The sequence below is a fragment of the Hyaena hyaena genome, unplaced genomic scaffold (assembly GCF_003009895.1).
Source record: "Hyaena hyaena isolate Hyena2069 unplaced genomic scaffold, ASM300989v1 scaffold_237, whole genome shotgun sequence".
Lineage (NCBI taxonomy): Eukaryota > Metazoa > Chordata > Mammalia > Carnivora > Hyaenidae > Hyaena > Hyaena hyaena.
Window position 1 is genome coordinate 1398168 of NW_024080874.1, and position 139309 is coordinate 1537476.

Here is a 139309-nt window from a genome sequence, read left to right on the forward strand (position 1 = left end):
AAATTTTAGATTAACCGTATTTTCTTTCAACACTTTAAAGATGCTATTCCATCATTTTCTTGATTTTATCATTTATGTTGGGGAGTCAGTTGTTAGTCTTAATGTTCTTCATTTGAAGGTAATGTGAATATTTTCTCTTTCTAATTGCCTTCAGGGTTTTTCTTTTGAGATTATCTTTGGTTTTCAGCAGTTTTATTATGAGTTGTTTAGATATTGCTTTCTTTGCATTAATCCTGCTTGGGATTGATGGCACTTCTTGAGTATATGTCTTGATGTCTTCCATCAGTTTTAGAAAAATTTCAACTGCCCTCTCTTCATATATTCCTTCTTTCCCATTCCTTCTCTTTCTTCTTTCTAATTCCATATATTTAGGCTTATTCACTATGTCCCATATGTCTCTTACTCTCATCTATATTTTCTATTCTCTTCTTTCTCTACATACTTCACTATGGATATTTTATACTAACCTTTCAGCTTATTATTCCTAGAATTAGTTGTGTCTAATCTTTTTTAAAAATTTTTATCCATTTTTGAGAGACTGAGAGACAGAGTGCTAGCAGAGGATGGACAGAGAAAGAATCTGCAGTAGGTTCTGGGCTCTGAGCTGTCAGCACAGAGTCTGATGCAGGCCTTGAACCTACGTACTGTGAGATCATGACTTGACCTGAGTCAGACACTTAACTGACTGAGCCACCCAGGTGCCCCTAGTTGTGTCTAATCTTATATTAGATTCATATATTGTGTTACATACAGTTATTGTATTTTTTAGTTCTAGGATTTCAGTTGCACTCCTTTGTAGAATATCCAAGTTTGGTGATTAGCTAAAACTCCACCATAATCCCATGCAAAATGTTGCTATTCTATGCAGATCTAGCTCATTCAGTTACACTAATAAAATAGTGTAAATAAAATTAATATCATTTTTGTTTAGGCCAATTTTAGCTAGGTTTCTAGTTACAGAGAACTGAAAAAATTCAACAATGTGTTGAGATCTCTCTCTTCATCATGTTGAAATGGTTGCAGCCACTTCAGGTGTCAGAGAAAAAGTGGGATGTTACCTGTTAGGCAATTCCTTCTATTAGGAGAGAAAACCTTTTCCAGAATCCCTAATTCAGAAGGCCAGGGTCATATTATATACCCATGCTAAGCTAACCCTGATACATGGAATGGGATGACAATGATTAGCCAATAACAATGTTTATTCATCTCTGAACTTGGGGAGAGAGGGTCGTCTTCTGTGAGCAAAAGACTGTAGTAGATGAACATCTGAACAAACTGGAGATTTCTCCTCAATGAAACATATGAAAGGGAAAAAGTATTGAGTAATCAACAGTAATAAAAACAAAGTTTTTATTAGTTTATATTACTTTGGTCATTTAAGTTTAAAAGGGCTGCTTCAATCTCAAAATGAGCTCTTCAGAAATAAAATTAGGATTTTAATAACAGAGAAGCATATGTTGATAGATCTCATTCCAAGCCCTGGCCCTTCGTACAGTCACTGAGGTGCCGATGGCAGGTTTATCCCTATGGGGAATTTGGACACACAAGGCTACCAGAGCCTGATGCCATCAAATATTTAAACCATCCAACTGCCTCCCCTTACACTCTCAAAGCAGGCTTTGCATCATAAATTGGCTTCCCATGCATATTTTCCTACAAAGGAAGGATCTGCTGGACACGGCAGTGTGAGAATTCTGGCTTCTTCGGCAGTTCCATTTCTCATTGTATATTAATTCATTGGTTGTTTGGCTCAGATAGCAATATCAGAGCTTAGTATGATCTACTTTCCAACCCTCCAACACATAGGGTCTTTTTTAGTGCAGTTAAAGTCAAGTTTATGATCCTGAACCATGATTAATTCACCAAGGTAAGTGTCACCTCTGAGGCCACGTGGCAGCTGGCCAGCCAGCCTGCCCTGATGACACTCCTGTCTCTTCAAGCACATTTCTTTCAGGCTCTTGAGCTCTCTAGCCACATTCATTTCAACAAACTGTCTCCTTCTTTATCCCTCATTATGTCTTTTCCTCTATGACTGTCTCTCTAATTTTATATCTCTCTCTCTTCCTATCGCACCACCTAACCTTTCTTTATCCTTTCCTTTTTTCTTTCTGTTTTTCACCTTAATTAACCATGAAGCTGAATAATAAAATATACCACAACTATGTGCCAAGTACTATGTGCTGGGCTATATATGTATATATACATGTACATATACACACACACACACACACACACACAAACATAGACATATATATGTATATAATATTCTGACCTCACAATAACTCTGAAGTGTTTTCACTCTTATTTTACAGAGGAGGAAGTAGAGTATCATAAAGTCTAAATATTTGTATTAATGAAAAGTTTTTGCTGCTTAATTCTCAAAATGAATACATTAAATGTCTTATATTTCCTTTATCTCAGAAAAATACAATTTAAACATTTCTATATAACCTCCATCTTATTTTTGCCTGTGAGTTTATTGTCCTAGAAAATAATCCACCTTGGGTGTGTTTATTTTTTATTAAGCCGGGGAGTAAAAGATAGGCTGGAAGAGGAAAGAGACAAATTGGAAATGTCCCTTTGATCGGCAGGGCTTGCCACTCTTCTTTGCTCCTTCCTTGTCCTCTTTTCTGAGGACAGGGATTGGCCCTGATTTCTCCAAAGCAATCTTAGTGTCCTCCGTGGAGGAGATGGCCTTCTCTGTCCAGCCAGGATGAATGCACTTTCTGGATCTGTGCAAAAGGGAGAGGTCAAATTTTCGGCCCCTAAATGTATACCTTTCAGTACCTTGGAGATGGAAGTTGCAGCCAAGTTGGATCAGCTCCCTGGACGATCACTTCTAATAAATAACTAGATGTTCCATTAATCTGCTCAGCTCCAACAGATGTTCCCACCAACAATTCAATAAATGAATTGTTCAGATGATGCTCCCATCATCTTGCAGATAGTAAAGTAGAAGTAGAGAGAAGCATGCTTTCTATCCTACCTCATATGGGGTTTGGGAGGAGGAGAAAACAGGAGTTTCCAGATGGATTCCAGGCCCCTCCACTCTTACTTCATGAAGTAAGGCTGCTTGCCTTCTGAAGGCTAGAATAGCTTGGTCTGGGTTATAGGCTGGAGCAGCAAGGCTGAGAGCCCTGGGCGGATGACTGGAGAAGGGCAGCAGAGAGGTCCCGGGTCCAATTGAAGATGGAGGGTCCAGACTTTGGTAGGCTCAGCATCATGGCCAGAAAAATTTTAAAGGCTGAAGCTGCCCGGTGGGGTCACAGTTGAGCACTACATCAGAACCCCACGCCCACCCCACTCCTGCACTTGCTATTCCAGGGAAGAATCTAACGTGGCCCTTAGCTGACTGAACCCCAGCACTTTAGGTTTACAGTAAAACAGTTTAGTTTCCTTCTAAAGCCATTTTTAATATCTTCACTTAGGTGTCTATTCCACAGTCACCTGGCTGAGTGGAGTCCGCCTTGGAGTAACTCTTAAGATCTTGCTGATTTGCATAAATCCTCACACACTGAGGCATCTCCGTCCTGGTTTTATTATAAATGAATTGTTCAGAGAAAGAAAGGAAAGGCTTGTTTCAAATCTTCTTCCCCCATTGCTAGGGTCTCAATCTGGCAATTTCCCCAAGGAGCCTGCGGACGTATGTGGTGGGAGAGGGTGGGAACCAGACTGGACAGCCAGCGGTTTGTTGGGGCATCCTATATGGCTTTTCCCAGGTATTTCCTCCATATGCTCGACTCCTGAACGATCCTTCCAGGCTCATAAGGAGTCTGCATTTTGTGTTAGCGCACAGGGTCAGAGCCTCTGGGCTGAAGTCCCTGGAGTGCAGTTAAGAAGCCGTGACTGGTGTCTTGGAGACTGCATAAGGGATGGGACCCGGTTTTGAAGAGAATGGTGAGGGGTAGTGGAGTAAGGACTCATTTTGAAATGAAAGGAGTCCTGGGTCTCTAAGCAGCTTCTAAAAATACCAACTCCCAACGCTGGGGGTGGAGGGGGAGGGGAAAATTGAGCGTGAGAAGAATGAAGATGGAAGGAGGTGGGGGTGTAAGAGCCCTTCTTCAGGTAGATCTGATTTCAAAGACCCCGCCTGCATCTAAGAACGGCTGGATGCCACACCTCCTTCTGCTTTCTCAGCGGACTTCAGTCTCCTGTGGTGTCAGAGCCTCAGCCCCTCCTGATGACCTTTCTTTTTACCAGCGAAGGAGCCCAACTCTTCCCAGCCACTCCTCCTTCTTGCTGTCCAGTAAGTATGGCTATAAGCAAGGGTGCATATACACATACTAGATGCACATGCACGCACGCACACACACACACACACACGACACATGAAGGGAGCTTCCAGGCTAGCTCAGAGGCTTGTAAGTGGCCAGTATCCTACGATGCCAGTAATTTTCATTATTCTGGGTGCCCAAGGAGGTGTGGACTGTAGCAGAGACAGAGTTTCACCCAGATATTTTCAGTACAGAGCATGGCACTCAGGGAGTGTTGGTTGGAAGGGTAAAGGGCACATACATACAAAATGTACACGCAGGTCATGAAGACACACGACTCATTAATTTTCAAGGGTTCTCCAGTTGCTTTAGCGCCAAAAAGAGTAGTGTTTGGTCCCTCAAGAAAAGAGCTTTGAAAAGCCACAGGGTGGGTGGAGCTTTCTCTGCTCAAGTTCAGCCCAGATGGTGGCGCTCAGTAGCCGCCTCCCTCGTCCTGGAGGGCTCCAGCCCTTCCCACCACCACCGCCTTAAACCCTCAGCTTGCACATAAATGACCTTCACTAGATAGAGGTCGTGTTCCACGTTTTCTTGCAGCTTCTCCAGCGCTGGCTGAACTCTGCGAGGATTGCTCCGCCTCTCTCGCAGACGCCTGGGAGTCCCTGCCGCTGAGCTCCTTACCAGTCCCCTGGGATGGGCGGAGAGGGATTATCAAAGGGGAGAACTCCAAGCTCTGAGCAGACTGGGGAAAAGGGTAGTTGTGCAGAGTGCTCCTGTGTCCTGGCAGCAGGGGCAAGAACCTAAGGAACCAATCGTTCATGCAAAATCTACCACCGCCCCATCCTGGCGTCCACATGGTTTCCCAACCTCGCAAGTGGGGCTGGTAGGGTGGGACTCCGTCTCCCACTTCGCTCTCTTTCCTAGAGTAGCTCCCAGGGTCAGGCTTAGCCCTTCCTTCTGCCGGTGTGTGTGTGTGCATGTGTGTGTTGTGTGAGGAGGAGGGCGAGGAGAGAAGGGGGCGGGATCGAGCCATGAGACACCAGGAGCCTCAGACACAGAAAGAAGCCAAGGGCAGGTAGATACAGGAGCCAGAGCTTGGGGTCAGGACATCAGGCTTCAAAACCCCTTGCAAGTCCTGGGAACAAGGGATCTTCCAGCCTAGCTCAGAGGCTGCAAGTGTCGCGGCCTCCCCGAGGTTCGCCTCTCTTTAAGCCACGCCCACATTGTCTACTTCTCCGGAATGAGAGGCTAAGGTTTTGCGCTCCGGGCCTTCGTCGCCGGCTCTTCCTTCTCCCCAGGAACCAGACCAGCGCTCAGCGCTACCCACCCCCACGTTTGGAGATTGGCGGGACCCCTTCATTCCCCCCTCCATTTCGCCGTTCCGCCCCTGGCCTATGAAACTCCACCCCTCCACCTTCTGCTGTCGGCGATTGGTGGACCTCCCGCGGTGGTGCCTAGTGATTGGTCCCCGTGGATGATGGTCACCAGCGAGATCCCGCCCCCAGAAGGAGCCGGGGTCGCCGGGCACTGCTCAGCGGTGCTGGGGCTGGCGCGGCTTGAGCCGCCGCCGCACTGACAGCTCGGTCTGCGGACCATGGAGACCGGCGCCGGCCCACATCCGCTGCGCCTGTTCGTCTGCCTGATGCCGCTCTGTCTGGCGTTGGTTTTGGGACCAGGGAGGCCCGGCATCGCCGAGGAAGGTGAGGCGGCTGGTGGCTGTTCTTGGAGCTTGGAATGCCAAAAGATAGGAGGCTGGAGAACTGGGGTTCTGAGGGAAGGAATCATATAGAGAGACTGGAGTCTGTATTGGGGTTTGAGGCAAGCGGGCAGCAGGAAGCAAAGAACTAAAGAGGCAGAGAAAAAGGTAGCTGAGCAAAGGTAGCTCAGGAGATCGGGCTGGAGACCTGGGAGGCTGGGGAGGGAAGAGACCAGGAATCGTGAGAGCCAGAGGCTGCGATTCAGGGGCCGGTGAGACGGACAGGCTGAGCGACTGGAGGTGGGAGGTGTGGGGGCGGGGAGATGAAGAGAGCAGAGGAGACAGGGAGACGTGGAGGTGAGATCGGAGTACAGGACGACGGGATGAAGCCCGAACCGCGAGGCAGGAGGTGGAGCGCTGGCAGGGGAGGGATGGCTGGGTCCGGAGCAGCCCGACGTGCGGGCGCGGGAGCTGTCCGCAGTGCTGAATTTGGAGCGTAGACTACCCGAAGCGGTCCGCGCGGCTTGTGGAGCTGCCTGCGGTACCAGGGCCCGCGTCTGGCCTCTGGATTTGGGGGAGCTGTACACTCAGCTGAACCCAGAGGCGTCATATCCAGGTCTAGAATCCTGAAGAGCTGGAATCTAAAGCGCTGGCGGCGGGCGGGTGTGGGGGGGGGGAGTTGAGGCGCCGGATCTCTGACGCCAATATGCAATTCCAATGTGCTGTCAGTTAAAACAAAATCGGGAAGCTGTCGGCGGTCCTGCCTAGTGTCACGGATGCCTCTGGAGCCAACCCTCTTAGAAACCCTCACCTTGGAGCCCCACCCCCTTGCTTAAGCTCTAGATTTGTAATCTTCCAAGACTTCAAGATGGCCTGGGCTCCTGTCTCTGAGCTGCTGCTGTGCCGTCCAGACCAGTGCTTCTTTGGGACCAATACTAACAGCAGAAGGAGAGAAGAAATTTTCATTTCTCCTGCTTCTGGCAGAGTCCACTCATTTTTCCCAGAGCCTCTAAGAGTCAAACTAAGAAGGTTCTAGTCTCTTCCATCCCTGGTGACTTCAGACCTCAGAAGAGCCCCTGAGTATAAATGAATTCCGGATGTATGTAGAAATCCTCTAATATGTTCACCTTCTACATCTTCTTGACATATAGTTGTAATTTAGGGAGTTGTAATTAGGGAGCCTAAGAAGGCGGAAAAGGGGGCTCACTGACACCACCACCCCCTTCTTAGAGCCAGTCTTAAGAGTACTTCCATGAACTCTGTGCCACGCTGAATAATGACTCCCAAATATGTCCACACCCTAATTAATCCCCAGAACCTGTCAATCTTACTGTAAATGCAAAAGACTTTGCAGATGTGGTTAGGGATCCTGAGATGGAGAGATTATCATGGATTATTTGGACGGCCCCAATGTAATCACAATGGTCCTTGTAAGAGGGATGCAGAAGGAGTCAGTCAGAGAAGGCAACTTGATCGCAGGAGGGTTGGAATGAAGCACTTTGCAGATGGAGGAGGATGCCACAAGCCAAGGAATCCAGGTGGCCACCAGAAGCTGAAAAATTCAAGTAAATGGATTCTCCCCTCTGAACCTAAGGATGGAACCAGTCCTGTTGCCAGCCCAACCAATGAAATTAATTTCCGGGGCGCCTGGGTGGCTTAGTCGGTTAAGCGTCCGACTTTCGCTTAGGTCATGATCTCGCGATTCGTGGGTTCGAGCCCCGCGTCGGGCTCTGTGCTGACTGCCGGCTCAGAGCCTGGAGCCTGTTTCAGTCTGTGACTCCCTCTCTCTCTGACCCTCCCCTGCTCACGCTGTCTCTCTCTCTCTCCTAGAAATAAATAAAACATTAAAAAAATAAAAAAAAAAGAAATTAATTTCCAACTTCTGACCTCCAGAACTGTAAGAGAATAAGTAATTGATATTTGAAGCCACAGTGTGATAATTTGTTACAGCAACTACAGGAAATTGATACAGGCTCCTTGACTAATTATTCTGCATTAGTTACCCATACCCCACGCCTTCATGGGAATGTATGGGGTGGGGAAAAATTGTCTCTGTCCCCTCAGTAAATTTACAACGAACTCATCAAAGGTCCCTCCCACCTTCCTGACCTTCTGGCTTTCTGACATCTCTGTTCTTCCTCTCCCTAGTCATCCTCCTGGATTCCAAAGCCTCGCAGGCTGAGTTGGGCTGGACTGCACTGCCAAGTAATGGGGTAAGTGTAACCTTTCTCTCCCTGTCCCGGGAATCTTCTGGTGGTCTGGGACTCAATTCCTTTAGCTCTTTGTGGTTACAGCAGATGAAAATGCTCCTCAGAGCATGTGGTCTCCAGCAGCACTGGCTTCAAGCCAGAGTGCCCTATTAGAAAACGTTGAGTCTTCAGTCAGTCCAAGAAGAAAAGAAAAAGAGAGAGAGAGAGAGAGAGATAGTGAGGGGAAAACCAACTGTGTCTAGCAACAGAAATATGTCATCTAGATGAGCCAACACTGGACAGTGTCTTGTGCATAGCAGACCCTCCAAGCAGTGTTGTTGATTGATGGATTGATAGAACAAGCAAGAATTTAAAATGCTAAAAGTGGCTTGGAAACTTGGGGTGCGCGTGGGGAGATGTGGCTGTGTGACTGCAGCCTGGTCCCCGAGTGGGCACCCACCTGGTGGAGAACCAGGAGACTTCAGACACCATTCCCAGCTCTGCTGCTCATTCGATGTTCATATCCAGTCAAATCACTCTTTCCGGAGCCTCAGCTTCCCCGCCTATAAAATCATGGATTGGACTCCAACGATTCTCCCAGCTCTGCATCTTATAGTTTCAGGGGAGTGGGGGTGGGGTGGGGTGGGAAGTGGAATGCGAGAAGAGGGGAAGGGGGTTTTCAGCTTTAGCCACCACCAGGGCTCCACCTCCTGGGGGCGCCTTGGCTCTGAGCTTCCCACATCTCTGTTCTCCCCAGTGGGAGGAGATCAGCGGCGTGGATGAGCACGACCGTCCGATCCGCACATACCAGGTGTGCAACGTGCTGGAGCCCAACCAGGACAACTGGCTGCAAACTGGCTGGATCAGCCGTGGCCGCGGGCAGCGCATCTTCGTGGAGCTGCAGTTCACACTGCGCGACTGCAGCAGCATCCCGGGCGCCGCGGGCACCTGCAAGGAGACTTTCAACGTCTACTACCTGGAGACAGAGGCTGACCTGGGCCGCGGTCGTTCCCGCCCAGGTGGCAGCCGGCCCCGCAAGATCGATACAATCGCTGCAGATGAAAGCTTCACGCAGGGCGACCTGGGCGAGCGCAAGATGAAGCTGAACACAGAGGTGCGCGAGATCGGTCCGCTCAGCCGGCGGGGTTTCCACCTGGCCTTTCAGGACGTGGGCGCATGCGTCGCGCTGGTGTCTGTGCGCGTCTACTACAAGCAGTGCCGCGCCACGGTGAGGGGCCTGGCGGCATTCCCAGCCACCGCAGCTGAGAGTGCCTTCTCCACGCTGGTGGAGGTGACGGGGACGTGCGTGGCGCACTCAGAAGGGGAGCCCGGCAGCCCCCCGCGCATGCACTGTGGCGCTGACGGTGAGTGGCTGGTGCCGGTGGGCCGCTGCAGCTGCAGTGCGGGATTCCAGGAACGCGGTGACATCTGTGAAGGTATTCAGCGGACGAGGGGGTGTGGCGTGGGAGTGCAGCACCGCAGGGGGCAACTGGGAGAGAGTGTGTCAAACAGGCAGGAGGAGGAGGAGAAGTCCTGACCTTCTGTGGAGCTTTCCAGTGGGTCCAGCCAGGACCACTGAATGCGGTTACTAGGAGGTGAATTTGACTCCATGTAAGGGGGCATTAGGAGCTCATATTTCAGGCACTGTGATAAACACCCCACAAAGGGTGTCTCATTTATTCTTGGCAATAAAGCAAGTCACCAGTATCCCTATTCCACAGATGAGGAAATGGAGGCTCAGAGAGATTAACACCTCACTTGCAAAGTTAGTAAATGGGGAACCAGGGTTTGAACGAGATTTGCCCATGCTGCCTCCCTTATGCATAAAGAAGGACAATACAGCAGCCCAACTCTACTGGCTATGGACTAGGGGAATTGGTTACATAATACTGAGCTCCCTGTCACTGATGATATGCAAGTCAGAGGCTGGCAGGGGGATTCTTGAGCTGGGGAGGAAGATTGGGAGGTTGCACTAGATGACTACTAAGATGCCACCCAACTCTCTGAACTATGAGTCAATGTGCTCCTGAGGGAGACCCTTCATGTGGGGGCTCTGTTGGGTTCTCAGGTCTGTGTGGGCACCGGGACCAGACCTCTCCTTTTCTCCCCTTTCTGTGGCTCTGAGGACTGAGGGTAAGGTATAGATGTGTGCCCTTAGTGTAGAAAGATCAAGTGATGCTTCTGCTAAGCCATGTCCTTTTCTGGGTACCAGGACAACAGAAACGATTCAGGCATAATCTCAACTCTTCAGAAGCCCTATAGATGAAAAACATAAAAATTTTAAAATCACAACAAGGCGCTATGTGATCTAATGGAGGGATTAATACAGTAGTGGGAAGACAGAAGAGGAAATGACTAAACGTAATCTCACTCCTTTGTTCAATTGTCCATTCAGTATGAATTGAGAACTTACCAAATGCATTTAGGGAGGGTTTATTATATATATTCAGATGAGTGTCACCATCACTTTCCCAATGGGAATTTATGGATTAGTAAGGGACTTGGGGGTATGAGCCTTCCTGAACTCTCTAAGTAGGGTTAGGATCCACTTCTGGTCTCCAGCACCCATTACAACCTCTACTTCTTGCTTAAAAAAAATTCAGGACAGTTGACTGCAATCTCTATTTCTGCACTCACCCTATGGTATGCAGTGATCTACTTATGCGTGTTTCCACCACTGGGCTAGGAACTGACCTCAGGCAATGGTTGTATCACATCTTAGCAGTCCCAGTATCCATAACAGGATATGGTAAGTGCCCAATGGAAATATATTGAGTGAAGGAGTGGTTACCATAGGGTGTGATACATATCAACAGAGAGTTGAGGAAGCCTGGAGAAGGGAGAACCCGATTCTAAGTGTGGAGAGAGACAATGAGAAAGCCTTTCTTCCAGGCAGCTAAAAGCATTCTGACTTAAGAGATTGTCTGCTGAAGCATGGAGGCAGGAGGGAATGGAGCATGATTGGGGCAGGGGGCAGAGGGCATTTGGGGGTGTGAGGGGTGATGGGGCTGGAGAGGGGCAGGGACAAATCATGAAGGTCTTGAACTTTAGGATAAAGAGCTTAGACTATACGTTGTCGATCAATGGGAGGCTTTGAAGCAGGGATCCGACATGTTCAGTTTGGTATTTTCAAAAGAACACTCAAGCTGTAATTACAAAGAAAGAATTGAGGAAGGAAGGATTAAAGGGCAGATAAGGAGGAAGATGGGACAACAATCCCGGAGAAAGAGCGAGAAGTCTGAACTAAGGCAGTAGCAGAGGTCACTGGGAGGTGAGGATGGATGTGATCATAAAACAGCCTCCACAGCATTTGGTGACCATGCGACGCAGCAGGAAAGGAGTCCTTTTTGACTCATACACTTCTCGAGGATTAGATGGACAGGGGATCATTAGCTGGGGTAGAGAACACAAGACGCTGATGGACACCGAATTTATGATGCCTGTGGTGCATCAAGTGGAGGTAGCTAGAAAGTGAGTCTGGAGCTCAGCAATAGAGAGATGATACTTGAAGATGTGGTTGTGGTTGGGACAGACCAAGGTGAGGTAAGAAGCAAGAAGGGCCAATGATGAAGTCTCACAGAACAGCGGTATTTAAGGACATAAGGGGGAGTCGAAGAATCAAAGCCCATAGAAAAGGACCTTGAGGGAGAATCAGAGGCTGGGAGAGATCTAGGAGAGTGTTATTTCATGGCAGCCAAAGGAGGTAGAGGGATCCAGGAGGGAACAGCTTACGGTGTCGGTGAACAGTCAGGTAAGGTGAGGAGGTTTGGACAACGTCCGCTTGGTGGCCCTGGCAAAAGCAGTTTCTGTTGAGTAATGCCAGTAGGCTGCGGAATGAAGGAAGATGAGGAGCTAGAGTCAGGGAATGTACACAACTCTCTGGAAGGCTGGATTTGAAAGCGGAGGAGAGGGGGGAGTTATCCTGAGGGAGACATTGGGTTGAGAGAAGATTTTGACTGTAGATAGGAGCCTTGTTTATTTATATGCTGAGGGAAGGAGCCAATGGGGCACCAAGCAGGGGGTGGTGGGAGTGGTCTGCCCCAGGGGGATGTATTTTATCACTGATGTGGTTTAGAATTGCTGACACTTGTTGCTAACTAAGATCAGGCCTTGTTTTCATCAGTTTTATTATTTTTTAATACTCTGGACATGATGCCCTTCCTGCCTGTACCCTAAGTGGGCCCCTTTTACTACTCCATTCCTTTGTTCTGTCAATGGGAAGAAGCAGTAGAGAAGGAGCAATATAAGAAGAATTAGGAACCATATGACTGATGGAAGATAGTCGGGGAGGAGGAGAAGGAGGCAGGATCCAGAGTGAAGGAGAAGGGGCTGGAGGCCTCCAACAGGAAGTGGCTCATCCCCTCCTCTAGGCCTAGAAGGAAGGGGGAGAGGGAAGATGAGTATAGATGGAGGTTTGTGGGTTTGATGGCCAGACATTGAGGGAATTACCATCTGACAGCCTCTCTTCTCCCTGTGAAGTGGGAGGAGGGCATCTGTACCAGTGGACAGTAGGGTCCTGTTCTCTTTTATTTACTCTATCTCTAGATCCTAGCACCAGAGCACCTGACTCATAGTAGATGCTAAAAAATAAATCATCCAATGAATGACTCTGGAGGTGGGGGTTTGGATACACACCGTGGGCAATCACACACACACACACACACACACACACACACACACTCAGGAACCCAGTCTGGAATCCAGTCAGGAACCCACTTCTGACTTAAACTGAGACCAGACAAAAGCCACATGTAGTGGTGTCAGCTCTGCCTTGGGGAGTGGGGAGCTGGGGAGGAAGCCAGGGAGAGCTTCACATGGGAGGTCATTTTTTTATTCTGTTTCTTCTCTTTTTTATTTTTCCATTTATTTTTATTTTTATTTTGTAAGGGAGGTATTATTTTGAACTGGGTTCTGGAGAAACACAGGAATTTGCCGGGAGAGAAGAGGTGTGAAACATTATAGGACAAGAGCCAGAGGTGCGACGGAAAGAGTTCAGTATGGCAAGGGTGGGGTGGTCGGGACTGGGGAGGCAGGTTTTAAGAAGGGAAGTGAGATGGTCAGGTTTGTGTTCACAAAGTGGAGACCTTCCAGGGCCTTCTACAGCTAAGTACAGAGCCTTCTCTAAAGGTAGACAGATGTGGAGGGCATAGAACAAAGATCTTCTCTCTCTCTTTTGTTCCTCTCTTTTATTTACCCTGCCCCAGTCACTAGGGTTTCAGGGGGGTGGGAGGGATCAGGGTGTAAAACCTGCATCTTCCAATCTCTGCAGGAGTGCCCTGGAGCAGGGGGGCCCAAGCAGATATGCTCTCTAAGGCTCCCCAGGGCACACAGAGACCCTGTGATGGGGTGGCACGAGAGGGGGTTACAGACAGAGAGGCTTATCTGGACCCAACATAGGGAAGCCCCTTCTCACTGCTGGCGCTGGTCAGCAGAGGCAGCCTCAGAAGAAGGTGGGCTCCCCATTTCTAAGTGGAGACTGTGGCTACCACTAGGAGGGGTACTGAAGGACGCAGCCAGCAGGGGTTGAACTGGGTGATCTCTGACATTTGGCTCTGACCTTGAGGAAGAGAGGGAGGGACCCGCAGTCAAGAGAGAGGCTCTCAAGAGTCTGCCCCTCCACACAGACCTCTTCTAAACACAGCCTGTCAAAGCAGAGCTAACCACTGCGGTCTCTGATGGGACACACGTCTCTGGGACAGCAGATGTCCCCAAATACGCAGAGAAAGGAAGCCTCTGCTACTTTTCCCTACTGCTGGGAGACCCTCTAAGACAGGTCTCCGCTCGGACTTCACAACAGAGGTTGGCAGGCCATGGTTATTGTCCCCACTTGACTGATGGTTTCTTGAGGCCAGGGAGGCATTGGCAGTGGCAGAGCTAACACCGGAATCCAGGCTGTCGGAGTCCCAGCGGGGACTGCTGCCACCATGTTGGTGAGCGCCATGCTCTGTTCTGAAGGCAGGTATCTCCAAAGCCTCTGGAACTTTACAGGCCCTGCCCAAAGCTGTGTTGCCCAGGACTCAGTAGGGTGGAACCTCAAAGCCTAAGCCTTCCAGATAACGGGAGCCTGCAGCTCACTCCCCTCTTCTCCCAGACAAGCTAAACATTCTCCCTGAGGGCTTGTACTGTGTCTTCTTGGGGCTGGAGAGCAGTCAGCCTTCCAGACCCAGCCAAACTAGAAAGACAACCAGGTGGGGGTAGGGAGGGAGGTGAGACCCACCCAGACTCCCCAGGGGAGGGCCAGGAGCCACTGCCTCCCTCCCACCTGGCCCAGCTGGGGAGACATTTTTTTTCGAGTGGGTGTTTAGCGTTTCCACTTCAGGCCTGTGATGGAGGAATAGTAATTACTACCACTGTTGTGTACATGTTGTCTGTGCCGGGCTAAGCGGCTTACACTTCATCTCAGTTAATCGTCCCACAACCTTTCTGAGGTGGGTATTCTATGAGAGGCTCAGAGAGGTCAACCAATTTGCCCAAGGCCAACAGCAAATAAGTGGTACAACCCAGGCGTGAACCCAGGTTGCTCAGATATAAAAAGCCTGCACTCTTCACAACCTGCGCGCTGGGTGAGGCCAGAGATGTGACAGAAGCAAAGTAACGGGGGAGAGTGTCCAGACCAGAAGTAGGGAGACTTCCCCTTCCTTCTGTCTACTCCCCCCGTCCGCCCCCACACCTGGCTGGCTCCACTTTCAAACTGGAAACAAGTGCAGCAGTTGCGGATTTGTGATGCCACGAACCGCCCCCCCCCCCCCCCCCCGCCCCGAATTGTAGTGGTGGGAGGATGGGCTCTGACAACAACAGTGTGTGAGTGTGTGTCACTGGGAGCGTGTGGGTGTCTGTCCCTGGGTAGCTGTGAAATACCCCTTGGAGGCATCTCTCTTCTGGCCTCACATCATGACTGGAGAGTTTGGCTTCTTTTCTTCCAGTGGGCATTAGAGCAGCACATGTTGCGGGCTCTGAAACCTGTCTGCTTGGGCTGGAATCCCACCATTTATTAGCTGTGGGACACTGGGCGAGTTACTGAACCTCTCTGAGCCCTAGTTTCCTCATTTAAAAAATGAGAATAAAGGACACACCTCACAGACTGTTGGAAGGATTAAATGAATTATTAAAGGTAAAATGAGCTAGTGTTCTGCACCCACTAAGCGCTCACTAAGGGTTAGGTAGACTGGGTTAAGTCAGGAACTGCCCCCCCCTCCCCTCTAGGGCAGTACTGGACTAGCTGAGACCCCCTTCTGGGCACAGTTCCAGCACTCGAACTCACGCTAATGGGGCAGGCAGAAGGTGGGGGGAGAGAGAAGCTGTGGAGGAGACACCTCCTCACGTAGCTCCGCCCCGCAGCCTGTCCCCCAGGGTTTTACAAGTTGTCCTCGCGCCGGCCACTCTGCTCCCCGTGCCCAGAGCACAGCCGGGCCCTGGAAAACGCCTCCACGTTCTGCGTGTGCCAGGACAGCTACGCACGCTCGCCCACCGACCCGCCGTCGGCCTCCTGCACCCGTGAGTGCTCCTCCGGAAGGCCTTCGGAGGTGGGGGGGGAGTCAATAAAGGCGTGGGGGAGGGGTTGCTGAGGACAGGGGCTCCGCACTGGGGAGCGTGGGGAAGGGCGTGGGGGTCAGCGACTGAGCCGGCTGGGTGGAGGGAGGGGAGCCAGGGGTGGGGCCGGGGGCCGGGCCTTGAGTTGTAAGAACCAGGACAAGAGTCCAGACGACAGAGGTCTGAGGCCAGGCGCCCCCCCCCCCCCCCCCCCCCCGTCGTGGAGTGGACTGCCCCCAGCCGCCCTCACTTCACGTTGCGCCCCAGCCGGAGGGGGGCTCCCGCCGCTCACACTCTGTGCTGCGCCCTGCATCCCCACGTCTGCCCACTAACCTCCCCCACCTCCCTGGCCCCCACGCCCCCTTCCGTCTCTCCCCCATTAATGGCCTCAGTTACCCCCACTCCCTCCCCCACCTCCTCCAAGCCCCTTCTGCCCCTGCCCCTGTCGCTGACCTCCCCCCACCCCGGCTCGCCCGGCTGACGGCGCACTCCCCCCCCCCGCCCCCCCAGGGCCGCCGTCGGCGCCGCGGGACCTGCAGTACAGCCTGAGCCGCTCGCCGCTGGCGCTGAGGCTGCGCTGGCTGCCGCCCGCCGACTCGGGCGGCCGCTCGGACGTCACGTACTCGCTGCTGTGCCTGCGCTGTGGCCGCGAGGGCCCGGCGGGCGCGTGCGAGCCGTGCGGGCCGCGCGTGGCCTTCGTGCCGCGCCAGGCCGGGCTGCGGGAGCGCGCCGCCACGCTGCTCCACCTGCGGCCCGGGGCGCGCTACACCGTGCGCGTGGCGGCGCTCAACGGCGTGTCGGGCCCGGCTGCCGCCGCGGGAGCCACCTACGCGCAGGTCACCGTGTCCACCGGGCCCGGGGGTAAGGCCGCCCGCGCCCCTCGGGGCTTAGAGGGGGCTCCCCGCGTCTTCCCCCGCAGGCGAAGCCCCCCACTCACGTCCCTGACCGCGGGGACCCCCGCAGACGGCCAGCTCTGCCCGAGGGCCCCGGGGGGGGCGTTTACTGAGGACGCGGGTGACTCGGCGCCGCCGGGCCAGAGCGGTTGCGGGAGTTTCCGGGAGTCTGCGGGAGCCACTGGGCGCCCCTGCTCCCGACCTCGCAGAGAGCCTGGCACCGCACCCAGCTCGCAGCCGCCCTGCGTCTCATCTCCCAGGGGAGAGAGCCGAGAGCCCCGCAATCTTTTGCTCCCCCTTTCCGAAAATTTCAGCAGGAAGGGCAGAATTGTCTCTCCTCCTTTACTGTCTCAGAAGGAGGGTTTCTGTCCTGTGTCCCCCAGCCTCCATCCCTGCAGCATCAGCCATTCTCTTTCCTGGCCCCGGAAAAGAGCAAGGAAGCACTTAGGGTCAGACTTGAGGGACGCTAAAAGTCACTCCAATAGCGGTCACATTTTTTTTTTTAAATTTATTTCTAGGAGAGAGAGAGAGAGAGACAGCGTGAGCAGGGGAGGGTCAGAGAGAGAGGGAGACACAGACTCTGAAAATAGGCTCCAGGCTCTGAGCTGGCAGTTAGCACAGAGCCCGACGCGGGGCTCGAACCCACGAACCGCGAGATCATGACCTAAGCGAAAGTCAGACGCTTAACCGACTAAGCCACCCAGGCGCCCTAGCGGTCACATTTCTGAGTCAGCACTAGAGAGGAGTAAATGATGACCTAGACTCCTTTTATGCTACACCTACTCCACTCTCAGAAATTACTTTTGGTTTGTCTTTCACCCAGCTGGGGTGCACCTGCACGGAATCCCTCAAGTATCCTTTGCAAGAAAGTGAGCGGTGTGGTTTCTGAGCCTTTTCGTATCTGAGATGTGATTGGTGTGACTCTGCTTCCCTATATTCTGGCAGTTGTATTGCCGAGAAGTCTGAGGGCAGGGTAATTTCTGTTCTGTGTAAGTAGGCTTTGTGTGTGTGTGTGTAATCCTTTCACCTACTAGTGAAAATGAAACTTAACCAATATTGAACTCTTATCCTGGAGCTTGGCTGGCACATAGTAAAACTTGTGATCTGCACATATTTTTTGTATTCCTGGGAAAAACTTTTTTTCAGTTATTGCTTTGACTAGAATTTCTGATAGCTCCAATATCTCCCTTAAGAATCTTTCTAAGCCCTAGGTTGTACATCCATTTTCTGATTCTCAAATCTTGTCCCCCCCCCCCCTTATCATTTTTAGCTCTTAATCTATTTTCTCTGCCTTTTGGAGAGATTTCCAATTTGTCTGGGGTTTTTTTGGAATAACAGTTTTGCTCTGTTTTTTACTATCTCGGTTATGACTTAACATTTGCTATTGCATTTACATGAAAAAAAATCAATATTGAAAAAGAAAAAAAGCACCCATAATCCTATTATGCAGATATACAACTATTACTATCTTAGAGTGTATCCTTCCACATTTTTTCCTGTCTTTATATCCATATCTAGAACTATCTACTCTAAAATCCCTTTTGTATAATATATGTGATACGAGATTTTTAGCTAGTATTTCATATTAACATCCTATTTTGATATAGATGGATTTAAAAATCATGTTGAGATACTGTTTCCTTTTATTAATAAAAATACTAGGCTTCCACTGATTGAGTGCTGCTCTGTGTTTGGCACTGGTGCTTGTGTGATACGATTTTCTACATTCATTCATTTAAATGGAATGATAGTCATCTTTCATTTTTAAAAATATTTAAGTAACCTCTACACCAATGTGGGGCTCGAACTTGCGACCCCAAGATCAAGAGCCACACGCTCTTCCGACTGAGCCAGCCAGGCGCCCCTAATCATCTTTCAAATGAAGAAGCTGGGGCCTAAGAGGACAGGCGAATTGTCCAAAGTCATCCAGCTAGTAGTAGACACTCATCTTTGAACTCAGGTCTGTCAACCACAGGCCCTGGCCCTAGAATGTTTTCACTAAAAAAAAAATTTTTTTAAATGCTTATTTATTTCTGAGAGAGAGACAGAGACGGAATGTGAGCAGGGGAGGGGCAGGGAGAGAAGGAGACACAGAATCTGAACCAGGTTCCAGGCTCTGAGCTGTTAGCACAGAGCCTGATGTGGGACTTGAACTCAAGAACCACAAGATCATGACCTGAGCTGAAGTTGGACGCTTAACCCACTGAGCCACCCAGGTGCCCCAGAATGCTTTCATTTTTTTATTGAACTTGCAAAAAAAAAAAAAAAAGGAATATTAATTTTATAAAATGCTTTTTAAGCATTTTTCAAGATGACCAAACGATTTTTCTCCTTTAACCTATTGGCATGATGAATTCTATTCATGGATTTTTCAGTGTGAGTTTTTTTTGTGTTCCTAGATTATACCCTACTGAATATGGGTATATTATTCTTCTAATATTTTGCTGAGTTAATTTGTTTATATTTTAATATTTTCCCATGTACATTTATGAGAGATTAGTGGTTTTTTTTATTGTGTTCTTTGTGAAGTTTTACATTTGTCAAGTTTTGCTGGCTTTGGAAAAAGCATCAGGGAAAATCTCTTCTTTTTCTCTGCTGTGGAACAATTTAAATAGCATAATTATCATCCTTTGAAGGCATCCAGAACTGCTCTTAGGGACCTGCACTCTCTTTGGGGGAAACTTTAATGATACTCCCAATCTTTTCCATACTCCTTGAATGAGTTTTATTAATTTGTGTTTTCATAGCAAATATTTTGATATTTTTCTAATTCAGTAGCCTAGACATGTACATTTTAAAATTTTCCTCAGTATCTGTAGTAACTGCCTTTTCTTTCTTCATGTTATGTGCTTGTGATTTCTTTTTAATTACTTATCCTTGCTGGGAGTTTATTTTACTGGTTATGACTATCAGTTCTCGAATTAATCAATTCCAGTGTCTTGTACTTTTGTCGTTTGTGATTTTATCTTTATTAAAACCGTCCTCTTGCTTTCCTGAAGCCTTTTTTTTTTTTTAAGATTAGTTCAGTGCTTAGTTTTATTTTAATATTTTAAGCCTATGAATTTTCCTCTGAGAATATCTTTGGTCACATCGCGTATGTTTTTATGCATAATATATCTCATTAGTATTGTCACTTTTTTGGTAGATATTTACATACCCTAAATTTTCACATACCTTTTAAACTGTATATAATTCGGTGCTTTTTCACATATTCACATGGTTATTCAGTCCACATTTTCATCACCCCCAAAAGAAACCCATTAATAGTTACTTTCCATTCCTCCCACCCCCTCCTACTAACCTACAAACCACTGCTGTATTTCCTGTCCCTGTAGGTTTGATTACTCTGGGCATTTCATATACATGGGATTATACAACATGTGAACTTTTGTGTCTGCCTTTTTTTGTTGTTTGGTTAGCATAATGTTTTCCAGGTTTATCCGTGTCATCACATGCATCAGTATATTATCCCTTTATATGGCTGACTCATATTCCATTGTATACCACAATTTTGTTTATCCATTCATCCGTTCGTGCTTTGGGCTGTTTCTACTTTTTGGTTATCACGACTAATGCTGCTATCCATCCCCATGTACACGTTTTTGTAGAAACGTGTTTTCACTTTTTTTGAGAATATACGTAGGAGTGGAATTCCTGGGTCATATCATACGATGCTATAGACTGAATTATGTCTCCCCTAGATTCATAATGCTGAAGCCCTGACTCCCAGTGTGACTGTATTTGGAGCTAGAGCCTTTAAGGAAGTAAGTAAGGTTAATGAGATCATAAGGGTGGGGCCCTGGTCCCATAGGACTGGTGTTCTTACAGAAGAGGAAGAGACACCAGAGCTGCCCTGTTCTCTCTGTGCACACGAAAGGAAGGCCAAGAGGGGACATAGCAAGAAATGTCATCTGTAGGTCAGGAGGAGTACTGTGGATACAAATCTGTAAGCATCTTGGGGCACCTGGGGGGCTCAGTCGGTTAAGCATCTGACTTCAACTTGGGTTATGATCTCACAGTGTGTGGGTTTGAGCCCAGTGTTGGGCTCTGTGCTGACAGCTAGGAGCCTGGAGCCTGCTTCAGACTATCTGTCTCCTTCTCTCTGCCCCTCCCCTGTTCACTCTCTCTCTCTCTTTCCTCTCTCTCTCTCTCTCTCTCAAAAATACATAAACATTAACAAAATGTTTTAAATAGTTAAAAAACCCCACAAATCTGTAAGCATCTTGATCCAGGATTTCTAGCCTCTCGAACTGAGACATACGGTGGCTTTTTATCTTCTAGAGGAACTAAGGAACTTTTTGTGGATCTGCCAAACTGTTTTCCAAAGCAGCAGGGCCACTTTGCCTTCCCGCCAGCGTTGTTCGAGGCTTCCAGTCTCTCCACAGCCTCACCAACACTTGTTACTGTTTTTGTTGATTACAGCCCCTCTAGTGGATGTGAAGCGGTATCTCCCTGTGGTCTGGATTTCCATTTCTTTAATGACTAGAGATGGTGAGCATCTCTTCATGTCCTGGGTTTCCTTTTTGCCATTGAGTTATGAGCTCTTTTTAAAATATATATATATTCTGCGGGGCACCCGACTTCCGCTCAGGTCATGATCTAGCGGTTTGTGAGTTTCAGCCCCGCATCGGGTTCTGCGCTGACAGCTCGGAGCCTGGAGCCTGTTTCGGATTCTGCGTCTCCCTCTCGCTCTGCCCCTCCCCTGCTCACACTCTCAAAAAAAAATTAAGAAATATATATTCTGAGTATTAGATCTTTGTTCATTTTCTAGGACTTTTATAACAAAGTACCGAAAATTAGATGGCTTAAAACAAATCTCTTGTCTCACACTTCGGGAAGCCAGAAGTCTGAAAGCACGGGGTCAGCAGGGCTGTGCTCCCTCTGCTCCGGGAGAGGATCCTTCCCTGCTTCTAGCCTCCTGTTTGCTGGCAGTCCTTGGTCTTCCTTTGCTTGTAGATGCCTGTTCCAGGCACATGGCCTCTTCTCCCTGTGCGTCTTCATATAGTCTCCCCTCTGTGAGTGTCTGTCTCTGTGTCCAGATTTTCATAAGGACATCCTTCATATTGGATGAGGGCCCCCTTGAATGACCTCATTTTAACTTGATTCTCACTGTGAAGACGCTATTTCAAAGGAAGTCACATTGTAGAGGTACTGGGGGCTAGGACCTCACCGTATCTTTGGAGGGGGAACACAATTCCACATATAACCCCCATCAAATAGATGACTTACAAATATTTTCTTCCACTCTGTGGGTTGTCCATCGCTTTTTGGAAAAAAAATCGAGGTATGATTGACATATAGCCTAATATTCGTTTCTCGTACAACAGAACATGTCATATTTATGTATATTGTGAAATGATCACCGTAGTAAATCTACGTAACTTCTATCTCCACACGCAGTTACACATTTTTTTTTCTTGTGATGAGAAATTTTGAGGTCTACTCTTTTAGCAAATTTCAAATACACAGCGTAGTTCAGTAACTATAGTCACCACACTGTATATTACACCCCCAGGACTTGCTTATTTTATAACTGGAAGTTTGTGCCTTTTGACCCCCTTTCCCTGCTTTGCCCATCTCCCCATCATGCCTCTGGCAGACACCTATCCTTCACTCTGAGTTGTGTCTTTTGAAGCTCCAGGTTTTAAATTTTGATGAAGTCTTTGGTTGCCTGTGTCTTTGGTTTCATATCTGACAAACCACTGCCTGGTTCAAAGTCATGAGGATTTATACCTACGTTTTCTTCTCATGTTGTAGTTTTGCCTAAATTTGTTTTAGAGAACGTGTTTTAATTCCTGGGTTATTTGCTTTTCTTTTGTTTCTGATTTTACTGCTCCATGCTTAGAGAAAGAGGTTTGCACAACTTTTCCTGTTTTAAAAAAAATTTTTAATGTTATTTATTTTTGAGAGAGACAGAGTGTGAGCGGGGGAGGGGCAGAGAGAAAGAGGGAGACACAGAATCGGAAGCAGGCTCCAGGCTCTGGGCCGTCAGCATAGAGCCTGACATGGGGCTCGAACTCATGAGCTGTGACATCATGACCTGATCTAAAGTCAGATGCTCAACCAACTGAGCCACCCAGGCGACCCCTCCCACTTTTCCTTTTTTAAGTAGTCCTTGAGTTTTCTTTGTGTTGAAGATATGGGAAGCATTTTAACTATTTCATGGCTACCCTAAAGCATTGGGTATTATTTTTGTTCTGTAGTTTTTCTCTCACTTTCTCCATATAAATTGCATACATTGTTCAATTCTACTTCCTTCTTTTTTCTGATTTTTAAAAAATGTTTTAGAGTTTATTTATTCTTAGAGAGAGAGAGAGGGCACGAGCAGGGAAGGGGCAAAGAGAGGGAGACACAGAATCTGAAACAGGCTCCAGGCTCTGATCTAGCTGTCTGCACAGAGCCTGATGCGGGGCTCGAACCCATGAATCGTTAGATCGTGACCTGAGCCGAAGTCGGACACTTAACTGACTGAGCCACCCAGGCGCCCCCAATTCTACTTCCTTCTTATTGTCTACTTTGTATTTCCTTTCTGCTTGTGATTTCATTAACATTCCTTATATTTGCAATGCATTTTCTTTTAAATGTTTCGGTTCTGCTAACACACTCGTAGTTTCCCCACAGGCCTCCTCGCTTCCCTCCTCCGCCTTTACCTCGCCTCATCTTTTGCTTTTTCTTCTCCACCTGTTGTCCCTTCATCTGTGTTTTCTTTCATCTTCTCAAGGATGCCAGACAGTCGCATTTCTTGCTTCTCTGTCGTACTCAATCCCTCTTAAGAAGTGGCGCCTCCTGAATCTATAGAAATAATATTACCACTCATTTATTCTGAAATGTTTTTCTCACCTGCCTGATTTTTTTTTTTTTTTTTTGGCATTTTCTCTTTCCTTGTTCTTGAACAAGGAGGTGGCTAGTGTGTGCCAAAAAGACCTCATGTGTGAATTGCCCTCTGGGTTGGTTTGTGAGGCTTTCCGCTGCAAGTAACAAGAAACCTCAATCCAGCTGACGTTGAACTGAAAATGATTTCTCAGCTAGCGTAAGAGTGGAGTCAGAGCCTGGATGATTCAGCAGTTCCTCAGGGTCCTCGAGGACCCAGGTTCTTTGTGTCTTCCTACTGTGCCGTGCCTCCCTTGTCACATAGGCTGGCCCCCTCATGGTGGCCGCAGCAGCTCCGGACATCACATCCACACCATCCAGAGCAGAAACAAAGGACTGTTTCTTTCGTACAGGTATCATTTTAAGAACAAGAAACCTTTCCCAGAGTCCGTCCTCCCTTTGGCTGATTTCTCCTTATGTCTGCCAGAACGGGATTAGAAGCCCGAGCCCGGTCATTGGCACAGGAAGTGAGTGCGCACAGCTACCTTAGAACAACCAGAGTTAACCTGAGTCACACAGGGGGAGGCAGTAGACCCTGACTGAATCAAAAGCGGGGCTCCACAGGCAGGGAAGGGACACGGCTGTTGAAAAGTTTTCCACTGGTGTCTGCTGTGCTCTCGGCCCTCCATGGGCGCTGGCTGGATCTCCTCACAGATCCGTCTACAGCAGGAGAGCAGTTGCTTCAGCTCAGTTTTCCGCTCCAGTCTCAGGATTTGTTAGGCTTTCATCTAACATATCTCGGTGGGGCCGAAGTGGAACCATCTTCTACCTCTGCGTGGCCATCTAATGCTTTCAACACATGTAGCTCCAAAAAATGACATTCCTAGCCTCTTCCTGTCGCTGCTGTCCATCTGTATCTGCAAGGGGCTGTGCCATCCTGCTTCCTCTCCCCTCTCCCCCAGAACCCACGTCTCTTCTGACAGCATCATCTCCCAGTGGACCTGGGCTGAGAGGCACTCCTGGGGGATAGGGAAGAACACTTTTCCTCCAAAGCAACTATGCAGGAGAGTGATGGCTGTGCGTTGTCCAGTTGACAAAAGACCTTGCCTTTTTATAAGGGTCAGACAGTGGGAGAAGGGATAAAAGATCTCTCAGGTTATTTTTAGGATGGGACACAGTGTCACTCTGTGGGCAGCATAGCCTGGGGGTTCGCTACAATTGCACTTTTCAATCCAGTTGTGCTGGCTTTCTCATAGGTGGAGTGGCTTATCTCCCCCATTCTGGCTTTCAGCTGTCTGGACTAGCTCTTGGTGATATTCTCGGTTTTCAACTCTTTCCGTACCTTTATGTTTTAATTAGAATTGGGAAGAGACTGCAGTGGGGGATTGCTAGACGGTTACCATTTAAAACCGGAAGCCATGTTCTGGGGCACCTGGGTGGCTTAGTCGGTTAAGCGTCCGACTTTCGCTTGGGTCATGATCTCGCGGTTTGTGGGTTCGAGCCCTGCGTCGGGCTCTGTGCTGACTGCCAGCTCAGAGCCTGGAGCCTGTTTCAGTCTGTGACTCCCTCTCTCTCTGACCCTCCCCTACTCGCGCTGTCTCTCTCTCTCCTAGAAATAAATAAAACATTAAAAAAAAAAATTTAAAACTGGAAGCCATGTTCATGCATTTTTCAAAGAGTGAGCTGCATATGCCCTGCTTTACTTCCTCGACCCATAGCCACCTGGCATCTACTTCCCCTTAATCCACCAAAGTCACCAGGAACCTCTACATTGTTAAAGCCAGAGGGCACTTTGAATCCTTGTCTTCCCCGATCTCTTCTCAGCATACGACACTGCCAACCACTGGCTCCTCTTGTTTTTTTTGTTTTAATTTTTTAACTTTTTTATTTATTATTGAGAGAGAGAGACAGCGCATGAGCAGAGAGAGGGGGAGACACAGAATCTGAAGGAGGCTTCAGGCTCTGAGCTGTCAGCACAGAGCCCACCACGGGGCTTGAACTCTCAAACCCCGAGATCATGACCTTAGCCGTTTTGGACGCTTAACTGACTCAGCCACCCAGGTGTCCCTCAGTGGCTCCTCTTGTTAGTAAACTTGCAAGGAGCTCTTGCTCTGTGTCAGATACTGTGCTAAGCTCTCTGTATACATTACATTATAAAATTCTTCCAGCCAGCCTAGTGAGGTCAGTATTGTTTCCATTCTACACATGAGGAAACTGAGTCTCTTGCTTATGGACTGGAAGCCAATAACCAGGAGAGTCAGGAGGGAACCTTCTTAAATGTTCTCTTCCCTGGGCTTCTGTGATCTCATTTGCCCCTGGCTTTCCTGCCTCTCTGGCTCCACATTTTCAAGCTCCTCTTCCTTAACCTGCCTCTTAAATTAAATGCGTGTTTCCTCAAAGCTTTTCTTTCTTTCTTTCTGTGCCTCATCGTGGGAAGCTTCATCCAATCACCCTCTGATGGCTCTTGGATCTCCATTTCATTCCCAGACGCTTTTTGTGAGCCCTGAAGCCACCTATATAGCTGCCTTTCCAGTATCTGCTCTTGGAAACCCCTCTGCTCAACACACCTAAAGCGAGGCCATGGTTTTACCTCCTGGTAACGTGGTGGGCCCCGCCCGAGATCAGGCATTATTGCCTTTTTTGTTTGTCACTACTGTCCATTTGATATTATCTAGCCTAGTGGTTCTCAAAGTTGTCTGCACATTGGAATCACTGAGAAGATTAAAAAAAAAAAAAAGATACTAATGCCTAAGTCCTCTTCTACAAAGATGATTTACTTATATTAGGTTGTGACCTGGGCATCTGTACTTTTTTTATGGTGGGGAAGAAATGTAGAAGGTAAAATTTACAAACTTACCCATTTTTAAGCGTATGGGATATGTAGTGCTAACTATATGCACCTCATTGTACAACAGGCCTCTGAACTCTTTCGTCTTATAAAACTCATACTTTATATCCATCGAACAACAACTCCTTTTCGATGACTGGAAACCTCCATTCAACTTTCCGTTTCTAAGTTTTATTACTTTAGATACCTCGTATGAGTGGAATCATGCGGTATTTGTCTTCCTGAGGACTGTGTCCTCAAAGTTCTTTCGTGTCGTAACGTGTGACAGGATTTCCTTTTTCTGGCCGAATAATATTCCATTGTATGTCTATATCACATTTTCTTTTTTCTCTCTCCAGCTTTATTGAGATATAAGTGACATATAGCCTGCGTAAGTTTGAGGTGTATACTTTTTTTGTTGTTGTTGTTGATTGTGGGTTTTTTTTATGTTTTTTATTTTTTGAGAGAGACAGTGCGAGCAGGGGAGGGACAGAGAGAGAGGGAGAGACAGAATCTGAAGCAGGCTCCAGGCTCTGAGCTAGCTGTCAGCACAGAGCCCAGTGCGGGTCTCAAACCCACGAACCGCGAGATCATGACCTGAGCCGAAGTTGGATGCTCAACCGACTGAGCCACCCAGGCGCCCCTCAGGTGTACACTGTAGATCTGGTATATGTATACATTGTGGAATGATTTCCGTGATAAGGTTAGTTAACATATCCATCACCTCACATAGTTACCTTTTGTGTGTAAGTATGTGTGTGTGTGTGTGTGTAGTTATCTTTTGTGTGTAAGTATGTGTGAGTGTAATTATCTTTTGTGTGTAAGTGTGTGTGGTTACCTTTTGTGTGTAAGTATGTGTGTGTGTATAGTGAGAACACTTAAGATCTCTCTTAGCAATCTCCAAGTATACAATATTGCTATCTTTTAAGATTTATTTTTTAATTTTTATTATTTAGTTATTTTGAGAGAGTGTGTGTGTGTGAGTGGAGAAGGGACAGAGAGAAAGGGAGAGCGAGAATCCCAAGTAGGCTCTTCACTGTCAGCACAGAGCTCAATATGGGGCTCTAACCCATAAACTGTGAGATCATGACCTCAGCTGAGATCAGGAGTCAAAAGCTTAAAGGACTGAGCCACCCAGGTGCCCCTACAACACAGTACTGTTGACTACAGAGTCACCATGCTGTACGTTCAATCTCTAGAACTTACTCGTCTTCTCACTGGAAGTTTGTGCCCTTTGACCAACATCTCCCATTTCCCCCGGCTCCTAGCCCTTGGCAACCACCAATCTACTCTGTTTCTATGAGTTTGGCTCTTTTAGATTCTACATATAAGTGAGATCATGCAGTATTTGTCTTTGTCTGTCTTCTTTCACTTAACATAATAACACCCTCAGGGTTCACCCATGTTTTTGCTGATGGCAGAATTTATTTTTTTATGGGCTGAATAACATCCCTATATATTTATAGTTTTCTTTTCTTTATTCATTCATCCATCAGCAGATACTTAAGTTATTTCCATGTCTTGGCTATTGTGAATAATGTTGCAATGAACATGAGAATGCAGCTATCTCTTTGAGATCGTGTTTGCATTTTCTTGGAATATATACTCAGCCGTGGGATTGTTGGATCATAGGGTAGTTCTATTTTTAATTTTTTGGAAAACCTCCATACTGTTTTCCATAGTGGCTGCACCAATTTACATTCTCACCAACAATGCACAGGATTCCAGTTTCTCCATGTCCTTGCCAATACTTTTTATTTTCTGCTTTGTTTTGTTTTGTTTTGTTTTTGACAGTAGCCATCCTCACAGATCTGAGATGATATCTCATTGTGGTTTTCACCAGCATTTTCCTGATGATTAGTGATTTTAGGCATCTTTTCATGTGCTTATTGGTCTTTGGTCTGTCTTCTTTGGAGAAATATTCATATTCTCTACCCATTTTTACATTGAGTTTTTGTAGGTTTGTTGTTGTTGAATTGTAGGAGTTCTTTATATATTTTGGGTGTTAACCCCTTATCAGATGTACGCTTAACAAATATTTTTTTTCCCGTTTCATAGGTTACCTTTCATTTTGTTGATTGTTTCCTTTTCTGTGCAGATGTTTTTAAGTTTGATGGGATCCCATTTGTCTATTTTTGCTTTCATTTCCTGTGCTTTTGGTGTCATATCTCAGAAACCATTGCCAAATCTAATGGCCTGAAGCTTCTCCTTTATATTTCCTCCTAGGTGTTTATGGTTCCAGCCTTTACATTTAGGTCTGTAGTTAATTTCATGTTAAATTTTGTATGTGGTGTAAGGGTCCAAGTTCATTCTTTTGCATGTGGACAATCTGTTTTCCCAGCACTGTTTGTTGGAAGGACTGTCCTTTCGCCATTGTGTGGGCTCGGAACCCCTATCAAAAATTGTTTGACCATATAAATGAGGGCTTATTTCTGGGCTCTCTATTCTTTTTTTTTTTTTAATGTTTTATTTATTTCTGAGAGAGAGAGAGAGACAGTGTGAGCAGGGGAGGGTCAGAGAGAGAGGGAGACACTGAATCTGAAACAGGCTCCAGGCTCTGAGCTAGCTGTCAGCACAGAGCTCAATGTGGGGCTTGAACCCACGAACTGTGAGATCATGACCTGAGCCGAAGTCAGACGCTTAACTGACTGAGCCACCCAGGAGCCCCCTGGACTCTCTATTCTATTCAGCTCAGTTGGTCCACATTTCTGTCTTTATACCAGAACCAAGCTGTTTGGATTATGGTGGATTTCCAGTGTTTTGAAGTCAGAGTGTGAGGCCTGCAGACTTGTTTTTCTTTCTCAAGATCATATAGCTATTCATGGTCCTTTGACTTTTCCATATGAATTTTAGAATTTCTTTTCTGTTTCTGAAAAAAAACAACTTTGGGATTTTTCTGGGAATTGAATTAGATTTGTAAGTTGCTCTGGGTAGCATGGGCATTTTAATAGTATTAAGCCTTCCACTTCATAAACACGGCTTCTTTCCATTAATTTCTTTCAGCAGTGTTTTCTGATTTTTGGTTAACTTTATTCCTAAGTATTTTATTCTTTGTTGCTGCAGTGGTAAATGGGGTTGTTTTCTTAATTTCCTGTTTGGATTGGTCGTTGTTAGTATGTAGAAATGGGACTGATTTTGCATGTTGACTTGGTATCCTGCAACTTTGCTGTATTCGTTTATTAATTTTAACAGTGTTTTTGTGGAAGTTTTAGGATTTTCTACATGTAAGGTTATGTCACCTGTGGACTGAAATAATTTTACTTCTTTCCGATCTGAATGCCTTTTCTTTCTTTCTCTTGCCTAAGCTTTCTGGCTAGGACTTGAGTACTATGTTAAATAGAAGTGTTAAGAGTGGACGTCCTTGCCTTTGTCCTGATGTTTAAGGAAAAGCTTTCAGTTTTCCAACCTTGAGTATGTTCGGGGTGGCTTTTTCACATACGGTCTTTATTAAATTGAGGTAGTTTCCTGCCATTCCTAGTGTGTGTCGAGCATCTTAACTCTTTTTTTTTTATTTTTTTTAAATGTTTTATTTATTTCTAGGAGAGAGAGAGAGACAGCGTAAGCAGGGGAGGGTCAGAGAGAGAGGGAGTCACAGACTGAAACAGGCTACAGGCTCTGAGCTGGCAGTCTAGCATCTTAACTCTTAACCAGCCCATTAGAATAGTTAAGTGGGTGGTCTTCCTGCTCCTATGCTCTTTAATGACTCCAAACCACAGGAAGTGTAGAAAGAGCCTGGGGTATTAGAAGCAGCCACCACTAGGGCAGCTGGAGTGCAGGGGGTGGCTTGGCGCTTGCTGGGAGGTGAGAGTGGGCTCCTTTCCCTCTGGTCCTAAGACGAGACAACTCAGGCCCCGCCCCTCGGGAGCTTCTGGCCCCGCCCCGCCCTTCCTGCCCGCTCTGCATGCCCCGCCCTTCCAGCCCCCAGGCCCTGCCCCTCCGTGGGTTCACTTCGAGAACCGAGTGTTCCTTACTTTCAGCGCCCTGGGAGGAGGATGAGATCCGCAGGGACCGAGTGGAGCCCCAGAGTGTGTCTCTGTCGTGGCGGGAGCCCATCCCTGCCGGAGCTCCAGGGGCTAACGGCACGGAGTATGAGATCCGATACTACGAGAAGGTGAGACGGGGTCTGGGCGGGACCTGGGTCTACATTCTGGGGCTGTGGTCCTTTTCTTCACAACCTCCTTGAGGCAAAAGCCCTTCTTACTTTCCTTGTGAGCACATCCACCGGGCTCCTAAGTGGCTTGCCAGTCTCAGTTTCTTCCTGTCCCCTCCTCCACTCCGCGCATGGACCCCACTGCTCATCGGCTGTCTCCTCTCTGGCCCTCACTGGTCATCAGCTCCATTGTCACCACTTTTGCCTAGTGTTTGCAGCTGACTAAGAGCTTTCTCTAGGGTACCGATCCCTATCCTGTGTGGCGGGACCATATACAATTTGCAGCCCTTTGTAAGAAAAAGAAGGCAGAAATACCTTACTCTTGAAATGTACAAAAATGTGTGAGGTGGGAGCACATTGGTAGGTCAGGTGTTCTGCTGGGGCTTGACCATGTGCTGGTCAGTGTTTAACGCCCCACTCTCCAGAACAATGAGTGTATGAGTTATGACAATTTTAGTGATAGAAAGGATGTGTGGTACGTCGTTTACAAGTAATAAGAAAAGATATACAGCTTCTCTGTATTGTTAAGCCCCACATGACCAATTGATTCTTACAGGATGCTTTTGCCGATTTTTGCTGACTTCTTGTATCTGTTGTCAACCTATAGTCGCAGTTCAACCTCGATTTGCCAAGTGGAGATACGTCCGGATCCCCTATCTCTTTCTTCCTCGCATGTTTTGTCTTTAAATGTGATATGTAATCTGCTGTTAAACTGCTTCTCACCTTGGTGCACATCCTATTCCTTCAAGAAACCTTTCTTTCATCTTCAGCACTTAATGTGTCAGAGCTTCACTCACTCCTGGGTGACTCGGGGGACTTCTTGGCTGAGTCAGATAATAGTTTTTGAATACTAGAAGGCTACTGGGAGCTGTGAGTTTGGGGTTAGGGGTGGTGGTGGTGAACACTAAAGAGGAGGGACTCCTGAGTCACGGCTGGGCCATCTAGGGGATGGGGTGCCACGGACTGAGGAGGGGGAGCAGATTCGAGGTAAGAGGACGAGCTTGATTTGGCCCATGCAGCGTCCCGGGGGCCTCTGGGTCATCCAGGTGAGCTTGCGGGGAGAGGGCTGTGCTGGACAAAGAGAGGTGGGGCCCTTTCTACACGGGAGCTAGGAGCTGATTGAAGCCAGGGGCCGGAAGAGATGGCCTAGGAGGACAGGGAAGGGGAGAAGAGCGGGCAGGACAGGGCTCTGAGGAACCCTGATGTTTAGGAGACTCTGGGAAGGAGCTGGGCATGCAGTGGCCTCTCAGAATGGGCCCACTGAACTGACAGCGGGCGGTCAGAGCATAGATAGGGTCTTCAGCTCCAGGAGGTATGAATTTGCTGGGAACAAAAAAGCCTTGAAAAGAGAGTCCTGTGCAAATGAGGCTCTGTTTGAAATGCTTCAGAGGCATCTCATGGAATCCAGTGACCACAGTCTGGGAGGCGCAGTGCTCCTCCTCTGCACTCTGCTCTCTGGGTGTGGCGTCCTCTGCCAAGGGACTTGCTCAGGGCACATCTCTGGGCTGATGGCCTTGCCTCTTTCTTCCGGCCCCCGGCCCTAGCCTGCCCGGCTCAGAGGGGCCGCAGCCCTAGCCTCACTGTCTTCCAATGGGTCGGTCAGATACCTGGAAGGGAGATTCTGATTGGCAGGTGTGGGTCAGAGTCTGCCCCATTCCTGAATACTGTGACCAAAGAACTGGACCACATGATCTCAGGAGGCTGTGGTGGCAGGGGGGACAGAGACAAAATGATGGCAGCACCTCCAGTAGACACCATTCTCAGACATGTGGGGGGAGCAGCATGATATAGAGATAAAGCAGGTGTCATCCTGCCCCTTCCTTGATGTAACTGTCACCTATAAAAGATAGAAATGCTAAAAAAAAAAAAAAAAGGAATGCTGTTATGAGGACTGTAGGTAGTCGGGCCTCTGAAGAGTCTGCATAGCGACTGGCAGCAAGCTGACCCTCACTCCGTGACAATGTCACTGTCCCCACTGTCCAGCAGGGGCAAGTCTCTCTGTCCCTCTGCGCCCGATTCCTTATCTGTGAATTCATGCCTTGCAGGACATTGTGAAAACCAGATGACAGAAGAAAAAAATCTTTGTGAGCCGCGACAGGGGCCGGCAGGTGTCAGGGTTCAGTTTCTTCTTTCTTCTGTGACATCAGGCTCTGCTGTCCACCCCCAAGAAGGAGGATCTAGCATCTTCTCTAACATTTCTGTTACTGTTCTTCGCCACAAGTACCACTGCGCACAGGTGGGAACTTGAGTAGAGGAGGGGTCGGAGAACCTGCGGAAGAAACAGAAGGAGCCCGCCCCAGACCGTCGGAGTCATGCTCTTCCCCCAATCCCTGCTCCCCCGAGGCCCCTTCTCCCTCCTCCGCCTCCCCACTCCTTTCCCCTGTCATTCTCCAAGGAGCGTGGCTCTGGCCCTGGGTCTGGGCCTCACTGCTTGGTCCTCCCTCAGGGTCAGAGTGAGCAGACTTACTCCACGGTGAAGACAGGGGCACCTGCGGTCACGGTCACCAACCTGAAGCCGGCTACCCGCTACGTCTTTCAGATCCGGGCGGCTTCCCCGGGGCCCTCCTGGGAGACGCAGAGCTTCAATCCCTCCATTGAAGTGCAGACCCCAGGGGAGGGTAAGTGATGTGTGTACGTGGAAAGGGTTCTGGGTAGAGAACACGCTGGCATGTGGCTGGGGCAGGAGACAAATTGGGGAGGGGGTGGTTCTCTGTGCAATTAAGGGAGCCCGCAGAACAGCTAAATTATAACCTGAGTAATTACTGAACGTGGAATCTGCTGACTAGGGCCTATTCAGTGACATGAATCAAATGGGGGGGTGCCTGTCTTGGGGGAGCCCACAGGGGAGGGGCTCATGAACAACTCCAAGCCGTGTCTCGGCTGGGGTCTCCCAGGCTCTCAGGACCTTTTAGGTCTTGCAGAAGCATCCTGTGCCCTCTCCAAGATTCTTGCTGTTTTCTCGCAAGGAGAATCAGTCTCATGGTCACTTCTTACTTGGGACGGCTAAATTCTTTCCCTCTGCTGCGATACAGACTCACACGTGGGGTGCCGTTCCTTTCTCCACCAGGCCCTAGAGTGAGAGGCAGGCTTCCGTGAAGGCTGGGGACACAGAGGGGCTGCCCAGGCAGCAATAAACAAAACAAAACAAGAATAGCACACGTTCAGTGGGGGGAATTGTACGGTATGTGGCTAATTTCTCCAATAAAGCTGTTATCAAGGCAAAACAAGACCAAAGAAAACAAGAGCTAAGCATCAGACATCAGATGCCCTGATTCTAAAACAGCTCCGGCTTCTCCATGGCACTGTGCCGCCCGCTTCCTCCCTTCACCTCCCTCCCCTGGCTCCCCTTCTCCCCACCCACCCCCCAAAATTCCCTTTCATGGTGACAGAGGAGCAGCTTAGCTCTGGCTTTGGTGGTTTTGCCCGCTGCTAACCCCGCCCCCGGGATCTCACCTCTGTCTACCCCGAGCAGTTCATGAAAGTCTTTTCCTGGACAAAGGCAGTTCCCCCTAAGAGGCATTCTGACACCAGCTGTCAAGATAATAATTCTTTCCAACCTGGTACACGAGTCTAATCCAAGATAGGAAGAGCTCTGAGCCCTAAGGGAGGTGGAGATAAAATGTAGAGGGAGTCAGGGTTCTGGGAAGAGAGACGGCACTTCTTGCTCCAATGCCTGTCTGTGCCAGACCTCGGCCAGGTGCTGGCGAGGGGAGATTAGAGCTCTGTCTTGAAGGCTGGGGAGCATTTGAATGTGCAGAGATGGGCAGGGGACGCATTTCAGGTGGAGGAAGCCACCGGAACAAAGGCTCGACGGCTCGGCTGGAGTGGGTGTGGTGGGGGCAGGAGCGGGGAGCTGGCTGGTCGCTGAAAAGGTCCAATGATTTCCATTCATTTGGTGCTTCTTGGCAAGTAGACACCGCTCAGACCCCCAGCCCCCTTTGGCTCTGGGGGAATGGGTCTCCCAGTCTGCAGAGGACTTCTTCCAGTGAGCTGTGACCCCAGCTCAGGAGCATGATGAGGGACCGTGCATCAGCACTGTATCAGGTCTCCACTGCCACATGACACATTACCCCCAAGTGAGTAGCCGCAAATGGCAGACATTTATTCTCTCCTGGTTTTCGTGGGTGGGGCCTCTGGGTGCAGCGGCTTAGCTTGGTGCCACTGGCTCAGGGTCCCTCGTGGCTCCGTCATCTCAAGGCCTAATGGGGAGAGAATCTGCCTCCTGACTCAGGTTCTCGATGGCTGTTCACTGGAGGCACACGGTTCTCTGCCTCTTGGGCTTCTCCCCAGGGCTCCGTGTAACACGGCACCTAGACAGTGAGGTGGCGTGGGGGGCGAGACAAGCTGCAGTCTCTTCTCTTGTCACCTTATCTTGGAGGTGACATCCCATCACTTCGGCTGCGTTCTGTTTGTTAGAAACAAGTCACTATGTCAAACCCACACTCAAGGGGACGAAATGATAGAGAATCCAGCAGGGACATCTCAGAGGCCACCTTCCACAACTGCCCTGCCTCCATTTCTGTGTCCACATGGATACCTCATTCCACAGTTCTTGGCAACTCCACCCGCTCCTGCTCTGGCCGGATCCCGGGCCCTGTCCCCACGTCTGGAACCGTGGGCTCTAAAACCGCTTCATAGACCCTGGCCTTGTCAGCCCCTAACTCCCCCTTCCTTTTCTGTCCCTTGTCACCTGACTGTGACATCCTCCTCACAGCCCTGGGGCTCCGACCTCATGCCCCAGGCTGTCATCCCCCTCCTGTCCCCATGTCACCTCCTGTCCCCTGCAGGTCCTCCCTGGGGAGATGCCCCCCCCGCTGTGCCGGCCCTCACTCCCCTGGACGCTGCGCAGCACCTGCCCCGCTCCGCCCGGAGCCCAGAGCCAGCGCCAGTCCTGTGGCCCACGCCCCACCTCACCTCGGCTGGGTCTTCAGGGCCGCATCGCATCTCCCCCGTTCTCGACAGTTTCCCCAAACCCGCATCTCTCTCCGCGCACCTCCCCTCCATCCCTGTCCCAACCAAAGATACCTTCCTCCCTTTCCCCTCAGGCAGGAACCCTGTCCATCGCTCCCTGGCTCCCTGGCCCCCTCAGGATGGAAGCTCCCTCTCCTTGGCCTGGCATCCCAGGCCCTCCAGGTGCCCTCTCTCCCCCAGGCCCCACTGCACGTCTTGTGGCTCTCAGCCCCCCTGTGGTCTGTTTCCCAGCCCCACAGGACAGCTTTGCCACCTTCTATGCCCAGCATGCACGTCTGAGTGCCGCCCAGGCCTTTCCGATCTCCCGGGCCCGGAGCAGATGGCCCACCTCTTCTGCGAAGCCTTCCTCACTGGCTTTTAGGAAGACACGAGCATGCCTCTGCCCAGCAGTCTGTTTCTGTTTTCACTCTACAGTTAGGATGTTTGCTTCTGTCTCCCCCGCTGGTTGGGACCCTCCTCCAGGGCAGGGATTACAGCTCACCCCTCACTGCCGCCCCCGTACCGGCGCCAGCCTGTCACACATGTTGGATGGACATATAGGTGGAGTTGGGAGCCTGGGGTCCTCTATACCCCTCTCTTGGGGAAATAGGTCAAAGTAGAGGCTTTTGGGATCAGGTTCAAAGCATAGGCTCACCATGTACTAGTCATGGGACCTTGGGCAAATTACACACTGTGTCTCCGTGTCGGTTTCCTCAGCTATAAAGTGGAGACACCACCGCCTTACTGGTTTATTGTGACAATGAAATGGGACCATTTAGTTAAGGCACATGCTGAATGGAGTAAGTGTGCATTCAATGTTAGCTCACACTGTAATTGTCGGTGGATGGTATGGATGGGGGATGGGGGACTCAGGTGAGAGGCCATACCCCCTGCGGAGCTACGTTAAGTCAGTTTCCGTCCATCAGAAGGGGAGGCCCAGCCCTGCCTGCCTGGGCCGCTGGTCCTCCCTCCCGGAGCGGGACTGCCATGCAGGTGCCCAGCGCTGGGAGAGGAGGAAGCTCCAGGTGCCGGCGTGGTTGGCGGGGCTGCCTCACTCTCTGCCGTGGGGGCCAGGGCCAAGTTCAGGGGTGCTGTGGATGGCGGGCAGGAGTCTGCATTGGGGCTTCCCCAGGAGCCTGGCCCTCTGCCTGCCTCAGCCTCGTGGTTTACCCCCAGCTGCCTCGGGGTCCAGGGACCACAGCCCTGCAGTCGTCGTCACCGTGGTGACCGTCTCAGCCCTCCTTGTCCTGGGCTCTGTGATGAGCGTGCTGGCCATGTGGAGGAGGTAGGTCGCTGCTCTCAGCCTGCCTGACCCCCGTGAGTCGTGTCCCTGGGCACGCTAACGTGTGCTCACAGCCCCTGTATTAGCACCTGCACTTGCACACATGCAGATCTGCCCACGCAAGCATACTGCTGTGTAGATCCCGGCTTGGCGAGGACGGGCCCAGCCCCTCCCCCCACTCGCTGCTCACACGGCAGCCAGCACTGCAGCTAGCTCAGCCGCTCTGGGATGAAGGGGATTTAGCTCCTTAACTCATTAAATGTCAGAAGGCATCACTGAGGATGGAATCAAGCTCCGGCTGCTCCAGCGTGATTAGGATTCTCCTGAGGCGCTCAGAGGCCCCCAGCCCCTGCCCGTGAGGGATCCAGAGGCCCATGAACACAGGCAAAGGGAAGAAAGGCAGAAATGGTGTGTGGGAGGGGGGAGGACAGAGAGGGGAACGCAAAAACTGGGACCCCCCCAACGCCCAGCAGAAAGAAGCTTTCAGGAGAGTGGGCAGAGAAAGGGGATGGGAGGAGGGGAAAGATGTGGAGCTTGAGTTTGGCTCAGAGAAGATTCCAGTCCTTCTGCACACAGCAGAAACCTCATAGTACGTGTTTCCCCCTTCTCCCCAGGGCCACACTCTGCCACACGCAGAGGTACCAGGCTGGGGCTGAGGTCAGCAGACTTGAGGGTTGGAAAGTCTGCGTGTGATGGGCTGGTGCGGGGGTTGGGGGGCGGTGAGCAGAGAAGAGCAATGGCCGGTCGGGGAGCCGAGTCTCAGCACATCGCAGCATCCTGGAACTGCCTGTGGGCTGAAGTGACAGCGAGCATTCACTGCTCGGCACTGTCTGCATGGCCTTGAACGAGGCACTGCGCGACTGAGGAGGGGAGGGCCTTGACTTGTGGGTCTGGGAGCCCGCTCTGCCTGGGCCAGGACAGTCAGGGAGGCAACACAGGAGTAGTGAGCTCCTTTCTGGTGCTCAGATGCCCGTATTGGACCTATTGGAAAGGTTGGAACGTCCAAGAGCCAGGAGCCTCTTGTCCTGGCTGGGAGCTTAAGGGCTCAGGAAGACAGGAGGAGGAACAGAGAGAGGGGCATAAGGAGCACCCCTCTGGGCAGGGACTGTGCAGGACAGGAGGAGCTGCCCAGGAGCACCTTGGAGACAGATGCACCAAGGCTTACTTGAGCTGAGTAAGCCACGGTCGGTCTCAGAACCCGCTCAAAATTCAATGGCACCGAGGTGGAGGTGGAGAGAACCTGCCGGTCTCATGCCGATGCGCACGGCGCCTGTCCGGCATATCTGGCAGCGTCCGAACGCTGGCATCTGATCTCTGCAGTGCTTGCCCTGCGTGGGGTCTCCTCGCCTCCACTTTCCCTCCCCACTCCATCCTGGCCCCTCCCCCTTCTCACCAGAGGGCCTTGTCCAGTGGAAGCTTCTGGGTTTCTCTGGAACTCCTCTATCTACTCAGTCTTTCCCCCTTCGTCTCCACCTACCTCTCCTGGATGATCCCTCCATTCATGGAAGCCGGGTCACCACTCTGGGTGACTTCAGTAGCTATTGGACGACCCATGGTTTATTGGGACTTATGAGGGACGACCCTTGGCATATTGGTTCTTGAGCGTCCTCATTCCCAAGGACCTTTTCTTCTGTCCCACCTGTACCTCCGTCTCCCAGATCCTGCCATGGACCTGGCCATCAACGCAGATATAGAATCCAGCTCTTCCACTTGAGCCCCGCAGGTGCCCCACCCTTACAGCGTGCCCCCTCGGCTGCATCTGCTGCACCTGCTCCTTCACTGCTTCATTGGCCCCCCCTCAGCCCCTCGCCCCCAAGGCTGCACACCTGCCTGTCTCTGCACCCATCCCCTCCCTCCCTTCGCTCTAGAGGAGGCGTCTTCCTCCTCCTCCTTTCTGCTGTGATCCGAACCCCACCCCTTCCCACCATCTCAGAAACCCGTACTAGTTCTGGTGTCCCCCTCTGCCCCACGTAACAGCTGACATTTATTTAATGCTTAGCAAGCTCTGTGAAACAGTGCTGTATCAGGTGGGGCTGTCTTTATCCCGATTTGATTGAAGAGAAATCTGAGCCTCCCCATCCCGCAGCTGCCAAGCAGATGGGCTGGGAAGCCAGTCTGGGCATGAGGCTCCAGAGCCTGGGCCACTGACCACCATCATGACCACTTCATCCTAAGTGACAGCCTTTCCCCGCTTTCCCATCCGTACAGAAGGGTGATCTTCTGTCTCCAGGCTCCCTAACCGCCCCTCCATTGAGCCTTCACGCCGTCTCTCTCCTCTGCTCCACTTTTTCTTTCCTTCGTCCCTGTGACATTGTCACCCCTGATTTCCCTTCTATTTCCCTTTGGCTTCTCTGGTGGTTCTTTTGTGATCTCCTCCATGGCTCCTTTCCTCTCTACCCGATCTCTAGGTGTTGGGGTCCTCAGACTCATTCACAGTCCCCCTGCCCAGCCTCTGGCATCTTCTTGGACAGTGCTCACGGCTCCCAAACTTGTATCTCCAGAGCAGACCTTTCCTCCAACCCCCCACACCCCACTCCTTTCTAACTCCTTACGCTGCCCCTCCCTGCTTACTCGTAGGCTCGGCAGCCCCCACCCGCTCAGCGCAACCTCTTGCCCCTCCGTCCTGGCAAATGGCACCACCATCAACGATTGGGCAATGAACTGGAGCACCAAGTCATTCCTACCTTCTCCCTCCCCCTCTCTGCCTTCTAGCAGTCTCTGAGCCCTGTGGCCCTGTCACCTAAATGTCACTTGTGTCCTCTTTTTGTCATCCATGTCCACGCTCACCCTGTGGCCTGAGCCACGCCAGCTCCTGTGGGGGCCACAGCTGCAGCCGGAATCATCTTTCTAAAGATTGAGTCACGGCATTCACCTGCTCGGCCCCCCGGGGGGCTCTCCTCTGGGCCAGCCAGGCCCTGCCTCTGGGGCCCCCAATGCCGGTTGGTGGCTCTTTTGATGATGATGCAGTACTTTGGTCCATGGCTGCCTGTGCCTCAGGAAGCCGTCCTTGATGGTCTAAGGGGTCAGGGTCAGGTCCATCTGCCAAGTGTTCCGCAACGCTCCGCCCTTTTCTCTTGATTGCACCTGTGAGTGGGCTTGTGCTTGATACTCAGTTTGTTTCCCTGGCCTGACTGAGGCTGCCCCTGAGCGCAGGGGCAGCTTGAATTGCTCACCTGGCAGGGAGGCAGCTTGGGTTCAAAGTCGGGGGCATGGATTTGGGTGCCTCTGGAGGTGCAAGAATGTGCATTGTGTCTCAGAGCGCAATCAACTAGGAATGCTGGTTGGGGGGTGAGGGGTTGGGTCTGGGGCCAGGGTTATAGGCCGACCACTTTCAAACCCGGACAAGGTCGCTTCCCCGGGGCACGGATAGATCTTGTCATTTGGGAGGGATAAGGAGCTACCATCCTGGGTGCTGGTGAGATGGGAAAGGGGATTGCTGCCCAGTCAGAGAAGGACTCTGCTCCGCAGGCCCTGCCCCTATGGCAAAGGAGGTCAGGACGCCCACGACGAAGAGGAGCTGTACTTCCACTGTGAGTACTTCCACTCCGCCTGGCCCCTGCTTAGCCTTCTCCCCGGCTGTGCTTGCATAATTGCTCCCCCTACCCCCTGCCCCGGCCCGGCCACGGACTGTTTCCTCGGGCCCATCTTGGTCTGTGTCTGCATTGCAGTCAAAGTCCCAACGCGCCGCACATTCCTAGACCCCCAGAGCTGTGGGGACCCGCTGCAGGCTCTTCACCTGTTTGCCAAGGAGCTGGATGCACAGACTGTCACACTGGAGAGAAGCCTTGGAGCAGGCAAGCTGGGCTTCCAGGGAGCCTTGTCCATCCCAAGAGCCCCCCTTGCACCCCGTCCCGCCTCTGCCCCGAGGCCCTCCCCATTTCCGGAAGCCTGCCTTCACCCCAAGAGGCCCCAGCCCCACCCAAGGGACTCCACCCCATGGGACTCCACCCACCAGGTTCCAGGGAAGGAGGAGCTGTGACCCTGCCTCCCTACCCTCTCCCTGTCCCCAAGGTCACTGAGACCTCCCCACTCTTGCCCTTTCCCAGCTGCTCTTTGCAGACGGCCACTGGCAGACGTTTAGTCCCAAGCCTTCGTGGGGCAGTGGGGAGGGGCCTTCACAAACTTGGGGACAGGACGTACCTCAGTTTTTGTGACCTCAGCCCAGTTGTGGGACCAGGGGCGCATGCCCCTTCTGCTCCAAACCTGTTTCTTGTCTGTAAAATGGGAGCGCTAGCTGCCTCATGCAGAGCTGAGGTGGGGGCTCTGCAGCCCTCAGCGCCGGCCTGGCTCATAGTAGCTGTTCTGCTCTCCACTGTTCAGTCTCCTGGCCTCCTTCCTTCCTGTGAGCAAACCCTCAGCCCCTGGGCTCAGAGAAGGCAGCCACTGTTACCAGGAGCCAGACGCTGTCCCTGACACTCTTGCCAGACCCACTGGATAGAAGCCAGAAGGGGTAGTGTGACAGATTAGATGTCGTGGTCGCCCTTCCTGGGTCACCCTGCCCTTTGATACACTTGCTTGTGCTGTATCCTCTCTGTGAGTCTTTGAAATCTCCTGCTGAGGCGGGCGGGCCCGGAGGAATCCCCATTTCACAAGGAAGAAAATCGAGGCCCAGAGAGGAAAGAGAGGAAGTGCACGTCACATTGCGTATCGCGCTTTGAACTCGGGAGCCCTGAGTCCCAGGCCAGGAAGAGCCTGTGGTGCAGAAGCTGCCTTCTCCTCAGCTCACCCTGCCTGGGTCAGCAGGGGGCGACCTCTGGGGGACTGTCTGAGGTGCTCTTTGCTCACAGGGCGGTTCGGGGAGCTGTCCTTCGGCTGTCTGCAGCTCCCTGGCCGCCAGGAGCTCCCCGTGGCCGTGCACACGCTGCGGGGTGGCTGCTCCGACTCTCAGAGGCTCAGCTTCCTGGCAGAGGCCCTTACCCTGGGCCAGTTCGACCACGGCCATGTCGTGCGGCTGGAGGGTGTCGTCACCCGAGGTAGGGCCCTGTCCTCCGCAAGCATGGGGGGTGGGGACGGGGTGGGAGGTGGGGTGCTCCTATGCCCTCAGGCCCCTTCCTTCAGCCGTGGAAGGCCGAGGCCCTTCCTCAGCCACCCAGGATGGAGAGAAGGCCTCAGCTTTCTGTCACTGACTCAGGGAGGCCCTTGCGACCCTGAAAGGCCTTTCTGACCTCTGGTGCCGCTGTGGGGGTGGATCGCCTGGACCTCGGGTGATCTTTCTTCACTGACTTGTTGCAGCTCCCGACCATTGTCCTCCTACGGGTGTCCCCTCTTCTGTTCTCTGGCATAGAGGACCCTAGGCCACACAGGAGGGTGGCACGACCGGGCTTGTTTCTGGCCATCTTGGCCCGGGCTGGGGCCCAGATCGGGGAGCACGTGTGCATGCAGAGGGGAGCAGACAGCTTAGTGCGTGTGTTCCCCCTCCCTGGGCACAGGAAGCACCCTGATGATCGTCACTGAGTACATGAGTCATGGGGCCCTCGACGGCTTCCTGAGGGTGAGTGGCCTGGGCCCCCGGGGGGTACTGACGGCCGTGTTATTCTTCGTCCTGTGCTTTTCTCTTCGGTGAGACTTGCACTTGGCATCATTCCCTAGAAAGGTGCCACTGGCCAGGTTGGCCTGGTGAGTCACAGGGCAAACCCAGAGAGGGCCAGGTGACTTCCCTGGGGTCACGTGGCACCAGGGAACTGAGTGTGCAGCACTTTCTCCCACAGCGGCACGAAGGCCAGCTGGCGGCTGGGCAGCTGATGGGGCTGCTGCCCGGGCTGGCGTCCGCCATGAAGTACCTGTCGGAAATGGGCTACGTTCACCGGGGCCTGGCCGCCCGCCGTGTGCTGGTCAGCAGTGGCCTCATCTGCAAGATCTCTGGCTTCGGGCGGGGGCCCCGGGACCGAGCAGAGGCCGTCTACACCACCATGGTGAGGATCCCCGTCTCCCAGGAACACCTGCCCATCAGACTGCACCAGTGTGCCCCTCCCCCACCTCTCCCCTCTTCCTGGCTGTGTCAGGGCCGCTGCCTGCAACCCCGTGCCCGCGCCCAGTTGGTCCTGAATGAAAGCCAGCGTGGGCACCATTTTTGAGTCAGCTTCTGTGGCTTCCCCAGACATGCAGCTGAGAGGATGGCAGGCGGGGCTGGATCTGGGGCTCTGCGGGGTGGGGAGCCCTGGGTGTACCTGGGCCGGTCCCTTCCTGTCCCTGACGCGCTTGCCCGTCTACAGAGCGGCCGGAGCCCGGCCCTGTGGGCCGCCCCTGAGACGCTGCAGTTTGGACACTTCAGCTCTGCCAGTGACGTGTGGAGCTTTGGTGTTGTCCTGTGGGAGGTGATGGCCTTCGGGGAGCGGCCCTACTGGGACATGTCTGGCCAAGATGTGAGTGACCTCAGGCCCCAACTTCCTGACCTCTGCCCAGGGACCCTTGACCTCTTAGCCCAAGACCCCTCTTTGCTGTCCACTTGCTTCCGGTCCTGCGGGGCCCACTGCCTGAGTCTTCCTCAGGACGGGATGTGCGCACACGTTGGAGGGACTTAAAGCTTCCTGTCTGCCCCTCACCTCCGTGGCCCAGGTGATCAAGGCAGTGGAGGATGGCTTCCGGCTGCCACCCCCCAGGAACTGCCCCTCCCCCCTGCACCGACTGATGCTTGACTGCTGGCAGAAGGACCCAGGCGAGCGGCCCAGGTTCTCCCAGATCCACAGCCTCCTGAGCAAGATGGTGCAGGACCCCGAGCCCCCAAAGTGCGCCGCGCCCACCTCTCCCAGGTACAGCCGATGCCTCATGTGTCACAGGTGCGCTCCTATCTGTCCCCAACCACACTGGATCCGGCTGGCCTCTCACCCTCCGTGAGTGGCCTCCCTGCCTGTCATGCCCCCCACCCCGCCCTGTCCTCCCCCACCTGCCCAGCTCTCCCTGCTCACCCAGTGGCCCCGGATAGAGCTAGTACTCTGCTTGCCTCGAACTCATGTACGTTTTCATCCATCTTAGTCACTCTGCTTGTCCTGGGTTTTGCCTCACTTGTCCCAGTACAATGACCACTGACTGGGTGACTGCGTGGAACTAGCTCTAACAGGCTAGTCATTCCAAAAAATAGAAGAAGTGAGATGAGTCTTGGTTGCCCCGAATATAAAATATGGGTCACCTCCCAGACTGTTCCAGATACTCCCAGGACCTTTGGGTGGCTCAGGAGCAGCCCACTCTTTACCTACCTGACTGGGTATCTTGCAGTCCTCACCCCCTCTGGGGATGCCTCGCGCTCCGGGCAGCCACGTCTGCCTTGGGGCCGGGTTGCCCTCCTCGTCTCCTGTCCTCTCTCGGGGCCTCTCTTCAGGGGAGAGACCAGGTCTGGGTGCCAGATCCCTGCTTGTCAGCTGACCGCAGCCCCTCTGCTCCCCAGGCCCCCCACCCCCCTGGCCGACCGTGCCTTCTCCACCTTTCCCTCCTTCGGCTCTGTGGGAGCGTGGCTGGAGGCCCTGGACCTGGGCCGCTACAAGGACAGCTTTGCTGCAGGTGGCTTCGGGAGCCTGGAGGCCGTGGCTGCCATGACCGCCCAGTGAGTCCGGGGAACCCCAGCGGCCCTGAGCCCCGCCCCCCTGCCCCATCCTAATTTCCTAATTCCAGACTCCAACACTCCCCTCCATCCCCCCATCCCCCATCCACACAGAGGGAGGGAGAGCAGAAGACGGTGGATGTCGGCTCTGACCAGCCCTTTCTTTCAGGGATCTGGTGAGCCTGGGCATCTCCTCAGTGGAGCACCGGGAGGCCCTCCTCAGCGGGATCGGTGCGCTGCGGGCGCGAGTGCTCCAGCTGCAAGGCCAGGGGGTGCAGGTGTGAGCAGCCCCAGCCCTGCCGGGGACTCCCCCGCCGGCTGCACCCCGCCCCACAGCTGTGGAAGTGAACATGCGTGGCCCAGAGCTCGTTCGGGACCGCGGTCCCCCCATTTCTCTGCCTACTCTTCCCTTTTCCCCAAGTCTGGACACCTTGGCCGACTCTGCCCCCCCAACCCCAGGGCCAAAGGGCTTAAATCCCTGGGGAGAACCCCTGAGATTTGGTCCCAGAGCCCGGGGTGGTCAGGGCGGGGAGGGAAAATGTAGCTTTAAATCATCTGGTTCATGTTTCTCTGTCTTCCACACCCACTCGGGGCTGGGGCCTACCCCAGTGTGTGCCCCTTTTCCCACAGACCTATGGCCAGTTGGCAGCATGGGCCCCTAGTGGGCTCCCCGGAGACTTGGCGGGGATCACAGCTCCCTGGCAGCCTGTTGAACGGCCTGCGCTTGGGGTTGGCCCTGTCTGCACACTGGTCCTGAGGCTCAGGCAGCAAAGGTGGGGCTGAACTCGGGGGCTGGACCCCAAAAACCCTAGACTCAGGAGCTGATTTCTGCTTACCCTGCCCTTGGGCTGACAGTTCAGGGCGAGGGTGAGGGTCCTGACTAGGCCATCAGGGTCCTGGTGCTCCCCTGAGGCCCAGCTAGGCCTCCCCTTTGCATTCCTTTCATATAGTCACTGGCCGGGACGGCTGCGAAGAGCATGAGGGGAGACATCTTCCCTTCAGAGGACCCATGAACTTCGCTTTGCAGCCTCGGACAGGCTCTGAGCCGCACTGTGCAGACAGGAAACACCGAGGCCCGTTGAGGAGTTGGGGCCAGGGCTAGAGTTAGAACCCATGCCCCCAACTCCCGGTCTAGGGATGAGGTTGGCTCTGGAGAGAGGGTCCTTGGTCCTGTCTTGTGACACAAACACTCCCCACCCCGAGGTAGCCCAAGGGTACTCCGAGGTGACCCCCTCTTGCAAACTTTGCCTCCTGGCCACCACTCAGCCTCCCGTGGAGGAGCACCTTCTCCCTCTGGCTGGAGCGGCCGCATTCCTCTAACTCCAGAGTCCCTTACCCAGAAGGGCTTCCCAGAGGCGGTGGTGATCGTGAGGCCAGGGCTTTCCTAGCATGGCAGGAAGGCAGCTGGGTCTGGACAGGGTCCCAGGGGCTGAGTTTGTCCGGGTCACCCCTGGGACATGCCTACTCTGGGTTTGGCTGCATGCGGGGTGAGATGGGTGGGAAGGAGGAGCCAAGAGATGGAAGAAGGGGGTGAATGAGACACAAAACTGACCCTTGGAGGGCTCAGCCCAAGTGGGGAGATGAGCTCAGGCATCGAGAAATACTATAGGCGCATCTTCCAAAAGGGCCCCTGACCACAGGAGACCTCGGGGTCTGTGGGCCGCAGGGCCCGAGAGCGGATGGACACTCATGATTTGTGTATACGGAGGTGTGTCTGGAAAGGCTTCTTGGCAGAGCTGATGCCCAAGACCTTGATGGTGGGTGCGGGGGCTGTGTGTCCTTAGCGTGGGTGGAGTTTTGCACAGGCCAAGGCGGAGGGGCCTAGGACAAGAGGCATCCAGGCAGAGGGGCCAGCCTGAGGAGGCTGGAGGCTGGAAGATGCAGCGCATTTTTGGGGAGCGCCCGTGGTGGGGGACAGTGCCTCACAGCAGTGCCTTTGGCCTCACCCTGCCAGCTCTTGTCTCCTTGGAGCCCCTCCCTCCACTCCCCACCTCCTAAGCACCTGCCCCAGTCAGTGACTTTGAGGGTATGGGGGGAGCTTGAGATTCCGCTTCTACCTTTGACGGGGCTGGGGCCCTCCAGGCTCGCCTCTCCCCACACCCAAGCTTGGAAAGGACATGGCCTGAGGACCAGTGTCCTGCCTTGGGTGGAGGGCGCCCCATCCCCATCTCTAGCTTCGTTACATCACTCATGCTCAGAGGGTCCCGGGCCCCTCCCCCTCCCCTGTCTGTTCTGCAGAAGGGCCCTCTGGCCGTGGTGACAGTACTTCGGTGTCCAGGGTAGACCTCTCCTCCACCGAGGAGTGAGGTCCCATAATCCTGAGGACTCCCAGGCCTCTCCCCTGCGCAGATGTGGGCCGACGGTGCTCTGGGAGCCCTCACAGATCTATTTTTGTATAGAACTTGTTCACTGGGCAGAGGGCGGTGGCTGCAGCCCTCGGGCTTCCCCATCTGAGCTCATCCAGGGAGGGAAGGGACTGGCTGGGGGTGTGGTTCCTGTGGTTCCTGTGGCTCATCCTGGAGATGTTTTTATATTTCCTGGGTTCTAGATGCAGGACAAAATAATAAAAACTTGTCTGTGATATGGTACCTCTTTCAGTGACAATTGCTTCACTGTCAAGAGCTCATATGGGGAGGGTTTCCAGGCTCCCCCAACTCCCCGTGGGGTGTCTAGTGTGTGTCTGAGGTCGTGAAGAGATGAATGGCCCCTGTCATGGAAGGCCTCCCGGGCTAGGGAGGGTGGCCTGGTCTCAGAAGTAAACCAAGGAAGGCTTCCCCCCAGGAGGCAACACTCAGGTGATGGTGCCATCTTGTGAGACCATCATGGCGAGGGGAGTGGGTTGGGTAAGTGGGGGGGGGGGGCGGGAAGCGACACTAGGTTTTGGATGTGTTTGAGCTCTTGTGGGAGGTGCGGGCAGAGACACCCTGGAGATCGTGGATGCTGGGTCTGGAAAATTGGCACGGACGTGGGCTAGAGACGGAGCTTTGAGGGCCGTGGCTCCTGGGGGTGGGGTGAAGTTGAAGCCTCCATGACTGACATGGAGGAGAGGGAGCGCTGGGGCAAGTCTGACACCGGGAGACAACCTGGTGAGGAGGAGCAGGAGACAGAGCCTGAGGGGAGCAATGCGGAGAAGCCAGGAAGGAGTCAGTCATCGAGGGGAAGCAGCAGTGAATGTGGATGTGAAATACGGAGAAGCCTCATGAGGTGGGGGAGCAGCTGGGGTGGGGGGATGTTACCCACAAGTGTGCTTGTTCCCAGGGCTGCATAATCTGCCACAAGAGGGGGCTTCCAGGACAGAGCTCCCCGCCTGCAGTACTGGGGGCTAGATGTCCGAGGTCAAGACTTGGCTCTTCCTAGGACTTGGGGAAGGATCTGGTAGACGGCCGGCTTCTTCCTGTGTCATCACGTCACCTTCCACGTCCAGATTTCCCCCTTTCAGAAGTACTGGGCTGGCCCACTGTAATGACCCCATTTTAAGTTGATGACCTCTGGACCAGGCCCTGGTCACTTTCTCAGGTACTGGGGGTTAGGACTTCCACATGTCAATTTTGAGGGGACATCATTCAACCCTTAATTGTGGAGGGGCAGAAGCCAGGTGAGAGGATGGAGGAGTGGGGTTTGGGGAGTCTCTTGGGGCGTGCTGCAGAGGGAGGAGGGTGGGGATAAGACAGTGATCAGCAGGGAGTGGGGATGGGGGCTGAGTGCTGGAGTGCTAGTGAGTGCGCGCACACGCACATGTGCCAAGTGAGCCCTTGCCCTTTCCAATTTGCTAGTGCTTCTGCACTCCCTGGGCCGGGCTGTCCATGTTCACAGTGCGGAGAAGGTGTCTCACTTATTCGCTTAGTCTGGCCATGGGAAGTGTTGAGGGCTGGGGATGGGGAGGTGGGGATGGCGGTACATGACACCCCTTTCCTCCCTTCCTGCGCTCAGAACGAGTTGAGCACTAGTCACTAGGACAGATGGACAGCAAGGAACCAGCTCCTCGATAAGGCCCACTGGGGAATGTTGCTTCTCATGTTCCTTCAACTCAAAGATGCCATTGAGTGTAAGATGTACCACTAAGAAACATCACAGCCAATTCCACTGCATCATGCCATCTGCTTGGAAGACGCATCCCAATTTCAGAGATGTTAAAATGTGTAAAATGTACGTCTTCGATAAATGGGCGGTGGCGTATCGGGACCAAGGGCCTTTCCCTGAATTCGACCCTCCTAGTCCCAGGCTGAGCCAGGCGGCCACAAGCCTCCTCTGCTGGGCAGCTTTGCCCGACCCAACTTCCGGTGGGATGTGCCCCCTCGTGAGCAGGCAGACCTGCGGGACACGCCAGCTGGCACCGATTCGAGCAGGTGATTCCACTGGGTAAGTCACTTCTTCCCCAGGGAGAGGGGTTCGTGGGTAGGTCGGGACGTCGGGAGCACTGCTCTGCCTGAGGTCTGCCTCAGTGAGGGGTGTGGAGCCAAGGAAGGGGGGACCCCCACCAACACTTGGGACAGTGCCTGGCGCGCGGCAAGTACTCGCTAAATGTTATCAGCAAGGTGTGAGGCAACGGGGAGACGTACAGTATATACGGTTGGGGATTGAAATGGACGTCTCTGGGCCTCAAGGCTGCCGATGTGGTTTGACATTGTGTTTGGTCATCCGGTGAACCCAGTGCCTACTATGTAGCCGATACGAGGAAGTGAAGACCTCACTGCCTAATGGGGCGGGGGTGGAGGGGGTGGTTGGTTAAGTAAAACACACGAAAGACACAGCATCAGGGATAAATCCTAGGTGTTGTGGGAGTCTAGTGACCTTCCACCTGACCTAGTGCCTGGGGAGGCGCAGGAGGGCCCAGGGGAAACCAGGGAGTGCATTCACTGTCCGTCTTAACCCCGACGACGGGGCTCGGGACTCAGTAACTCCTGTCGCCCCCTTCCCACTGCTCAGGACACATGTGCAACTCCCCATATGACGCCCTCTCTTCAAACCTCTTGGTACCCTCACCATCTAGCCTCCAGCGTCTGCCAGTATCTAGAAAAAACCTTGCTAGTCTCCCCAGGGTGCCTCCCGGGCCCATATTAGTAGCTGGGCCCCCTGGGGCCTTGGGTAGCAGAGAAGAGCCAGAAAATTTCAGTTCACGGATAACCTCGATGCCGACCCACGTCCTGTGGGCAGAGGACGGTACTTGAGCATCGCTCCAAGGAATACGTTTTGACAGAGACTGTTGGTGGAAGTCGAAGAGAAAAACCAGAAACCCAAAACAAACTTTGCTCCTCTGCTGCGGACACCTTACATTACACCCCTTCCCAGGTAGACTGCGTCTTGCCCCATCGGCCCCCTTCTCCGCCACACTCATCCCCGACAGTCAGCCGGGGCAAGGTGAAGATGGTTGACACATGACCTTTGAGCTGAAGGGGTGTATCCTTGGTGCGTCCTGTTTCCACCCTGATGGCAGGTTGTCGCACGCTGTGTGTGATTGTTGAGCACTGAAGATGTGCAGATGGGGACCTGGGGTCTTCCTGGTGTCCCGGTACCAAGGGGATGTTACGTCCTCCACCGTGTGCATCATCTCATGATCAGAAAATGCTGTATGATGGCCAAGTGGAGAGGCAGGCGGGGCAGATGACAGCTCACAGGGAGGGGACGGGGGAGGGAGACTAAGGGGCCTGTTCAGTAGGTGAGGATGCACGTGGGGCCAGAGAGAGACGGCTGGGGGAATGCCTCATCCTGTCAAGGGAGGAGGCCCCTTTTTGCCAAAGTGGATTCCAGACGCCCATTAAGTGGAGAGGCCGATGTGGGCCCCAGTTCTGAGGAAGCCTCTCCTAGCGCCTCCCTTGCACGCAGAACAATCTACGAAACTCCTCAGCACGTGTGTCATCCTGAACGCGAGGTGTGTGTGGGTCAGTAACCGCCGATGTGTAAAGTCAGAAAGGAAAGCATTCAGGGAGCGTGGGCACGCGAGGGTGCTGAGACCTACCTTTCGTCTCGGTTTGCATGCAAACTCAGTAGTTCCTTTGAGCTAAAGAGTGTCTGACACCACGAATACCAGTTGCTTCGGTGACGTCCCACACCCTGAGAACTAGCTCTTCATGTGAGGTGGGAAGTTTGGAATTCTTTCGACAGGAAGCCCCCAACATAGGGCTTCTGGAAAGATCAGGAGGCCTGCAGGGCAAAGAGCATACGTAGTGTCTGCTGGGTTTCTAGGGCTCTTGGCAGCGCCTCAGGTGCCGGGGCGGGGGGGGACCCAGGGCCCCCCTTGCTTCAGCACAGAGCAGCTCCGCCTGTATTTGCTTGATACCCAGGGCAGAGGGTACAGAGTAAACTGCCTCCTGGGGCGAGGTCTCCATCAAAGGCAGGGAGCTGGCCGGGAGGGCTTTGAACGCGAAGAGGGCAGCTGCTCTCAGCTCGCGCGGGCTGTTGCCAGATCTTAGGTCTTGGAGGCTAGCGATCATTCTTGTGAAATCTCCCCATTTTCAAATTAGTTAGTTTGTAACCAACTCGAAAAAACAAAATCCAATGGAACTGTGTCTGTGAACCCTGTTTGGTTTGCGGGCTGGCAGTGGGATTTAAAAAAACCTTTTTTTAATTTCAATTTCCTTAGCAACATCCTGGCCCTGTGATACTTCAACCCATGGTTTAAATCCCGGGATGAGGGAACTCATGACCCTCCAAGTGCGCCCTTCTGTGGAATGAAGGACTGCTCCATCTTTAGCATACGACTGGCATCTATTAGGCCCCTGCTGCATACTACACATTTCCTGCTGCTGGGTTCATTGAGGCAGCAGTGCAAATGGAATAAAACAGGGCGAGAGTGGCTCTGGGTGGAACGTGTCAGGTCCAAAGTGTTTCCCTGATGTCAGGCTCCTCTTACCACCACACCAGAGGCAGGAAAGGGTAGAAATCTCAGGTTTGGTGACTTCACTACCTGAAACGAGTAGCCTTTATTCCAAATGCTGTCAATGACCACAGGCTCCTTCCCCGTCACTGTCCGTGCTACCTGACTGGGCTAATGACCCATTTTTCTCTTCTGCCACTAGTTCCATGTTGGTCATCTTCAGCGTAGAAAGAATTTTAGGAAGGCAGGGTCTGCTAGAGCCTTGGAATTATGGGAACTGAGAAGCATGGTCGCTGCATTATCTGCATCCCTGCTTTGTTCCTGGCCAACGAGCTCTGACACCCTAGATTTTGTCTTCCCAGATGTCAACTTCCTGCTCATGGAACAAAGGTGTTGGGGGAAACCTACTTGGAGGCGTTATATGCCCCGGATGCTGGGGTGAGGGCCCCTTCTTCAGACGTCAGATTCTGCCAGAAGTACGGGTTTCCGTACCTTCTGGGGAAAGCAGCTGTTGGAGGACCCCCCACTCGATTGCTTCAGCTCCCAAACAGTTGCTAGTCCAGGCAGCACAGCTTGGAGATGACACACAGCCTGAATACTGGTTAAAAACAAACCCACAATTTATTGAAAACAGGTACCTTTCAGTAGCTCGAATTAGAACAGCTGAGAGACGCCATGACTCAGGAATACAATCTGCACACAAATCTCAGGAAAAGGAGAAGAAAACAACCTAAAAGGAACAGAGCTGCGACGGGACTGGATCACTAGGAGGGTCACATAGCAAAGTAACACCAGGTAGAAGGCAGAGTCACACATGAGATCCCAGTGCCCTTGGGCCTGGGGAGGGAATTCTCAGTCCCCGTGGTTTGGACCACATCTCATGATTCTTCGGGGGGGCAGGTGCTGACTCTGAATAACTAGCCAATGCCCGGAGCACAGGCTGAACGTGAGGAGCAAGGCCCCCGGGCAGGGTTCATCTGCCCCCCTCAGTGAACCCTATAGGAGGAAGCGGTCCCTGCAAGGTCCGTGAACTAGAGAGAGCTGAGACGGCTCATCTGTAGCCGGTCCCATGAAAACCCTAGACTAAGCGAAGCCCTAGAACTGTCCTATCCAAATTCCTACCGACTAGAGAGGTAGAGGAGCCAGACACGGAAGCCGCCGCCAAACCAGTTTTTGGTCTTCAATAAAGGGGTAAATACGAAACAGCGTTCCACAAGCCAGCTTGGAGAAGCATGCGGGCCACAGCGAGCACAAGATGCCGAAGCCCCACAGAGCACCCACCAGAGAGGGCTGGGGTGGGGCCGGGGTGAGAGGTGCTCTGCTGTGGGGACACGGCCCGTCCTGCTGTCCTGTCCCCATTTGTACGGATCCTCCCAGCTTTCCGGATCTGTCCTCCCGCGGCCCAGAGCTCACGCTTCTCTGAGCTTAAAGTTCCCAGCCACAAGCGGAGGGCTCTCCAACGAGGAGGGGCAGGCGGTCTTCCCGGAACATGAGCCTCTTTCATGCCACCTCCACCGGAGTGGGGGCGGGGCAGAGAGGGTGCCGGGTTACAGGAGGCAGAAGGTGGCAGCTCAGAGCAGGAAGGAGAATTCTGCCAGGAGAATGACAGGAAGCCGCGACGGCACGGATGCAGCAGGCAGTTGGGTTGGGAGGTGTGAACGGCAGAGCTCTATCTAAGCGATGTGGGGGCAGCATGTCTCCCCGCTTCCCAGATTCTCCCAGAGGAACACCACTCCCTGCTCTGGAACTTCACACCCGAACACACAATAAGCCTGAATTCAGGGAAGAAGTCTCCAGGGTCCTGGAAGTGCCCATCAAAGGTCCATCCTGTCAAGTCTGGCTTCTTGAGACAGCAGCCCGAGCCTCATTTGTGAGTCCGTATGCTGCTGCAGATCTGGGCGAGGCGGCTCTGTGAAGGAAAGGAGGCAGGTCGTTGAGAGAACACAGCACTGGCCATGCTTGCCCGTTGGCCACTTCAGAGTTTCCTTGGGGGGACACTGGACTTGGGGTCCTCAGGTCCGAGTGCCTCTCGGCCCTCCCTTCTCTCCTTATGCCACAAACGAGGGAATGAGCTGTCCTGGACCTCCATTTCTCATCCGAACAAGGCAGTAAAACAAGACCTCAGATGAGACAGTAGCGCTGCAGGCGCGGCTCGGGGCTGGAGGTCACTAGATGTGGGTGGCTGGGTACGTGTGGGAGCCCGGCACTGGGCCCACATCCACAGGACGGGGCTGGGAACGCCGCTCTGCCCCTGCCCCCTCCCTGGAGGTAACCTTCCCAGACGCCCCAGGAGGGGGGCGTGCCTCGGGCAGCCATGTTTGCAGCCAGTGCTCCCACCCCCCACCGGAGACCATGCTGACTGGACCACGGAGGCCCATCTGACTAAAGCAGAGCCACTGTTAACTGCCCTCCCGAGAACGTAAGCGGGGACCGGAAGCCGGACAGTCAGCGCCGGGTATGAGTAGTGACGGCAGAGCTGGGAGCACGGCCGCCCGAAGCCACACACAGGCCAGTGCTGAAGGGGGATGGGGCCCGGGACGGAGAGGCCTGTGGAGAAGAGGTCTGCCGAGGGAGGGATGAGGAAATGCCAAAAAAATGCGTGCGTGGGTCCCAAAGACAGAGATGCTACAGGAGGGGGCACACCTCCATACCCCCAACAAGGAGGGTCCCACCTCCTGGGGCCTGGCTGTTCAGCGTTTCCCTTGATTCCCTGGGGCTCCTCAGAACGAGCCCCGCCCTCACTCCCTCCAGGAAGTTTCCGTTCCCGGCAGTCAATCGTGCCCTCAAATACTGACACCAACTGCCTGAATGAGGCAGAGTTTTGATTCTGTCGTGGAACTTTTGTGGCAGGTGCTCTGGGATGGACTGAAGGTCGACATCAATTTAGGGACAAGAACTGCGGCTAGGGAAGTAGGATCATGGTCACAATCCCCTGGGGGAAGGAGAACAACACACGGCTACAATGAAGCCTGGCCCCGGAGACAGTCCTAAGTGGAGCCAGACCAAGAAAGCTGCTGGAGGCACGGTGTGTGCGAGAGGCTATGAGACTCACAGAGAGCTTCTTAATGTTGCCCAAGGCCTCCGGGTCCAGCTGCGCGATGTCCATCCTCTGCAAGTCACTGGCCAGTAATCGCATGCTCTGTGTGGAGGGCAGAAGGGGTTCAGTCTCCATGTCCCCGAGGGCAGGGCCCTCCACCCAGTGTCCCAGTGTGCCCGCGGGGTCCCCCTGATATTCTGCACTTGGTGGGGGTGGGGGCTGCCAAGGTAGTTAGGAGGGGCGTTTGGCCTGAGGAGACAATGACACCAGTGCTTCTCACTGGACCTTGGCTGGGTCACCCGGGGAACAAGGGCATGCACTTCGGCTTAGAAGTGCCTTACAGACGCTTTGGAGATACACCTTCCTTCTCTCCCAGGGGTCGAGGTCAGCAACTTGCTCCACTCAGCCCAGAGAAACCGGGCTCAGCCTGCTTCAGAAGCCCTTGAAGTTCTACAGAGGGGAAGACACAGCTCCTGCTCCCCTTTCTAGATTAGGCACATACCCCGACAGTACCTCTGTCTGCGTTCCCTTTATTCCCTCCCGGGTTGCACACATCGCATAATCCTAGGGCGGATGGTGAACCTATCTTGACTACTGAATGGCTTCTCAAGAGCAGGAAGCATGTTCTCTACACCCTGGGCGTGCCACAAGGCAGGTGGGCAAATGTGAGCAGATGAACGAATGGAACATGGGGCCGGGCAAGGATCCCAGCCTGGGCCTCTAACCTGGGCGAGCACCCTGGGTTCTGAGTCCTGCAGAAACGCGGAGGTCGGGATCCACGCTTCCCCACGGACTGTGGGGGTGGGAAGAGGGTGATGGGCCCAGGATGGAAATGCGGGGAGAGCAGCGTGGCGGCTGGGCCTCCCTCGGAGACACTCACCTCTCCACCGCCCACCGGCACTGTGAGGAAAACCTCTTTGCTGTCGGCGAGAGGGCTGCCATTCACGGAGATGTTGTAAATCCGCTCTCTGGCTGCTGGAGTGCGCAGGCCTGGGGTCTTGAAGACCCTGCAAAGCGGGAAGAATGCCGTCAAGATGGCTTGGCAGATTGAGTGACATGAGGTGCTGTGAGCCCTTCCAACCCCCATCTGGCCTCAAGCTGTAGTTTTCAAATCCCACATTTCTAAGAAGGCGAGTTCTAAATTTAGGGGAAAAGAAGTCTTTTTAAACAGTAATGACTACACACAGCTGGAGAAGGGAGGTTGTAATTATCAAACATACATCGAGCCAAAGTCAGCTCTTATCCATGGAAATCTCAGGTCCAAAGCTCTGTCTGGATGCCAGTCATCCATCCATCCACAAAGCCAGAAATAAACCGCAGTTAATGCATTTCCAAGAGTGCCTAAGTGCTTCCACAAGAGGAGCTTTCCAGGGTCAAAAAAGGAGGATCCAGAGGTTATATATACCATCATATTAATGCCCAAACTTTCTCAAGACAGTTAAAAATCTGCTACCGGTTTTTCTCTAAATGTCCTCTGCTATATGCACTCATGTGAAAACCAGTTCAAGAGTGGGGATTAAAAGCAGACGTCTTCCAGGGCGCCTGGGTGGTTAAGCGTCCAACTTCGGCTCAGGTCATGAGCTCACGGTTCGTGGGTTCGAGCCCCGCGTTGGGCTCAGCCTGGAACCTGCTTCGGATTCTGTATCTCCCTCTCTCTCTCTGACCTTCCCCTGCTCACACTGTCTCTCTCTCTCTCAGAAATAAATAAAACGTTAAAAAAATTTTTTTTTAAAAAAAGTACAAGTCTTCCATGTTCTCACTCCAGAGATCCCTACTCTCCATTCCTTATGCCTTCCAGAAGCGTTCTATGTCTACAAAAACACGTGGGGTCGTCTAGGACGCACTGCTCTGCAATGCATGGGGGGGTGCCCGTGGTCAAGAAGCTCTTCCTTCGGCACGTGCAGATCCACTTTAATGGTGAGATGGCATTTCCTCCCCAGCTGACCAGCCTGCTGGAGGAGACTGGCTCACAGCCTGGGTTACGCTGGCCTCCTGATGTACCGTGCTGTCCCTTTTCACTCTTACCAAGGGTAGAGGAGAGTACCTACCCGTTTTTAAAAAATACCGTTGTTGGTCAGAATCAGAAAAGACCAAGAATCACTAGGGGCCTCCTGGTCATCAGAGGCAGAATGTTCTCCCTCTCATCAAATGGACTCATTCTGTCGCTGAAATCAGGTGAGCTTGCACTCAGGGGAGAGGCAAGCACCTGGAGGCCCAGGCGGTGCCCCCTCTAAGAGTGCTCTGCCAGGCCAAGCTGTTGAGTGTGTTCTCGCACACCTGGCTTCACTGACTGATGGTAAGTGGGCTCCCGATCAGACGCAGACGCTGCTCCCACCACTCACCTCGAGTCAAACCTGGGCGTCAAGCCTGGAGTTGGTTTCACCATAGACAGCTCCAGCCGGCCCACGGCTGGGGTGACAGTGTTACAGTGGCTTGACCTACAGGTAAGAAATGGCCGTGAGGGGCTCAGTGACAGCAGCAGCGAGGCAGGTCACGCGCGGAAGGCACCGATCACTTCGGGCCCTGTCCTGGCCGCTTCACACGTGCTAATTCACACAGCTGTCCCGACAACCTGGGAAACCGGCTGCTACCCCCACTTACGGATGCAGGGCCTCCAGCACACCGGCTCCCACAGCTTGCCCGGGGCCACACAGCCAGCTAGCGTGGGGCTAGTGTTCTGAAGCCGGGCTAGCCTCCAGAACCTGACTTCTTGGCCAGGCTCACAGAAAACGAAGAAGGAGGCACCCTCTCAACACCCTGCAGGCCCCGCAGCTGGGGCTCCTGTCTTCGAGCTACGCAGCTGCTGCTCAGAGACTGGGGTGGGGCGTCCGCTGCTTCTCACGTACACACCCGGCCACTACTTTCTAAGCTTCTTGAGATGCGGCCCCCAAACCCCACTCCCAAGCGACTTGGCAGGGCCCAGAATCATCAGTGCAAGCTCATGGCGACTCTTACTAGAACCAGGAGGAACCTTTCAAGAAACAACTATAGGTAGATGACAGCCACTTTGTGCCGGGCCCTGGGGTCGCTCTGCCTGTGGGTTTCAGGCAAGTGAACAAGATATGCAGCACCTCTTACGGGTTTCTGGCCCTCGCTCTGCCTCCCAAGAGGCATGAAAACAAGCCAAAAAAAGTGGAGGAGGACAGAGAATGTGGACGAACTGGAGAATGTGCTGGGTGGGTTCATTTCTAGAGGCAACCCCCAGCTGGGAGACTGAGGTTCCACTAGAGCACAAGCCACAAAAGCCCTTCCGCCCCCTATTTCTGCCATGCTGAGTGGGTCTCCCCAGTAAAACCAAAACACACAATGAAGTCTGGGAAACCCATTACCTTTTACTTCTGCCTTTTCCTTGTATGGACTGGGTTCTCTTCCTGGATGGAGGACACCTTTTGACCTGGATTCACAATCAAATGAAACCGTGATTATGAAAAGCCCCCAGAGGGGGAAAGGTAAGGGAGGGTAAGAAAAGTAGGGGAGGGGGAACCAGCTATGGAAAAGGAAACTAACACCGAATATAAGGTCGATCTCTCAGAATTAAGCTGCGTTAAGTAATACAGAACAAAACTGACCAACTACAGACTTAACACTGCTTGGGTCTTCAAAGCAGAGGGTTTTGACCAAGATTAAAGGGAAATCTCTTTTGAACTGACTGCAGCCGGGCTTGCCCCCTTTCCACCCCACCCCTGTCACTCCCCCATTAAGTGCTGCTGTGAAGGTCACTCAGGCTGTCCCAGGTGCCAAATCTAAGGAAACCTTGTCAGTCCTCACCCCTCCAGAGTCCTCAGGGGCACCTGACAAGGATCACTCCGGACCTTCCGACAACGGTCTCCACCCCACCTTCCCTGCTTCTCTGGCTGTCCCCGTGCAGGCTGCCTCATAAGCTCCTCCTTCTAGTGTCTCTCCAAGTGCCCATCCTCAGCCCCCTCTCCGTGCCCTCCCTGCACAACCTCACTGACGCCCACGGTGGGGGACAGTGTCTCTCTCCACCTCCTACTGCTCCCTGAGCTCCAGGCTGAAATCTCGGACAAGTATGGAGCACCCGACATGTCCAGGAAGTGGGACAGTGTCCGCTCCCCTTTACTGCTCTTCTGCCCATGTCCCACCTTCCACCGATGACAGAAACCATTTGGTCATCCCTGCTTCCGCCCTTCCTCCACTGAGCTCATTTTCCCTTTTAAAACGTAGGTCAACACCATCCTTCTCTTTTTTTTTTTTTTTTAATATTTTTTTATTTATTTCTAGGAGAGAGAGAGAGACACAGCGTGAGCAGGGGAGGGTCAGAGAGAGAGGGAGATACAGACTCTGAAATAGGCCCCAGGCTCCGAGCTGGCAGTCAGCACAGAGCCCGACGCGGGGCTCGAACCCACGAACCGCGAGATCATGACCTAAGCGAAAGTCGGACGCTTAACCGACTAAGCCACCCAGGCGCCCCCATCCTTCTCTTTTTATAGGCTCGGTGCCTCAGTTTAAGAATCACAATAGCCTCCCAGCTGGTTTCCTCGTCTCCAGTTCTTCCCCTCTCCCATTTACTCTGAATACTGTTCTGGAATACCAGTCCGGTCACGTCGCTCACTGTGACCAACCTGATGAAATGGAAACTTCCGAGGTTGGCACACAAGGCCATTCATTGTCTGGCCCTACTCTATGCAGATCACCCTCACAACTTACATCCTTGCCATCCCAAACTGCTTCCTATCCTTAAATGGAACTTTCCTACCTTCTCCTGGGCTTCCCTTTCCTTTCTTTTCCAGCTAGTGAAATCTCCCTCACCTTTAAAGGCCTAGTGTATCCTAACCAGGGAGATAAGAGCTTCAGTAGCTTCCTCTTCTACGTTTTTATGTACTTTACACACAATCTATGATTGCTTTTGTCTTTAGCCATTTAAGTGGGATCTTCTCTATGAAACTGTGAACTCTGGCAGGTGGGGGTGGGGCAACCGGATGTTACGTATTCATGCCCTGTCATCTCCCAGCCTCAAACTCGAGGTCCTACTTACTCTTGCAGTGTGAAGATTCTTATTCTTATTTTCTTCTTCTTCCTCTTCCAGTATCATTTCATCCACCTTTATGATCTTTCGTGCTATAAGAAACAGTTTTAACACAGTGATATTTCTCATAGGAATAGGCTCTCATGTATTCATTTTTCTTTTAAAAAAATGTTTTTAAATGTTTCATTTATTTTTGAGAGAAAGAGAGAGAGGTGGATGTGAGTGGGGGAGGGGCAGAAAGCGGGAGACAGAATCTACAGCAGGCTCCAGGCTCTGAGCTGTCAGCACAGAGCCCAATGTGGGGCCTGAACTCAACAACCGCGAGATCGTGATCTGAGCTAAGGTCGGACAATTAACCAACTGAGCCACCCAGGCGCCCCATCATGCATTCATGTTTCTTACAGAAAATGAAACTTACGCAATCTTAGGCTGTAATCAAGAAAAAGATTTTGAATATAAGCAAGATGACTTTCTTTAAAAAAAAAAAAAAAAAAAGGTTCAGACAGAGGAAACTAACCAGACTGGTTAAAAAAGCCCATGGGATGCCCAGCATTCTGGGAAGAGTGCGGCCACTGGAGTCAGCCAGGCTTGGGCTTGAGGCCTGGTCTTAGCACTAACCAGGCCATGGGACTCCTGGTGTGGTGCCTCAGTTTCCTCACCTACAGAAGGGAGAAGCTCCCTCACAGGGGTATTATGAGACCTGGGATGTGCTCCACAAGAACAGGGTCTTCGTCACTTCTGTCCCTGTGTCCCCAAGCCCTAGAATTGTGCCTGTCAGCGTTTACTGAGTGTCTATGGAACGAATCAATGGAAAAGCCTTTTGGACAGTACCGGATACATGTCAGAAGTATTGTTTGTTACAATAAAATATGATTATTTACACAGATTAGAATAAACTTTCTAAGCATCGCACCTGCTTAGTGATGAAAGTAGTGTGTCACTGCTAATATGTACAACCACGAGCCACACAGTCATGAGCAGGGATGCCACAGAGAAAATTTACGCATCTGATCATGAGGGGTGGAGGAGACTAGACAGCTTTTTATTTTCTGACACATTAAATAATATAGTTCTTTTTTGTTTTTGGAAGTAGCACAATGTAGTCAAAGTCCAATGGTCAAGGGAGCCCCCCCCCCCATCTTTACTGTTGGATGACATCGGTTCTGGTGTGTTTGGCTCCCAGGGGTAAAATCAGAAGAGTGGCACCCCACCCCCAAAGTAAGAAGCAAAACTGGTGGATCTCAGAAGAGAAACTGGTATTCCCCAAGTGCAGAGATAACCCAGAGTGACCTCACAAACTGTACATGTGCAGCTGAGGAACTCTAGGAGCACCCCAGTCCAATTATGCCACCATCTCACCAAGGCAGCACTGGAATGTGACACCAGCAAAGTGAAAATCTCCTGCCCTCCACCACGCGCCAAAAGGCCATTCTCACGGAAAGCAAGATGGACTAAGTACAGGATGGTGTTTCTGGCCCTACCCAGTGGGGAAAGGGTGCTGGCGGGCAGCCCCAAGATCCAGGTCATGGGTCAGGCTTGTCCTCACAAGATTTGGATACATTAAGCTAGGAAAGCTTAACGACAGCGACATAAAATCCACAATAGAGCCCAATGTGTCCTGAGTCCATGGTCACTAACTACAACCTACTGTCCCAAACCTGCTGCCCCCAGGTGTGGGGCGTGTGTGAGAGAGGATTTCACACAGCAGGTCTCTGAATCCAGGAATGTGGGATGCTGCAACGGGACACCAGTCCTTCTGCAATTCTCTCAACCCTCTGGTCACATGGGAGCACCTTGGCTGGCCTTACCATGTCCCATAAGGCCTCTCAGTCCTGCCAACCCCCTTAACCGCGGAAGCCAGCAGGCGGCCATGGTCCCCACGCAGCTCTCCCTCTCCTTCCACTCTCACTGTCACTCCCACATCGCTGGGGGTTTTCTCCCTGTCAGTCCTGTATCCAATTAACTCAAGGCGGCGGCCAAAATCACGCTATGGGATTTATAAGACCAAGGGCCGGGCATTAGAGGGAAGAGGCCGCACCCCTGAGGCCTCGCTGAGCAGGCAGCCAGCCACCCTGGGCTCCACACTCTCTCAGTTCAACAAAGGGTTTTGAAAAGTACTCACTTTTGGCAGATTTCAAGGGTGTCTGAATAGCTTCTGCTGTTAGTTTGTTTATTTCTGTGATGTCCAGGTCAGCCTGTGACAAACACAGCCAGAAAACACCAGGCACATTCCATCAAATGTGAGGAAAATTTTAAGAATCGAAAACAGTTAGAAAAACATACTTGATACATACAAAAGACGATTACCTGCTAGTTATAACAGGATATGGTGAGCTCGCATAAATGCACCATACAACCCAAGACCTAAAACATTGCTGGTACGTTTCTTCCAGCTCTATATTCTGTCCTGTTCTATCTACATCCTTGTCTCCCCTCAGAGGTGACCAGTCTCCTGTCATTCCCCAGAGGTGACTACTATCATTTCATTTGCTTGAAAGAAAGCGCATGTAATTTACAAACGTATATGGGCTGAAATATTTTATTTGGTTTCATTTTTGACCATTTGTAGTTGTAGTTAGTTTTCACTGCCATGCAATATCCCGCTGTATGACTCTGCCAGAATGAGTTTGTTCTGGTCTCCTGCCAAAAGTCTTTTGCTATAACCAGCACTGCTACTCTGAACTATCTTCTAGGTATGTCTAATGCATGTGTTCAAATTTTCTCTCGGCTATATACTCAGGGATGGGGTACTGGAGGGTTGTGGGTACCCGAAAGTTCAGCCTTAATGTTATGCCAAATAGTTTCCAAAGAGGCTGCACTGATTACATCTTATTGGCAAACGATACAAGATCCTAATGATTCACATTCTCTATACTGATGCTGTATTAGACTCTCTCTCTCTCTCCCTCTCTCTTGCTGTTTTAAAATCTAAAGGGTTGAGAAGGTTTTCTGTTGTACTTCTAGGCCCTTCAAAAAGGCTTCGAGTCACCGTCATCCTAATTAAGTTTTCCCAGGGTAGCTACCTTTAAGAATGAGAACAGCCATGAGCAGGCACAATCCTATGGCTCTCCTTGCAGGGCACGTGTAAATAGCAGAAGAGTTGTTACAGACTAGGAATGACACTGGCCTCAGCTCCAGATTGGCCATGACTCTGTGGAGTGCTCAGAGAAGGATTCTGAGGCTGTCTGATCTCAGCAAAAAACAGCACTGTAGGAGATTAGTGATGTCTGAAATGGTTAATGGAATAGAAAAGAGTGGCCGACTATCTGCCGTCTCTAGAAACAACTGGCATGCTATGAAAGTATGAGTGGTGGCAGGCCGCTGACCAGCCACCATGCAGAAGAGATACAGGCCTGAGACCGATACCCACAGGAAGGCCCGTTTGCATGGCTGGCTGGTGGCCTGCATGAGAACTTGGATTTCAGGGTTCCCACCATTCCCTGGTAAGAATGGCTCTCTGGGCCTAAGCTTTGTACAAACAACATGACTTTACGTTGCAAACCTGCATTCCTTCTGGAAGTCTGGAATTTCAGTAGGCGCTAGGCAGAAGACGGCCATGTGACCAGTCCCCAATAAAAAATCTGGGTGTGGAGTCCCTAATATGCTTTTCTGGTAGATAACTTCACATGTGTTAAATTACGGTGTTTCATGTGACTCTACTGGGAGAGGACTCTTGAGAGCCTGTGCCTGGTTTTCTCTGGACTCTGGCCCGTGTACCTCTTGCCTTTACTGATTTTACTTTGCATCCTTGCACTATAATAAATCACAGCCATGAGTATGATTATATGCCGAAGCCTGTGGGTCTGGGAAATAGTCTCAGGAGACGACCCCCCCCCCATACCTAATAATTATGAATTTTTGTACCAAAGTATCATTTCTTCCCTGAGTTTCAAATCATATTAGCTAAGGCTACAATGCTCTCAATTCAGTGTGATGACACTGGCTACTTTGTATAATATTAGAAGCTTTCTGACTTGTGGTTCTGTATGTCTGATTAATTAAAAAGAGGGAGATGCATTAGTTAATGAGTATAACTCATCTCAGAGGTAAGTCTTTTGATGCATTAGATCTGGGTGTGCAGAGGGGGGAACATATTACAAAGAAAGAGGAAGCCAGGACTAAAAACATTTTACTAGCTTTTGATTGAATTTTTCAGTTATCTCCACTACTCTCCTCTAATACTCACCGGCGAACCCTCTAACTAGCTTTTTCCTGATTCAATACTGGCTCTGAAATACCTTTAACTTCTAAGACCAGTGGAGATCCGCTATTCACTGCTACTATGTACCCTTTATAGTCAGGTCTTTTCTACCCCAAGTGATCCTGATCAAAGCACAGTTTGTAAACTTGTTGAAGGTTATAATAAACGTTCTCCCCAGAAATATTACAAATGCACGTACATACACACTGTTCATGTATGATTTTAGAGTGCCCAGTGTCTCTGTGAAGCCCATGTATGAACTAGTCCCCAATACTATACAATAGAACTTTCTGCAAAGATAGAAGTCCTCTATTTCTAAGCTACCGATGCGTAGCTACTAGTCACATGTGGCTCCTGAACATATGAAATGTGACTAGTGTGTCTGAGGGACTGAAGTTTTAATTTTACTCTTTTAATCGATTAAATTAGCTCCCGGCGGCTATTGTACTGGACAGTACGGATCTAAGATTTAAACTATTTTGCTTCCCCATCTTACCGTCTTCATTCCTGATACTGGTGCTGGGATGAAGGAGGTGAGAGGGGGTGAGGAAACCGGAGAGTCCCAGAAAAGACCACAGCTTCTCCAGTATGACATGAGTCATACTGAGCAAGAGTCTCTTTGACACATAGCAGGCCAGGCCATGAGGTGACGGCGCAGGGGCCTACAGGAACTTGGGGTTGAGGCTTCTACTTCACCTGCAGAGGTCAGGGCAGAGCTGCCAAAGATAGAACTGCCTCCTTATAGCACTTGGAACTATTTGGGCCTCCTGCACTCAACATTTGATCGCCATCATCTTTCAGGGGCCACAAACAAAATAGATCCCGTATGAAACCTCCTCCACAGTAAGCACCTGCTGGTTGGATTTTGTGATAGGATTAAACCTAAAAACTAACCACAGTTCCAAAACAGGACAGGTTACTTACCGTTGCTGCCTCTTCCAAGGCCTGTTTGTTTCCTCCAAGGGCTTTAAAAAGAACAATTTATTTAGTTACTGTCAGATTTGAATGATAAACCATCTTCCCTGATATACCCAGTTATCTGTTTAAAACCGGGCCAGATTAAAAGCCCTTGGTTTAACAGTCAAGGACATCCACAATCTAGTCTAATTTTTTCTCCACCTTAGACTGGCCCCCTGTCTAACATATTCCAGGTTCCGCCACACCAAAGTCCTTATTTCCCAAATGTGCCTCTGCCTCTCCTGACTCAAGGCCTTGGTACTATTTCCTCTACCAGAAATACTCTGCTGCGCCGGATACATTTCTAATTCATCTGTCAAAACTCAGTTCAAATCCAAAACTCTGTCTATTTTTCTATCACAACAGATTGCTGCAAAGTGCTGAGCTAGTTGCTCATTCTCATCATACCCAACGACTACTCAGAGCTGTTTAAGTGTCCACCCTGCCTTGAACTGAATTCCTTGAAGACAGTTTCTGGCAAAAATATGGTATAGAGTAAGTATGCAGCCAATGTATGTTGAATGAAGAGGTTTGTGCAAGATTTAGATGTAGAATAAAGTAATCCTCCTTCTCAAACTTTCATAGGGTCCTATATAACTGTTAAGAATGCAAGCTTTGGAGGCGCCTGGGGCCCCTGTGTGGCTCGGTTGGTTAAGCGTCCGGACTTCAGCTCAGGTCATGATCTCGCGATTTGGGAGTTCAAGCCCCGTGTCGGGCTCTGTGCTGACAGCTAGCTCAGAGCCTGGAGCCTGCTTCAGATTCTGTGTCTCCCTCTCTCTCTGTCCCTCCCCTGCTCACGCTCTGTCTTTCTCTCTCTCTTTCAGAAAACTGAATAAACATTAACCTTTTTTTAACAGGAAAAAAAAAGAATTCAGGCTTTGAACCAGAATGCCTGGCTTTAACTACACTCTGCTACTAACTAGCTTATGAGCCCTGGAGCAGAGTAAACAACATTTCTGCGCCTTAATTTTGTCATCAATAAAACATGGGCAATATTAACAATTAATACATTTGTTATGAAGATAAAATTGGTTAACACATGTAATACATTCAGTACAATGCCTGTCTGCACAGGAATCACTCTCTAAATGTGCCTAATGACCACTATATCTCTTTTGTGGTACTTATAATTTTCATTATATAATCACATGTGCATTTTATTTTTTAATGTTATTTATTTAAAAAAACTTATTTTTAACATTTATTTATTGTTGAGAGACAGAGTGTGAGCAGGGGAGGGGCAGAGAGGGAGACACTGAATCCGAAGCAGGCTTCAGGCTCTGAGCTGTTAGCACAGAGCCGGATGGGGGCCTGAACCCCCAAACCATGAGATCATGACAGGAGCTGAAGTTGGATGCTTAACCAACTGAGCGACTCAGGCGCCCGGCACATATGCATTTTAAAAAATGATCTTCCTCTGCTAACTTGTAAGCTCCTGAAGGTAGAGACAAAGTCTGTTTTATTTCCCAAAGCATTTTCAGCACCCAGTGTTGTGCCCGAGACGTGCTCTGTGAATATTTACAGACACGTGCAAACGAATAAAAGGGCAAGTCAAAGGATCATTAAGTGTCTATTTGAACAGAACATGCATTTCTAGTCACGAAGGAGGCTATACAATGAGTGATAAGAAGGAAAATAAGAAAAATGAGGGTGTCCCAGCAGAAAGGGCAGCCTCTTGCATTTCCTTGGACATTTAATAAGGGAGTGAACAGGCTGCGACTTTTCTCTGGGCAGAAAAACACTAGTGCGTGCACTTCACAATTTGATTTGCTCATGTTTTAAATTGACAATTTCTGCAAGCTACGGAATGCACTGCTTGGGGTTATCCTCCCCCTCGGAGATGTGGTAACAAACCAAAGTATTCATTTATTCATGTTTAGAAGACTGGATAAAACATTTTAGAAAAGAGAGTGTTCTGTGACACATGAAATACGTGCAAAATTCACATTTCAGGGTGCCCTGCAACATATATGCCCATTCCTTACAGCTGTTCAGGAACTGTAACAGCTTGAGTGGAGTAGCTGCAATAGAGAACCCTCTGGCCTAGGAAGCCTAAAATATTTAGTATCCGATGCCATAGGGAGGACGTCCGCCTACCTGCTGGGGTCGATGATGTTAATTACTACTTAGGAAATAGAGCAGGGAGGGGAGATGGGGGTGCGGGTGGGGTGGGGAGTGGTAGGACTGCAATTTCCTAAAGCGATCAGGGAAGACCTCACCCGGGTGACCGCAGAGGCGCCCCGGGCCGAGGTCTGGGGACACCAGCAGCTCTCACCAAAGTAGTCGAGCCAGTTCATCTCGCGCAGCACCCTGGGGAGCCGCAGGATCTCGATGTTGTACAGGTTATCCATCTCCTTGAGGAGGTTCTGCCGGTCTGACTGAATTTGTTTGGATCGTATCTGCACTGGGAGAGGGCAGAGCCGACAGAACACGGGTCACCGGCGGGTGGACTCAGCCCGGAACCCCTGCTGCCCGCACCCCACACCCGCCGGGCCCCCGCGATCGCCCCGGGGTGGCGGCGACCACCCGGGCCCCGCCCCTTACCTTCACGGTCGAAGTCCCTAAGAAAGGAGGCGAGCTTCCGGCTCCGTAACGAGTTGGTCTTGGCGACCCGACTGCCGCCCTTCCTAGCCGGAGCCATGGCGCTCGGGTGGAGGCTGCGGGAAGGGGGGACGCAGGGGGTCAGAGGCCGAGATAGCGGAGAGAGAGTAAGGGGCCGCGGGGGGACAGGGGAAGGAGGAAGGGCGCCCCATGGGGCTGGTAGGGGGCCCTGCCCTTGGAGGCCCGAGCGTAAAGGAGTCGCGAGGCACGTACCTGAGGGTCGCGAAACGGGCTGGGAAAAACCTCGCTGCCGCAGCTGAGGGGAAGGAGCGGCTCCGTGGCTAACCGGACGTGCGCGACCGCCGCCACCAAATTCAAACTGCCACGGGCTGACGAATGAGAAGCCGCCGTCTTAAATGGGTCCCACAACATCCAATCACAAGGCAGCTCCGCGACCAGGCCGCCCGTCCACACGTAGGACTACAACACCCAGAAGGCACTGCGGTCTTACGCCATAGGTTCGCGACTCCGCAGCCGCGCTGGGGCATGCGCAGAGAGACCGCGGGACCCTGGTGGCTGCCCTGGCGGGTCCTCAAACTTTGATGGTGTTAGCTTTCAGTTTTCCTGCTCGTTTAGGGAAAGCGACAGGCAGCTTCAAGGAAAGGAGACTAGATTCCGGCTCCGGAAACACGGGTTTGGAGACAGCCCTTCGGCCCGCGGAATCCGCAGCCTGAAACCGCGGAGACTGCCCTAGACGCGGACGAACCTCCGAGAGGTAGTGAGACCACCCTTCCGGAGGTGGGAAACAAGGGCCTGGCCTCCGCAAGCCCCTCTGAAGGTAAGAGCGCCTCGCGCCAGTACATCCTGTAGGAAGGGATGGACAGCCCTCCGCGAGGAGACCTTGGCTTAGCTGGACCCCCCTTACACACGAGAATCACTCCTGGACCGGATACTTCCGCCGCCGACTTGAGGCCCTGATGCGGGTTTGGTTTTCTCTTTTCTTTCTCTTTCGGTTCTCGGCAGAAGATGACTCAAGACCAGCCTTTGCTTGCGGTGCAGGAGGCTCTGAAGCGGTGCTTCCCGGTGGTGGAGGAGCAGCAGGGCCTGTGGCAGAGCGCGCTCGGGGACTGCCGGCCCCTCCTGCTGTCCCTCAGCAACCTGGCAGAGCAGCTGCAGGCGGCCGGGAACCTGCGGTTTGAGGACGTGCCACCACTTCGGGCCTTCCCAGACTTACAGGAGCGGCTGAGGCGCAAGCAGCTGTTGGCCGGCGACACTGTCTTGGACAAGCTACAGGAGAGGCTGTAAGAGTTCAATGGCGCTCCTTCTTGGCGGAAAGATGGACAACCCGCGTGTTTCATAAGTAGCTCATATCTGTCAGAAGAGGGTTTCCCCCCCTTACTCGAGAGCATGGTATTTGGAGGTGTCTCAACCTTCCCTCCTTTGTTCAACCTTGCCCTCCTTCCAACCTTCCATCCCATTCGTTGTAATGGGATCTCTTTTCAGTCAGTCATTTTATGTCATTTCCATGGTAACGCGTGGCAGCGGTGGGCTTAGTAGAAGTTACAAGAGCAGAAGAGAAAAGCAATGGAGAAAGCTTATTAGCCTTCTATAAAGGCCTCTATAGCTTTCTTTTGTAAAAAGCAGTGAAGAATTGTACTTTAAATTTAATAGGGGCAAGAGCCAAAGGTTTTACACTAATATCATCTCATAAAATCTTTCCAGCTTCTCTGACTTCACCTCCCTTAATCCCATTTTGCTGGTGAGGAAACTGAGGCTGATCAGATTGCTTGTGGTCGCACAACTGGTAAATGTAAAGCTGGGATTCTAACTCAAGTTCACCTGACACCAAGGTCAGACCGCTTAGCCGCCACTCTGTTCTGCTGTATGTTGATGTCTGTTTTCCAGGCATAGGACATCTCTGTACTCTTAGTGGGCCAAACGGGAGACCCTCTACGAGTCATACGTATTGAGGATAGACAAGAGGCAGAGCACATAGGCCTTTCCTTGACTAGAACAAGAGCAGGTTCTAGTATATACGATCTGTGCCATAGACTATTAGGAAGTGGTCAAAGCTGAGGACCTTCTTTGTATTCATTGTACAATATCCATGAAGCCTCTATGGGATGCCAAGTGCAAGGTGCTCTGAATACAGCAATGAACCAGACTTAGTTTCTTAGTTGATTAGAAGAGATAGACCATAAGTCCGTTAAATTATGTTGTGGTATATTCTGAGGTAGTGAACTTTTATTTCAGTTCTTGACATATTTTGTGTGTGAGTATTGGGCAGTTATTTTAAGTCCGCTTTTTAATTATGAGTCAAGGCCACACATTTTTGAAAGCCCCGGTTCTAGATTAGGGAATTCTTTGCCCTTTGGGAAGTTATAGCCCTCTTTTAGGTGGCTGGCTCCCTTAGAGTCTCCAATGGAATGATAAAAATATTTACCACGAGGTGGGCACTTGCCTAAGCACCTTAGGTGCATTATTGCATTTAATCTTTGCAAGAACCCATTCCACTCCTGCATTCATTGAATAAGTGTTTGTCATTTTGTGTGCCAGTGTTCTAGGTATTTAGGGTATGAGCAACACAGACCTTTTTTTTTCTTTAACATTTATTTATTATTGAGAAACAGACAGAGCATGAGTGAGGGAGGGGCAGAGAGAGAGGGAGACACAGGATCTGAAGCAGGCTCCAGACTCTGAGCTGTCAGCGCAGAGCCCGACACGGGGCTCGAACCCATGGACTACGAGATCATGACCTGAGCTGAAATCGGATACTCAACTGACTGAGCCGCCCAGGTGCACCAAAACAGACCATTTTTATACATGACTGAGAATAAGTACTTTCCTAAGATCCCCAGTAGTCTGTGTCCATCCAGAGCAGTTTTTCCCATTGGGATTTTGGCAATATCTGGGGACATTATTGATCATCACAGCTGGGGGGTGGGGATGGACATGGCCTGCTCCTGTCATCTTGGGGGTACAGGCCAAGGGTACTGCTGAACGTCCTAAAATACACAGACCAACCCCCCACCACAAAGAACCATCCAGGCAGAAATGTGAGTGTGCTGAGGTTGAGGAACGCTGCCTTAGGCCTTCCTCATCATATTGCTTAATATGAGACCTTTTCCCCCCAGAACTGCCCTGCTCAAGGTGCGTGACACTGTCAGCAGCCATGTGGAGCGAGTGCTTCAGGTCTATGAGCAGCGTGCAGATGCGGTTGGCATTGGCGGCGTCCTTCAGGCCTCTGCCGTGAGCCCTTCTGTGGCCGACATGTTGGAATGGCTGCAGGACATTGAGAGACATTATCGAAATTCGTATCCTTTGCACGTGTTTGAGGCAGCGTCTGGAGCCGCTACAGGAAGCCTTTAATTTCGCGCTTCGTGAGATTATACAACTATGTAATATGGCTCAGTTCTCTGTGGTCTCTGAACTTAGAGAAAAATAAAGCAGGGGAAGTGGGGGGTGAGCGTGGTGTCATGACTTGACGTAGGGTGGGCAGGAGAGGGCTCCTTGGGATAGTGACGTGTGAAAAAATACCTAAAGAGGGCGAAGGAGAGAACCATGTGGTATTTGGGGGAAGCGTGTCCCAGGTAGAAGAAACAGCATGTGCAAAGGCCCTGAGGGGAGAGCGTGCCTGACATGTTCAGGAAATAGCGCGGAAGCCAGTAGGGTGAGAGCAGATGAGGGCGGGGAGCCTAACAGGAGACACGGTCAGAGAGGCTGGCTGGGCCTCACAGGGCCTGGGAGGTCTTTGAAAGGATTTCGGCTTTCACTCTGAGTGAGGTGGAAAGCTATTAGAAGGTTTTGAGAGGAAGAGTAACATAATCAGCCTGTGTTTTTCAGGCTGTATCGCCCTGGCTCAGTTTGGAGGAAAGACATGGGGCGGTGCGGACCCAGGGGAGCTAGGGCCAGTCCTTTGGAGGTCTGGCTCCTTTCTCTCAATTTTTTTGCTTATTTTTGGGAGAGAGACAGAGAAAGAGTGTGAGCAGGGAAGGGGCAGAAAGAGAGGGAGACACAGAATCCGAAGCAAGCTCCAGGCTCTGAGCTGTCAGCACAGAGCCCAGCACAGGGCTTGAACTCAGGAACTGTGAGATCATGACCTGAGCTGAAGTCAGCCGCTTGACTGACTGAGCCAGCCAGGCGCCCCTCATAATTCTTGCCCGAATCGTGCATCTACCCTCTGGCTTCAGTTTCTGCCTTCATTTGAGTAACTCCCCAACCCACCCTTTAGTCTTGTTTTAGCCTTGATGTTCAGTTTCCTGCAGCTGCCTCCAGCCAGGGGGCTCCTGGGCACACAGGTCCAGCCATTGCACTCAGTCCCTTTTCCCTCTAGCTGTCGGATCAGCCCTGTGTGACCATTGTGTGGAGGCTCCAGCAGCCCCTCTCCCTCTCGCTTTCCTTTTCCCTTGCATTGGTGGCCGCTGCGGCCGTGGAGGCAGGGGAGAGCCTGCGCAGGGGAGCAGCGGCCGCAGCCAGTGTTCCTGAGCGCTGACTCTGTGCCAGGTGCTCTTCTCACGGCGTCCACACGGCTGCTTTCAGGTGCTTTGGATCTGTTCCCTTGTTGCTCTTCGGTGCTCTTTGTGTTCCGGCTCAACCTGCCTTCTCAGCCACCAGTCTGACTACTGGGATGTTCCATGCAGCCAGATTGGAGGATTTGCTAGGCCCCGAAACCAGTCCACGCTTCCCCCACTTCTGCGCCTTATGCTTCTCCCGCCAGCTGGAATCTTCTTGCGGCTCTCCAGATGGGAGGGACTCGTCCTCTGAACCACCACGGACTTTCCTCTTTTGTGTCCCTGAGGGCCTCCCTGTCTAGTATCTGTTTTTTTGCCCACTGTGGCGAGATCCTAGGTGGTCTGAGTGCTGTGTCATCCGGCTGGCCCCATAGCATTGTGAGGGGGGACGTGCTCAGTAACGTGTGCGGCATAGGTGAGCGCGACCCCCTGGTGTGTGGAGAGGTGGCCGCCTTCTTACTTGTCCGGCGTCTCATAGCTCTCCCCAGGGTGTTGTCCCCTTCAGCACATTTCATCGTCTTTTTAAGCAGCCCTTAACTTCCAGGAAGTTACCTGAAGAGAAAGTACCTCTTGTCCTCCATCCAGTGGGGAGACTTGGCAAGCATCCAAGCTTTGCCCAGGGCCTGGGACCGGATTTCAGAAGACGAACACCAAAACCTTGTACGAGGTAGCTGGTTTTCGTTTATTCCTTCACATCTGCTTTCTTTCTCTGTGTCTCACTCCTTTGGAAGCATCACGGAGATGCCCTTGCAGTGTCTCCGCGTTTTTTATAGATCTGATGTTTTCCGTTCCCTGGAGAGGTGATATGCCACGGTTTTTCTCTCTTCCTATTCCAGATACCCTACTGAATGTTTCCTTCTTCCTAGAAGAGTAAGGAAGCGGTGTGTTCATCAGCAAACTAGTGGGACACAGTTGAAGAGCGACACTGGTGCATTGTGGTGTTTCTGAAGAATTGGCAGCATTGTAACCTGACACGCTTGAACGTTTAGCGCCTAGGGCCTGAGGACTGGCCCTCAGGAGGACTGTGTTTCTAATGTCGCGGCCTCCCCCTGCTACGTCACGGCTGAAGGTACGTGGGCCACCGCTTGCTCTTTCCTAGGCTCGGGGGTGGATGGAAGCAGAGAGAACGCAGGAAAGGTGGTACAGGAGAACGTCGGGGTCAGGAGCCACAACCGCAGACGTGGGAGGGAAGGAAAGGACGGGGGAGAGAGTGGCATCGGCCTCAGCATCATCCACAGCTCTGAGCGTGGTTGACACCCGGCCCTGTTATGTGTATTTGAATCAGTACCTGATTCCCTGACGGAAGATGATTCTTCTTGATGATTTAAAGAAAGAAGGGTGATATTGATGCAAGACAGTACAGATCTTCCTCGACTTATAACGGGGTTACATCTTGTTAATGTCATCACGTAAGTTGAAAGCATCATGAGTCGAAAATGTATTTAACACACCTAACCTACCAAACGTCACAGCTGAGCATAACCTGCCTTAAATGTACCCTGAACACTTACATTAGCCTACAGTTGGGCAAAGTCATCTAATGCCAAGCCTACTTTACCATAAAGTATTGAATATCTCGTGTAACTGATTGCAAAACAGAAGGGTTGTATGGGCACAGAGTAGCTGAATCAGTTGTTTACCCTTGTGATCTTGGGGCTCACTGCCGCTGCTGCCCGGCGTCACAAGAGAGGATTGCACCGCATGTTGGCAGCCCAGGAAAAGATCCAAGTTCAAAATCTGAAGTACGGTTTCCAGTGGACACGTATTGCTTTTGCACCATCGTAAAGTTTGAGAAAGCCGGAGTCAGAGCAGTCTGTGTGTCATTGTTCCCCAGCTGCTGTAGCTCCTCATCGTTATCATCGTCATTCAGTTCCCAGAGTCCGCCGCCAGGGGGAGGTGGCGCAGCACGAATTCATCTCCGTGCTTTGTCTGATGGTGCTCCTCTGTTCCCCCACTGTCTGTCTGAGAATTCAGTAACTGGGCATATTAAGATGGCTAAAATGACGGGGTTTTGTGTTTTGGATTTTTTTGACCAAAGCTGGCACCCGCTTCACCACATCCCTCTGACCTTGGGGTAGCTGCATGGTGGGAGAAGAGGGCCCAGAATCAGGCCATCAGCGTTAGTTTCTGAAGCTCAGTGCCTTCCCCTGTCAAATGGTTGGGTACTTCCAGACCTGTCAGCTTCCTAGGCTGTGGAAAAATCTGGGTCACTGGCTGTAAAGAGGCTTAATAAAAGGTATAGATATTTTTAAAATGAAGAGGACTTTTTTTTATTATTACAAAAGTGATCTATATGCTTTTTAAAAAAAAATCAGGAAAATTGTGGGAAAAAAGTTTAAGTGTAGAAAAGTATGAAACACAAGCTTCATCAGAGATATTTTGATATATGCTCTTTCAGTGTCCGTATTCTCAAATTAAAAATAAAATGTGGCATCATTGACATATGCTGTTACTTCAATAAAGTTTTATTTTTAATTATTTTTTTAGATAAACTTTTTCTTTTAATTTTTAATGTTTGTTTTTGAGAGAGAGACAGGGCATGAGCTGGGGAGGGGCAGAGAGAGAGGGAGACACAGAATCTGAAGCAAGCTCCAGGCTCCAGCCTGTCAGCACAGATCCTGACACTGGGCTCAGACTCATGGAGAGTGTGATCATGACCTGAGCTGAAAAGTCAGATGCTCAGCTGCCTGAGCCACCCAGGTATCCCTAGATAAACTTGAAAAAAAACATCGTTTAGCCATCTTTTCATTTTTATATCTGTAATAGTAGCTCAACACAATTACCACATAGATCATTATATACCTCCTATACTATTCTATGAATGTATTGTATCTTTTATTTTTCCAAATCTTGATGTATTTCTACCTATAAAAATTAAACATTCTCATTGTAGAAAATCGAAGTATTACAGAAAGTGAAAATGCACACTGTCTACTGTTTTTAACAATGTGGTAGGTGTTCTTCCAGGAATTTAAAAAATCCATCACATATGTTAATAACCATCAATCAAACTTAAAAGACGTTTGGGTGTCAGGTCTTATGATGTGCTAGCCCTGGAGGCAGGTGAAAGAGATCTCCAGAGGGTTTATGGTTCAACCAGGGAAAGATTTAAGCCAGTGTTTCTCAAGCTTTCATGTGTATAGAAGCCACTGGGCTCTTGTTAAAATTTAGATTCTGATTTCATAGGTCTGGGGGGGCCAGCGCCCTAGATTCTACGGGAGTGGTGGGGTGTTACTTCTGAAACTAGTTGTTGAGAGAAGACCAGCTTCTATCTCGGGTCCGTTGCTCGCTCTCGGATCCCTCACACTGGGAGACGTCAGCTGAGGTGCTCCAGGTGGGCCCTGTGAGGAGGTCGTGTGAGATGCCAGTGCCTGCCAACGATCACGTGCCTGAGCTTAGAAGCAGACGACACCCCTGCCCCCCTCACCCCGAGGACTGGAGCCTTCAGTGGAGACCACAGCTTCAGCTAACAGCTCCACTACAACTTCATGAGGACGTAAGACAAAGGAAACCAGCGGAGCTGTGGCCGGATTCCTGACCCATGGAAACATAAATGTTCGTTTTAAATCATTAAGTCTTGGGGTAATGTGTCCCGTAACAATAGATAACTAGTACGACAAGAAGTGGGTTTTTGGGTTTTCACCCAAATTTTGTACAACAGTAGCCTACTATATACTCAGCTTTGCACCTTCCCCCCATTACTGTATCTTCAAGATCATTCTATGTGAATACATAAAGAGCTTCCTTAATTTGTTCTAGAACAGTTGTGTATTTTTCTGCTGTTTGGGCATACCATAGTTTCTTTAAGCAGCCCCTTGCTGAGGGACATTTAGGTTGTTTTCAAAGCCTTAGTGTCTTGCGGGCTCCTGCCACCTTCCTGTACTCCCGTCCCTGTTTATTATGCCTGTTTTCCCTGGGATTTTTCGACCAGCTAATCCCACCCCACTGACTCACCCCCAATAAAGAACAATGTTGGTATCTTTACTGGACTCCTACTTAACTTCTAAACAAAGGAGACTCATCACAGCAGGAGCACTTCCAGTGACCCCTCTTTAAGCATCATAGCATAGGGGTTGAGATACTAGATGGGAGCTCTTTTTTGTTTCCTTCAGTTGGGGAAATAGACTCCTGGGGGTCAGAACCCCTTCCTTGTCGATAAGACCGTCTGTTGGGGTGAAATGCAGAATTTAGGATTCTTTCCGTCGGTTAAGCGGCCGACTTTGGCTCAGGTCATGATCTCGCAGTTCATGAGTTCAAACTGTGTCAGGCCCTGTGCTGACACTCGGAGCCTGGAGCTTGCTTCAGATTCTGTGTCTCCCTCGCTCTCTGCAGCTCCCCAGCTCGCACTCTATCAAAAATGAATAAATGTCAAAAAATTTTCTTTAAAAAAAGGAGACGGGGTGCTTGGGTGCCTCTGTCGGTTAAGCAGCCAACTTCAGCTCAGGTCGTGATCTCACAGTTGGTGGGTTTGAGCCCCATGTCGGGCCAAGTGCTGACAGATTGGAGCCTAGAGCCCACTTCAGATTCTGTGTCTCCCTCTCTCTCTACCCCTTTCCCGCTCATACTCTGTCTCTCTCAAAAATTTAAAAAAAAAAAAATCTTATTAAAGAAAGACTCAGTTGGTTAAGCATCTGACTCTTGTTTTCGGCTCAGGTCACAGTCACAGTTTGTGCGATGGAGTCCGGTGGTAGGCTTTGCGCTGACAACACAGCCTACTTGGGATTCTCTCTCTCCCTCTCAAAATAAGTAAATAAACATTTAAAAAAGAGAGAGAAAGGGAAAGAAAAAAGCAAAGATGATCTTAATCCTAAGACAAAGCAGCAGCGCTCGAGAGAGCTGGATAGTGTAGCCACAAAGATTGCGCCTCTCTGGGGAAGAACCTAACCTTGATCACCTGGTAATCGCACCTCTTCTTCCCTTCTGGTGGCTTCGTAGCAGCTATGCAGACCTCCATCCCTATGGGCACCTCAGTGCTTTTCGCCCAACCCCTTTGCCTGCTTGGAGAGGGCTAGGAGTAACTTCTGCATCGGGCACCTTACGGTCTGCCAGATCCATATTCATTCCTTCAGAGGCCTCCCTGCGTGCCCCGCACAGAACCAACTGCCGAGGATGCAAAGATAAATAAGAGAAGTACGTGGTCCGACAAGCCAGGCAGATACGTAAGCCCCATGTTAGAACCGTTGTCACAAAGAATGTGTGGAGAGTGCCGTGGATGGAGAGTGACTGCTTCTTTCGGCGGGGTGTAAGAGTAGATCCCCAGCCACCCACTCTCAGCGAGAATCTTCCCTCCCTCCTGTCTCTAATGGGGAAGGTAACGGGGGAGGGGTGAGCATGGCCGCTCGGCATCATGTGAGCAGAGAGCAAGCCATCTGATGCAGTGGGGCGCAGGAGTCCTTCGCTTGCACAGAGAGCCCAGACTAATAAATCCAGCACTCAATTGCAATCCCCACAGCGTGTTTATAGGCAGCAGCTGACTTTTATCAGCTAGTTTGTTCTTTCATATAAGCAGGGTTTTATGAGGGTCTCCTGAGCTGGCTCGTAACGTGGTGAAAGTCTGCAAAACCCAACCATAAATTCCCAGCACCTGCCAAGCAGAGGATGCTATTTTCCAGGCACATTTTGTCCAGCTGGTGGCCCTGTCCCCTTGCCCGGTTTGCATTTTTGCACTTGTTTCTTTAAACTTGGATTTGTTTTTCAGCTCTCTGCGGCCTCTTTAAAGGCAACTGAAAAAAGGGGTAGAGAAAAGGGAACTAGAAAGTTACGTCTGTGCTAAAAATTACCCCTGGCTTATGTTGCTCTGAAAGCTGGTCCCGATCCCACCGCTGAAACAGACATCAGGCTTCCTGGCCACATGAACCCCGGGGCGGGGGACCGGAGGACAGTGCCCGCCAAGCCTGTTATTCATATTTTGACTCTTTTTCTGGGCCATCATCCTTTGTACTCCCCATCCTTGGTTGTTAGTTCCATAAATGAAAGGAATAGCTCCAGACACCTTTCTCCCAGATGGGCTCTGAGCGTGGCATCTTTTCCCAGCACTTCAACTCCCCCAAGACCAAGGTGCAAGTTGAATGTCCTCCCTCCTCCAAATAAGGCAAGACCTGATCCCTCTGAGGATGCTGGTTGGCCGAGGTGGACCGGCTACTCGGGAGAGCCGCACGTGCCCCAGCCCAGCATGCTGTCCGTCTAGGAAATGTTGACGGCGGCCCCAGACCTATTCACCTATGTGTTTGCAGCTTCTCTCTGTTTTGGTCAGGAGGCCATTTGGGCCGGAAGAAGACCCCTGTGGCTGCCTCTCCTGTGGCCCCATCCTTGGCTTGCTTTCCCTAGAGCCCACTTCAGGGCAGCTTCATAGGCATGTGACCTGGGCGTCTAAGGGTCGCCCAGCTTGGCCTAATGCTCTGCTGCCACCCGCTTGACATTCTTAATAGTTTTTGGATGAGAAGCGGGGACTTTCATGCTGCACTGGGCCCTGCCAAGCATGTCACCAATCCTGCCCTACTTCCTTCTGGTCCTGCTGCAAGTTGCCCCCCTAGGCCTGTGGACAGACCCTCCCACCTTCAAGTCCGAGCCTGTGTGGAGCAGATTACTTGTCTGTCGGTGAGGCGTCTGGCCTTGCTTCACTCCCAAAGCCTCCTCTTACCCAACCTTCTGGTTACAGGCAATCCCCATGATGCGATGAAGCCTTTTTTTTTTTCCTTCACTAGGAGAGAGAGAGAGAGCGCGCGCGCTCGTGAGCAGGGGAGGGTCAGAGAGAGAGGGAGACACAGACTCTGAAACAGGCTCCAGGCTCTGAGCTGGCAGTCAGCACAGAGCCCGACGCGGGGCTCGAACCCACGAACCGCGAGATCATGACCTAAGCGAAAGTCGGACGCTCAACCGACTAAGCCACCCAGGCGCCCCTGACCAAGCCTTTAAAGGCCCTGAAGAGATGCTTCCCAGTCCCCTCCAGCTGTTCCTGGCCCATTGTCATCTTTTGGAAATTATTTCCGGCTAACGCACTCCAGCAGGGGGAAGCGGGGGTCTCGGAGCTGGGCCGGGTGATGGGGATCAGGCAGGGTAGGAGCGGACCCCACCTCGACAAGGAGCCACAGACCAGGCCGGGCAGAGCACCTCCCTTCCCCAGCCCTGCCTGGCGTGGGTTTCCAGATCCGCCCGGCATTACCACACCAGCGGAAGTGGCGGTTGCTGTCCCAGCCAAGCCCTAGGACTGTGGTGACAACCCCGAATGGGCCCAGCCACCACATCAAGGACTCAGCTCCACCCTCCTCTCTGCACCCCCTCCCACCTCAGGCTTCCCTGCCTCTCTCCTTCCCCAGAACCCAGGGCGTAACCTCTGCTTGGGGCCAGGGTCGGTCACAGGCCTCTGCAGCTGCTACCACTGTGTGGGGGAGAAGGTTCTGGACAGGGGGAGGGGACATCTGCCACTCCTGAGGGACCTGAGCAGGTGATTTGACCTCTCTGGACGCCACTGTCTTCATCAAAAGACCAAAAACAGAGTGGGGTGGACAGAAGTTTCAACTTCATAGGGCCACTGGGAAAAAGTAAATGGGTTGATACATGAGGAAGAACTTTCAATTGTATACGAGTACAAGTACTTTTCCTCAGAGAAGTGCCAGGCTGGGATGGAAAGAAGGATTGGGGAACCAATAAGAATAATACTACAATTACTATTTATTGAGCAATCTCTCCGCTTCATGCTTATATTGAGAGCTTTACATCCATTAAAACAACCCCGTGGGGTAGGCACTCTTTCCCCAAGGAGCCGGATTTAGGAGGGTCATGTGACTTCTCCAAGGTCACACAGCCAATCAGCGATTTTCAACCCTGAAGAGCTCCAGCATTCCAATCTACATGGTCATTTGAGACAGACCCTAGTCAGGTCATCTAAGCCTCTCTATGCCTCAGTTTCCTCTGCTGTGCATTATCACCCTCTGACAACCACCGGGATGAAAGAAGCCCATGTGTGGAGCACAGCCAGCACGATGCTGGGTACATCGTCCCTCCCTGGCAGCTCTCGCCCCAAGAGCTGCTCCGGGCGGCTGACTCCAGCCCTGAGCAGAAGTTCCCATAGGAGAGTAAGGTGTGCCATTTCCTGGCTGCACTTGGCTCCACTTCAAAGGCAAGGGCGGTGGAGGTTGAGGCTTCCCTCAGCCCCGGGCAATCTGGGGACCTGCCTCCCTTCTGTGTCCATCCGCTGAAATCACCATTGCTCCCCGTGAGCTACCAAAGCACCAGAACTCCACACCACCGCGTGGGGGAAAGTGCGCTGGTGCAGGGAGCCCTGCGGATGCAAGTGATCATAACCAGTACCACCGATGCATGCTGGGGACCCATCGCTTTGGTCCAAGGCCTGGGGCCTGAGGGAACTCCTCCCCCATGGAGGACTCTAACCTAATAGCTCCTCCAACTCTCCAGCCCTAGGTCTGGCCGGGGCCAGCAGGAGACTGCCAGGCACAGAGCTGCCGTCATTTATACTCTGTGTGTCACTCTGACCGTGTGACGAAGAACAGTCTCTCCATCGGTGAGGATTTAAGAATTGAGACCAGTGGGTCTTATTCCTGGCCACACATCGGAGCCACCTGGGGAACTTTCAGAAGCACCAATGCCCGCATCCATCCCGAGATCCTGATTTACCTGGCGGGGATGCAGGCATGTTAAAAGCACAGCCCCCTCTCCCCCGGCGCCCCCACCCCCCCCATGGCTTTAATATGTGGCAAAGGCTTGAGAACAACTCGTTCATTTAAAATTTTTTCTTTGAGTATCTCCTATGTGCCGGGTGCGATGCTGTGCTCCGAGCTGAACAGGAATCTGGACCTCTGCCTGCACAGGGCTTGCATCCTGGTGGGAAGAGACAAAGGGGCAAGAAAATGGGTAACTGATGGTAAGAGGAATGAGTTAGATTGACTTGAGGAGGGGCCAAGAGGGGCAGAGAAGGCTTTCTGAGGAGGTAACATGTGCTCCAAGACCCAAATGAAGTGAAAAAGACAGAGATGTAACGTATTATCTGGTGCAGCAGTTCTCGGAGCGTTGTCTGGGGACTCTGAGCCCCATTCAGGGGATCCACTGGTGGAAGGGTAGCATGACACAGAGACACTGTATGTTACTTCTACTCGCGTTCTCTCCTGAGTGTTCAACGGGGGCTTTGCAATGCCCCGTGAGAGGTAATGACATCATTGGTCTGACAGCTAATAGGACGCACACTTATGTGCTCTGATGTTTCAAAACATCCTTAGATTTCATTTCTAATAACCCACAAACCCACATAAACACAAACAGAAGCTCCCTGGGGTCCTCAGTTTTAAGAACGTGATGGCGTTGAGGCTCCTGGGTGGCTCGTTCAGGTAAGCATCTGATTCTTGATTTCAGCTCAAGCCATGATCTCATGATTGATGAGATTGAGCCCCATGAGGGCTCTGTGTTGACGGTGCAGAGCCTGCTTGGGATTCTCTCTCTCCCTCTCTCTCTGCCCACCCTTCAAAATAAAATAAACATTTAAAAAAGTCTAATGGGGTCATGAGATCAAAATGTTTGAAAACTGCTGATCTGATGGAAAAGCCTTCCAGGGGGCCCTGCGGTGGGAACCAGCTTCGTGTGTTCAGAAAGGAGCAGGAAAGCAAGGGGGCCAGAGTGGAGAAGGGTGTCAGCAGCAGGTGAGGTGGGACGGGAAACCCAAGGTCAGACACACAGGGACCTGGAGGGAGGACTCCCCCAGGCTGAGGAGGACAGAGAGGCTGCCCAGATGTGAGATAACCGATCGAACTGGGGCTCTAGCAGTGGAGATGGAGAGAAGTCCATTCCAGAGAGATTTGGAGGGCGGGGCCAACCAAAGCTGGTAATAAATGTAGAGAGTGAGGGAGAATGACTTCAAATTGCTAGCCACACACCAAGGTCAGGGACACAGGAGCTGGATGAATTTAGGGTGGCTGGTGGGAGACAGCATATGAGTAGTGTCAGGGTGGGGGACGCCGAGTCCATTTCTGGACCGATGGGTTTGGATACCATCAGAGGAGTCAGCACTAGAGCAGTAAAGCTCTGGAGAATGTGTGCAGAGAGAAGAGGCATCCGAGGGACCTTGTTAGGGACTCTCATCCCGTATGGCGTGGCCCAAGTTGATGTCAGAGAGGGTCAGAGGAGAACGAGGTCCTGGGAGGCAGGAGCCAAGGAAGGAGAGTTCCTTAAGGAAGGTCTGGGCTGGTAAGAGCACAGAGGCGTTCTGTAGGGTGAGGACAGAACCACGCAGGCTGTGACATCTGTAAGAAGCTTCTTGGGATTGGGGGCCCCTGGGTGGCTCAGTCGGTCGGGCGTCCGATTTCAGCTGGGGTCACGATCTCAAAGCGTGCAAGTTCCCCTCACTGGGCCCTGTGCTGACAGCTCAGAGCCTGGAGCCTGCTTCCAGATTCTGTCTCTCTCTCTGCTCCTCCCCTCTCACGATCTGCCTCTCTCTTTCTCTCAAAAATAAACATTTAAAAAAATTTTTAATGTTTTATTTATTTCTAAGAGAGAGAGAGAGAGCATGAACAGGGGAGGGTCAGAGAGAGAGGGAGACACAGAATCTGAAACAGGCTCCAGGCTCTGAGCTAGATGTCAGCACAGAGCCCGACGCAGGGCTCGAACCCACGAACCGTGAGATCATGACCTGAGCCGAAGTCAGACGCTTAACCGACTGAGCCACCCAGGCGCCCCAAAAAATTTTTTTAAAGGATGAGTTTTTTGGGTTGTGGGGGAGCTAGCTTGCATGAGTTGAGGGATGACATGGGATGAGGCCACGGAGTGAAGAGTGCAGACTTCCAAGGGGGAAAGGAAGACAATAGCTTGAAGGTGATGTCGAGGCTCTTTTCGCGTGGGGGGGACAGGAGCCGTTTGTGTAGGTGAGAGGGGCTGGTTGGTGGCACCAAGTCCCAGGGCACAGGTGGAGAGGCTGGCTCGGCCCGGGGCAGGGAAGGACACAAACAGTCCCAGTGAGTGTGGGGGAGGGAGGGAAGGCTTAGACGGCCACCAAGGAGGCTTTGTGAGGACGCTTCAGGGCTCACAGCAAGCCTGGCTCGGGGCTCTTCTGCCACCACCCCCCCCCCCAGAACCCACAGTGGACCCCGGGGGGTCAGAGAACACCACAGACTGGCTTGAAGAAGCGCTTCCCCTCAAAGAGCGCCTCGTACCTTCCCCAGGTATTTCCCATATTGGGAGGAAATGGACAGAAGAGAGGTGGGAATTAACATCTCACTTGATGTAGGGGAATAGAGGCTGAGGGAAGGGAAGGCTTCACAAAACTTCTGAAAGCAGCCAGGACCATGATGCAGCTGTCCAGGTTCCCTGGGTCGGGACCGGTGGGGACGTGCCTTCAGCAGAATCCTCCTCCTCCTCCGCCCGGGGCTCCCTCCCGGGCTTATCCACCTTGACTCGCCTTCTTTCCTGCCTCCTAGTTCCCCTCCCCCACCCACTCCACGTAGGGTCCCGGGGCGGTGGCCCTGTCACAAATCTGTCCTTTCCTTTTCCCGCTGCCTGGACTGTTGCTGCCTCTGCCCCCAGTCTCCCCCCCTTCCAGTCCACCCTCTGCCAAGAGGGTTGCTGTAGAGATCTAACTATGTGGTCCTCTCACCTCTGACATCGTTCAAAGATCCCCAGAGTGTCCAGGTAGAGACCCCAACTCTTCATGAAACCAGCATGATGTTCATGGCCCCTCGTTAGCCAGCTGACCCCCCTGCATCTCCCAGCGTACTCTGCAGGTCTCCCCTGCCCCCCAGGCCTTTGTCGACGGGCTTCTGCCCAGAAGCCCTCCTCCCTGTATCCACCCACGGACGTTCTATTTGCTTACAGTTGAAACATCACCTCCTCTGTGAAGTCTGCCTTGACTACCGGGGCCGAGTCACCTCCCTCATCTGAGTCCTCCTAGTACCTCATATTCCTGGAGAACAGCCCATCCCATTCTGTGGGAATCTGTCTCCTTTCCCTGGACTGTGAGTTCCTCCAGAGCAGGGGCAGGTCTGATCCATTATGTCCCAGCAAGGAAGAGTTGGGAGTCTCATGGGTGCTGAAAACGGAGAATGGGTCCGTGTTCTCATGGATCTTGTGACATCAGTGGAGGAAACCGTGCTATAGCTTGTCTTTATATATATAAGTATACAAGTTATCTGGTTTTATACACTCCAAAAGTGCATAGGGATTCAAAGACCCAGGGAAGGGGCTTTGCAGCACGTGTGGAGGAGAACTCGGGCCCTCTAGGGCAAGAGCGTGTACAGAGGACCATGGCACCTTGCTTCCGGGTGTCCCGGCAGAAACCCCCCTTGGAGCCATTAGCCAGCACCACTGGGGAGTCGCAACCCACCCGCCGGGCCTCTGGACAACCCGGGCCCAAGAAGTGCTGATGGCCAGGGGGCCCCAACGAGTCTCAAGGAGCCCCAGTGAGTGCTACAGTGACTGTAGCAATCACTTGTCAGTTCCGGCTGGCACAAGCCTGCCCTGTCCGGAGGCAGGGAGCTGCATGGAATGAACCCGGCCCCGAGAGGCCCCGGCTCCCCGAGCCTGCGTGACAGCCCAGACGGTTAAAATGGTTGCGCACAGTCACATCTGCAGGTAATTTCTGCATCCATCTGCACTGGCATGGATCTCGGTCAATTAATTAGAACAACACCCTCTGTCCCTGCGCCATCTCTCGGGAGGGAGGGGCCCCGTGTCCCCCCCCCCCCCAGAGAGCACGTTGCTCAGGCGCTGGGTTGGAGCCCCCTGTCTCCGAGTGGGCTCTCACTGCTCGAGGGGGGGCCACGAGGTCAGGCGGCACGCTTGTTCCGGGCGGCCTGGCCCCCAGCCGCGTGGGTGCGTGCGCAAGGAGCTCCCAGGCCGTGCTGCCTGCCATTTGCAATCGTTTAATGGCAACAAGTTCCATCTTTGAGCTCCGCGCAGCCTTTCATACAGCAGCCAAACTGTCCGCCCTAGACGGGACATAAATCCTGCGGGCGAGTCACTGGGCCAGTCCTCCCCCAGGAGGTGCTTCATTCCCAGAGCTGGCCAGGGACAGCTCTTCACAGACTCCAGGGGACCGATGGGGTGCAGGGGAGAGCCTGCTGTACGGCAAGGCGAGGAGCATCTTTCCAGGCTTGGTGAGCCATTGCACTCTCCGTGCTTTCGACGATACCTGCTTCTCTGAATTAGTCTAAGAACTAGAGGCCCCAGCTATGCCTGACGCCCCGCAGGACGCGCAAAGTGCTTCTTTCCATAGGTACCAGCTGTGTGACTTTGGGTGAGACACAACGTCTCTGTGCTTTAGTACCTCATTTGCAAAATGGGGCCGTGATGGCGTCCGTCATCCACGGTGGCTGTGAGGCTAGATGTGAGCGTGAATGGGATGCGAGCAGAACGGTGCCTGGCACATGGAAAGCACAGAGCACGCACCACTGTACACGCAGCACAGCCGTCTTTGCTTTTGCTCCTTTGTAGGACATGGTCACAGGAGAAAGACCTGGTAAACACATTTCTGGGGATGCCTCGGAGGTTAATCCTCTCCCGGTGGGGCTCTGAGCTGAGACAAGTTGCAGGTTTGGAGGAGAAAGGAGGCCAGTGGGAGGGCTGAGTTCCAGACTGACCAAATGTCATATTCATTTAACAGAAGTTGATTGAGGTCCTGGTGTGTGCCAAGCGCTAGGCTCAACATGCACAGTTGGTAGGGACGTCTATCCAGGTTACTGTCACTCAAGTGATCTGGTGATTTTATTTTCCTCTTCGCTGGACTATCCATTTTCCGAAAATCATCCATGAAAGGGAAAGGGCCCCCGACACCAGCCCAGCCCATAGTTCTAGGATCTTCCTCTGTTTGGGGCTTTCCTTCTTTTTTTTTTTCTTTCTTTTTCTGGTACAGGCCCTCCTCCTCCAGGAAGTTCTCCGAGTTCCAGTCTCAACTGGCTCACGTGTCCTCAGTCTCCCATTCTCTGTTGCTAACAACGGATGCCTTAAAGTTGCCCAGTTCCTTGTCCATGACCTTGGATGGGTCGGCATCACGTCTCCCGTTCTCTACTCTTTCCCAGAACCCAGTAGATGTCCAGCATGGAGTAGATGCTCCACAAATACTGGTCTAACAAAGGACTGAAACACAGACTTTGGGCGTGTGGCCAGGTGTAGGACTGGGGCCCTTAAGAGGTACCCCACCTCCACCTTGGACAGTCCCCCTCAGCGCCCCCCCCCCCACCGGCCAGCATGGAATGTCTCCAGGGCCAATGATGTCACCATCTTCCTCTGGTTCCTGTTGCTCCAGAAGTTCTTCCCGATGTCTGCCTAGATCTCCAGGAATAACTGAAGCCCGTTGTCCCACAGTCAGGCGGCCTGGAGGCAGATGGGTGTGTCCTCCCCGAAACACTTCTCCTTGCTTCCCCTAGGGAGAGACCGCACCAGGGACCAGAACAGGAAAGCGAGTGGGGGCGGGGGACAGGTTGGAAATGGAACTTTGGGGGGCGCCTGGGTGGCTTAGTCGGTTAAGAGTCCGACTTTCGTTTAGGTCATGATCTCGCGGTTCGTGGCTTCGGGCCCCGCGTGGGGCTCTGTGCTGACTGCCAGCTCAGAGCCTGGAGCCTGTTTCAGTCTGTGACTCCCTCTCTCTCTGACCCTCCTCTGCTCACACTCTCTTTCTATCTCTCCTAGAAATAAAAAAAATTAAAAAAAAAAGGAAATGGAACTTTGGAACGTCAAGCACATGTTCCTGAGGACGTAGGATGTAGTGGTGGTAAGTGGGGCTTGGCGAAGCAGAGCTGGGCATGACAGCATCGTAAGGGCGTCCCTGGTGGAGAGGCTCCAGCAATGGAGGGGGGTGAGCTCTCAAGCCGTGGGCAGCCGGGCCTCCCCAAGCATGGCAGGCGCTTGCAGGTTCACGTCCTGAGGCAGCAGGGACCCCACGGGGCCACCAGGCAGTGGCGGAAGCAGCAGTCTCCAGTGGGGCAGGAGTCCCTAGAACCTTAGCCTTCCCAGGCTGCCGCTGAAAGGAGAGATGCAGCCTGACCTGGACAGAGGACCCCGGAACCCAGGCCAGGACTACTCGCCGCCACCACCCGGCAGGCCAGCAAGAAGCGCAGGCCCTGGGCTGGCCCAGAGAGAGGAAACAGCTCATTTACAGGGGCCCGAGGAGCTGCAACCCACCCTCTCCTCCCCCGACCTCCTCACTCCCAACAGAGGTGTTTTTGCTCTCTCTGGTCTCCCTGGATTCACGGCGGTGACTCCAGCACAGTTGTGGCGGGACGGCTCTGCACCAGCAGGCGAGGAACTTGCCATCCGCCTCCAGCTTGTGTGACCTTGGGCAAGTCTCTTCTCTCTGAGCCCTGAGTTATTTCGGCTGCACAGAGTGGGTGAGGGGTGAGGTTCGTGAAGTGCTTCTTGTTGTTCTTTTTAATGTTTATTTATTTTTAAGAGAGAGAGCACGAGTGGGGGAAGGGCAGAGAAAGGGGAGGGCAGAATCTGAAGCAGGCTCCAGGCTCTGAGCTGTCAGCACAGAGCTCGATGAGGGGCTCGAACCCATGAACTGTGAGATCATGACCTGAGTCGCACGCAGTTGGATGCTTAACCGACTGAGGCACCCAGGCGCCCCGCACTTCTTGTTTGTTTGTTTGTTTTACAGGAGCAGACACTTTAGTATTTGTAGAGAAATCCGAGGTAGAGCATCCAGAAGGAAAACAAATAAAAGCAGGGCTGCTCTGGTTGGGGTGGGGGAGGCTCTGGGGTCCCACCGAGCCCCTGTGCCTCTGCGTCTCTGCCAAATCCACGGCTACAAACCCTGGTCTCTAAGGCACTTGTCAAGCTCAGTGGGGCTCCTAAGCAGGTTAGGGCTGGGAGGGCCAAGGTCAATGCTAGAGAACCCAGTTTAGTAGTGGGGACAGGGGGTGCCAGGCCCGCTGTGGCACGTTTGTGAAGAGGACATTTCGCCAACAGACTAGGTTCCTGGGGATGGTCCCAGCTGAAGGAGCAAAATGAACCGCCTCCCTCCTGAAGCTGTGCATACAGGGAGACCCGGACTCTCTTTGGGGTGCTGTTGGGGATGCTGCCTGGAGGAGGCTGATCTGATGACCTCTGGGGGCCTGCGCCTTGGGCAGGGACAGCAGGAAGCAGGCGTGGAGGAAAGCTCCGAGCAGGACCCCCTACCCCATCTAGAAGTGATTGAGTGTCCAGACTTGCTCTCTCCCGGGGGGATGGGGGGGCTTGGGGGGGGGGAAGAGGAGCTAACTTCAAGAGCACCAGGCTGGCCCCTGCCTCCAGCCTCTGCCCCGGAAACCCCCTCATTCCACGGTATCTGCTTAATCCCTGTTAACAGCAGGCTGACCTCCCGCCTCTGCGGCCTCACATCGAGCCTGCAGTCTTCACAGGCCTCCTTCGAAAAATAAATAAATACTTTCTCCATTATCCCATTAGCGGCTTCACAGGTTTTTCTGATATTAGTTTCCAACTCCAGTGAAAGTGGAAACACGTGTCCCGAAGAGCCTCTGCTTGCCCACCAGCCACTGGGGGGCGGGCGCTAAACTCCAGGCGGGAGCTGGGCCTGACCACCTGCAGCTGCTCCCCACCTCGCCCCACCTGGAGAGAAGGCTCTAGAACCAGCCCAGCTTCCCACAGCTGTGCCAACCCAGCATCTACTGGAGGCCTCCACATACCAGTCACAGGAGCCGGGAGATGCAGCTTCCACACACTGCTCCTTACTGGCTATGTGTCTTCAGGCAAAGCTCTTTACCTCTCTGGGCCTCAGGTTCTTTCTTAAAATGGAGATTATAATTCCTATCTGGAAGGACTGGAGGGTCGAAAGAGTCTGAGAGAACAAGGAAGGGTCGTAAAAGGCACAAGGTGCATTGCCAGTGGGGGCAGCATGGTTGGGAAATCTTTTTCTTTTCTGGCTTCTGCTTCTGCAGATTTAGAAAAGGAATCCGCCCAGGCCTCCCCTCACCATGCTTTCTGACGGCCCAAGAGAGGGGCTTTGGAAGCTCACTCTGTGAGTCGGCCTGTCTGCCTTCCACTCGGGGCCCACCGAACTCCACTTATCATGGCCACAGCTCTCTGAGAAGGTTCTAGAATGCCAGACTGTTGGTTCCTCGAGGTGAGGCAGGGAGCTTGCCCAGCGGTCCCATCAATACCCATTGCAGGCCCCGGCACGGGCAGAATCAGGTTGGGAGCTGGGGGTGGGGGGGATGTCTTTCAACTCCATCTCTTGGCTCTTTCTCCCTCCTTCTGCCCATGGCCCCAGGCAAGGGGCCCAGGGAAAGGCGAGGCCAGCCCTTCGGCCCAGGTGTGCGGGGGTGTGGGCTGTTTCTGGCTGCCCACTGGGCACCGGGGATGCGAGCAGGCAGGCGGCCGGGCGGGCGGCTCTATTAGTCTGAGCAGAGCCTGTCAGCAGCCGGGATCTGTCGACAGCACCTGTGAGGTCACTGCTCAGCCTTCCTGTTCCTAATGAAGTAGGACTAAGTCCGCGCTGAAGCCATCTCCAAATCCCTCTTGTCTCTAGGCCCCCACCCTCGTACCCTTCCCAGCACCTCCCAGAACCCAGTCCTGCTTCACTTCTTCTGTGTGTGGCTTTCTGTGTGTGATTTTTCCAGGCTTTGGAGTCAGCCATGTTCCAATCAATGCCATTCAATGCCAAGCTTGAAGTGTGACTCTTCTCGATGGGCTGTGTGACGTTAGACAAGGAGCCTCACTTCTCCGCACCCCTGACTGTCTCAGCTTTCAAGTGCAGAGGGCCCGTGGCATTGCTGTGACCATCTAGCGAGATCTCCCGGTGTTTTGCGAGCCCTCCGGAGAACAGGCCATTGTCAGGTGTCTCCCTCCGTCCCTGGGACTCAGCACCAGGAATGGTAGAGCGAGCCCATGAGTGAGTGAGGGCATGCTGAGTTCCAGGCCCCGCGCCCCAGCTCCCCAGCCCCTCCTTCCAGCTCCTGGCCAGGTGGGAGACGCCGTCAGCTTTGCCAAAGTGTGGTTTCCTGACGGACGGGAAAGGCTGTCCAGACACCTGGGAGCAGCCCGATGACTATGCCCAGGCAGCCTCGGGGCCCACAGCCTCCCTGGGCAGACAGGACCCTGGAGCACATTCCTGGCTGGCGAGCTGGCTTTGCCCACCTGTACCATCGCACTTGGCTTCAGCACTGATGAGTCGGCCTCATCTTACTAATCGCACTGCATGGCGGTGTCTGGCCTTCCTTTCTCTGAGATTGGCCCGGGATCATTCTTCCACCTGTGACTGTTGGAGAGGCCTGCGGACGCCTGTACCCTCTCTTGGCCATTGCCAGTCCTCAAGGGGGCAGAGGGGAGGGCCGAGCCTTCTCTCTCCTAAGATCTTGGGCTCTCTCCTGCTAGGGGGCTGGAGAGTCCGGGGAGGGTCTTGGAGTCAGCTGAACACTTTGGCATCAGGTTCCTCCTAGGCTGGGGTGGGGGTGGGCAGGCCCAGCCCCTCTTGCCAGACATCGGTGGGGGGCTGGGCACGGCAGGGGAGGCTGGACAGGCTGACCTCCTGTGAGTCCAGAGGCTACAATTCATGAGTGATTCTCCCCTCTGAGCAGCTCTCCTGGGAAAGCAGGCAGGTCTGGGTCAAGGGGAGGCAGTCTGGTATGGACCATATTCAGGGGCGGATTAGCTGGGGGAACTGCTCCCACCAGCAGGGAGGGGAGAGATAAAGCCTGTGAGCTGGAGAAGGGGGAGACATTCCCTCCCCTGACCCCAGGCCCGTGCAGAGCCGGTGTCTGTGGTGGGGGAGGGGGCTGCCCCCTTTCCCAGGGTACTGGCCAGGGGAGCCCAGCACTTTCTCAGGCCCTTTATTAAATTTCTCAGGAGCAAGAGGGGAGGTTATCCCTCCCCTTCTTCCCTGAACTCCCCTCCTTTTGTCTCCCTCCCCAGGAGGGTCGGAAAGGAGCTTTTCTCATTATTGTGGTTATTAAAAAGTAAATGAGCCAGAGACACACACACATACACACACACACACACACACACACACACACACACACACACAGAGACAGAGACAGAGGCAAGCAAAGAGAGACAAAGAAAGGCCGGCAGATAGAAGAGGGAGCTGGGAAGACAGAGACCAAAGGAGGTAGACACAGAGACTCTGAGAGACAGAGAGAAATAGATGGTGAGCGATCCGGGGCAGCTTGGTGAACTGGCGAAAACGGAGTCTTTGGACTTTTACCTGCTTTTAAAAGGCCCACCTGGTATGTGGCCATGTGGCCTTGGCCAAGCTCCTTCATCTACTTGAGTCTCAGTTTCCTCATCTGCAAAATGGAAATGATAATTCTTACTTTGTCATTATCACTGTGAAGTATAGACATACATCTGTGCAAGGCTGAGTGCAGACCCTGGAATTTAAGAGGTGTTCAAAATACGGCTTTAAATGTATAGTATATGCTACCCGTGTATACAGGGCGAGGGGCCATGCCAGCAGGCACTCAGCAGTGCCTTGGGAAGGCAAGGGCAGGAGCCCCTCCCTGGGGAAGGACTCTTTCTGGGGTTCGGTCACCCCTCCTTGCTCCTCACCTCACTCCTGTGAGTCAATTCTCAGCTACTGAGTGGAAAAAGCAAACTGGAGGGACGCCTGGGTGGCTCAGTTGGTAAAGCGTCCGACTTTGGCTCAGGTCATGATCTTATGGTTTGCGGGTTCGAGCCCCACGTCGGGCTCTGTGCTGACAGCTAGCTCAGAGTCTGGAGCCTGTTTCAGATTCTGTGTCTCCCTCTCTCTCTGACCCTCCCCTGTTCATGCTATCTCTCTCTCTCTCTCTCTCTCTCTCAGAAATCAATAAAAAACATTTAAAAAGAAAAAAAAAATCCCAAACTGGACTCAGGTCATCCACCTCTGCTGGTGTTTGTTCCTTTGGTTTTTATCTCCCAGATTGAATGACTTCAATACTGGGCTTCGGAAGCAAACAGCCCCGGCATTGAATTCCAGAAATCTCCTATGTATTTTTTTTTAAATGTTTTATCCATTTCTAGGAGAGAGAGAGAGAGACAGCGTGAGCAGGGGAGGGTCAGAGAGAGGGGGAGTCACAGACCGAAACAGGCTCCAGGCTCTGAGCTGGCAGTCAGCACGGAGCCCGACAAGGGGCCGAACCCACGAACCGCGAGATCATGACCCAAGCGAAAGCCGGACACTTAACCAACTAAGCCACCCAGGCGCCCCCTCCTATGCATTTTTTTTAAGCACAGAAAGACTAATAATGTTCATCCTGGATGGTTTCCTTAAAATAGCTTTTTTGAGGTGTAACATTCACTCGTAAAACCCACTCACTTGGAGTGTAAAATCCGGTGATCTTTGGTGAATGTGCAGAGCTATGCAGCCAGCACCCCTGTCTGACTTTAGAACATTCCCATCACCTCCAAATATCCCCTGTGCACATTTGTAGCTGCTCCCCATTCCCACCCTGCACCCCGGGTTCTGCCTCTATGGATTTGCCCTTTCTGGACATTTCCTATCAACAATCACACATCATGTGTATTTGGTGTCTGACTTCTCTCACGTGGCGTCGGGTTTTGAGGCTCACCCATGTGGGACCAGGTAACAGCACCTAACAGCGTTTTATTGCTGAGTCATATTGTTTCCAGGTGTCCCACATGGTGTCTTCCGTTCACCAGCTGATGGACACTTGGGTTGTCCATATGGTGTTTTAAGGGTTAAATAAGGTCCTGTCTATCCAGGGATCGGATCAGTAAATAGCAGAGAATTTTAGATAGATTCAGAGAGAGAGAGAGAGAGAGAAATTTCTCTGCAGTGCCAGGCACCATCGGGAGCCCTTCATGGTAATTTACTTCTCACGGCACCACTCTGGGGTAGGTAATACTGTGATCCTCTCCGCTTCACAGAGGAAGGAATCGTGGCTTGGAGAGGAGGCTGGCTTGTCTGCGGTCACACCTGGTGATCGCAGAGCAGGGACCAAGCCTGGAGCCTGGCCTCATTCCTGTGTTTTCTTCCGCGCACCCTATGGTAAAGGGGCTGGACCTGCGCACCGCCCTGGAGGAGCCTGAGGGGCAGAGCTGGATTTCCCATAGAAGACCGGGGACTGGCCTCCACCCACGGGGCCTGCTGCCACATTAGCTAAAAAAGAACCCCTTCTGGGATGCTTGGGTGGCTCAGTCGGTTAAGGTCACGATTTCACGGTTTATAGGTTCGAGCCCCGTGTCAGGCTCTGTGCTCACAGCTGGGAGCCTGGAGCCTGCTTCAGATTCTGTGTCTCCCTCTCCCTCTGCCCCTCCCCCCACTCGCACTCTGACTCTCTCAAAAATTAAAAAAAAAAACACATTAAAAATACAAGAACCCCTTCCCTGAGACCCCAAGTGCAGCACACCTACTGTGTCAGGCATCCCTTCACAGTTTGTTGAGTTAATGATTGACTTTAACCCCCTGGCAACCCCCAGGCGTGGAGGTGTTGGTTGGCACAAAGGCTCAGAAAGGTCCGGAAACTTGCCCGGGATCACACAGCTCATGTGCGAGTGCTGGAGCCCAAATTCCAGGGTATACATCTGTTTGACTCCAGAGGCCATTCTCCCTCTCTCTCCTTCTGCTTCCCCCCTCCCCCCCCGCAGAGGCTGGAGCTCCACATCTGGCTCCCAAATGACCCCCCAGGAGGGAAGGCGAAGGCCTGGGGGACCCTGTTGCAAGACAGGGGGGAGCGGTGGGGGGCTGGAGGAGATGGGCAGAGGGACTGGCTGGCCCCCTTCCCTCGGGTTTGGAGGCCCTCCCCAGGGCGGCGGGGCACTGAACTGCCCTCTCCTCTCCTCTCCCAGCTTCTTCGGGGAGACAATGTGCTTCTCATTAGGCCGACGTTGGGTTTTGCAAACCGCACGTCTAATTGTGAAGGTTTGGGGGTGTGAGTAATTGCATCTCGTGTGAGGGGAGAGCCGTCAGGCCTCTCCCACTTCCCAGAGTGACTGCGAGCTGTGCCCCAAGCCCTCAGTGAGCTCGCCAGAGGGGCAGGGAACAAACAGGCTCTTTGAGGGGGGGGTTCCTTTAAAGCCTGGAGCTGGGGTGGGGGGGCGGCGTTGAGACCTGGCCACACGGCCTTCACGTGCGTCCTTCAGGGACATGGAAGAAACATGCTGCTACAGGCATCTCTATCCCTCCCTCTGATGAGGGCTCCCTGAAGGCAGGGCTGGGGCCCCTCACACCCTTCCAGGCCCAATGCTCCCTCCCTCAGCCTTTCCCCACGCCCTGAAGGAGGACATGGTGGGGGGCAGTGGCGCAGAGCCGTAGGGATGGGGGGCACATGGGGTTCACAGCGGAGAAGCTGTGTAATGAGCGTGTAACTGAGTTAGGCCCACGGGAGCCACAGAAGGCTCTGGTTTCCTTCCCACCCAGCGGTCTGTCTGGGTGACTATAAGGGGCCAGGACGCCGCCTTCCCCAATGGCCCGAAATCCTCTGGGGCTGAGCCAGGCTCCCGGCCATGCAGAGGCTGCCCCGACAGGGCAGGGTGTGAAAGTCAAGCTGCTGGAGCCCCTCATCCCTTCCCTTCCCAATCCACACAGACTCATCCCTTCCCAGTCCACACGGACACGCCTTGTCACAGCCACACGGGCACGTGGAGACACACGTGAGACCCTCACTCCCGCTTGGTCACGTGGGCACGTACGCGTGCGCGTGCACTCACAGATGTCTGTACTGCCAGTCACACGCACACAATGCCAGGTACTAACACACGATCACAGCCAGACAGCCACCCTCTGTAGATGCTAGGGAGCCACTTACACACTCAAACACACTTCTGGGGGCACAGGCTCAGGCATGCGTGAACAGACACGCTCAAAGACACACATGCTAACGCGGCTGCAGACACACTCAGGCGCATCCTCGTTCTTAGGGCAGGGTTATGTGCAAGGAACCCTCGGTTCGGCGCTAGAAAGGACCTTGAAGTTGTAAGGACCTTGAAAATGTCTATGCCCGGCAGGCTCTCCCCCGCCCTCCCCAGCTGCTGCAATATCGCCCTGGGAGAGGCCAGCTCTTGGTCCCCGCTCCAAGGTCAAGGAGTTCTCATGACATCCGATTTTGGTCAGATGGATCTTATTGCCCTGGTCCTTTGGGAACCACCTCCAGTGACTCAGGTGTGAGAGCCCGAGGCTGGCTTTCAGAGAGATGGGGCTCTGGGGAGTGGAGGGTGGGAGGACTCACAAGGAGCCCTTGCCAAAGAGAAGCATTGGTTTGGATTAGGGAGGACACCTTGTCCGGTCCAAGCTGAGAACATTTGGCTTGTTTGTTTGCTTAAAACGAAGGAGGAGGAGCGAGAAGTTCGGGCCTCTGTCCCTGGGATGCCGGATGCCCTTGGCAGGCAGAGAGAATGTGGGGGCGGGGACCAAGGCGGACCAGGTCAGGAAACCTGGGCAGGATAACTGACTTGGCACCCCTAGTCTGGGCAGGGACTTAGCAGGGAGGGACAGGATCCTGGGCTTTGAGGTGGGGGAAAGAAAGGTGACGAGGGTCATTTGAAGGAGGAGACACCCCCCACCCCCCTGTCTGGGGCTAAAGGGATCAGAATGAACGCTTTGAGAATGAGCTAGAACAAAACTTACCTCCATTAAGCCTCAGGCCTGAGCTCCAGGTCACCCTGACTCCATTAATTTATGCCACTCATTCATTTATTTACTTCTGAGGCTCGTTCATTTATTTACTCAGCTGTTCTTACCAGCTGCCTAACCTGCTGCCAAAGATAGAGGCTAATAGTACCCAGCACAAAGTAGGTGCCAGGTAAATGTGAGCCTAAAAAAATTTACAACTTCGAGGAACCTGGTGGCTCAGTTGGTTAGGTTAAGCGTCCTGTCCTACCCTTGATATCTGCTCAGGTCATGATCTCACAGTGCTTGACATTGAACCACATGCCAGGCTCTGTGCTGATGGCACAGAACCTGCTTGGGATTCTCTCTCTCCCTCTCTCTCTGACCCTCGCCCTTCCTCTACCCCCCCCAAAATAAATAAATAAGCTTTAAAAAAAACCCTTACAGGGGCGCCTGGGTGGCTTAGTCGGTTGAGCGTCCGACTTTCGCTTAGGTCACGATCTCGCGGTTCGTGGGTTCGGGCCCCGCGTGGGGCTCTGTGCTGACTGCCAGCTCAGAGCCTGGAGCCTATTTCAGTCTGTGACTCCCTCTCTCTCTGGCCCTCCCCTGCTCATGCTGTCTCTCTCTCTCTCTCCTAGAAATAAATAAAACATTAAAAAAAATTTAAAAAAATAAAATAAAATAAAAAAAAACCCTTACAACTGGGGGCACCTGGGTGACTCCGTCCATTAAGCATCTGATGTCAGCTCAGGTCATGACCCTGTTGGTGAGTTTGAGCCCCGTGTTGGGCTCAGTGCTGACAGTGTGGAGCCTAGAGCCTGCTTCAGATTCTGTGTCCCCTGTCTCTCTCTCTGCCTCTCCCCCACTCATGCGCTCTGTCTCTCTCAAAAATGAATAAACATTTAAAAAAAGTTTATAATTTTATGCCAAACAGTGATAGGCGCTGGGGATACGACAATGAGTAAGGCGAACATAGTGCCTGCCCTCAATGATCTCAAAGTCTTGGAGGCTGGAGAACAGAATGGGGGCCCATCCCTGATCAAGCGGTCACAATAATGTGCAACGACTGTCACAGTAAGTGAAGGCAGGACTTTAGAGAACACAAAGCTGGGGGTCCTAACCTAGGCATCGGGTTGGGGAAGGGCCTCCTGAGGCAGGGACTTTTAAGGTGAGACCCGCAGGGTGCGAAAATGCAGCCAGCTGAAGAGAGGGAAGAAGGGTGTTCCAGGCAGAAGGAGCAGCATATGCAGAGGCCCAGAGGGCAGAGTGTCTAGGTCATTGTTATGAATTCCCCAGTCGAGTCCAGAGCCTGGCCCAGAGTAAACCCTCAGTCAATAGTTGTCTAATGGAGCACTGATCTTTTCCCAGCTCCTAGAGTGGGCACTTACATTGCACCCCAGGGAATCTTCCTCGAAACCCTGTGAGGCAGGGGCTAATGTACCCCTATTTTACAGAGATACAGGTGGCCCAGCCCCTTATAAATGTGGTCAAGGTCACACAGCTTGTGGGTGAGTGGTAGAGTCAGGGTCCTCTACTTCTCTCTTATTTATTTATTTATTTTGGCTTTGATGGATCAGGGGAGTGTTTCTCTGCTGCTACTATAGAGGATCCCTGAACCAAGGCCCAGGCATGATGAACTGGGGCCCCCTCCTTTGAGATGCAGCCCCTGGGGTCTCTCAGACAAAATCCCCAGGGCCCCAATTTCTAGGGGACCTCCGTCCATCCTGAGCCTGCGGTCTGACCTCCTCCCACACCAGGCCTCTCGATGGCCTGGCCAAAGTCTCCCACTCACTGGGCCCCACCACTGCCCATCTCTCCTTCCCGGATTCCTGGGTCCTGCGTCCGTCTCCTACCAGGTTGAGGCCTCTGGGCCTCCATTCCCGGGGCAGTTCTCAGGAGCATGTATCTGCTGTGGCAGATGTGGGCCTGGGGGGAGGCCTGGCAGGCACCCCCCCCCCATTTGACGCTGGTCTCCAGCCCCCTGCCTGCCCCCACCAGCCCCAGCCTCTGTGCTTTTCTTACCAGACCCTTCAAGTGAATACATCTAGGGACACATCTTCCTTTGGAAAGCTGAAGTCCAGGAGGAGGCATCGGTGTGCATTGTGGAGGGTGCAGAAGCCAGGCCCAAGGAGCTCAGGGCTTGGGGGTGGCGGGGGGGGGTCATCAAAGCATCTGCTGGGTTGCTCAGGTCTGGCTTATAGCCCTTAGCACCAGGTCTGGTCAATCGCTACCCTGCCTCCAAGTTCAAAATGCTTCTCCTTAGGGTGCCATGTTTCAGACCCCAGAACTAAGGCCAAGCCCACTACCCAGATAGAAGCACCAAGTTCTGTGGTTGCGAAGAGCGGGGCTGGGGGCAGGTCGGCCTTCCCATCCTTCTGGGGCAGCCGTTCCTTCCCCAGAGAGGGGAGGCCAGTCTGTCTGTTCTTCCACGCACCCATCCTCAGGCCACTGGCAATTCCCAGCCCCTCTGGATAGTCCCTGGGGCCCGTCCCCAGCGACCCCCTTGCAGGGAATGCGATGAAAGGTCTATTTATTATACTTCAGCTCGGACAGTTGTTTCAGATGTTTCCAATTCGTTAGCCTCTCAGACATCTGTTCCTGGTTGAAGTCAGAGAAGACAGAGAAGAAAGGAAAACTCGCGCTTCACACACCCTCACTCAAACGCACATGGATTAGCACCCGCTCCCTTCCCCTTCCCCCTCCGCCTTCCCATTTCCCTCCCCCTCCCCCCTGCCCTCCCTAACCCCGCCCACTCTCAGGTCTCCTTCACTTCCACTCCACCTCACGTGGGTCCGCACAGCGCCCTCGTGCCCGGTTTCCGCAGATGGGCACCAGTCGACACACACTGCCCTGCGTGCACAGCCTCACGCCTACACATCTTGGGCACTTGTCCCCTCCTGGGCCTCACACACACCCTGCCTCAGGCCCTCCACTCTCTGAACACCTCACAAGTCACAGGTGAGCCTCGCACGCCAGAGGGTGGCCGGGATCCAGTCTTGGATGCCAGTCTAGACGCTGACCCTCTGAGTCACGGGACTCTGCTCTAGCCCTCTGAGCCTCTCAGTTCCCCGGTTTATAAATGGGGGTCATCCCCCAGGCACCTGGGTGGCTCAGTCGGTTAAGTGTCTGACTCTTGGTTTCGGCTCAGGTCACGATCTCATGGTTCGTGAGATTGAGCCCTGAATTGGGCTCTTCGCTGACAGTGTGGAGCCTGCTTGGCATTCTCTCTCTCCCTCTCTCTCAGCCCCTCCCCTGCTCTCTCTCTCTCTTAAAATAAAGAAAGAAACTTTTTTAAAAATGGGGTCATCACCTTCCTTACCTCATGGGACTATTGTGCTATTTAAAATCTTGTGTGCAAGCACCTGGCCGGGTGCCTGGCAGGCAGCTGCTGCTCCTGGAGCAGAGCCCTGGTCATTGTAACCATTCCCGTTTCTACCTTCCCCTGCGCACACGCACCCCCAGACGCATGTTTGCTCCTCCACTAAACGCATGGGCACAGGGTGGGGTCAAAAGGTTTCTAGGGCCCCGGGAACACCAAGGTTCCGTGATCCTGACTCCACCGCACCCCAGATCAACGCAGCTGTGCACGCGCGTGTCCCTGGCAGCACAGACTCTCCCCGACACACGCACCACACGTGAATGAGCACAATGCACTCAGAAGTGAAACCTCGCACGCCCACACTCCTTAACACACCCACACTTACCTACACACACCATAGTGCACACTGACACTCTCCCAGCTCATTCACACACTCCCACCCAGTCTGGAGCGGGGAGGAGGGGCTGGGGATTAGATGGGGGGTGGGGGAGGCAGTTACTGGACCAGAGGTGGACTTGCTGGTATGGGGGCTGAGGGAGGAAAGCAGCCGCTTCCCTGCTTCTGGGCAGGCTGGGACCAGCCCCCTTGACTCTGGGGGCCCAGGGTGGGTAGGGTGGGAGATGATAAACACCTGGAGTTGCAGGGCTCACCCCAGTAACACACACCTCAAGAGAACTCTCCAGAAGCTCTAGGCGAAGGGAGGCTCTGTGGGAGGAGGGGCGAATCAATGGGGTGAAGGGTCAAGGTGATGATTCCTCTGCCCAAATAGTCCATGGGTTGGCACCTCCTGTCCACCAACACTAGTTCCCAGATCTCAGCCATGAACTTGGAAACAAGAGCTCCCCCCTGCCCTCCCACCTACCCCTGTTGCTGCCAACCACAGGTGGCTTCCATCATGGCTGGGTCAGACCAAATCAGATAGCTCCTGCCTGGGGCACTCCAGCCAGACTCTCTGAACCCCTAAGAGGGCGGGCATAGCGGTGGGCTGCGGAGGGGCTGAGGGGCTCTGAGAACGGGAGAGCAAGGAGCTGAGGTCTCCAGGGCCCACCCTTCCTCCCTCCGCTTCTCCCAAGCTCACCCTCCAGTCTGTGAGTCCACAGCCCCTGCTCCCCCAGCCCAGAGCCCCAGAGCAGGTGGGAGGATTTTCTTTGTTAGATCTCAGTGAGCCCAGAGCAGCTGGGGAGCCCCTTCCCCAGCAGCGAACTCGGCACACATGTGTTGGGAGCCCGAGTCAGAGCCCCAGGGCCAGAGACAGCACCCCCCCCGCCCCTCCATGCGCTGGTGCCCCTCCCCTCCCTGCTCACACTCTGGGCTCTTAGGCAAACCGTGCTCTCCTCTGTTTTTAGAATCAACAGACTCAAGTTCCGATCCTCTCTGCCCATGACTTGCTCTGTGATTTGGGGCAAAGCATTTTCCCTCTCTGGGCTTTGATTTGCTTCCCTGCAAGCCAGGACCCTCTGAGTCACCAAAGCACCTGGCCGTTAAGAAGGTGCTCAGTAAAAGCTTGTTGACTCAGTCCTGAAGCGAGGTGACCTGCCTCCACTCCAGGCAGGCTGTACCCTTGGGAATTCCATCCTTTGGCAAGCACCCCCATTTGGGCCTCCACCTCAGTCGGAGAGAGGGGCGGCATGTCCCTCAAGGAGACTCTTCCCGCTCTTCCGGTTCTCCTGTCGACCCCCGGAATCCTAAGGACCATACGCCATTGGGAAAAGAGAGGTGCCTGCTGGGTGGAGGGGTGGTGCTGGGTGCTGGTGATGCTTGGAGCTGCCCAGTGACCCCCGATGGGGGCCTCTCCTCGTAGCCACAAGAGGGATAGTCAGGACAGAAGCCCTTCTTCTCCTCCCTGCCCCAAGGCCAAGGGCAGCACTGGATACTGCTATGCTTTTAACTACTGCACACCTGAAGGGTTCTGGGACCACCCACCTGATTCCTGCCCTCCAAGAAGGCTTCTGCAAGAATCTGGAGAGGAGGGGGAGTGAAAGGGGCTCCTTGCCTGGGAAGTGATACCAGGTAGGAGGAAAGGGGAACAAGCAAACCTTTATTGAGTACCTACTCTGCCAGGCATTGCTTCAGGACAATGCACACGTCAGTATGTACATACCAGGATGTAGCTCTGTGAGGGCTGAGATTTTTCTCAGGTTTTGGCCAGTGTGGTGACCGCAGTGCCTAAAGCACAGTGACTGGCATGTAAATACACGTGGAACAAATGAATTTGTACCCGTCATGCTCTCATAACTCTATGAGGTAGGTACCATTGTTATCTTCCCCTGAAGCTCAGAGAGGTTAAGTGAGTTTCTCAAGGTCACACAGCCAAGTAAATAGCAGAGCTGGTTGGGGGGAGCACCTGGGTGGCTTACTCGGTTGAGGGTCCAACTCTTGGTTTCAGCTCAGGTCATGATCTTGTGGTTCGTGAGTTTGAGCCCTGCGTGGGGCTCCATGCTGACAGTGCAAAACCTGCTTGGTATTCTCTCTCTCTCTCTCTCTCTCTCTCTTTCTCTCTCTCTGCCCCTCCCCTGCTCATGCTCTCTCTCTCTCAAAATGAATAAGTAAACTTAAAAAAAAAAATAGCAGAGCTGGGCCTGTCTGGCTATAAAGCCCTTGCTCTGTCCCCTTCACTGTTATGCAGGCGCAGATGACCACAGCTGCTCTGGGTGGGTAGGTGCCCTGGCATGAGAGTGTCATATGATTAGGTACATTGACCTCCGGAGTCTCATAGACACACACAGAAGTTCTCACACGTTCTTGTGCCTCAGCACGCCCTGAGGGCTCCCGTGTATGCCCTGTGTCCAGAACCCTGGGCGTCCAGAACCCTGAGCGTCCACTAACCCCTGCTGCAGCTGACCTGGACGCCCACTGAATAGGGACTGGATGTGGGATGTAGGACACAAGACAGGTGCCCTGTCCCCAGGCAGTTTCGGGCACACCGTGACCCGGTCAGTTCTTTCTGTCTCTTGAACCAGTGCCCAGAGGATGTGAATGTGTGCATGCTTGCACTCCTACGTGGTGTGCACGTGTGTGCACACGTGCCTGCGCGTGCATGTTGAGCATGCACATGGACGTATGTAAACGTGAGTTGCTTCTCTGCCTCGGGGACCCTGGCCCACCTGCCCGGGGCTTCAACTCTTCAGACAAAACAGGGTCCTGGGAAGGCTGCACAGAGAAGGCAGAAAAAGTCAGCTTTTGGCCCGGCGCCACTGGGGAGGAGCGTATCACAGCGCAGGCCGCCGGGGGTGGAGGGTAACGCTGGGGCTGAGCTTGGCCCATCCCGACCCCCCTCCCTACTCCTGGGGAAAGAGGGGCGTGTTACATCTAGAGTGGAGTGAGAACACACGCGCGCTCAAATACACACAGTCAAACACACGGGTGCAAGCGCGTGTCTATGACCACTGATTCACACATGCAAACACACACACGGGTTCACGTGTGCAAACGTGCACAGACGCACACGCTGACACAGGCTCCCGTCCCCAGGACGCGGTTCCTCTCACACATAGCAGGGGGCCACGCCCATGCACACGCACTACTGACGCGCATGCGGATCCACAAACACACGTGTCACAACGGACAGATGCATGCTCCTCGGAGGATTCCTGCCCGGGTCCTGCCCCTGCCTCATCCACCCTGTCCCTCCACCCACACGCTCCTTCCCCAAACCTGAGCTCGCTCAGGCCATGCACTGTGTGGGAGGCTGGACCGAACTGCACTGAGGGTTCGCTCTAAAGGATGGGAGAGGGGCCGTCCGCTGTCCCCTCCCCAGAGTCCAGGGCCCGGTGGCACCTGAACCTAACGGGCTGCGCGGCCCGCTCGGGGTCACTCCTGTCCGGGGCAGGCACAGTCTTTGTGTACTGCAACTGGGGCAGCCGCCACCAGCCCTGCTCACATGGCGTCACCTCTTCTTGCCCCAGCTTCACAGCGTGCACTCATCATCTCCTACTTCCCGGGTCTCTGATGATAATTGACCTTCACCCTCCAGGACTTCCCATGTGCTCTTGCCCTCAATATGGACCTCTCCTAGGGTGTCTGGGTGGCTCAAGCATTTAGGCGTCTGACTTCAGCTCAGGGTATGATCTCACAGTTCGTGGGTTCGAGCCCCGCCTCAGTGCAGAGCCTGCTTTGGAAACTCAGTCTCCCTCTCTCTCTGCCCCTCCTCCACTTGTGCTGTCTTTCTCAAAAATGAATAAAACCCTAAAAATATAGAGAGAGACCTCTCTTTCCCACTCTTGGCCTAACCAACTTGTGATCCTCGTCCTGGCTTGACAGTCACTTTCTTCAGGAATCGTTATGACCTGTCTACTCCTGCTCAATGGACCCACTACCTCCGATTCATCCCAAAGGAAGCCCCCCCCCCAAAGTGTAATTGCTGCGTTCCTTGTCCCTCTCCTCCTCAGGGCTGCCCCCCGAGGGCAGGGACCAAGTCTTTCTTGTTTGCCATTTTAATTTCTAGTTTTGTTTGGTGTTAGTTGGGGAGCTGGTAGACAGTAAACGCTTCATGCGTGTGAATCGAGGAAATGAAATGTCGGCCTTGCCTCCCTGTAGATGCCCTGGTTTTGCTTGGAGAGGCTGGGTGACTAGGAGATGGAAGCCTCACCTAGGAGTGGGGACCCCTGGCTTCCTGTCTCTAAGTTGCGGTGTGACCTTGGGCAAGTCGCCTCGCCTTGCTGGGCCTGGGTCCCTCTTCTGTGAGGTGGAGGGGCGCTGACAGCCAGGTGCTTCCTGAGGTCCTTCTAGCTGTCCCACTGCAAGTGCCCCCAAGGTCTCGGGCTTCCCTGCAGTCTGGGTGGGGGTGGCTCTTGTTTTCTGGGAGGGACAGTGACGTGAGTGGCCAATCTGAGTATCCTTTATAGAATAAAGCCAGACTCTCTGGTTTGGCGTTCAGGGTCTTCCACAGTCCATTCTCAGCCCGGTTCTCCTCTGTATTTCATTCCCTCCCCTCACCCCGTGCAACACACACACACATGGTCATGGACACCGGGCAAAACAACAGCTCAGCCCAGGCTGTGAGTCCAGTCTGCAAGAGAAAGGGGTCTGGGGCCTACACCAGCTGCCCGTGGCTGATTTGGGCTTTGCCCAGCATCTCAGTGTGACAGAGGAAGCACGGACATAGGGTCAGACTGTTTGAATTCAGATCCAAGCTTGGCCACTCACAGTTGGTATTCCTCACGGGCAGGTCACTCGGTCTTTCTGTGCCTCATCAGCAAAATGGAAACGGTAATCCTTTCCCTGCGGGGGAGCCTTTGATCCAAAGGAGGGAGAGTGTCCGCAGAGCATGCTCCTGTGGCCCTGAAGTGTGATTTATTAGAAATCTGCTTTGTGCTCCGGCTCCTGACAAGGATCTGAGAGACACAGGAAAGGTCTGAGGTGCACTTGCTACCTGCTTTTTGAGATTGATGGTCCAACCAAGTGAATGGATGACACTCAGGAGCCCCGTGAGACAAAATAATGTAATCTGGGGCAAAAGACCCAGGAGAGGCTGACGAACATAGTTGCAATGAATATGATAAGCAGATAATTAATATTCTGGCCATGTAACAATCTTCTACAACTTAAGAGGGAAAACAAGCCCACAAGGTCCCCAGTAGATTAATGGGCAAGCGATATGGATACAAAATTCCCAGGAGAGAAATTATAGACATTTGTAAAATATATTCCATCTTCTCAACCATCAAAGAAAGGCAAGTTAAGCAAAGATAACATTTCTGCCTGTCAAATTAGTAAAGGGTTTTTTTCTTTATTTTATTGAACATTTTTTAAAAGTTTTAAATGTTTTTATTTATTTTTGAGAGAAAGAGAGAGACAGAGTGCGAGAGAGGGAGACACAGAGAGAGAGGGAGTCACAGAATCCAAAGCAGGCTCCAGACACAGAACCTGACGAGGGGCTTGAACTCACGAACTGCAACATCATGACCTGAGCTGAAGTCTTATGCTTAACCAACTGAGCCACCCAGGCGCCCTTAAAAATTTCTTTGTAATTTTGTAATGTTTATTTACTTTTGAGAGACACAGAGAGGTACACACACAGAGTGCGAGCAAGGGAGGGACAGAGAGAGAGACACACATAGAATCCGAAGTGGCTCCAGGCTCTGAGCTGTCAGCACGGAGTCTGATGTGGGGCTCAAACACATGAACCGTGACATCATGACCTGAGCTGAAGTCAGATCCTTAACCGACTGAGCCACCCAGGTGCCCCTTTTTATCTTTAAAGAGAATACCCAGCGTAGGTGACATAATGAAAAAAAAAAAAAAACCCACAAACACTGTCCCCTTTTTCATGTGTCAATTCAGTATTTCTTAGGCATCTTCTGCATGGCAGACACTGTCTGGGTTCTGGAAGGCACGTTGGCAATATGGACGAAGAGCCTTAAAAGGACTCACACCAACAATGCAAAAAGGAGTCACATCTACAGCACTAACCGACACGGTTGAGCCTGGTGGTGGTTCACGCAGATGTGGATCCAAACCTGGAGTGTGTCATTCGTAGCCATGGCACCTCAGGGGAGCCTCCGGAATGGTCAGGCCCTGTTTCCTTGTCCTGTACGGTGAGGAGAATAATATCCACTCACAGCACGGTCCTGAGCACTAAGCGAACCACAGACGTAAAAGGCCAGGCCTCAAGGGACATAGCACAATGCTTGCAGAGTGATCATTGATACAAACTGTGACAACTGATACAATCTTTGCAAAGTACCTGGAAGGAACGGATTCCAGTGCAAAAGGGAGATTAAGGGCCCTCTAATCCTCCTATATGTTTTCTAAATCATTATAATTGCTCTCATAACGGGGAGCTACTTATATATAATTAAAGTTATATAATATAATTAATGGTTAATGTGTTGCCCTGAGGGCCTTGCCAGGCAGGAAGTCAAAACACTATTGCAAGCGAGTGACGCAGACCTGTCAGGAAACTTTAGGTTTCTTAAAGCCGAGGACTATTTTCCACTTATCTGTGTTTTCCTGGCACCTTGCTCGAACGTGATCGATCACTGAGAAAATACACCTAGGCCTGCTTTACGTGAGTCACATCGTTTCTCACAAGGACCCTGTAAGGCAGGAACCATAATTATTATTATTTTACGCACGAGGAGACTGATGCTGTCCAGTTCAAGAGACAAAATGAACACGGAGCACTGGCGTTTGGACCTGGGTTTGGCTGGCTCCAAAGCACATGGGCTTCACTGCTTTGCCCGGCTCCGCAATGGGTGGGTGTGCGCACTCATTCTCTGGTGATGAGGACTGGGCTGGGGTCCAGAGGAGACGACCGCGCAGGCTGGGGCAGGGCAGGAAGGTGGGTCTTCCATCCTAGGCTCTCTGCTGGGTGGACGGAGGGGCAGGGCTTGGAGCTGGGCTGGGTCAGAGCCAGGAGAACTAGGGACGTGAGCCAATTTGGGGGGAAGAGGAATCTGGCTTTTTCTAAGCTGAAGTCGAAGACATGGAGGGCAGCTTGTGGTATTGACAGGTGTGAAGATAAGAGAGCCATGCTGGAGATGGGTGTGTTGGGAAGCTAGAGGCCTATGGGCCGGGGAAATGGAAGGGAAGTGGGAAGGGGAGAATGTCTGAGGAGAGCACACTATGGGCCAGAGCGTGCCCAGAGCTCTGCATTAGGGGAGGGGCGGGGGGGGGTCACTACCTGGTCACACTCCTTTCTTTGGGATTGTCCCCCATCCGCAATCCCTCCTGAAGGCACATGCCCAGGCAGCCACAGGTGCCTCCTGACCGCATCATCCCGCCTACAGGTGATGCTACCACAGATCAATAATGGACTCTGTTGAGGGCAATTGGATGCTCTGGTACTGGAGTGGGCTGGGGACCCTGGGAGACAGAAGTTGATCCGGGAGGGCCATGCTGTAATGGAAGAAAGAGTTGAGGCTGTGCTGAGCCACTAATGGCCATGTGTAAGAAGGCACAGATGTACAGACAGAAGCGGTGATGAAGGGCCAGGCAGCCTCATGGCAGGAGGGACGGAGACTGATAACCGTCACCTCTCAGCCCCCAGGGAACAGCCCATCTCTCCTGTTTTTGTTTCCTCTCCTGGGATGCTTGCAGATCATGGGTTATAGCCTTCTTTTTTTTTTTTTATTTTTTTAAATGTTTTATTTATTTCTAGGAGAGAGAGACAGCGAGACAGCGTGAGCAGGGGAGGGTCAGAGAGAGAGGGAGTCACAGACTGAAACAGGCTCCAGGCTCTGAGCTGGCAGACAGCACAGAGCCCGACGCGGGGCTCGAACCCACGAACAGCGAGATCATGACCTAAGCGAAAGTCGGACGCTTAACCGACTAAGCCACCCAGGCGCCCCGATGCTTTATAGCCTTCTAATAAACCCCTTCTTCCTTGAGCTGGCTTGAGAGAGTTTCTTTCTTTCTTTCTTTCTTTCTTTCTTTCTTTCTTTCTTTCTGCTACTGATGACCTTGAACTAAGACATGAACATTCTTTTTTTTTTAACGTTTATTTATTTTTGAGAGACAGAGAGCGAGCAGGAGAGGGGCAGAGAGAGAAAGACACACACACATGGAACGCGAAGCGAGCGGGCTCTGAGCCATCAGCACAGAGCCTGACGCGGGGCTCAACCCACCAACCGTGAGATCATGACCCGAGCCAAAGTCCGATGCTTAACCGACTGAGCCGCCCAGGTGCCCCATAAGACATGAACATTCTACATTAGATGTAAAGCTCCTAGTGCATTTCTGGACTCATTATTGGCAATGAAAAGCGGTAGCTCTCATTTACTCCTCAAAAGAAGCTGATGAGACAGAAAGTAAGATTACTGGGGACATGAGGAGACCAAGGCTCACTGACGCATTCAACAAATACTACTTGAGTTCCAGTGCAGGCATTACTGGAGCAACAGAGTCGTAGCTTTGAAGGCATCTGCATTCCAATGGGGGAGATGAACAACCAACAGATAAATAACCAGCAAAAGAACATTGGGCACAGATTGGGTGCAATGAAGGAAATAATTCAAAGTGGTCCATGAGAGCTACTTTGCACCAGGGAGAGCCTCTCTGAGGAGGGCTGGGGCCTAAAAGACAAGATGAGGCAGAAGAACATCGAAAGCAGAAAGGAAAGCAAGAGAAAGGCTTTATGGCAGGACTGTGTTTGGTGCACGCAGGGGACAGTAGGTGAGTAGGGGACAGCTCCTGGCAGGGCGGGGGTGGAGGTGGGGGGACAGGGTGGGAAGCAGGGGAAATGTTTGCTTTTCATTCTAAGTGCAGTGGGGACCCACTGAGAGGATTTGAGAGCTGAGCTAGACACCCCCCCCCCAAAGATGTCTGTATCAGAATTCCCAAAACCTGTGCATATGTTAAGGATCTTGAAGTGGGGACATCATCCTGGGTCATCCAGGAGGCCTGTATAGTCACAAGCATCCTTATGAAAGGGACATAGGGAGGATCAGAGTCAGAGGAGCAAAGGTCTACGTGATCCAAGGAGGGGTCATGAGCTCAGGATGTGGGCGGCCTCTGGAAGGTGGAAAAGGCACGCAGCCCCAGGAACCCATCTCGGACTTCTAGAACCATAAGAGGACACATTTGTGTGTTTTAAGCCACCGAGTTAGGGATGCTTTGCTACAGCAGCCACAGAACAGTAATACACGTGCTACGGTATGATTTCTGTTTGTTTGTTTTTAAATCAGAGTGATTTTAAAAATCGTTCTGGCTGCTTGGACTGTAAAGCCGGAGAGAAGTGGGGAGACAGCACCGGCAGGCAGGTGCTGGCATTGCCGGGAACAGGGTGGTGGCAGAGCAGATGGAACCCAGTGCTTGGACCCAGGAGACCCTCTGGAGGGGGAAGGGAGACAGCTTGCTGATGGGTCAGACCCAGGGAATAGAGGAAAGATGCCAACCAACTCTCCTGGGTTTTACCTCGAGCAGTCAGGTGGCTGGAGGTGCTTTTTATTGGTATGAGTGAGACTGGAGCTCAGAGAAGAGCATTCATCTAGCCTGCAGCAGATGTTGGACCAACACCTAGGGATCCGGACTCCCAGGCCCAGTAGACTTGGATCTTTGAGAATAATCTTATTAAGGAAAAGAGTTTGGGGTGGGGGCGCCTGAATGGCACAGTTAAGCATCCTCCTCTTGATTTCAGCTCAGGTCACGATCTCGTAGGTTCATGAACTTGAGCTTCACATTGGCCTTTGCACACTGACAGTGCAGAGCCTGCTTGGGATTCTCTCTCTCCCTCTCTCTCTGCCTACTCGGACACACGTGCTCTCTCTCTCTCTCTCTCAAATAAATAAACTTAAAAAAAAAAAAGGAAAAGGGTTTGGGACTGCTTTAGTTAACTTTCAGTTATCACTTAGTGTATTAGAGTTCTCCAGAGGAACAGAATTAATAGTGTGTGTGTGTGTGTGTGTGTGTGTGTGTGTGTGTGTATTTTAAGGAATTGTTTCACATGATTATGGAGGCTTAGCAAGTCCAAAATCTGCAGGGGAAGCCAGCAGGCTGGAGACCAGGGGAAGAGTTGGTGTTGCAGTTTGAGCCCAAAGCTGGTCCGATTCTTTCTTGCTCAGTGGATGTCCTTCTTGGTTCTATTAAAGCCTTCAACTGATTGGATGAGGCCCACCCACACCACACAGAGTGATCTGCTTTCCTCAAAATTCACTGACTTAAATCTTAATCCCATCTAAAAACTACCTTCCAGGAACATCTAGAATAATGTTTGTAGCATGGCCTGGCCAAGTGGACATATAAAATTAACCATCGCATTTACTTTTCTTACTATTGGCTATTGTGCTTTTTATCTGTATTTTTATCTGTTCATGGGTGAAGGGGAGGGCCGAGAGCCAGCAATCACCTTGGGCCTGCCTACAGTTAGGGCTTGGAGGAGAAGGACAAGGAGCTGGGATCAGGACAGTGGAGAGAAGCATTCCAAGAAGGAGGGAGCATCAAGAGCTGCCCAGAGAAAAGGAGGAAGACAAAGGAGCTGCAGAATAGGGCGATTTGGAGGCTGTCGGTGACCTTAGCAATGGGCCTCACAGGTCATGAGAGGGCCGTGAAAGAGAGAAAAGCTCTTTCACACACAGGCACCGGGAAGTGGAGGCTGGAAGGGGAGCAGACAGGGAAATGATTAGCAAACTCATCGTCCAATAGAACAGAAAGGAGGCCGTGGTAGGGGGTGCTGGGGGGTTACTGAGACAGAGAGGTCAGGGTGGCCCTTCGGACACAGGGGTGTTGAAGCTGAGAGTGGAGGGAAGAAAGGAAGCTGCCCATCTGAAGGACTGTGCAAAGGCCCTGAGGCGAGGACGGGTTTGGAGCGGTCGAAGAAGCCCGGCGAGGCTGAGGCTGAGAGAGGAGACAGCTGAAGCCGGAGGGTTGCGGCCTTATAAGGGATGGTGTTTGGATTTGATTCCAAGTACAATGGAAAATCACTGGGAGGTTTAAACAGGGTAGTGAGTGATGGGATCTGCCTTATAATTTTTAAGGTTTTTCTCCGGCTACTGTGCAAAGCCTGTGCTGGTGGCGGGGGGGCGGGCCAGGGCGGAAGCCTGGGCGATAGTAGGGGGCGCTCCCAATCGGCCAGGTAAGCAGCAGCAGTGAGGTGAGCAGTCCGTGGGTTTGGGGGGAGGGGAGAGGGGTGAGGGATGAGGGAGGGGTGAGGGGTGAGGGAGGGGAGAGGGGTAAGGGAGGGGAGAGGGGTGAGGGAGGGGAGAGGGGTGAGGGAGGGGAGAGGGGTGAGGGAGGGGAGAGGGGTGAGGATGAAAACAACTCCCAGTTTCCTGTTTATCAGGTTTACTGCTGTTTACCAAGAAGGGGGCGTCTGGGGAGAAAGAGGTTCTGGGTAGGGATCACGAGTTTCATGTTAGCAGAAGGAAATTGAAGGCGTCCCCTGGCTGTCTCGGCCGTCTTGACGAGGGTGGGGCCCGGCTGGCTTGAGGGGTCAACCCTGGTGGCCGAGAGCCCTTTGAGCCTGGCCGTGGATTTGCAGCAGCCCCGTCCAGGTAGCGGGGGGCCGTCCTGCGGAGCCCAGCAGGAAGAGGCAGAGGCTTTGTCCGGGGAAGGCCAGCGCCGAAATCATTACTGAGTCCTCAGTATGTCAAGAGCCTGAATTAGGAGGAAGGGGGCAAGGGGTCTGGAGTGGAAGGAGGCTATGGTGGGGGACCTGGGAGAGGTTGGGGGCATCTTAGAGCCCGTGGTCTCAGTGATGGAGCAGTTTGGAGGCCACGAGGGAGTGGCCACGTGAGTAGAGTCTCCAGTTGAAGCCGAGGAGATTATCAGCACCGTCTGGGAGGTCCAGGAGGTGACAGTGACACTGGCGAGCAGAAGGAGGTCCCCAGGCTGACGCTTGAGGCGACTAAGGAGAAGAGGACCTTGAGACTGTTGTCAGAGTCCTGTATGAGAAAAGAAGGTGCCCCAGGGCGGTGGCAGGTAACTTAGGTGAGGGGTGGGGAGGGCAGCAGGAATGGAAAGGATTGGGGGCATTTGCAGGGTGGTGGAGGGAGGGCCATGAAGGGAGGGTCAGGAGGAAAGAGGGTGCTGGCACAGGCCCCTCCCTCCGTTTTCCAGACCCCGCAGGGTGAGAGCTGCATGGCCCAGGTGTGTGCGAGGGGAACCCCATCTCCGATATGACAAGATGGAGAATCTGGGAGGGTGTGTTTCCCGTGTCCCGGGCACAGCCAGCCCTCTGGAAGGGACATTGAGGGGGGAAGGGGAAAGACAGACCACCTTATCCTCTCTCAGCTGGGGCTCCTCACCCCGTGCCATGTCTCCCCTTCACCTTCAGCCTTCACAAGGGCTGCCAGGCGGCCCCCAACCTGTCTCTTACCCACCTCATCACCCTAGGGGTTGCCCACCGCTCTCGAGGTCAAGTCCCTGCTCTTTAGCCTGGTACCCAAGCCCCTCTTAGAAAATTGTTGTCTATTGCCTCCCACCCCAACCTAAATCTCCACACAGCAGAACTACTTAGGTCTCTGAGGGTACCACAGTGCGTCAGGCCTCTGGACCCCCAGGCACACCATGCCCTCTGCCTGGAACGCCTTTCCATCTCATGTGCCTAGAAAATGCCGACAACTGGGGTGCCTGGGTGGCTCGGTTGGTTGAGTGCCCAGCTTCGGCTCAGGTCACGATCTCCCAGTTCGTTGGTTCAGGCCCCGCATCGGGCTCTGTGCTGACAGCTCAGAGCCTGGAGGCTGTCTTCTGACTCTGTGTCTCCCTCTCTCTCTGACCCTCCCCTACTCTCTCTCTCTCTCTCTCTCAAAAATAAATAAAACATTAAAAAAAATTAAAAAGAAAAAAAAAAGAAAATACCAACAAGTCTTTCAAGCATCTCCTCCTTGGAGAAGCTTCTCTGACTCCCTCAAGGGGTCACGATCACCCCTTATTTTGTGCTGTTGCTCTACCTCATCTTCCTCGTCTTAAAAATCTGTCTCTCCCACCAGACCCGGAGTCCCTCGGGAAGACAGTGTGACGTTCATGTCTCTGTCCTCCGTCGCCAGCCTGGTGCCTGGGATACAATCACACTTGGTTAATATTTAATGCACTAGAGGGCAAATTTGTAGCTAATTATAAGAACCAGCATGTGCTAAGCACTTACTATAATTCCCAGCACTGTGCTAAGCTCTTTAAATCCATCACTTTATATTAGCCCCCTAAGAAGGGCGGTGCAGATGCTACTCTTATACCCATTTTACAGATGAGGGAACTGAGCCTCAGGAAGGTGAAGTGACTTGCCCAAGGACATTGAGCTAGTTGGTGGTAAAAGTGGGCTTCGAACTCAGGGCTAATCCCACTGTCCGTGCAATTAACCACCATCCTATGTTGCCTCCATGAAAGAGAGAATAACAAGATGTCAGAGAATAACAGGGTCAGGGAGCCTAAGGTTTATGGAGGAGTCAGTGAGAAGTTGATATTAACAAAGTCAGGGTTTTGTTTTTTGTTTTTTTGAGTAACAGTGCTGACCACGAACACTGTTGGTTGCCTGCCCAGAAGCCCATTGTCCCTTCTTCGGTGCAACAGAGTTCTGCTTTTGTCCATGAACACTCTTCCCCACATAATCCTGACTGGCCTAAACGAATAGCCTCGTCCTTCTTGTCTGCCATTGGTTCGCTGGTGGACACATGATCCGGTTACCCTAACGAGAGAAAATTGTGGTCAGTATATGTAACACAGAATTTACCATTTTAACCATTTTAAAATGCCACTTGGCTCTTTAAAAACAGACTGCTGGACTTGTTGCCGGACTTAGTGGGTAAATGTGTGGTGCCCGGAGCTGCTGCAGCCATCTTGTGAGCAGGAGGGCAGTAGCTGACGCGCTGAGGCGGGTAGAATGACAATATAGGAAAGAATCTGATTGTCCATATGGTGCCTGGAGCTGCTGGATCATTCCTACCTCTGCTCTTCTTGATAGATGAGATAATAAACCACCCTACTGTCTAAGCTATTTTGAGCTGGTCTTCTATTGCTTGTAGCTGAAAGCATACTGGTAAGGTGTCTCTCATCCAGCTGGGAGAACAGTTCTTGTCTGGTAAAGGATGACGTAAACTACAAGGAACTTTGCGCATCTCTAGGAGCTACTGCCCAGGCCTGGATCAACTGACCTTTGGTCTTCTATGAGAAGGGTGATCTTGGTTTGGGTAAGGAATGAAAATGACCTGAGATGTCATCTGAATCAGCTGCCAGGATCTACAAAAGGTGTAATCCTAGTTGTCCAGAGTTTCAGCTCACTAAACATCAGTTAGGTATGTTTATGGTGCTGGGGTCCTCGGGATGAATCAGACACAGTTTTTGCCCACGAGAGGTTCACGGTGCAGTGGGAGACATCACCACAGGCCAGTGGTGAGTTACGTACAGGTCTACTCGAGGTCCAGAGCCTGACGTGCAAGGTGGCTGGGTAAAACTTCATGAAGGCATTTTGAAGGATGATAGAAGGGTCAGAGAAAAAGGCATTTCTTGGCAGAACGAACAACATAAGCAAATTCAGGGCATCCTGGATTTCGGGATGGGGAGGGGGTGGGGGGTGGATTGCAAGTCATTTAGCATAACAACCAGGCTGGCCACCTACAGGTCATATGTCTCCGAGCAAATTACTTGATGTTTCTGAGGCTCACAATTCACATTTAAAAGAGAAACAGAAAAAAAAAGGAAAGGAAAATGCTTGCAAAATTAGGCAACAGAATATATATGCAAAGCACAGGGCTTGGCGTGTATTAGGTGCACAAGAAATGCTTTGTTATCGTCACATGGTTCTAATTCATTATCTTCTCTGACCCAGGTGGCTTTCTTCCCTTTCTCACTCATTCCTGAGCCTAGTAGTGAGGCCTCCCACCCCCCCCACCCCCCAACTCCCACAGACGTTTCCTCAGGCAGGAAACCCGAGCTCACGGCCTGGCCTAAGACATCTTCTAGGGCTGGGTGGTTTCTGTGATTCCTTCTCTTCTCTCTTTTTCCCCTGAATGCAACAAAATAAAACCAAACAAAAAGCCCAACGCCTGGCGTGGCTTGTCAGGGAGTTATGCAAGTGTGTAAAAAAATAAAATAAAATAAACACTGCGTTTTCGGCATTTGGGGCTGTTTGATTAGGCACGGAGCAGAGCCAAAGGCCGGTGAGACAGAGGGAGAGCTCAGGGCAGAGGGGACAGGGGAGCGGCTTTTAGAGGGAGCTTGGGGGGGGGGGGCAGGAGGAACTTGGAAATGGCTGCTTGCCTCTTGCAAACTTGGCAATGCTGTGGCTGAATGAGCCCAGCCACTGGGCATTTGGGACCCAACTGTTCCACATTCTTTGGCCATTCACCATCCCTGTTCCCTGGCCACCAGGACACTCCAGGGGCCATTCCATCTATTCCCCTGTTGCTATAAAAGACCCCGCACCCTTGTCTCCAGAGGTAGGGCTCCCGCTTCCCCTCCTGAGGAGGTCCCACAGCCTGTCTTGATTACTCTGCGCCCCCCCTGCCACTCAGTATAGCTTTTGTGCTCTAACTTAACTCCTGCTAACTATGGTTTTAGCCCATTTCCTTCACCCAATCTGAAATGAAGCAGCAGAATGGCTGTTTGCTGCCCCCAAGACGGGAGTCTCCCTCCCTCCCTTCTTCAGGCTTGACTTCAACATCACGTGGGTCACTGCAGGTGTCCACAGCCCTTCCAGACACTCCACAGGCATTCATAGCGCCCCTGCCACTTACTAGGCTGTTGTAGCTTCATTTCGCTGAACCCTCAAAACAGATGAGGCTCAGAGAGGTTAAGTCACTTAGGTACTGCCAAACAGCTGGTAAGTGATGGAGCAGGGACTCGAATCTAGGTTTGATTTCAAAATTCCCCCACTCTTGGGCAGCGACTCCGCGTGGAGATGTCCTCACCCGGGTTGACCAGAATCTCACAGCCCCACATTTCCTCTTGAACTGGGAAGATGCTAGGAAGACTACCCTGAGAGGAGGAGGGCGTGGCCAGGACCACAGGCCCTGTTGAGCCTGTTCGTCGTCACTTTCTAGATTCCTGATAGGGAAACTGAGGTTTCCAGAGAGGGTCTCACACCCAGTTCTGACCCCGAGATGCCTGGAGCTGCGGCGGGTGCTGTGGCCGCGTGGGATCCCAGGGTGCGGGGCGGGGGGCGGGGAGGAGGCAAGGGCAGAGGGTCTGCGCCCGGCGCCAGAGGACCGGTGCGGCGGCCGGCCCCGCGCTCCGAGCGCAGCGCCCCAGCCGCGGGCGACGGCTTGCGGGAGGGGGCTACGCACTCCCGGGCCTGGCACTCCAGTCCGTTTTTTGCTGCGGATCCCGGCAAGGGGGGCCGGCTCGGGGGTGGGACTCCAAAGGAGGGGGATTCCCTCCCTCGTGAGAGCGGAGGACTGGCCCCTCTCCGGGCTGGGAGCCGCGGCCGAGCGGAGGCGCGACGGAGAGCACCAGCGCCGGGCGGAGAGCGGGGAGCGGAGCGCCAGAGCGGGGCTTCGCGGGGCGCGAGGGCCGGACCGAGCCGCCCCAGAGGACCGATGCGCCGGGTGGGGCGCTGGCCCCGGAGGGCGTGAGCCGCCCGCAGATTGAGCAACTTGGGAACGCGCGGGCGGAGCGCGGGCGAGCCGGGCGCCCAGGACAGTCCTGCGGCGGGCGGGTGAGCCGGCCGCGCCCTCGCCCCTCCCGGGCCTGCCCCCGCCGCGGCTGGCAGCGCGGAGGTGAGTGCCCCCTGAACTGCCTCGTCCTTCTCCCTAGCTCCCTTTCCCGAGGCCGGGGGCGCCGCGGGCCCTCCCGTCGGGGCTCCGCCGCGCCGAGTGCGGGGGTGCGGAGGTGGGGGCGACAGCGAAGGGAAGGGGACTTGTGACTGCTGTCGGGTCAGAGGGCGGGAGAGGGCACCTTCTGGAACCTCTCCTCCTCGTCCGCCACCGCCGTCATCCCTCAAGCCAATGCGCAGCCTCCTCCCGCTGGGTGCCCGGGGTTCCCCTCAACCCCGCAGCCCCCGGTGAATCCTCCTCACTCTGAATCTGATCACATCTGACTCTGACTCTGAAACGGATCGAAGCTGATGGCTCTGGATTCCCCCAAGCCCATCCGCCCTGTTCACCCCTCCTCCCCAATCCAGAAGCTCTGGATACCCGGTGTCATCGCCTCGGATTCCCCTGAGCCCCATGGGCCCTGGTTCCCCCCACCCCAGTCCCGCAGCCCGGGTCCGGGTCCGACGTGGCAGGAGGCGAGCCCCGCCGCCCCCAGTGCCCTGCGAGGTGGCGCGACTCAGTGGCCCGCGCGGGCCGGGCGCTCAGGGACCGTGGTACTGCTTGGTTGGGGAAAGGTGGGGGCTGTGTTCGCCCTGGGTTCAAAGGAGGGCAACGACGGATTCGAGGTGCGGGCGCCTGGGGGCAGGGGCTTTCTTGAGAAACTGGCCTTTTGAACTTGGAGAGATCTCTTGGATTGGGGGGGGGACCGTCAGAGGTCCGCTCCCCTCCCCCTGCACCTGCTAGGCCTCTCCGGGAGAGTGGGGAGGGAAGAAGAATTTGCCCGCGTGGGGCGTAGGTGGAGGGACGTGGAGGAGCCTTTCCCCAATGCCCTCGGTGTTGGGGGGGGGGCGCCCCCAGCACCTGGTTTGGATCCGGCCGACACTCTAATCCCGACAGGTCGGGCAAGCACGTACTCGGTCCCGCCCCCCGCCCAGCAATGCTTCTGCCCCCGCCCGCCAGCCTCGAAACTCTCCGCCCGTAGCCGGTCCCGGGGAGGGTTAATGAGAAATTATCAGGATGGTTTACATTTTTGGGTCTGTATCCGGCCCCGGATGGAGTACCAATTTATCCTGATAGTGTTACAGGCAAGAAGGTGAAAGTGACTCCAACCTTATGGGGGCACTGAGTCCCCGCCCTCAGCTCCACCCCCAGCCGTGTTCCCCTCTGCAGCCTGTGTCCTCCCCTGGCGACCACCTAGCAGCGCCTCGCAGCTTTCCTTGGTCTCTCCCCGCCCCCCCCACCCCCCACCCCATCGCTGCCTCTGCCACCAGTTCCCACCTCCGGGGTCAGTTCCCTGTCCCTTGCCTCGCCCTCCAGACACCCAGTCCTGAGTAACAAACCCCACTCACGGGTCACTGACCAGGTTTGTAGCCCTGAGACCCTTAACCTGTGGGTGCCAGAAAAATGGGAATAATTCTACTTCCTTCCTAGAGTTGTGCTCAGTAAATGAGGGCCTAGCACATAGCAGGTGGTACAGGACCCTGGCAGAGACAATATGCCCTTCTTTTCCCCCCAAGGGTGCCTCAGGCCTCGATTGCTGCGAGCGGTTCCTGTAACTGGCTCTGTGCAGCCAGGGTAGTCTGTGTGTGCGCCCACTGCACTTGGGGGCTGGGGGTTGGGAGGGAAAGGGACTAGCTGGAGGGAGGTGGGTCCACCGGCCTATGATCTCCCTGGGCTGGGTTCTACTGTGTTTTCAGTCTAAGACCTGTCCAGCTTTTAAAATCGGATTTCGCATACAATTCTGAATGTTCAGCTTCTCGTTTCAAAAAACCAGAAGATCTGACCATATGAAACCATTATTTCTGCCTATTGACAATCCGTCAACGGAGTTGAATAGCATATTCTCCATTTAGGTGGGCCATTTGCTCTCCAGTTCACTCCCTCCACTTCCAGCTGGTATAGGGAACTCCTAGCTCCTTTTCAGGGTTGACTCTATATGCATATACTTTGTAAAGTGCTTGAACTTCTTCCCATCCAGTGACAGGTGAGTGAGGCCAGTGTCAGTCGCTCCAGTGAAATTCAGATCTGGATCGTCCTGCCCATTTTCCAGCTGAGATTGTGATTCCATAGTGATTTAGGTGGGAGCGGGCTGGAAGAGCCTCACCGGCCAGGCCAGCGTGAACATGGCAAGAGCCAGGCTGAACGCTAAGATGGGAGGCGGGGGGCGGAGGATTGAGGGGAATAGAAGGAAAGTAGAGCAAGGGCGAGGAAGGGAGCTGACATTTGGGGAGCACCAAGCCCGATGTGCCAGGCACCTAGCACGGGGGATGCCCAGGAGGCCTTTTCTGCTCCTGGGACCCATTGATCCTGCTCACAGAGTGAGACCCAGGATTTAGCGCTCGTTTAATCTGCCGTGGCCTTCGCCTCCAGTGTCTGTCCAGTGGAAGGACTCACGGCACCCCCTGAGCACATACCTGCCAGGAGTCCTCGGACCTCAGTCCCGCACATGCCTCAATTAAATGTTCCCCTCGCCATGCTGAGTGGTCGCGCTGGGGCCAAGGGAACGGACCATAAAGATCCAAATGTGGAGATTGCGTAACAGTGCTCAGCATCATGGTCGGGATCCAGATGAGGCCAGAACAAAACGAAACGCCTGCCTTGCTCTTTAGACGGCCATTGGCATGTGGACCCCAAATCACGTCTTCCTGGTCATAGAAAACACAACAGCTTTGGGTGAGATCTCACAGTGTGCCAGGCACCACTCTGAGCAGCTGCGTGCATTAACTCGTCTAAGCTATAAAAACAACCACCCTGCTGCAGATAAGGAAACTGAGGCGACCGCCCAGTTCCACCTGAGGTAACCGCTAGTACATAGCGTTGCCAATACCCGAAGCCCAGTGCTCTGACTTCCGCCCGTGACCGTCATATGCTCTACGGCCACCTTCTGGCTAAAGACCCCAGTTCCATAAATTCAGCCGGATGACGGTGATTTGTAGGTGATGGGAGTGTGTGGTGGGGGCTGGGGAGGATGGAAGGCTCTGGCAGGTCCCGCAGGGAGTACTGGAGGGGCATGTAGGGGCTGGCATTTGGGGGTGGCTGGGGGCGTCTCCGCTGGCTCCGGCCGCCGCGCCAGGTGGGACCCGTCAGGCTCGTGTAAACACTTCTCCGGGCAGCTTAACCACTTGAGTGTGACTGGCCTTCAAAGCCGGGCGGGAGGGGCCGAGGAGGGAGGTGCTGAACTCCCTCGTGGGATAATGATTTATCTCCCATGCAGGTGGGCTCCCTGGGGCCTCCCCAGAGGCCAAGGGGAAAGGGATTGGGACGGGGTGGTGGGCGGGGCACTGCCACTCCAGCATTTCAGATTTCTCATTAGTAAGCCAAAACTCAGCCAATTCTCCGAGCGAGCCTGTGAAATAGGCATCTTTATCCCCACTTTATAGATGAGGAAACTGAGGTTCAGAGAGGCTAAGGGACTCGTCCAAAGGCAGCTGATCGGCAGACAGGAGGGCATTGCTTCCCTGGCATCTCCAAAGCTTCCTGAAGGCTCGCTGTTCCCTCCTGTCCCTGGGGGCGTGTGGGTGGCTTGCCCCAAAGTGTGCAGTCAGCGCTGGGGCAGACCTCGGCTGGGAGATCGTGTGGGAGTGTGGGATCCCGAGTGTGAAGCGGGGCTTTCGGCCCTGGACTCCCAGGTCGGGCTCCAGACACATTTCACTGGGGAGGGCCCAGCTCCCCCTGCCCCCATCACCCGGCCAGCGGGTCCAGAGACCTGGCTCTCGCTGGGCCTGGGCCGGGGGATTATCCCCATTCTCTGTGTCTCTGGCCAGGGCGGGCATAGCTGCCTCTTTTATCCTCTGACAAAGGCCAGGCCCGCAGGGCCTGCTGTGTCAGAGTTTCTGTGGCTGGGGGAAGCCTTACTTCCTTTTCTCCCGCCAAGCCCAGAGGGCCAGGCGGAGTCTGCCAGCCTGTCGGGGGGCCAGGGCTCTAGCTCCACAGGTGAAAGGCACAGGGGTGACTCAGCACTGGGGAGGGAGGGCCGAGGGGCCACTTACAGAAGGACAGAGAGAGCTCCTCTTCAAGGGACAGGCTATCGCTGCAGCATGAGGTCTGTAGGGTAGACCTAAAGAGGGACTTCCAGTCAGAGCCCAGCCAACATTGGGCAGGGGTGGGGCCGGCTGGTTCCCAGTGACCCACAGATTTGATTTGAGCGCCTACCATATTCCGGCTGCTTGGGTGGCCGGCTCCAGTCCCAGGTTAGGGGGTTCTGCACACCTCCTAGGAGAAGGAGCAGATTTCCTCTACAGGGGTGCCAGGTGGGTGACTTGCAATATTCAACCACTCTGAGTTCTCACAGTCTCCTGGCTAGGAACCCCCCTGGGAAGGTAGGAGGTACCAGTTGCGGGGAGGGTGGGGGACTGCGTGGTTCCCCAGAATTAACCTTTCTTTCTCCTCCCCTAACAGGTTGGTTTTTGGAGGTGTCCCTGCTGAAGTGACAAAGAATTCTCCCATGTGACACCCCAAGGCGCCTTTGAGGAAAGCTCTCTGGACCTCCCTATGGGCTGATGAAGAAGGGGGCTCCCCACACCCTCTCTGTCCCCAGCTGAGATTATGGTGGATTTGAGATACGGCCCAGGCCTGGGCCTCCTGCTGCCGACCCAGCCCCACAGGCGTTAGCAAGAGCCCCGCACTGTCCACCGCCCCTCCCCCCCAGAGACCACCCCTCCTATCAGGGGCCTGGAGCTGGCGAGTGACTATGCGGCTTGGGCTGTGTGTGGTGGCCCTCGTTCTGAGCTGGATGCATCTTGCTGCCGGCAGCCGGGGGATCAAGGGGAAGAGGCAGAGGCGGAGTGAGTAACGGAGCGGAGCGGGGGGCCGGACCACCGCTGGCCTTGGGAGCGGGCGGGGGCCGCCGGGGGACCAGCGGGCCATCGGTGGTTTCATTCTCTGATGACCATTGCGGATTCTACTTGTCCGTTACAACGTTGTATGTTCCTCGGTAGATTATCCCGCTTGTGGTTTATCCGGTTTGTGGATTAATTGGTCGAGATTACCCACTCTGTAGATTACCCACCTTGTCTGTTTTTCCCTTTGTAGACCCTGCTTTCTAGATTAACCTCTCGCTTGTGAGGATCCCGTTTGTGGATTATGCCCCTTTGACATAACACCAGCTTTGTGTGGTATCCATGGAGATGTGTCCCCTGCCACTGTGGCTGGGCGGGGGTGGGGGGGTGGTTCGTGGTCCCCTCCTCACCCACAGGAGTTCAGGGCTCTTTTCTTTGAGTCTTGGCTGAAGGGCAGCCCTCAACCCTTTGGGGCCAGGAGCCCTACTCAGCTTGGGCGATGGCTCTCCCTGCCCAGATCACAGGGCAGAGATGGAGGAGCAGGGAGGCTCGTGAGACTGTCCACTCCTGTGGTTTTTAACTCTGCCCAGTGGGACCCAGGGAGCTGCACTGGGGGCTGAAGGGGACGCAGGGGGAAGGAGTCTGACCCACTGCCCGTCCAAACCAGAGTGCCTCACTCCTCCCTGAATTCGACAAGATTCCACGTGAGGTGTCGCTGGAAGGAAGGGTTCTCACAGCTTAAAACCAAAACTAAAGTCTCTTATTGTACAAATGGGGACACTGAGGCTAAGACGAGAAAAGAGATAATAGGCCTAAGACACACAGTCAATATAGGAACATAAATCCCGTGAGCCCCGTCTTCTGAAAAAGAGCTTGATGGAAATCACGATTACCTGTCCCCACTGGATGGCACCCTGGGCAGCCCTGAGAGCCCTGGGGCCTCATCCAGCAATGGGAGATCTCTACCTGCCCAGTATGTACTGGGAGTGGCCACTGCGTGTGTGGGGCCCTGCCGAGGGTAAGGAGGAGGCCGATGTTACAGGCCCCAAGGCCTGTCCCCCGTGACAGATGTCACACCCACAGGCCGGAGGCTCCACGGAGGTGTAGCCCAACCAGACAGGGGCCCACCGGCAGAGGTGGAAAGGCGGTGGGGTTTTGGTGGGTCTCCGCGGAACGGCCAAGGCCAGAGCCCAGCCCAGGGAGAGGCGCTCAGAGAACTGGTGAAGCTGAAAATCCTGGGCTTAACAAACAATTAGAGACGGTTAGGTTCAATCAGGAGTGAGGCCTTGATTTGCCTCCCTTCCTCTCTGTTGTGGCCAGTGTTTTGGGCTCCACAGGCCAGATGCGGTTTAGCGGTTCATGACCAGTCTCCACTGTTTCCAAGATGGGAGAGAGAGAGAGAGAGAGAGCGCGCTAACGGGAGGGACCACTCGTGCTCGTGCGACGACGCACACTAGCAGTCACGCTTCTGCCCACAAGCAGAGCCACATATCCCCCCGCCCTCCCTAAGCCAGGAGTCGAAGAGCTGGGTTCAAGGCTGTTGTACTGAAAAAAACAAATAAAGCACCGGCCTGAGCCTGCAGAAAGGGCCCGGTCCCTGCAAAGGGCAATCAAATGCAGCAATTTTGATGGGCCTACTTTTTTTATTTAATTTTTTTTTTTAAGAGGGAGAGAGAGAGACAGAGAGAGACAGAGCATGAGCAGGGGAGGGGCAGAGAGAGGGAGACACAGAATCTGAAGTAGGCTCCGGGCTCTGAGCTGTCAGCACCGAGCCCGACACGGGGCTCGAACTCACGAACTATGAGATCATGACCTGAGCCGAAGTCGGATGCTCCACTGACTGAGCCACCCAGGCGCCCCTTGACGGGTCTGCTTTTGATACAGCCACAGCCATAGCCTCGACAGTATGTAACCCTGTTTTTATTACCAGGTGGTGTGAGTAGCAGACACGCCTGACAGTGAGATGGGAGGGTGGGGGGAGGAGGGGGGAGACGCGGGGAAAGACTCGGGTGCAGTGATGGTCCAAAACGAAGGGTTTAGAGAGGGAAGAGGGCAGATGTTGCTGGGCAATACTTGTCGAATAGAAACCATAAAGCTGCAAGTGTAATTGTCAGGGAATATAGTAAAGCCTACATGGGAGGCTTTATTTATACATGTACGTGTGTTGTGAACTCTTTGTAAAGCACCAAGCTCTGTATAGACTTGGGGACACATGTCAGTGTTAGGTAAACACCGTGTGGGCCATGCTGCTCTAGGGTTCTCGGGGCTGTGAGGGGGGAGAAAGAGAACAAAGATGCGGCGTGTGGCTACTCTGGCCCCCTAACCACCGGGAGGGCAGCGGGCAGCCCGGCGTGCAGGGGCTGGCTTGCTGTGCTGTGAGCCTCTGGTCTGTGGACTCTGCCGTCATCTGTAACCGTGTCTGGAGGGCTGTCAGAAACCACCCACTACAGCTCTGATCCGGAGGCACATACCAGTTGAGTACAGAAATGGCCTGTGTGACGGTCCCCCTGCATGGAGGGGAGAAACTGAGCAAAGCACCCTTGAGCTGTGAGTTATGAACCCTGGCAAGGCGGCTTCTGCCTCTCTCATTCACTGAGGACCCACCTCCCCCATCCCGAACTCCCTCTTCACTCACTCAGCCTCTTGTCTTCTCACCCTCTCCTGAATGCCTTCCCACTTGGATTTTGTGCCCCTCACCGTGCCCTCATTTTCTCACTACTCCTGGCATTGAGGTCTCCTTCCACTTACAGAGACCCTTTTCCTAACTGACTCCTGGGCCCCTTACTCAGCTCTGCCCCCATGAAGCCCCCATTCCTTCACTGAACGCTGACTCCCCCATCCGACCCCATCCAGACTCTGTGGGGGAAGTGAGATCAGGGGAGACTTCCTGGAGGAGGTGAACTTAGTTCTGTGGCTTCAAGCAGTTAGTCAGACTGAGGAAGTAGAAGAGAACGTTCCAGGCAGAAGGACCAACTGAGCAAAGGCACAGAGGTGTGAAATAGTGTGGTATGTCCAGACAAACAACAATAGTTGTCTATTGCTGAGGGGTAATGTTGAGAAATGAGGTGGGTAGGATCAGCTCATAGAAGCTTTTTAGTCCAGGTGGAAAAATTGATAAGACCAGATGGGTCTTAATTCTGCCGGCAATAGGGAGCCATTGATGGATTTGGGGCAGGGATGTTTTCAGTTGAGGAATATCAGTTTGTAGGGTTTTTGCACAAGGATGAAGGAGCCAAACAAGCAGCAGGGGAATGGTGAGGAGGGCACAGCCTTGCCTTCCTGGCTTGGGGACGTGGGCTTCACTGAGGACTTGGGGGGAGGGCGGGCAGAGCCATGGGAGGGGGTTTGTGAAGAGGTTGGGAAGCAGGCTCCATCCCCTCTCTGAGTGCCCTCCATTTCACCCAGCCCACCCAGCCTCCTCAGCGAGGCGACAGGCTACCTACAGGCCCTACAAGGCTGTCTCCCCTTCACTCTTCCCTCCATCTTAGGCAAAGGATCCTTTCATATGGTGAATCTGACCCTGCCCTTCTGAGGTCCCCTTCCCTGCCAATAGGAAAAAGCCCTATTTTCCATTCTGTGAATGCACTATGATGTTCGGTGCCTCAGAGCCTTTGCACAGGCTGTTGCTCCTGTCTGGCACACCCTCTTCACCTAGCCGGCTGGGTAAGGGAGTGCCTTCCATTACTCATGCGCTTACACAGTGCTAGCCAGCCCTGCTTGCCGCATCCCTGGGTGGGCCTTTGTTTACATCACTGGGTCCCCAGCTCCGAGCACTTCTGGGCACGTGTTAGGTGTGCCATAAATATCTATGGAATGAATGAGCCTCGGTTTTTCCCTTTGAATCATTATGCCCCGCCCAAACAGCCACCATCTTCCTTGGACCCCCTCTCCCCTACACAGACCCACCTCCTGATGGCTGTCCATCACCCCCACTGCCCATGCATTTTCTCGCTAAGCCGAGAACACCTTTGGGTTCCTACCCTCTTGACCAGCATCCCTTTCCTCATTGAACTGATCCCTGCCCATCACTGAACCCCTCTCCTCTTTGATAATCCCTCCTCCTCCTTCCTGAGCCCCAAAACTTCACGGCGCTCAGCTCCCTCTGTCCGTGTCCCTGACCCCAGCCTCGCGCCCCAGGCCATCCTACCGCCTGAGTGACTCTCCTGTATCCTCCGGTCTTCACTCCATCAATTCACTCAGCCTCGGAGTCTCGGAGTATCTTGATCATGGCCCCTGACCCCAGCTGGTCTCCCCTCCCTTTACCCCCACCTCGCCCCTTCCACTCACTTCCCATCCCCCACTCCGCCAGAATTGCTCCCCTCGGGATTGACCAGTCAGTCACCTCCCATCGCCAGTTCACGGCCGCGGTCTCTTCTCAGGCACCCCTGCACACCTCTCCCCTCTCAGCTTGGTTCCCATGTCCACTCCCTCAGCCTGCTCTCCTCCCCCAGGATTCCCTCCATGCTTCCCTCCGAGCCCCTCCTCTGCTGGCCTGTGGAGCGAGCGTGGCCCAGCCGCTCAGCCTCTGCTGGCAATGCCTCTACTTCCATGATTGAACCACCGGTGACCACGGCTTCCACGGACGGATCCCTGGGTTCCCTTCCCCGCTCCACAGCTGGTTTCTGGAAGGAGATGGCTCTCCTTCCTCTGCTCCTCCACCGCTGCCTTCTGCCCTTGCCCCCAGTGGGGGTGCCAAGCCCTGTCCGTTGCCGCCTCCTTATCTGACACCTGGGCAGCGCGGGTCCTGCCCAGGGCGCTCTGCTCTGGGCTTCCGCGCACCGGGCTTCGGAGCGGCCCCCACCTGTCCGGTTGCCCCTTCACAGCCTCCTGGCTGCCTTCCTTTCTTCTGTCCTTCCCTTAACTTCCCAGCTCCTCCTCTCACCCCCGACGCCCACTGTCCTCGCCGCCTCGCGGGCCCCCATGTCTTCGGGACTCTTTTCGTGCCAAGGACCGTACATCGCTGTCTTCAGCCAACGTGTTTCCCTGGGGCTCCAGGGCTCCAGGCTCACCTCCCTCGCAGACACCCTCCCCTGGATGCCCCACGGGAACCACGGCCTCGACACATCCAAACCCCACGGCGCGTCATCTCCCCCACCCAAACCCGCCCCTCCTCCTGCGGGCGCTCTCTCCGTGAAGGGCCGACAGCCACGCTGTCACGCCAGCTCAACACCAGGGGGCCGCCCTCGGCTTGTGCCTTCCCCGGCCTCCGGGCCCACGTCCAGCCCGTCACCTGGTCTCGCCTCTCCCACCGGAGTGTCTTACCTGCTCCTTCGCATCCTCTCGGCTCGGCTCCGTCTCCTGGAGCCGAGGGGCCTTCCTGTCTCCGGACTTGCCGTCCCCTCCACCCATTGTCCATACCACACAGCAATCCCGACCACGGCTCCCATTTTAAAGCCCCCGCTAATTCCCCACTGCCTGTAGCGCAATGTCCAAGCTCCTTGTACAGGTTTAAGACCCTTCCTCATCTGGGCCTGCTTCCCTCTCCGGTCTTAGTCCTCCTTCCGTGATCCCTGCCCCCCCATGCGGATTTCAGACCCCAAGTGCTCCCCGCTTTCACCGGCTGTGTCATTGAGGGATCCGAAGAGAAAGGCACGCGGAGATTTGTTGTTGGTTGAGTGCGAGGTGGAGCTCAGTATTCTGAGGGGCCTTTTGCAAATCTGTCTTTAACAAAAGTGACAAGGACGGAATGAATGAGCGTGGGAACATAGCTATGGTGGCCAGCAAATGGGACACCTGGATCAGGTCAATTACTGAAACCCAGGCAAGATGGGGCATCTGCGTAGTTCAGTCAGTTGAGCATCTGATTTCAGCTCAGGTCATGATCTCGCGGTTCGTGGGTTCGAGCCCCACATTGGGCTCTTTGCTGACTGCCAGCTCAGAGCCTGAAGCCTGCTTCAGATTCTGTATCTCCCTCTCTCTCTGACCTTCCCCTGCTCACTCTCTCTCTCTCTTTCTCTCAAAATAAATAACATTTAAAAATTAGAAAAAAAAAAAACACCCAGGCAAGAATAGAGAGAACATTCGTTTCAACAACGTATTTGGTTAGAATCTTGAATAACATAAGATGTAATATCTTTGAGGTAGAAGCAGTACTGAACACAGCCGAATAAAGACCTGAAGTGGAAAAGTAATCCCGAGGGCTCCCTCATAACACCGATGCAACATGTGAGAATTTTTGCTCTTAGAAGAACTAAACCAAGATCAATATTAAGTTTTAAGTGTATTGATTAGTATTGATTCCATACAACTAAATTCTATATAAAAAAAAAAAAAAAGACAGTTGGTGTACCCATACTCCCAGTCCTCACATCACCCGGAGTGGTCCTGCCCTTGGCCTTCCTAAACTTCATTCCCTCTGCCCGGAGCACGTGCTGGCTGCGAATCCTTGGTCAGGTCGGGTAGCTCCTCCATGTCCTCCTCTGAAAAAATGAGGATTATAAAATAATGACAGCACCTGCTTCATGGGTTGTACGAGTTAAGTGAGTGAATACTTGATGACCTCTGAGGACAGAATGAGTTCCGGACCTTTGGTAGTTGTGCAGCCGTTCCTGTGGTTACGGTGTTGTTGTATGGCTGTGTTTGTCATCGTCCTTTCGCTTCTTCTGCTCGCCTTCTTAACTCTAACTCATCCTCCTGTCCTGAAATCAGGGCCCACTCCTCCCAGCAGCCCTCCAGAGTGGACACCCTCAGGTCCCCTTCCAGTGGTGGCAAGGGAGGCACGCGAGACACCGTGTTTTGCCCCAGGTCACAGGCTGGGGATTCGGCTCCGGGTCTAGCGGACTCTGAAGCCCGAGCTGGGGGTCCACTACCCCGCATGACCTCCTGCCATCTGTTCTGACCCCCGGGCTCTCTGTCTGCAGCCCATGTGTCCAGCCCCTCGCTGCGTGCTTGTTCCTAAGTGGCTCGTAACCACTCTCCCTGTTCCCTCCTCCACCTGCTTGTCTTCCCATGGGGTGAGCCTCCTTTCGTGACCAGCCACACTGTTCTGCCACCTGCCTTAGCCCCCACCCCAGACTCCTCCCTCCAAGTGGTCGCCTCTGCTTACTGGTTATAGTCCCTAAGCTTCTCTCCAGTCTGTTTCTGTTTGTCTCCAACTGAGCAGATTTTGTTTAAGACGTTCTCATCTTTCTCACCTGGGTGATCTGGTCCACTTCCTTCCAAACGGAAGACTTCCTTCAGTCTCTGGTCTCCACCCAGGCTGCCGGAGGAACCTTCCAACGTGTGAATCAGCCTGGGTCCTGCACCTTGCCTTTAGCTTCCTACTGTCTAATCAGTTCTGAGACAGGTCCCGAGGAAAGCTCTGCCAAACAAGGGTCCTGTGGCCGAAACATTTGGGAAATAAAACTTCCTTTGTCCCCCTCTTAGGGTTGAAGAGGGTTGAAGGAGCCCTACAGTAAAGCATCCTGTTTAGACCGTGGGTCCGAGTGGTTCTGCATCTTACCTGACACAGTGGCCTTTTCTCCACAGCCTCTGATGAACATCTAAGCGAGAGCAGGGTCCAAGGAATGCTCCTTGGGAAACACTGCTTGGCAGGGGCAAGTTCAAATTCCTGAGCAGCATATGAAAAGCTCTTATCTTTCACCGTCCCCCTCCCTACCCCTCCTGCACCCCAAATTATCTGCACTTCCCCGCGGGCTGTTTTACACCTCTACTTCCTAACGGACAAATTGCTGCTGATTCTTCAAGGGTTGGCCCAAATGGCACCTCCTTTGTGACTCCTTCTCTCTCTTCTTTTTGGGTCCACTATTGCCAGGGCTTGTGGCCGTCAGCATTTGCCTGTCGGCACCACTGAAAGATCCATTTGGATGGATGTCAGGCAACCTTGGATCCGTGTCCCTGGCGCTCACACTGCACAGGGTACCTGGGGAGGGGCTCGAGGAGGGTTGGTTAAACACGTCCATGAGGGAGTGACATCAAAGGTTTGAGACCCCCATACGGGGGCTGGAGGTCACACCCCCTCAAAGGATGGCCAGGGTTTCTCAGCCTTAGCGTCACTGACATTTTGAACCAGACAGCTTATGGCGGGGGGGGGGGGGGGGCCCCCCCACACATCACAGGATGTTTCGTGGCGTCCCTGGCCTCTCTCCATACCAGTAACAACACCTCTTCCTGCTGTGAGAATCAGAGAGGTCCCTAGACGNCTCAGCCTTAGCGTCACTGACATTTTGAACCAGAGGGGGGGGGGGGGGGGGGGGGGGGGGGGGCACTCCACACATCACAGGATGTTTCGTGGCGTCCCTGGCCTCTCTCCATACCAGTAACAACACCTCTTCCTGCTGTGAGAATCAGAGAGGTCCCTAGACGGTGCCACATACCCCCTGGGGAGCAAAATCGTCTCTGGTTGAGGCCACTGTTCTGGACATAGTTACTCCAGTCTCCCTGTCTCTGAGCAGATGATCATTTTCTCAGATACTTTCACCCATTGTCCTTCTTGACCTTAAACCCTTCTCAAGGCTAAAAAACACCCACTTTCCGTACCTGAGGCTGAGCTCTTCTTCCTCTGGAGAGGGCAGGGGTAGGTTGTGGGAGTGTACTGCTTCAGCAGTTTCTCCCAGAAGGGTAGAGCCAGCCGGCAAAGTGAGCCTGGGATGTGCCTGGAGCTAAGGACACACTTAGAGCATCCGTGCTAGTTCCCTTGAGAGATGATGGTGGGGAGGTTTATGAAGCGGTGTTTCAAAAAATTCTTTTAATGTGTATTTATTTTTGAGAAACAGAGAGGCAGAGTGTGAGCAGGGGAGGGGCAGAGAGAGGGGGAGACACAGAATCTGAAGCTCTGAGCTGTCAGCACAGAGCCCGACGCGGGGCTCGAACCCACAACCCTTGAGATGATGACCTGAGCCGAAGCCGGACGCCTGACCGTGGTGCCCCCGGAAAGCAGCCTTAAATCCTGAAGTCCCGACATGGGCTTCCTGAGAAGCACATCCACGGCGTGGGAAGAGACTCCAATCTCTCCACTTCCCAACCTTGTGGGGGCCCCGGGAAAGATGGCCGTCTCTCCTACGGCCGCCTCCTTACCCCTCTCCCCCTCTCCCCCGCTTGCAGTCAGCGCTGAGGGGAGCCAGGCCTGCGCCAAAGGTTGTGAGCTCTGCTCGGAGGTCAACGGCTGCCTCAAGTGCTCGCCCAAGCTGTTCATCCTGCTGGAGCGGAACGACATCCGCCAGGTGGGCGTCTGCTTGCCTTCCTGCCCACCTGGCTACTTCGACGCCCGCAATCCCGACATGAACAAGTGCATCAGTGAGTGTGCGGGGGGCGGAGAAGGCTCTGGACCCTGGGGGAGGGTGCCTCCAACTGTCAGCGGCCGGCAGAAGTAGAGGGGACCCCGAGGTGTGTGTGTGGGTGGGGGATGAGGCTCCTGGCTCAAGTATCCACTGCCAGCCAGACTCCTCAGAGAGGCCCTCCACGTCCCCAGCGCAGCGTGTCGCATTGGAACCCCATCTCCTCCCTCCAAACGTGTGCCCACCTGCACTCCCGCAGGGTCCTGAGCCACTCACGCTGCCATCGACCCGAGAGCACGCCTCTCCTTGTGGCCCCTGCCCTACATCCCGTAACCAAACCGGGCCCGCTGCCTTCCTCCCGGTCCTCACTGCCGTGCTCTCACCCAGGCTCCCGGCACCTCTCTCCTGGACAATCTCAGTAGCCTGTTCATCTGTCCTCCGAGCCTCCTCCATTGCCTTCCACCCTCCGTCCACACTGCAGCCAGAAAGCTGCTTGCGAGACACATGTCCTTTCCCACGACGCTTCTGCTTGAAAACCTCCCCTGGCTCCACTGACGCAGAGAAATTCAAGCCCCTGTCAGCAACCCCCCCGCACCCCCCTAGGCCTTCTCTCTGGGCTGGGCTCTGTTCGGTCTCTGCGGCACGCGCTGTTCCACCTCTGTTCAGGCTCACGGTGGCACCCTGGGGGACAGGCTCGGCACACACCCCCGTGAATAGTGCCGGTGCGCCTCCCGTTTGGTCAGTGCCTTGGAGTTTAGAATGCATTTCCAGATCTCGTATCAGTTGAGCTTCACAACAGCCTTTGGAGGGAGATGGGCCCTGGGTTCTAATCTCAACTCTGCTTCTTATTGGTAGTATAACGTTGGGCGTGTTGCAGCCTCTCAAATCCTCATCTTTAAAATGAGAGTGGTAGTTTTCACCCCTTTGGGTTGTTGTCAGAGGCGTATGGAAAGCCCGAGATGTCTGGCACTCAGTAAGTGGCACCTGCTATTGTCCTTACTGTATGTCACCCGCGACCAAAGCTGGGAATCAGAGCAAGAGAGGAGGGAGGCGAAGGGGGAGAAACAGAGATAAAGCCACAGAGCCCAGGAGGCACAGAGGAGGGGTGGAGTGGGGTGGGGAGCTTGTGAGGCTGGAGGTGGGGCCCTGGGGCTGCCCTCTTGGTCCTCAGGGCATTTGGGGTAGGAGTTCCCGGCTGCGCCAGCTCCTGGGAAACTGGCAGCCCCAGTCAGGTGCCAGAGACGGGGAGGAAGTTAGCCGTGCCCAGGGTCTGGGAAGGGAGAGATTGTGAAAGGCCCTGCCTGCTTCCAGCCGGCCCTGTAACCCACCCCCCCATCACTTCCCCAGAGGAGGGAGGGCTGGCGCAGGGGATGGGGAGGGACCCAGGAGTCTGGCCCAGGTGGTTCCTGGAACTAGGTCTTACAGCGAGAGAGGAATTTGCCCCGGGATGTCCCCCCTCACCAACCGCAAACAGACTCTTTTCACAGGGCAGGAGGGGAGCCAGAGCGTGGGGTGTGCGGGTGCCCAGTGATGGAGAAAGGAAACCATCGTACCCCTCAGTTCGACTCTGACTGGGTAGCCGCTTCTCTCTCATCCCCACTGATCCCAGAGGCTGTCCTGCCTTCCCCTCTGAAAGCGGCTCCCTTGGGCTTCACCTTGGTTCCCGGGCCGGTATGGGGTTTGCGGTGGGGTTAGCCGACTGGCCCAGGCAGCCCTGAAGGGTGGCCCCTTTGGCCTCCTCTCCCCAGCCGGTCCTGGCCTTCCCTCCCTCCCCACACTCTTCTCCAGGCCAGCGTCCTGCCCTTGGGGAGGTTGGGGGGGGGGTCTGCCTTCGGAGGGGGGGGCAATGGGGATGGGAGATGAGTCAGAGGGCCCCCATCTGGCCCTCTCCTCAGAGTGCAAGATCGAGCACTGTGAGGCCTGCTTCAGCCACAACTTCTGCACCAAGTGTAAGGAGAGCCTATACTTGCACAAGGGCCGCTGCTACCCGGCCTGTCCCGACGGCTCGGCGGCTGCCAACGGCACCATGGAGTGCAGCAGTGCTGGTGAGTGTGCCCGGAGCGCTGTGGGACCCCGGGGGCCCCCCCACGCCCCCTCCCCCGTGGGCTTTTCTGCCCTTCTGGACTGAAGATGCCTCCAGCCTGAGGCTCAGGCACAGAGCAGGCGGGAGGGACCCCCCCAGGGAGTATTCTGGGTCAGGGGAGGAGATGTGACCCCTCCCTCCTCTTTCTCTCCCTCTTCTCTCCCTTCCCGCCAGCACAATGTGAAATGAGCGAGTGGTCCCTGTGGGGGCCGTGCTCCAAGAAGAAGAAGCTCTGTGGCTTCCGGAGGGGCTCCGAGGAGCGGACGCGGAGGGTGCTCCATGCCCCCGGGGGAGACCACGCTGTCTGCTCGGACACCAAAGAGACCCGCAGGTGCACAGTGAGGAGGACGCCCTGCCCTGAGGGTAAGCTGCAGCCCCGGCCTCCCCAGGGCTGGAGTCAGGGGCCTCCAGGGAGGTCCGGCCACTCCTGCCGCCTGCCTGTCACCCAGGGCCAGATGGGAACCCCCAAGTCCAGGTGCCACGCTGTGCCGGGTCTCCGCAGAGAGCAGCCCCCAGGACCCCGTGTGGTGGGAGCTGGAAGCTTCGGTGTCCACATCCCTCCTGTTTCCCCATTTCCTGGGAGCCAGCAGAGGTTGGCGCTGGAAGAACCCTGGGAGATCAGATGGGGTCACAGAAGGGGATGCTAAGACCCAGAGAGGTGCAGTGATGTGACCAAGGTCACACAGCCTGTGTCTTTGGCAATGATGTGGCAGCTGCCTGGAGGCGGGGAAGATAGGGGGCTGTGCTACTTATCCTCAGAGCTGCACCAAACATCTTGGCTCACTGGGGCCCAAGGTCGGAGAGGGACACAGGGATGAGGAGGGTGTCTGGTTCATTGAGGGATGGAGGGCGAAGGGCTCCCGGGACCCCCGTCTCTGTGCCCAGGTTGCAGGGTCCCCTGAAGGAGCCGCCAGCCAGAGGAAGCCTTGAGGGGTCCCCAGCCCAGCTTTCTCACCACCCCCCTCCGAGAGCCCTGGGCCATGCCCAGGGCCTCCTGGCTTGCCGCGGGCCATCCTTTGTTGACTCTTGCGCCGTTGGGGTTGCAGGACAGAAGAGGCGGAAAGGCGGCCAGGGCCGGCGGGAGAACGCCAACAGGAACCTGAACAGGAAGGAGAGCAAGGAGGCGGGCGCCGGCTTTCGGAGACGCAAGGGCCAGCAACAGCCGCAGCACCAGGGGACAGTGGGGCCGGTCACGCCTGCGGGGCTCACCTAGGGACCTAGGGATGTTCTTCAGCCTCCAGGCCCGTGCAGAAAGAGCCCAGCGCTGCTCTGTGTGACGGAAGCTTTACCGAACTGGAGTGCTGGGGGCAAAGCGTGCACACACTGTCCATGCGTATACGGACACACAGACACACACACGAGGGCCCACGTCCCAACATGCAACCAACATACATGCGCGCGCGCACATACACACAGTCGAGCCACCGGATGACACTTCTATGTCCTGGTCGTCACCGTGTGAACAGGGTGGGGAGGTGGAGGGGTCAGGCGGCACAGACTTGGTTTGCGATGCTCCCAAGGGACATGTCGGAGCGAACATTTCCCAGCGTCCGAGCCCACACACAGCAGAGCTTTCTGGAGTTGCTGATGGGACCAGTCCAGGGTGGCAGACAGGAATCAGAGCTCGAGGACAGTCCAGCGCCTCCAGCCGTGTGACTTTATCATTGGAGAGTATTGTTACACACCCCTGGTCCGTATCAGGGCTGCCCCAACTCTGAAAACTGCTTAAAAGTTTATTTCAAATTAAAAACAAAACCAAATGACAACAGTAGCCACAGGCACCACGTTCCTTTTCAGGGGCCAGGGATTGGTGGGAGTTCACGGGAGCAGGAAGGAACAGGGCTGAATTGGAAGAGATCCCCTAAATGGCCTTCTGGACAGGGAGTCCAGAGCAGGAAGAAAACTTGGGGGATACTCTGAGGGTGATGACCGGCTTCTCTGCATCCTTATTATTCAGAGTGTGGTCTACGGACCAGCATCAACGTTGTCACTGGGCACCCCCTAGAAGTGGGAGTCTCAGGTCGCGTCCCAGCCCTGACGAACCAGAGTCTGCGTCATAACAAGGTGTCAGGCGCCTGGCCACGTTTAAGTTTAAGGAGTGCTGCTCTGATTACCTCTACGGATGGAACTGAGGTCCTGGCCAGCTTGCAGCAGGAGGGGTTCGGGTCAGCCACAAAGAAAGACTTTCATCTGGGAGAGGTAGAATCTGAATCCTGGGGGGCTAGTGGCACCCTAGGGGAAAGGGGTGCTCAGGCCCTCTGGGGTGGTTGGCAACGCTTGGATCCCCTAGACAGAACAGTGGATAGAATGGCCTCTTGTGGCACCCCGCAGTGCCCACTGGCAGCCTTAGGGGCCCCAGGCCCCAGACTAAGTGTTTGGTTTCAGGGAGGGCCAGGGATCGACCTTGCTCTCACGGAAGTAGAGGTTGGTAGGGGTGACGGGCATGAATCAAGGGATCTTTCCAATAAATGTGTAATTACACATGGGTGGAGTTGAGGCCGGGCAACTGCTGGCATGTGCACATGGCTATGAAAGTGAATTAAGGTGAATCAAAATACGACTTTATCTTAGGGAAGGGTGGTATTTGAGCCAAGCTCTGAAGGATGCGTAGGAGTTAGGACGGAGAGGAGGAATGGCATTCTAGACCAGCGCTGTACCATAGAAATACCATAGGAGCCACTTGTGTAACTTAAAATTTTTCTAGTAGCCACGTTTAACATGTAAAAAGAAACAGGTGAAGTTAATTTTAATGATATCTTTTATTTAACCAAATATGTGCTAACATGTTATCTTTTTAACATGTAGTCAGTATAAAAATTATTAACAACATCCTTTACATTTTCTTTTCAAACTAAGTCTTCACCGTTCTGTGTCTGTTTACACGTCACAGCATATCTTAATTTGGACACTAGATTTTCACCGGAAATACTTGATTTTCATTTGGATTTCATAAAAATTGAAAAGTAGGTTGATATACTGAATCCTTGTTTCAGGAATAGTTACCAGGTTTCCACCTATCGAATCGAATATATTTTAAATTTTCAGTTGAATTATTAAAATGGGGTAACAGTAACAATTCAGTTCTTCAGTTGTACCAGCCACGTTTCAAGTGCTCCCTAAGATAAAGTGCAGCTAGTGGCTACTGGGTTGGACAGCAGAGTATGTATAGGGGGCATTGTACATGCAAATGTCCTGTGGCAGAAAGGAGCGTGGTGTTCAAGGGACTGAAAGAAAGCCAATGTAGCTGGACGGCCTGGAAGGCAGGTGAGGTGAGATGATCCCAGAAAGGATCTCCTGGAGTTGGGTCTTTAGTCTTAGAGCCAGGGGAAGCCGCTGAAGGATTTTAAGCAGCAGGCCAACGTGTCCAGATTTGTATTTTGCAAAGATCCTGGTGGCTGTCGTGTACAAGATGGATTGGAGAAAGCTGCTTAGGGGGCCGTTGCTGTCATCCAGGTGAGAGGTACTGGAGACACGGACTAGAGTGGAAATGGAGAGAAGTGGATAAAGTCAAAAGGCATTTGGAGAATAAAGTCGGCAGAGTTTGGTGGCAAATTGGATGTGGAAGAGAGAAGAAAGGGAGAGGAGGTGTCAAGGACGAAGTCCCCATTTCTGGCTCGAACACCCTCAGGGGAGATGGGGAGCCTGTGAGGAAGACCAATTTGGGAAGGAGAGGGCTTTGACCGTGGTGGATGTGGGGTGCCTCTGAGCATCCTGGTGGCCATGGCGAGTAGACGGTGTGTGGACACAAATGCGGGTCTAGCGTGTCCAGGGCAAGTCTGAGCTGGAGCACAAACTGGCATGGAGAAGATAGCTGAGGCTGTGGGTTTGGAAGAGGTGGAATGGAAAGGGGGCTGGGGGAAGAGCGGCTGGAGGACTCCACTGTGTGGCCCTCCCTGCACAACGATCGGAGAGAGTGGGGAATCAGTCGCAGAGGAAGCAGAGCCGAAGCAGAGGAGACCAGGGAGCCAGCAAGCAGGAGGGAGATCATGAGGACCTCAGGTGCTCAGGGACCACGTAAACGAGGACTGGAAATTGACCCTCGGACTTACCACGTGTGTGCTGACGGTAACCTCAGCGAGAGCCATTTGGAGGGGTCCCGGGGGGGCAGAATCAGTTGAGACAGTTCCTCCAGGAACTTTAGCCCAGAAAAGGGGAGAAGCAGGACAGGGGCTGGAAGGAGAGATGGCGGTGGAGAGTCTCTCTCTCTCTCTCTCTCTTTTTTTTTTTTTTAAGGTGGGAAAGACTTGAAAATGTTTGAAACCCGCTGGGAAGTGACCAGTTGAGAAAGAGGCTGAAGCCACAGGAGAGCAAAGGGGAAATCAGTAGTGGAAGGCTCCCGGCGGAGGGCCAGCTCAATAGCCAGGATGGGTGTGTGCAGGTGAGGGAAGGCTAGAGGTTTGGAAGGTGAGGGATCTCAGGTGTGTGCCCCTGGCACTCTGTGGGGGGTCTTCCCACCCATACCCGAGAGGCCCTTCACTGCTGGCCAGGATTCGAAGCCTGGGCTGCAGCCTAGTGGTCTGGCTGCCCACGGCCCCCTTCCCCTGACCCTGGTGCTATTTCTGCCATCTTTGCCCAATAGGTCTTCCATTCCCAGTTTTGGTCTCTCTGCCTCCACCCCTGCCCCTCCCTATTTCTCTGACAGTCCTCCTCTGTCCCTTTTTTTGCCCCCCTATCTTTCTCTGTTCCCACCTCAGCCTCTGATTCTGGCTGTGCATACCATTGTTTCTCTCTGTCCCGTCTCTCTTCTGGACATTCACTCTCCGCCCCTCCATGTCTTGGCTGCCTCTAGCTCTGATGGGTCACAATCTCCCAGCTCCCCTGGGTCCTCAATACTCAAAAGTGTGGCCGTATGAATCCGCAACCTCGGAGCTCGTTAAAAAGGCAGAATCTCACGCCCCTCCCATGCCTGGGGACTCTGAATCTGCCTTAGATCCCCGAGTAATTCACATGCATGTTCAATGTTGGAGAACCGTCTCCTTTAGCGTTCCTCCAAAACCACACCAAAGCAAAAATCAGCACCTTAGCAACACGGGATGATCTGAAACCTTCTGTATCTCCTGTGTCACCTTGGTGTTACTCTGAGACATTCAGCTTCTCTGCATTCACTCCTTAGGCTGCTGCTGAAGCTCTAGGCCAGTAAGGATAGGACCATAACGTGGGCTTCAGCGGGTCCTGAGGTTCCACACCTGCAGAGTTACGGGTGGGAGAGAATTCTCCTGATACGGGTACCCTGGGTGCTTCCAGATATGACCACTTCTTGCAAAGTAAGCCCCATCTGGACCTACCCCTGCCTGTCTCACTCTATCCTTTAAAGACTAAGAATTTGTGTTTGTTTGGTGTGTGTGTGTGTGTGTGTGTGTGTGTTTGAGCTGGTGGTGGAGTGTGGGTTTCACGGTGGGGGGCCGTTACCTGTCCCCAGAAGGAGCCCACCTGAGACTGTAGATGGTAAGGATTGACCCAGAGTCACACCTGGCGATTTTCAGAGTGAGCAGATACTGGAAAGAGGGGTCTTGTTGAGAAACCCTGAGAAACCCTGCTTCTAGGTTTAGGCAGAAACGGCACATGAGTTTTATGTGGCCATTATGTGCCCACATTGTCATTTGGGAAAGGTTAGTTTTTTCCCTCTGCAGGGTTGCAGATTTGCCCAGATGGATACCTCTCTGGCCACCTTTCCCAGTGCCAGCGCTGGTATGCTACGGACCAAGTCTCTATAGAGAATGGATTTGTTTTCCACGTCAGTATTTTTACTTTTTTTATTTCTCTGAGAGGGAGAAAGACAGCGTGAGCAGGGGAGGGTCAGAGAGAGAGGGGAACACAGAATCTGAAACAGGCTCCAGTCTGGCTGTCAGCACAGAGCCCGACGCGGGGCTCGAAGCCACGAACCACGAGATCATGACCTGAGCCGAAGTCAGACACTCAGCCGACTGAGCCACCCAGGCGCCCCTCTACGTCAGTATTTTGAGAGACAGGATTGTTTTCTGGATTTTTTTCTTTAAGTGGTTTTCCCCCCTCCCTGGTTCATTTGGTTTGGTTTGGTTTAGAAGGGCTGCGAGGGAATTTAGGAAAGGGGTCAATTTCCTGGGCCTTGATGCAAGCCCTTGACCTAGGCCCAGGCATTTAGGTGCTGGCCCTTGTACCCTGTTTCCTACAGCTCTTGTCCAGACCAGACTTAGACGCACAAGAGGTGGAAACCCCGGTGAAAGGTGGCAAAGGAAGGAGAAAACAACCAGAAAGCAGCGGTTCCATTTTGGAGGATTAAAGAGATGCGTTGCGAGGGGGTTGGAGTACAGTCTGGCTGCTAAAAGCCAGAACAAAAGCCTCGTTATAGGGGAGTAGAGAAGATCTGAAGATGAGATGCCTCCAGGGTTGCTGGGGCCGGGCATACCAGAGCTGGGTGCACCTGCTTTGGTGTGGTGTGCCTCCTGGCTCTCCCGAGGGAAAGAACCGACACAGGGTGAAGAATAAACAGGTTTTGGCTGGAGGCTCGCTTGAGGCTCCTTCAGCATCGCGTAGACCCCAGGGGAGCGGCCACCGAAGGGCACTGTGGCAGGGCTACAAAACTCTGGTGGCCCCTTTCCCCGGCACCTCGAGCCTGCCGGGTTGGCAGTGAGGATGAGACCCAGGCCTTCGGCTAGAGAAGGTGGCTCGGGTCCTACCCTAGAGCCCTTCCAGAACTTAAGTAGGAAATTGCGAAACAGAGCTACATTTTGAAAGAGAAAGTATGTGAAATATGGTTCCTCCCTCGCCCGTTCGCTCTCCCGGAGCTTGGTGCAGGGAGGTGGGTGAGATGGATTCCTGGCTAGACTCAGTCTGCTGCGGGAAAGCGGGCAGAGCCAAGCCTCCAGGGGCCCCTCAGGCTGGGCCACGCTGGCTGCCAGCCTTTGATTATTGATTATTGTGATTGGGATGTACTTTTTCCATCTGTTGAGCATCAGCCTGGCCCATGGAGAAGGCCAGCTCCTTGCTCTGGCAGAAAAGGCTGGCTTCTGAGGGCTCCCTCTGCAACCCAATACGGACCATGGGCTGCTGATTAAATACTTGGAATGTCTTCAGGTTGGGCCAGGCCGATCCATAAAATGGGAGGCATTTTGGCAGTTCCAAGGCCCCTGGCACCCAGTCTTGGCACTAGCCCGGCTGTCTTCTTCAAGGAGCTGGGGTGGGCTTCCCGCCAGCGTGCTTCCCTGGGAAACATCGAAGTGAGTTAAAGTCAACAATGAGTTCATCTCCAAAAGGAATAAGCCGGCAGCCTTCAGGGCAGGGGAATAGGAGGCGGGGAGGTTGGGGGGGGGTGCGAAGGGGGGACAAGGATTTGGGGGCAGTGGAGGGGGTTAAGTGATGCTGGAATAGCTAGACCAGATCCAAGCCTGTCAAACAAGCTGGCAGCTCAAGGAACAAAGGAAAGTGCTTTCCCAGGCCAGCCTTGGAAAGCTCACTTGGCAAAAGTGGTCACAATAACACAATAAGGGTGTCACAATCCCGGGGGGCCCGGGGAAGTGTCCTCTCGAGGATTGGGAGCCGGGGTTAGTGGATCCACGAGCTCTGGCTCTGCTGGCCCCGGACCTGCCTTGTGGTCACATGAGGATGGACACTTGGGCAGTTGAACTTCACTGTCTCACCGTGGAGGATCGAAGCAGGACGACATAGGTGTCAAGGCCAAGCGAAGAGCAGACTCAGATTGCAGAACCCAGCAGCTTAATCTGGACATCTCTATTACATGTATCTCTGAGGGCTTTGCACTGGGTTAGTGGTGGCTGATTTGAGCCAGTGTCTCCCTTCTGTGCTCTGTCGCCAGGGGCATGATGAAACCACACCAGCAATCAGGCTGTGCTGGACTCACTTGATCCAATGCACTGTGGGGCTGGGGAGCCAGCGGCAGAGTAAAGCCCAACGTGAACCACACTCTGGGACTGAGCTGAAGCCAGAGCCACCTCCTTTTGGGCACTGAGTGGAGTTACGGCCTCCCCGGCCACCTCCAGGGCTGGGCTCCCAGCGGAGGGAGGGGAGCGGCACCTCCTGACTTTGGACACAAAAGCCTGATGACCGCCCTGCAACTGCTTGCGTCAGCGGATATACATAGAGTACATCTGGTTCAGACTTCAAATACGCCCTGGGGCTGGGAGACAGGCAAACCCTGCCTTGAATATATACTTGGTCTTTCCCACTGGGGGCAGGACCATCGCCGATAGACTGTG

At 53.3% G+C, this 139309-nt stretch overlaps 4 protein-coding genes across 7 annotated transcripts; 3 read left to right on the forward strand and 1 right to left on the reverse strand.

Moving 5' to 3' along the window:
- Window positions 1–5805: 5805 nt before the first annotated feature.
- Window positions 5806–44631, forward strand: EPHA10 (EPH receptor A10). Its single transcript, XM_039244490.1, has 17 exons — window positions 5806–5911; window positions 8056–8120; window positions 8854–9532; window positions 15435–15590; window positions 16137–16487; window positions 30134–30267; window positions 32753–32924; window positions 36433–36541; window positions 40007–40068; window positions 40207–40332; window positions 41326–41511; window positions 41968–42029; window positions 42247–42450; window positions 42751–42900; window positions 43094–43287; window positions 43920–44075; window positions 44242–44631. Exons 1-17 carry the CDS (start codon window positions 5806–5808, stop codon window positions 44354–44356), a joined length of 3027 nt encoding a protein of 1008 aa, XP_039100421.1. The 3' UTR covers window positions 44357–44631.
- Window positions 44632–51482: 6851 nt separating this feature from the next.
- Window positions 51483–66969, reverse strand: CDCA8 (cell division cycle associated 8). Its single transcript, XM_039244462.1, has 11 exons — window positions 66883–66969; window positions 66613–66725; window positions 66344–66472; window positions 64036–64076; window positions 61033–61105; window positions 58920–59002; window positions 57253–57317; window positions 56266–56361; window positions 54804–54930; window positions 53939–54025; window positions 51483–52795 (listed from the first exon to the last, which is right to left on the reverse strand). Exons 2-11 carry the CDS (start codon window positions 66707–66709, stop codon window positions 52751–52753), a joined length of 843 nt encoding a protein of 280 aa, XP_039100393.1. The 5' UTR covers window positions 66710–66725; window positions 66883–66969; the 3' UTR covers window positions 51483–52750.
- Window positions 66970–67176: 207 nt separating this feature from the next.
- On the forward strand, window positions 67177–73574 carry CUNH1orf109 (chromosome unknown C1orf109 homolog). 3 transcript variants are annotated; one of them, XM_039244463.1, is made up of 5 exons: window positions 67177–67447; window positions 67633–67910; window positions 69744–69923; window positions 71665–71787; window positions 71957–73574. In XM_039244463.1, exons 2-5 carry the CDS (start codon window positions 67636–67638, stop codon window positions 72066–72068), a joined length of 690 nt encoding a protein of 229 aa, XP_039100394.1. In that variant the 5' UTR covers window positions 67177–67447; window positions 67633–67635; the 3' UTR covers window positions 72069–73574. The 3 variants fall into 3 exon arrangements, with proteins under 3 accessions (XP_039100394.1, XP_039100396.1, XP_039100395.1); XM_039244465.1 differs by having other exon boundaries at window positions 71669–71787; XM_039244464.1 differs by having other exon boundaries at window positions 67636–67910.
- A 46157-nt stretch (window positions 73575–119731) lies between these two features.
- RSPO1 (R-spondin 1) lies at window positions 119732–132880 on the forward strand. 2 transcript variants are annotated; one of them, XM_039244482.1, is made up of 5 exons: window positions 119732–119825; window positions 128862–129053; window positions 130930–131079; window positions 131292–131480; window positions 132164–132880. In XM_039244482.1, exons 1-5 carry the CDS (start codon window positions 119732–119734, stop codon window positions 132328–132330), a joined length of 792 nt encoding a protein of 263 aa, XP_039100413.1. In that variant the 3' UTR covers window positions 132331–132880. The 2 variants fall into 2 exon arrangements, with proteins under 2 accessions (XP_039100413.1, XP_039100414.1); XM_039244483.1 differs by lacking the exon at window positions 131292–131480.
- The last annotated feature ends 6429 nt before the right edge of the window (window positions 132881–139309 follow it).

Excerpts from the sequence above, each read along its gene's own strand:
- EPHA10 (XM_039244490.1), top strand. The coding sequence starts at position 5,806 with ATGGAGACCGGCGCCGGCCCACATCCGCTGCGCCTGTTCGTCTGCCTG. Across the intron at positions 9,533-15,434 it reads ACGCGGTGACATCTGTGAAG|CCTGTCCCCCAGGGTTTTAC; the intron begins GTATTCAGCGGA and ends TCCGCCCCGCAG. Across the intron at positions 15,591-16,136 it reads GCCGTCGGCCTCCTGCACCC|GGCCGCCGTCGGCGCCGCGG; the intron begins GTGAGTGCTCCT and ends CCGCCCCCCCAG.
- CDCA8 (XM_039244462.1), bottom strand. The coding sequence starts at position 66,709 with ATGGCTCCGGCTAGGAAGGGCGGCAGTCGGGTCGCCAAGACCAACTCG. Across the intron at positions 66,473-66,612 it reads TAGGGACTTCGACCGTGAAG|TGCAGATACGATCCAAACAA; the intron begins GTAAGGGGCGGG and ends GCCCTCTCCCAG. Across the intron at positions 59,003-61,032 it reads ACCCTTGAAATCTGCCAAAA|CACGAAAGATCATAAAGGTG; the intron begins GTGAGTACTTTT and ends TGTTTCTTATAG.
- CUNH1orf109 (XM_039244463.1), top strand. The coding sequence starts at position 67,636 with ATGACTCAAGACCAGCCTTTGCTTGCGGTGCAGGAGGCTCTGAAGCGG. Across the intron at positions 69,924-71,664 it reads GAGAGACATTATCGAAATTC|GAAGTTACCTGAAGAGAAAG; the intron begins GTATCCTTTGCA and ends CTTAACTTCCAG. Across the intron at positions 71,788-71,956 it reads ACACCAAAACCTTGTACGAG|ATACCCTACTGAATGTTTCC; the intron begins GTAGCTGGTTTT and ends TTCCTATTCCAG.
- RSPO1 (XM_039244482.1), top strand. The coding sequence starts at position 119,732 with ATGCGGCTTGGGCTGTGTGTGGTGGCCCTCGTTCTGAGCTGGATGCAT. Across the intron at positions 129,054-130,929 it reads CGACATGAACAAGTGCATCA|AGTGCAAGATCGAGCACTGT; the intron begins GTGAGTGTGCGG and ends CCCTCTCCTCAG. Across the intron at positions 131,080-131,291 it reads CATGGAGTGCAGCAGTGCTG|CACAATGTGAAATGAGCGAG; the intron begins GTGAGTGTGCCC and ends CCTTCCCGCCAG.